This window comes from Dasypus novemcinctus, chromosome 10 (genome assembly GCF_030445035.2).
Source record: "Dasypus novemcinctus isolate mDasNov1 chromosome 10, mDasNov1.1.hap2, whole genome shotgun sequence".
Taxonomy (NCBI): domain Eukaryota; kingdom Metazoa; phylum Chordata; class Mammalia; order Cingulata; family Dasypodidae; genus Dasypus; species Dasypus novemcinctus.
Window position 1 is genome coordinate 45,783,284 of NC_080682.1, and position 142,129 is coordinate 45,925,412.

General features: G+C 52.0%; 1 protein-coding gene and 1 long non-coding RNA gene across 5 annotated transcripts; one reads left to right on the forward strand and one right to left on the reverse strand.

The window, feature by feature from the left end:
* Positions 1-3,271: 3,271 nt before the first annotated feature.
* PRDM11 (PR/SET domain 11) lies at positions 3,272-84,492 on the reverse strand. 4 transcript variants are annotated; one of them, XR_009187574.2, is made up of 9 exons: positions 55,155-55,242; positions 54,398-54,522; positions 53,981-54,084; positions 53,194-53,456; positions 32,222-32,289; positions 17,706-17,893; positions 13,332-13,958; positions 3,680-12,195; positions 3,272-3,422 (listed from the first exon to the last, which is right to left on the reverse strand). XR_009187574.2 is itself a non-coding variant. In XM_058305487.1 (8 exons), the coding sequence occupies exons 2-8, from the start codon at positions 54,514-54,516 to the stop codon at positions 10,031-10,033; spliced, it is 3,534 nt and encodes a 1,177-aa protein (XP_058161470.1). In that variant the 5' UTR covers positions 54,517-54,522; positions 84,438-84,492; the 3' UTR covers positions 3,272-10,030. The 4 variants fall into 4 exon arrangements, 3 of the variants coding, with proteins under 3 accessions (XP_058161470.1, XP_058161469.1, XP_058161471.1); XM_058305487.1 differs by lacking the exon at positions 55,155-55,242 and adding an exon at positions 84,438-84,492 and having other exon boundaries at positions 3,272-12,195; XM_058305486.2 differs by having other exon boundaries at positions 3,272-12,195.
* LOC131280020 (uncharacterized) lies at positions 55,199-80,142 on the forward strand. The gene is made up of 2 exons (XR_009187575.2): positions 55,199-55,297; positions 79,469-80,142. It is a non-coding gene; the product is annotated as an uncharacterized lncRNA (long non-coding RNA).
* Positions 84,493-142,129: the final 57,637 nt, after the last annotated feature.

Genomic DNA, 142,129 nt, shown 5'->3' on the forward strand with positions numbered 1-142,129 from the left:
CAGGGCTTCCCATGGAAGCACCATAAATAACTGCTCCTGTATATAAAATTGAATCGTGTCTAGAGAGCCCTGCATTAGGAGTGGAGAACCTGCGCCCAAATTGGCTGCGTCACCGGTCACCTTCATGGTCCTGGGCAAGTCACTTGTCTCTGGGCCTCAGTTTGCACATCTGTGAAATGAACTTGGACCAAATGATCATCACGGTCCCTTCCAGCTTTAACAGTTTGTGATTCTGTGATCTAGATGGGCAGCAATTTGCTTTCCAAATATATCTTTGGCACCCTGTCTCGGGTATAAAGTAAGCCAAACCCATGTACATGCCCACCTGCCTTCCCTACCCCATGCCCACTAATGCCCCCTGCCCCTCTGCCAGCCCCTCCTCTGACAACATGCAACGTCACCTGAGGCTCTCATTTGCTTACCTGCTGGTGGGGCTGGTGGTAATTTTACACCCAAGAGTTTTATGTAGAATCAGTTGGAAGTGCCACTATTTCAGGAGCTCCAAACCCTAGCACTTGTTATGTCTCTGCCCACCCGGGGCAGATTCCTGGCAAGGACAAAGTCATGGGATGTGTGTGGATGGGTTTAGGGGACTGGGCATTTTCTTGGTTGGGGAATTACCCCTGTGCTAACCTTCCTCACCTCCTGCAGGTGAGCCAGTACAGATGGTTCCTGGCTGGGACCTCGGCAGCTTGCCCAAGCTTCCCCAAACCTGGGAGAGGATGGGAGGAAGCTGGTCTTGGTGCTGGAAGCCAGGAATTGCCATGGAAACCATTCTAGTGGTGGCCACCTTATGATCGGAGCCCTGGGGTGGCTCGTCCTCAGCTGAGTGAGGTCTTCCCTCAAAATAGTCTCTGCTGGGGCTTGACTTCCCATCCCATTTCCCAACATTCTTCCCTGGTGTTTCAGGGTAGCCTGTTGGCAAGTGGGTGGTGACAGAAATCCTGTCCCAGAAACCCAGGGATTCAAAGCAGGGAAAAGCAAGGAGAAACCTGCTTTTTAAAACCAAATACAAGCCAACTAAGCCAACTAACCCTCTCTATAGTCTCTCTCGTCTTGAGGGGTGAGATGAGCTGTTGAAAGCAGAAGAAGGTGCCCTGAGGACCTCTCTCTGGGCTGAGAAGGTAAAGGTAGCCCCTAATTCAGGCAGGGCTGTCCATGCCCGTTCAGCAGGTAGGTGGCTCTCTGTTAAAAGTTACAGGCAGCCCCTCATCAAGTCCAGGCTCTGGCATACAATGGCCAAAAGTCTTTCTTGAAAGGGTAACTTAGACATATGCACAATAACTTCTAAGCCCCAAGAATCACCAAGCTGGAAGAGGATGGAAAAGTTCCCTTCCACAAGGAAATCAGGGGAAACCTGGTTAGATTGGGTGGAACATTCTCCAAGGGGCTGGAGCAAGTTGAAGCGGAGGGTAACTCAACTAAGTAGCACAGAGGCGACCTCCAGCTTTGTCTAGAAGGGGCTGTATCAAGGCCAGATGTAGCCAGAGGTCAGATGCATGGTCATCCTGATCAAGTGAGGAAACAGACAGAGAGAGGCTAACTGGGAGAATGCTGGACTTCAATTGTGACCAATACAGCATTGCGAGGATTGCACTTTTATCAGGTGCTGGTTAATTTCATCCATTCAACAAAGGATAAGTGCCTAATATGTGACAGGAACTGAATGCAGTGGTATTAAAAAATCTCCACTTTTGCCCTTGTAGGTATTACAATCTAGAGGGTAAAGGCAGGCATTAAGCAATGACACACACATACACACACACACACCATAATTATATAGTTGCGAACAGTGTTATGAAGGAAACTATCAAGAGGAAGAAGACATAGTGGCTTGAGGGTGGCTATTTAGAGAGAGTGGTCAGATGAGACTTGCAGGAGAAGGTGGCATTTCAGCTGAGATCTAAAAAGTGAGAAGAATTCAGGCATGCAATCATCTTGGGGAAAACTATTCCAGGCAGATGGCACAGAGTACCGGGAGGTCCTGAGGCAGAGAAGAGCTTGCCGAGCTAGAGGAACCGAGAGGAGGCCAGCATGACTAGAGCACAATGCAGGGGGAGCACACGAAGCAGAGCTGGGAGGTAGGCGGGGGCTGGATTGGGCAGGGCTAATGGGTCATGATTTGGGGTTTGGATTGAATTCTGAGAGCAATGGGGAGCCACTGGAGGGTTTTAATCAGGGAGGATGCTATGGCTGGATCTCTGAATTTAAAAAGATCATTCTGGAAATTGTGGCATGGTAGCTCTTCAGGTCTTCAGCTTTTAGCTACCCAGTCCCCTGAGTTTTCTGTCTGAGGTGAACATTAGCAGTTCCTTCCATTTGTCCTCTGCTTCTTGGAGAGGGAAGCTGAGGCCAGGCACAGATGGGAATCTTTTTTCCTTGCTTCCTACTTATGAAATCATTGCCACCATGTCCCAGATAGTGCTGCAGATGTGGGTCAAGTATGGGCAGATCAGCAGTGGTGGGGCAGGTGTTTGACTGTGGTTCCCCGGGGCTGGTGAGAAATGATGGACAGCTTTGCCCCTTTGCTCCTTACTTTCCTCCACCCCTTCTGATGGGAAGAAGAGCCCTAGAACACTCCATGGGGGCTGAGGGCTGGTTTTCACAACAGGAAGCCCCTGAGCGACCGAGGGGGACTTCACGGGCTGAGAGAAAGGCAGGGTGAGAGGAAAATGGCATGTATCAAGAAGGCAGAGGCTAAGAGGAACAGGGGAGGCTGCTCTAAGGAAGCCAGGTTGTGGGGAGCAGGAGCTGAGGAAGGACTTAGCATCTCATCAAAACACACGCACATTACACACGTCTTTAATGAGTTTATGCTCATCTGCTTTCTAAAACACTCATCGCCCACCCCCATACCAGCACCAGTAGCCAGCTTTTTAGGAAAGACCCTTCCCGGCCGTTCCAGACCTGCAGGTAGAGAACTGCAGAGGGCAACTGCAGGGAGAATTATAAAGGCAGTTTATCTGCATCAGCGCTTTGGGACAAACACATTTTGGGACAGACGTGTTTATTTTAATCGGTTTTGGTGCACCTCCTTTGTCCTGACTGAAGGGCAAGGTGTGTTGGTTTCCTTCTGGGAGTAAACGCAATGGAGGGGTGAATGAGAGCACAGGAAGTTGCTAAAACGACTTTTTCAAGTTCCTTCCCACTGGCAGCAGACAGGTTCCTAATCTGATCACCCAGTCCTCGCCGGGGGAAGTGGGGGGCATTCTGGGATCTGGGCCACAGGTCTGGGATCTGGGCAAGAAGGCAGGCACTGGACCTTGGTGAGTAAATTTAAATGATTTTATTAACAATCTTCTTACATTACAAGGATAATATGACAAAAGGAAAGTTTCTGCATACATATAATGATAAACCAACATAGCTCTATTTGTATCCAGTGTTCTAGGTCCCGCCACACAGGTACTATAAAGCATAGTCTGCAAAATAATAACATCGAGAGTTTTTAATTTTTTTAAGAAAGAAAGTATTAACATATTACTATGTATGTGATAATAGACTCCTAAGTATTCCCCCCCACCCCCACTTTATTTTTCCTTGGTGACTGAAATAAAACGGTTCAGCAGCGTGGGGATGGAGGGAAGGAGAGAGAAAGGGGCTGAAAAAGACCTATCAGACTGCTGGTTTTCCCAGAGAGACAAAAATGAAGACTGATGGGAGCCCGAGGGCAGCCTACCTTGGTCTTTTTTGTGAGCGGTACTGTCACCGGCTTCCTCCTCTGGACGGAGGGGGCCGGTCCCGTGATGCCCCGTGGCGCCAACTCTCTCTGAGGTACAGTGTATTGTGGGATTGCGCCCCGGGGCTGCCCACCCCCGCGGCGGGTCGGGTCCATTGCCACGGGCCCCTCCTGAGCCGGCCCGGGAGGGTGTCCCGAGAGCCGGCCGGCCGCTAGCTGTGGCTCGAGGAGACCCGGGCGGACGTGGAGGGGCGAGGAGGTGGGCGTTGGCAGAACAGACGCAGCCCCCAGACTGTAGGTAGTAGGGCTGGGTCTGCTGGAGACTGAGGTACGTTGGTGGGATGGTGGGGAAGAGGACGGGGGTCCGAGGAGAGCCGGCCTCAGGGATGGGAAACGAGCGCCTCTGTGCAGCCTTAAGGCAGAAAGCTGATCTGGAGAGCAAGGGCTGCAGGTGCCCTCCGGCTCCATCACCGTGGACCCTCAGACCCCCACCCACGCCTACTTCCAGGAGAAAGAAACGGCAGAGAGAAAGCTGGAAGCGAAACGGGCTTCTGATTCCCGTCAGGGCGGCACGCGCCCTCCGTCATGCTGCCAGCTGCACCCACCGAGGGCGCCCGACCTCCCCGCCCGGCCTGGGGCAGGCGCCGGGGACAAGCCGCGCAGGCGCCCTTCCCAGCGGAAGAGGCTGAGCGTGGGGAGCGTCACGACGCAGCCTCTGCCTCGCGTCACAGGATCAGAACAGTGTACTTGAACTAGACCTGCCTGTTACGGCGCGGTGGGGAGGGTCGCGGGGCCTCCTGGCCGGAGGAGAGGGAAGCATTGTCCTGAGTACAGCCTGCGGTGGCAGCTGTGCAAAGTTGGCGGGGCCGAGCCCGGCGTCTGAACTCGAGTTGCCACTGAATTTATGAGTGTGCGGATATGTCTCTCCCACCCTTCCCTGTTGGCTGGAGTCCCCTACTCTGGCCAGAGATCCTCTGGGGGTCGGGCAGCACTGCCTGGTGATGCTCGCTGCCCACCTCACCTCTCCCTGCTCCTGCAGACAGTGGTTGCGAGGGTGACGGAGGCCAGGGCGGCTGTCCTTCAGAGGTCCGGCCTCTAGGGGGCAGCAGAAGCAGCCAAGGAAGGGGCGTAGCTTTCCTGGACCACTCTTTATCCAATTTGCACCTTCCGGGTCGCCGCCAACGCTGCTAATTCCTGGGGGGGTTGGGGGAAAGTTGTGAAGCGGTTTCTCTCCCAGGGGGCAGAGACCACGCCCTACTGCCAAGCAGCAGTGACCACCTAAGTATAGGCTTGCAGGGCATGTGGGTGGCACATATGCCGGAGCTCAGGGGGTTAGTAATTCCTTCCAACCTCAGACCAAGCCTGGGGTGGAGGGGGGAAGGAGAGAAAGTGCATGGGGAGGCAGGACCTAGGTCTGCAGGAGGTGTGAGGCCGCCGTTCTTTCCTTTCCAGCTCTCCAGGCAGGAGGCCCCATTCCCAGCTCACCCTACCTGCTCAGCTCCCCCAGCGAAGGCTCAGCCTCCTCCCCCTTTGCACAACACAGCGGCAGGCTGTCCCACTGCTCTCCCAGCTCTCTATAGACTCTATTTTTATATCTATTTAAAACATAGAAACGTATAAATATATAGGATATTATTTATAGATATATAGACGTGATTTAATCTCTTACTCTGTGTGTATACGTACTATATATGTCCATATATACAATATATATGCTGTAGCATCTGTTTTATACACTGCACATGCCCCTGCTTCCATGCACTCACTCCGAGGGAGACTGGATTGCATAGGTATTTCCAGGGCAATACCACTTGAAGGGGCGAGGCGGGGGGAAGGGAGTACCAGATGGAAGGGGAGGGTCGTACCATTTTCCTCCCAAAGGGCACTTTTTTTCCCCTCAGGCTAACATGCAAAGATCACCTCAAGGGCTCTGTAGATTATCACAGCTCCTCTGACTCCGTGAAAGCATCCTGACTGAGAGAGCAAGAGCAAGGAGAGAAGAGCCTTGTGTGGCTCTCGGTAAAACCTTCCTTCCTGAGGATCTGAGGCGGAAGCCAGCCTAGAACCCGTGACAGCACCAGGCCTCCCCAGTGTCCCCCAGGAAGCTGGTGTCTGGGCTCAATGGCTCCCCAGCCACCTGCCCTCTGAGCCCTCATTTCTCATCTGGGGAGGCCTGGCCTCCCCACTTGGGCTGTCACCGCCTGGCCCAGCGAGGCCTGCCTCTTGAAGGGCGAGGGAGCCCCCCTGGACTCTCCTGCCCAAACCGGGCATGTGCCCCAGGAAAAACCATGAAGGAAGCCTCCTATGTGGACATCAACCCATGCACTAAGCCAAAACCAGATCTAGGTCTAGTTCCCGGAGGGGGCGGCAGGGATGAGAAGGGAGAGGAATCTAGAGAAGTTTACATGTCGACCCCTCAGGCCGCCGTCTGGAGGCCTTTAGGCTCCTGGGGAGCAGCTTCAAAGGCGGCAGCCCAGGCCCAGGACAGGCCGAGCTTGTGGGCCGCTTCAGCCCCCACTGTGGACCCAGCTTCTATGGGTCTTTCCCTCTTTTCTTCCTCTTGGCATCACCTCCAAGCAAACGGAAAATATTTCAACGTTACCTTAAAGAATTACAAGACCTTTCCTCCTAATTAAAATAGAGGGCAATCACAACACAATGCAACCTGGAAACATGCGGCAGGGGCTGGGATCAGAGACCCCCAACTGCCAGTGACGGGCTCAGCGCAAAATCCAGCCATTCAGGAATCCTGGAGCTCAAGCCTGCTCCCACTCCCCAGTGAGGGCGGGGAAAAGAGGGTCTGCTGGGTACCACACAGCGGCAGCTGGTTTCAAGAGGCTGGTGTTTCTGATGCCTGAACTCTCCGGGCAGATTTGAAGATTCTGAAATGGCAAGAGTTGCAGGGGGCGCTGGGCTGTCCTCACGTTCATACCATCAGATGGTGACGTGTCTTTTTTCCCCCTTCATTAAGGGATTAATTAGCTTTAATCCTAGGGGTTTCTGGCTTTCTGGCTCTGCAATATATCTGCTGGACAAAACTAGCCACTATCCTGGGCCTCAATGTTGAACTTCTACCCCTTTCATGAGCCAAAAATGTCACTAACATTCCCTCGGCTAGCCCACCTAGGACAAGTCTCAACCTCGGAGACCCAAGCGTTTCTCTCTAAGCTAGCTCGGGCTCTCACTCCTAAGCCAGTGCTTCACCGGAAACAGCCACATTCTGGAAGCAAGCTCTGCCTGCACCACCAAAGGGAAGGTGGGCCAGCCAAGCACGATGGTCCCCTGGGATTGATCCTGAGGGTCCCATCAACCCGAGTTCTCAAGGAAGCAAAGTGGGACATAGCCATGACAGAAATCATGCTACTGACAAGCAGAATTCACAGGAGAGAAGCACCGAGCCTCCCAAGGAGCAACCAGGATGTACATTGCGGTGGCGTGTCACCCCACCTGCTCCCAGGTGACTCTCCATCCCAAGGCAAAGGGGCCTTCAGGTCTGCCATGCCCCGGGCCTGGCTGAATTCGGCAGAAGTCAAGACCACTCAGAGCTCAAGAGGAGCTTCTGCTGAACTTCAGGACCCTCCAGGGAGCTCCACGTGCTGCCAGGAACAGCTCGTTCTCCGAGGCCAGGGGCAGGACACCTGCTCCCAGCCTTCCTGGAAGGTACGGGACCCATACTGGGATTGGCCCCGAGGATTTTCTTTTTTAATCTCTAGATAAAAACTTGAGCTAATTTTGGCTATGGCCCCTTGAGAGGAAACGGTCTGCAGGTATTAGTGACTCTCTCCTGGTTCTCAAATGAGCAGTCTAGGAGATGGCCGGTGGGGGGTGCAAATGTAAGGGGGAGAGGGAGGAGCAGAGGGCGGAAGGAGAAGGTGTAAGGCAACTGCTGGCAACAAGAAATGGCTCCAGCCTACTGCCTCTGCCCCGCCGAGGCCCACCTTGCCAGCCTTCTCTGCCCCATCCTTTCCTAAGTCTCTGAGATGCTTGGTGAAAGCTCCTGCAGACACGGCAGTTCTGCATGTGTGAGTGGAGGGAGTCCAGGAGGGAATGGTGGGGACCTGTGCCCGGCAACAGTGTCCCACCTGACCACAGTTAAGCCTTGACCTGATGAGGAATGGGTGGAGAGGTGCCATCAGCTCCAGGTGGGAAAGAGGAAAGAGGCTGGGGTCTCTAAGCAGCAGGATTGGGCTGTGGGCCTTTCGTTGCTAGTTCCTGCTAACCCTCCCCTTGATCGGGGGCGGGAGAGGGGTACATGTGCAATCGAGGCGGGGTGGGGTGAAAGTCACCAGGCAGGGGTGCATTGATTTGTTGAAGAAGGCAGCATATGAGGCCTGGCAGTGGGTTAATTGGAGGAAACCAGTATTTTCATTGTGGTTTTTAACATGCTACATCACTGTTGAAAACACACAAAAAAAGTTTCAAAAAATAATATATAATATATATATATTTATATAATGAAAGCTATGGACTAGCAGCAATGATTCTAAAGTTATCTTAGCACCAAGACCAGGGGGGTGGGGGCGTGGGCGGTGGGGGCTGAAGGTTCTGGCATGACAAGGAAGGGAGGGTGACGTTCAGTGTTGATGACATTTCCACAATGGTTCTCAGTGGCAGCGTGAGGCCTCTGAGACAAGATGAACCAAGGAGGAAGGAAGCCACCGCAGTTTTACAATGTGTGAGGCGAGCAGGTTGAGGACACTGAGACCTCTGCCTGTGGCCAGAACACGCAGCCCTCGGCCCGCCCTCCGCCAAGGGAGAGGGGCGGCTCTCAGCAGAACCGACCACACAGAATGCAGATCTCCCTCCCTCCCCCAGGTAAGACCTGCATTCCCATTACAGGATCTCTGGATATGACATATGCACATATCAGATGCGGAAATACGAACCGAAGTTTTTAAAAGCTCACGCACATATTTCAACTCCCTTGAGAGGTATACCGGTAGTTAAATGAACGAGAGAGCACTGAGCGGAATCCTCTAGCTTAAACCACTGCTTGCCCCAGGGAGTAGGCAAGTGGCTATTTCTAAAGCTTATACTGTGGCTGTGTGTGTGTGTGTGAGTGTGTGTAGGCTGATGCCTTGAGAGTCCTGTCTTAGGTCTTGCTTTTTCCTTTTCTTTAGGACATCTCTACCCTGTTCAAAAGAGGAAGCGTTCACAGGCATAGATACATTACCCACTTTCCCACGACGTTCTGCCAGACTCCAGAGCATGTTACCAGACTTGTTGCCAGAGAAGGACTAAATCTCTAGAGAGACTCTTTTGCGTTATGGACAATCCAGGGCACATCTTGCATCGACATCTCCTGTCACTGGATTAGGGCAGGTTTTTCTTGATTATTAAAGGAAAATATATTCCCCACCCCATTACGCGATTATAAAGATTGAGTATAAATAATTTATGTAAATTGAATACGTACTTTTCCTTTTAGCCAAAGATCACTGCCCTATTGGGGTCTGGACGTTCTGGCTCTTCATCTCCCTAATAGCCCTGGATCTGAATGGGATTATTTTGTTTTATCCTCCACCATGTAAAAAGAGGAATGCAAAAAGCTCACCCTTTCTCCCTGCCCCAGGGTTTAAAGCTCCACTGTAAGGCAATGCTGCCTTCAGTATAACAGGGGATGTCTTTAACACCCAGGACGCTGGAAGGAAGGACTCAGACCCGGCCGTGGGGAGAGGCAACGGGGTGGGGAGGGGCGGGCGTCACAGCTTGACCAACACTTTTGTTTCTAAGACAGCAAAGGAATCCTCACCAGAAAGTGATTACAAATCCCTCAAGCTGAAGTCAGATGGAGGAGGGAGAAAGACAAAACACCCCAATCCAGATGAACAGCCCACCCTGTCCAAAATCAGAGACCAGATTCACCTGGACCAGAATCTCAGCAAAGAGGCCACGACAGCCCCATCATAAACCAGACGGAAAAAAGAGAAAGGCAAGGGCCTAAGCCCGAGCCCAAACCCAAAGCCCCTCCAACCCCCAGGGGCAACCAAAACAAAGCGAGCTACCTAAAGGCGATGACGGAGACCCGTCATTTTAGCTTATGCCGTTGGTTGACCGTCGAGCGGGCAACGTGTGGTCCCCTGCACGTGCTTCTGTGAGTGAAAATGAGTTGCCACATACGTCGCAGCTGCCAAATTTTGTAGATAAGAGTCAGTTTCCAACATCATTCCTTTCTGAAAGCTCCCAGTAGCTTCTGGTGGACGCATCACCGTGGTTTTTAAAAATTTTCAGTGTGGGTTTATATATATATATATATATATATAATATATATATTTATATAATATATCAAAGCTTAATAGTATAGGTTAAAAAAATATTCAACAGCTTCATGAACTCTGCGGTGCCGGCTCCCTAAATGTCAGGGTAAAACTCTGACCCATGGTCCACTGTCTGCAGCACAGGTTTCTGCTCCAGCACGGACATCCTGCTGAGGACCTCGGCGGACAGTGTGTAACTGTTGCCCGACTTCTCCTCAAACCAGCTGTCCAGGGCTCGCTTGGCATCAAAGTTGGCAATCGGCGGTCCATTTACCGCAATCGTCAAGAGGTCGCTGAGCTGCTCCAGGGTCAGACGCGAGCGGTGGTTTTTGCGCACCCGCTGGAGGGCATTGCGGCCTTTCTCGCAGCAAGCCGTGGACGTGGGGAGGACCTTCAGGATCTGGATGATCTTGTTCAAGAGTGGAAACCTCTGTCTGTACTTGCAAATGTGGCCGATCAGGTCTTTGAAGCCGTTTTTGGTATAGTAATCAGCCTTAAGTTCTCGCCACTCCATCAGCAGGCTCCCCCGGGGGTCCAGCCCTTCCCTGCAGATGTCCCGGGAAAAGGTGGGGATGGCCTCCAGGTGATCAAATATCTGAACCATATCCTCCTTGCCGTAGCTCATGAGCTCCTCGCTGCTGCGGGGCCAGGCAGCCAGGTCGAACACCTGGCAGGCCTTCACAAAGATCCGGCTGCGGGAATCGAACCTCTGTGCCAGAATCACCTGGGTCTTCTGGCAGATCTTTTCCCTGATGGACTGGAACTTGGCTTCAGCCACCCTGAGGTTCTTCATTGCGATCCCATTGAAGCTCTCCCGGAAGTTCTCCTCGAACTCCTGCAGGTACTCGCCGGGGGAGTCGGCCAGCCGGCTGATCTCCTGGATGGCCTCCTCGATCTTGTCATCGACCTGGGACACCAGCAGGTACTCGCCCTGGAAGACGTAGGCCAGGCGGGAGAGCACAGCGATCACGTCCAGCAGGAAGTAGATGAGCTTGATGGACTGGTAGTCCAGGAGGAACTGCAGCAGGGCCAGCGCGATGGCCGAGGCGTCTGCCCGCTGGGTCTGGCTGCTGACGTCCTTGAGGTGGGCTACCACCTCCAGGTAGTCCTTGATGAGGGCGTTGAGGACGTTCTGCTCGCCAATGATCCACCGCACGGCCCGGATGTCCCCGAGGAACTCCGTCTCCTCGCAGAGGGTGGAGGCCGTGGACCGCAGCTCACACATGAGGCGCGGCGAGTAGCGGTAAAAGCTCAGCAGCTGCTTCAGGTTGTTCTCTAGCTCCTCCAGGCAGGGGAGCTCCTTCCCACTGATGGCGTCCAGGATTTCCAGGTGGGGCCGGTGCACCATGAAGGGCAAGCACAGCAGCCAGGGCAACGTCTTGCGGATGGTCATGAACATGCTGGCGCGGAGGCTGGCTGTGACGTTGGCTCCGTCTACACCCAGGCCAACAGTTGGCCTCTCGTCCTGCAACCGGATCCCCAGGGCCGAAAAGGCCCGGTCAAGTGCCTGTAGGTAGCTTTCTGTGCTGGAGAACCCCAGCTCCTGCAGGGACAGGAACTCTGTGGCCGGGGGCCCATCGCTGCTGGTGTACTGGATGTAGACAGCCACCGTGTCGGCCAACAGGTCGTCACTCTGCCCGTCCAGGATGATGCTGAGGCAAGGGGACTGACGGACGCGCTCCACCAGGTCTTCCCGCAAGGCCCGGGCGATGTGGTGGATGAGGATCTGGCAGTCGCCCTCGTTCATGTACTGGTCCACCACTTTGAGCTCACACTTCCTCAGGAGCTCCGCCAGGGGCCGAAAGTCCAGGTAGGGCCTCCCCTCGAGGGCCAAGTGGTAGGCCGTGTTGAAGAGCAGGGTCATGTTGCGGCACATCTCTTCCGTCTTCTCGGGGTGCATGCGGAGCTTGTACAGCTGCAGGCACTTTTTGTGCAGGTTGCTCTGGCTGTGCAGTTTGATGGTGTGGATCTTAAACTGCTTGGAGCCGATGATGAAGGCCGAGGTCCTGGAGGACTGCACCGTGTACTGGCGGCAGACATGGCACCACATCTCGTTGAGGGTCGGGGAGTACCGCAGGAACCAGAACTTCTTCAGCCACTCCTGCTTAAAGCGCCGGATTCGGCGGCCGGCGGCCGATGACATCTTGGAGGGCTCATCAGCCGCGGTCATCATGTCATTGGAGACGGATTCATCTGCCGAGTCGACCTCCTGGTCGTCGTCTTCCATGATGGCGGGGCCGGAGACCATGCTCTCGGAGGCTGGAAAACAAAGGGAAGAGGCATTTACACCTGGTGGGAAAAAACTGAGACCTTCCTTAAATGAACGAGAAAGACTGGCCAAAATAGCAGGTGCCAGGTTGTGTGAAACAGATGTCAGTTTCCGTGTCAAATTGAATCCCAGCCTAGAACTTATCGAGAAGCACACTGGTTACCCACAGGTGACTGCTCCTCTTTGTGGACCGTCCACGATGGCCTACCGTGCTCCAGGGGGCCAGCCCTCGCCCACCACTAGAGGGCACTCAAGGGAGCGGACCTTTCCGTGTGGATGAGATGGCACAGACTGGGAGAGAGCTGATGGGGAGAAAAAGGCACACCACGCTTCAGGTCAGACGCTGAAAACCTGGGACTCGTTTGCCCCACCACTAATGCGGTCAGGGAAGGCAAGCTGCCTTTGAGTGGAGGCAGTCATGACATGGCCCCGAGTGATTTCAGGATCAAAATGCAGTTGAGGGCGCTGTGGGCTTGGGGTATCCGAGACCCTCATTCTGAGCTGAGGCATGTGGTTAAGAAAGGTCATGCTATGTAAATACTCTAACTCGGCTGCGATGTGAACCGAACCCCCGGATGACAGACTCTAATGATCCCGGCGGCCAAAAGAAAAGAGCAAAAGCATGCCAATAAGTGCTCTGTAGCCTCTGTATTCCCATCCTTCTGGAGCTCCAGGCAGGGGAAACAGGACATGGGTGGCCGAGCAGAGATTCAGGAAGAGAAGCACCAGGTCGGGCTCCTGGATGGAGTTTGGGAAGGCATGAGATCTCCCCAAACAGGACACCCTGCCTGCCCACTGCTTGCCACTGGGAGAGAAAAGATGGGGTTCACAAGTTGGGCTTGGGTGTCAGAAACCTCGAGGACCACCAAAGAAAGGCAACGGGTCAAGAACACAGCACACACCCCTCCTGCAGCGCAACTTCCTTTATTGACCAGGGGGATACAGTGGCAACACGTGATGCGCCCACCGCCGCAGCGAGCGGGCCTGGCAGAGGCGCCGAGGGCCAGCCCCCACCTCCACGTCACACTCCTCAGGCCTCCCCGAAGGTGGCTCCATTTCAGCCACCCTCCACGCTGCTCCCTGCGTGTGCTGCCCTCTGACAACAAGCTCATCCAGAACAACTTACCTGCAGGGTCCGAGAACTCGGGGAGCTCCAGTACCTGGGGTGGCAACACGGGGGGCTCGGGGAGCTTCCCAGACTTTAGCATGTCTAGCTCTGCCTGGAGTTCTCGGACCTTCTTCTTCAGGCGAATACAGTTAGGGCAGAAGGAGGTGGTGGGAAGCTCATGAGGGTCCGAGGCGAGCGAGGCCTCGGCGGGACTGTCGGCCTGGAAGGACGAAGGCTCTTCCTCTTCGTCTTCCAGTGGGCCTGGCTCCTTGGAGGTGCCTTGGGGGCGTTTCCAGGCCCCTGCGCCCTGGGCCCGGCTGACGCTCTGCACGCCGTGGGGCCCGGTCGCCGCGCACCGACCGTAGGTGTCGTCCTGGTACTTGGGGACTTTCCTGATGACCAGGGAGGTGCTCAGTGCCAACTGGTGGGCTTCCACCTTGGCAGACTCCAGCGAGGCCTCCAGCACGTCCTTGAAAATGAGGTCGATCTTCTTCTTCTTGGCCTGGGGGTGCGTGTCCCCCTCGTCAAAGCCGCGTTTGTAGGGACTTTTGCCCTGTCTCAACACGGGGAGCTGAATGGGACCCCTCAGGTCTTCTGGGTTATCCAGAGCCTGCTCAGACTTCTCCCTCTGCAACCTCTTCTCTCCTAGGAAGGAAAACCAGGGTGTGAGGAAGTAGGGAAACCCCCAAGGTGGAAAAACCAACTGAAAAGAAAGCAGGCCTCCTGCTAGCAAGTCACCAGACCCATCCCTCCGGGTCTGGCCTTGGGGGGCAGGTGCTACCATCAGGGAGAGGCGGCTCGCCCAACGAGCTGGAGGCCAAGGACCCCAAAGAGCGGAAATAACTTATTTTTAGAGTCGGTTTCACTGGAGCCCTATGCACATGAGCTCTACCCTGGAGTGCTGAGAGAATTCTATCGGGGATGGATACCCAAGTCCTTTCAAAGGTGCTTGCCATCCTAGGACCCCACAGGTGGGTGCTGACGCTCCTCACAGCCAAGCACCGAGTTCCCCACCCCTCGAGGCTTCCCCTCACGGCTTCCCCTTCCAATCCTCACAATCAGAGGACGGCTGCCTTGACTTGGTAAAAGGTACGCCGGAAATCACGAGTCCCTTTCTGCCTCCCTACTGCCCCAGAGGGGGCCCAAGGGGAGCAAAGTCCGCCCTATGGCCACTGTCCTTTCTAAATTCCCCTTGTCATCAGGAGACGAGGAAACTGAGAGAGCAGGATCTGTGGTTCTCCTCGATGACTGCCCGGGAAGAACAGCGAAGGGAGGGATCCCTAGGGCTGCCCGGCGCTCCCAGGTGGCGGCCGTGCTGGCCAGAGCATCCTCAGTATTCAGCTGTGCTTCCAGCCCCGACCCTTCCAAAGACTACTCTTTTTTGTCTATTTCTTTCTATGGTGTGAATTACTGTTAAGCCACCAGATTTTAGTGAGCTCTGCAACAAGAAAATACTTCAGCGCAGTTCTTTAAAGCAGCCAATGAGGTCGTGACTGGCAGTCTGAGGAGCCCAGAATTCTCCAGAGAACTCTCGAAGCTCAAGGGCAGGGCCCCTGAGGGAGGTGACTGAGCAGCACTTGAACACGTGACCGTTCAGGCTTCCTGCAGCCACCTTTTATTTGCTAAAGGGCCCTGGGCAATGGCCACAGGCTCTCCCCAAGCAACCCAGATGTGCCACGCTGTGACCAGGCACTGGCTTCCCACAGCTGGCACCAAGGATGTGCCCTGCCCCACACTTGATGCCAAGCGTCCTACTGGCAACGGCGTGACTAACCTATTCAGCCCGCCCCCTTTTCAGTCCTCACGTAAATGCTGATGAAGCGACCTCATCTCCAAGGTTCCTGAAACTCAGGGATTCCTGGCAGACTGCATTTCTCCAACAACTGAGGGGAGGAAAGAGTAAGATGAAGAGAAGGTCTTAAAAAATGTAACACGTTTATTTAACAGCTTAGAAATGATACTCAATTGGAATCTCTAAAATCAGGGACCACGCTTTCACTTTCTGGCTGGCCAGTCAGATGTCTGGAGGTCAAGGCTATAAATCCCCCAGGGATTCCTCAGGCCTCTCTGATCTAAGACTAGTCTTTCAAATTTCTTAAGATGAGTGGATGGCCTCTTTGGACTTAAAGCTTCCAGAAAAATCTATGTGTAAAGCAGACCTTAAGCATTATGGAATTGCTTCCAAAGTTTCTAGGAAATATAGAGGGAAGAAAAAACCCTCAAGATAGATCAATGGCTTGAAGTAAATCAAATAAATTTTCTGAACACAAGCGTTGAATAAATCTTATCCTTGAAAGATAGGCACAGGGGAATAATTTACACCTTTCGGGAAGCAATTCTGGGCTCCAACTTAATAAGAACTAATAAATCATGTCTCCAATTACAAAGAAACCTCCTCCCACGTGAGACAGTATGTGACTGCACTTAGGGGATCCCTTTTCCAGAGCAGGCCTGGCCCACCAATCTCAGGCACCACTAAAAGTAACCACAGTCTGCCAAAGCTTCAGACCACAAAGACACAGATCAAAAGGCCATTGACTTTCATGACTGTTCCCACGGGCTGTGGGGCCAAGTCCACCCACTGCTCTGGCCCTGCCCTGCTGTGGCTTTCCACTTCCTTCCTGTTTACTACAGCTTGGCCTGGCCAAGAACAGGCACTCCTTCTGCCTGAATCTTCACATGGTCTTGGTGTGACTCCTCTGAACCACCCCTAAGAGCTTACCCCCTTCTCTGAGCATTGCCCTTGGGTCTCAGGACTCTCTGAGGATGGTGCGCTTGAGGTACTTTGGTGAAGAAAAAGAAGGACATTACAAATCCAGAGAAATTCAAGAAGATTACGACCAAGGGCAGAGACCTGTGTCCTCAGATATGACTTCTCTTGGTTTTCTTTTCTTCTGGAGGTAGGATTGTCTTGGAGACCTCTTGTCGGTCTTCATCCAGTCCTTCTTTTATGCATTCAGCAAAGATTTACTGAGCACCTACTATGTGTCAGACATTTTCACAGAAGGCATCTCCAGATGTCAAATGGAAACTCATCGTGGAAATGCAATCTCCTCATGGAAACATGCCTTCCAAGTGAAATCTGCATGTCCCCAAGCCCCAGATCTGAAGAAGGCAAGAGATGAGAGTGTCTGTTGGGTCCTCCTCTCACTGTCCATCCAGTCACAGGATACCTTTTACCAAGTCAGGCAGCAACTGTGTGCTCAATGTCCACAATTTGCTTTGTTGGGTTTTGTTCTTAAAGATAGTTTAATTTCAACAGTCCCTCCCACCCCCTTTTCATCTTTTCTACTCATATTCTGAATGAGGATTAATTTCCAGTGTGTAGGCTGGTCAGGAACACGATATGGTGGGGCTTGGGCACAGTCTTGGCTCCTGGCAACAGATGGACTCTGAGTGTTTGGATATGTGGTTTTAGGTGCAAGGAGTGATCCACTGGTAAAAGAACCTGGCCTCACCAGTGTGCCCTGGCCAGGCTGAGGACAGGAAAAAGAGGCAAAGAGCGAAGGGCTGCGGAGTATTTTAAACCACTTTCAAATGACTTATTTAGCTGGAGCCTGGGTGGACACCCCTTCCCACCTCCCTCCACCCTTCTTCTAATAGAGATTGTCCTTTCATATTATATCTTTAAGACTGCTAGTAGAGGTCAGGAGGAAGCAGGGAAGAGGCAACTTAAGTGCTTTGTCTGGAAGGCCATATAACATAATAGGTTAGAGCTTAGACCCTCAAGTCAGACCGACTTGGGTTAGAAACCGAGCTCTGACTTCCTAACTCTGTGACCCTGAATGAGCCACTTTATTTTGGCCTTCCTTTCTACACTTGTAAGATGGGATAATAACCCACAAGGGACCAAATGTGTTAAAAGTTCACAACTGAGGGCTTATAATGGTCAAGATAGGTATTGTTCTCTATGCGCTACGGACATGACCATCGAATCCTCACAGTACCTTATGGGACAGGGGCTACTCCTGGGATGATTACAAGGGAAAACATAGAAAACATTGGCATGTATCAAGAAATTGGTGAATGCTACCCCTTATTGCTATTATTTATTGAATGAGCGGCAGCGTGCAACCTTTTTCCATCAACTTGAGTTGGGGAAACAGGATCAATTTTGATTAAGCCCATTTGCTTGGCTTTGGGGTCTTGTCTCTCACTGGTACTCTGAAGGTTGGTGATGAGGGTTTCTGAGACCATTTCAGAGGGAAGGGAACACAGGGGTGTGCCCACTGCTGCTCAGAGCCAGCCCATCTGGTCCCCAAATCCTTCTGGCTCTTCCCATAGCTGATGTAGGGTATTTTCCACTGGGTTTTTGGGGAAGCTCCTAGCTCCTAGCCTCCCCCGGGGCTCGATGGTGGGCATGGCCCTCACCTCCAGCTGCTGGGCACTCACCTCTGGCCAGATTGCGGTGGATGGTCTCCTGGGACACGCTGTGCAGGCGCTTCATGTAGTCCTCGCTATACCAGACCCGCAGCTGCTCCCCAGGCCGGATGTCCCGGCACGACCGGAAGTAGATGCGCTCGCTGTGCTGGAACGCCAGCAGGTTCTGCTCCCTCTCCTCCCGGGAGATGACCACATACCTGGGGGCGAGGGGCACAGGTGAGAACGCATGGTCCACCCCTTGGGCATTGCCTGCCGGGCACCAGGCACTGTACCTGGCAAGCAGTTAGGAGTCCAGAAGTGCGTGGGCACGTGCGAAAGCCGATAAAGCAGCTGCCCTGTCGAGGGAAGGAGCACCAGCTAGAGCTGGTCATTGTCCCCATGTCACCGTTTCATGTGACCTCCAGCAAGGTATTGAATCTCTCTAGCTCCTAGTTTTCTGAGACTGGAAATATCTACCCTGCCTGCTTCATAGGTATGGTAAACACAAAACTCAATACCAGAAATATAGGTAGTTAGAAAATGGAACGATCATCTTGTCCAGGTTTTACTAACCTGTAACTGCGGGGATCCCCAGACCCCTGCAGGCCTTTGATGATGGTGAGGGTGTGCAGTCCTTGAACTCTTTTCACTATTTCACAAAGCCTAGCAGAAATAACCTGTGACAAGGCTGCCCAAGAGATCAATTAATAAATGCTAAAGATCAAAATCTTTCAAAATAGAGGGTCCTATGGGGACAGGGGAGGAAGGTAAATATAAGAAGTGATGAACTGTTGGTAACCACGAATAAATCTAAAAAAAAATCACGCTTAAGGATATCATGGTTCAGACAGGCTCAGTGACTTGCCTAAGGCCACAAAGCTAATGAATGGGAGCCGGAGCTATGCTTTCTTTACTGAACCTGCCGACCCCGACGTGGGCATGTAAAGCACCAACTTGGCCATGCTCTATTAGCCTTCACAATTCTGCCAAACCCTCAGAATCTACAGCCTTCACCCATTGTGCCTGAATTTTTCTAACATCCAGTCTGCCATCTCACCCACCTCCCAAAGGTGAGATGATGCAACAGCTGAAAGACATTCAGGTGTACAATCAAAGGGGCAATGAGAAATTATTTAGTGCTTTAGGGTTCCTTACGACACACATCTAGGGATTATAGAGTCAAAATAAACCTTCCTTATACTATGAGTTGTCTCAAAAGCCAGAGAACAAGTCAAAGTTTGGCTGGCTGGTGTAGCCAAAAGAATTTATTTGGGGCAGGTGGGGGAAAGAGTAATTCACAGAAAGTAAAATTCAAATGATAATAATAAGAAAAATAACACAAAGGAGAATACTACCACTGGTAATGCTATATATCAGTAAGGCAGTGAGGAAGTCATCAACTTGTACAGAATGGGGCATAACTGGGAACGAAATTAGCAATAAGGACCAAGACCAGTGAGATGTGTACCCAGTATGAAAGATTGCATACCGCAGTGTTGACTGTATCATTATTTATAATAGAACAAAGGCAAAAACATATGAACGTCTAATGCTAAAGAAATTATTCAATAAACAATGGTACATCTGTCGATGGAATGTTACTCATCCACAAAAGAAATGTCTTCCAAGAGTCTTCGATGACATGGAGAAAATGGCCCTGATATAATGCAGCATGAAAATAATCACTATTTACATTGTGGCTCCAATCAAGCTTTAAAAACAAACCTAGGTGTACTTAAAGAAATATACTAATGTTTTAATAGTGATTATTCATTATAGGTGAATCTTCTTTGCAATTTTCTGTACTTTCCAACTTTTGCTCAATGATCAATTATTACTGTTACAAAAGCAAATAAATGAAAAGAAAGAAAAGAAATACACAAACCCTCATTCCAGTACCAGGTGGCAGTGGTGGCAGTCACGAGCAGAGAGACTCCACATCCGGGACACCCCAGGACAGCACTAGCCACGCCTTCCACACATCCTGCTCTGTCCCACCTGGGCCTTCCCTGTGGTGTCGGCTCTACCCAGATCAGAGGAGGCCGTTGCCTTAGAAGGGGGACTGCTTGAGTCCAGGGAGCAATCCTTCCTGGCCAGAGCTGCCCAGCACAGACCCCAAGGGAAGCCAAGGAGGGATGAAAGAGCAAACACCAGCCTTGGCTACCTTGCCCCTTTGAAAGAATTGAGGGTGAGATTTATGGCGCTTGGAACACTAGCACTTGCTTCTTGTCCAGGATCTTAGCTTCCAGCATCGTGCTCTCCTCAGCATCTGATAGAACTGGTGGTCTCCCTAAGCTGGGGAACAAAAGGGTCGTTTCCCACAGCCTAGGGACCTTAGGGCAAAGGAACAGAGACGCCCCAGCCCAGAGAAGCCATTCCAAATAAACACTCCCCAATCTCAACTCTCCTACCACAGGAGTCTGCCTTTCCTCCACATCTGAGATTCCTTATGTGCAAATTCCAGTTTCCAATTTAGTGGGAGCCTTCCATCTGATATCCCCAATCAATCCTGTGGTTAGCACAGAACAGAGGTAGACCCAAACTTGCCTACTCCCAGATAAGGAAGGCGATCTATTCATTCATTTTTTCTCTCACAAGAGCACAATGAAAAGAGAATTAAATCCTCTCCCATTTCTTTTTCCTTCAGATTCTAAACAGCCTCCAAGCACTAATAGTGGGAGTTATTTCCCCATTTCCCCCCGGCACTCGACTTTAAGAGAAAAAGACAGATGAGGAACAAGTTACTGTCAGAGATCTATTCAAAAGACCAACTTCTAGAAAAGTCAAAAGGTTTAGAAAGATTTCATCTATTTCCCTTTCAACCTTCTGGCACTTTCCTATACAACAAGAAACAATATGCAGGAAGAGAACCTTCAGTCCTTGTATGGATCCTAAGGTATCTAAAAGGTAAACTAAACTTTGTTCAGTATCTTGTTGTATTTGGTTATTTTGAAACTTGGCAGTTGAAATATGATCTATATGGCAACCCTCAGTGAATCTTAATTCTCCCGATAACAGGTTTAAGCTATATAATTTTTTAAGCAATGCAAGATGGAGCCAGGTAAGTTCCAGCACCAATTACCCCTAATTATGCCCCTCTTGTAAATACTTTGCAGTAACACCCAATGACTTGATCTACTCCCAGAATCCTCTTCTCTCCACAGATGACAACCCTTAAGGAGAACCATGGCTGCCCCCCTACCCGGCTGCAGAAAAGCAAGAGTGGAAAAGTCTTCCTGGGAGTAAACGTCTATTTGTTGTGGTCGAGAAGCTCTTTGCAAGGAGATCGCATATTTCTTGGAGAGAATGCACAGGGTACGTTGGACGGGGGCAGGGTGCGAGATGCCTGGCACAGCCTCTTCTGCAAAAGCCAGGGCCCATCTATTAATAATAACAATTTCAAATCCGACCCGCAGCGCTGGGGACTTTTGAAGCATTAGAAGGGGATGGGTGGCGTTGGTGAGGTTGTGGGCTGAACCTTTCACGATGATCATGGATTGTTTTTACTCCAACCTCCTTGCTGATTTTGGGTACCAGGTAGATAAGCAACATGACATTTCTCAAGCCTCACCCACTGCATCTCATCAAGTCTATCATATTTTCGAGCTGGGTCAGAGAAACTACCAGTTCCAACTTGAGAGAGAAAATAACCCACAGGGAATCCATTCTGTTGGAGCAGCCAGAAGCCAGGCTCAGCTACTCCTGCTCTGTGGGATTCTCTCTGGTGGAAAGGAAGCCGCCCCAGTTAGAAGCAGAGATGGGAAATGACAGCCTAGCGGGAGGCTGGGCTTTGGTTCTCACACACCTCGTGCCTGGGTTGGGAAGGACTTTGGGTCACGGCACCCACCCACCACCAGGTAGCCCCAGCCATCACAGCAATGCGCAACTCCGCACACACAAGCCCCCACCCGCTAATCACAGCCGGAGGCCGGCCTCTCCGAAGGGGCATCCCCTTCTCAGGCTGACAGTGACGTCCCATTCGTGTCCATCCACTGGCCTGAGTTTCATCTTCCTGTTTTTGAGGTGCTAGCCCTGTGCTCCCCACTAAAGCCGAGAAAAAGGAACGGAATTATTTCCCAAGTTAGTGAGTCCCCTTGCTCCACTGTCTCCTTTCTTATGACCTCTGTTCCACAGTTTCCAGCAGAGAGGCCGGCTGGTCACTGCTTGGTGCAAGGACCTTGGGGGAGGAGAGAGCCCAGGATGGGATCACGGCATCTTTGCATCTCCTGGAAATTGGATAATCTTGATGTCTGTGGCCGAGCTTTTTGGCAGCACACCTGGCCCTGCCCAGATGTGCTGAGAACGGCCTAGATCCCAGCCTTCCAGAAAAGGGCGCCCTGGTCAGGACTAGGGGATTTCGTGCCAGGGAGTACCTCTCCCCTGACTGGCAGTAAGTCAGGGCCATGTGCAAGTTAGGATACCCCCACTGTCTGCTGAGGAGACCCCTAACATGAACCAAGGGGGAGCAGCTTCAGTTTATTTTGAGAAACTGCAGATCTAGACGGGTGACAGACATCCCAGGCCAGGGGAGAAGTGTCCAGAAAAGATTCATTTCTCAGGGTGATCCCCAAGGCAAACTGGCAAACAGAGAGCCCCTGGCCCTAATGGGGTCTCCTGCCAGAAGCACTGATTTTTCCAGGACCCCTAATTTATTAGGGAACAAAAGGCAAAATTAATTTAGCCTCCTCTCCCTCTTGATGTGTGGAGAAATTAAAAGTAACTGAACGCATTCACACGAGATGCTTTGTCGTCCTGTCCCCATCAGTTCCTCTCCTTCCCTCCAAGCCTAGCCTGGCACTGGATACAGGGTAAGTGCCAATGGGCATTTGTGAGCTCATGGAATCAGGGCAATGCCAACATGCTTGTCCTCAATCATCTAACCTCTACTTTGGGGGCCTTGAGGTTTTCACAGGAAGCAAAGAAAGAGAATACACACCAAAGAAAGATCCTGGAGACTGGGTGTGTTCCAAGTGTGAGACTGATTTCTTTTTATTGCCATCTTAACAAAAATACTTCGGAAGGCAATCTTTGATTCCAGCATCGGAGGGTGGGGCAGTACCAGGCAATAATCGAGCCATCGGGCTGTTTGATAGGGCAGTGTTCAGTTGGGGACGCAGGAAGCCCCAAAGAACCACCGAATGGGGGAGAAGGGGTCAAGGGTGCAGGGATGTCACATTGCCCTCCGTTCTCCCTGTGTGGATTTAGAAGCAGTGCTCTAGGGAAGGCCATGGCAGGCGCTGGGTACAGCAATTCCCCAAGCTCACTGCACTATGGCCCAGTGGGACAGGTGGCGGCAGGGAGAGTTCTGCTAGGGTCAGACTTAGGCCAGGGAGCAAAGAGGACACAGAGCTGAGCTGCACCCAGGTTGGAGCTAAGCTTGCACCTGCCATCTCCCACATCCTTCCCCGACTCTAAGAACCCAACTCTCATCCCATGCTCCAAAATGAAACACAAAGCTAGAGATGTGTGTAGCTTATGCATATGCAGCCCAAGCAAGCAGAGGCGAGGCATGCTGGGACGGGACGTGAGCCTTACGGAGTTCTGGGTTCTTTTAGAAGCCAGAGGAGGGGTCGCCTTCTGACTCGTGAGACTTAGGTCCTGCCTCTCCCTAGTCACTGGCTGTGAGCCCCAGGGTAAGGGAGCGGTGATGGACTCACTTCCTGAATGCTGCTCTTATCCCCCCTACCCTGCCAGGAAAGCCACGGTGGGGCCGACGTGTAAGGGAGCAGTGACTGGGCAAGGAGCAAATCCGCCCCCTACTCCCACCTCTACAGATCTGGACTCTTACAGAGAAGCTGGAAAAAATCCACAGTCCTGGCCCATCACTAACTAACTGCCTGAGTCTTCTGTCATCTATGAAGTGCAGATGATGATAATAATAACAGTAATACCCAATTGGGCTACCTCTCCGGTTGTCCTGAGAACCACTGAGATTATACATCTGCAAGTCCAAGAAAAAGCATAAAGTGCTATCTCCAAGAATGCAAGGTAGACTTCTCTTTCCTCCAGCATCATCCCATCCTTCCCCCACTCCGCCAAAGGCAAGCACAGCAGCTGAGCACACGCACGCATGGGGACAAGCAGAAGGCCAAGCCAGGGCACCACCAACCCGGGGCTTAGAGCCCTGGGGGAGGGGAGGACAGACCGCTCCTTGAGGAGCTGAGCTTCACCTGTCCATCCTCAGGCCTCTTCCCCTTTGAAAGCAGCAGAATCAGGCACTGGGAGGCCAAGTCTGGGAAGTCGATGCACGGCCCTGAGGTTGGACTGCAGGATTCCGTTTGGATGCTGCCCACTACTGCTCCTTCACAGGCCTGCTGCCGTGGGACGGAGACCAAGAGGAAAATGGTCCTCCAGGCCCACCAAGCATCAAGCAGGTGGCTTTTCCTGCAGCTTGAGCATCCTCCAAAGATGAGGGACTGGGGCTGGACTAGAGCACTGAGGGAGGGAGACAGCCCGCCACGTCCCTACAAGGTCATCGGTCCTGCTCCTGCAAGAGACGCTGGCCCCTGTCTCAAGCCCCCCTCCCCCCATCTCTCCTCGTCCTAGCGCCGGCCAGCCTGGTTAGAAATTGTGCTTTCTCTTCCTAGACCTGGTAGTCCGTGCGGGGGGTGGTGCCGGGGGAGCTTGCGGGGGCTCCCGCGGAGCGGCCTCGGCCAGGGGGCTAACGCCCAGAGAGGCAGCCCCATCTGGGCCCTGCCGAGAGGCCCGCACCCCGTCCCGGATCTCTGTCAGCGTCTGGCACATCTCACCGACGCGGCCGGTCAGCTCGGCCACGGCCTGGCCGATGACGTGCATGCTGCTTGCCATGTCCCGGTGCACGGTCACCAGCTCCTGGCAGAACTGCCGGAACGCCTCGGTCTGCTGGGCCTGGGCGTGGAGGAGCTGCCAGTCGAGGCCCGAAGCGGGCGGGCTGGGGTGTGGCCGAGGGGTCCTGCAGGCAGCCTGCGCCTGGGGCGAGGGGCGGGGCGCGGCCTCTGGCTTGGGGCCCACCGTCTCGGACTGGTCTGAGGAAGAGGACGAACGGAGTAGGGTGGGCCTGACCAGGCGGGCCTCTTCCTCCGAAGACCGGTGCAGGGGCCCCCGCAGAGGCTGCCGAGAGGGTCCCGGGGCCTCGTCCTCTTCGTCATCTTGAGGGACAGAAAAAAAGAGGGGCAAACGATTACAACAGGGAGAAAGGGGGCGGCCCTGGGCTTGGACCCAGCCCTGGAGAACAGCCTAGCACCCCCATCCACCTCCCCTCTTCCTGATGGGCACACACTCGCGCTCCGCCCCACCCACAGAGAAGCACCTGATCCCCAAATCCCAGAAGCATGTGGCCAGGCTCCCCTGGGGAGAAGGGTGAGTGGGACCCGCGCCTGGTTTCCCTTCCCTTCATGGGAACAGCTCCTTTCTAGCAGAGAAGCACCCGGGCCAGAGGACTCGCAGCCCCCAGGCCCCTGTGGCTCGTGGCCTTGGCACTGCATCTCTCTGCCATTCAGTTTTTGTAAAATGAGGACAATAACTGCTCTGCTCACCTACCTACCACCTGCCCACCTGCCTGTTAAGACTAAACAAGATAACAGGCATCGAGGCCTTTGCAAAGCTGAGAAATCGACACCTGCCAAGAAAGGTATGCTCTCCGCTGCTCTGGGTTCCAGCCTCCGAGAGGCCATTTCTGAGCTGCCTGGGGCCCCCTCGTGGCCTTGCTGAAATCTGCGGCTCAAGATCCCTGGGGCCTACCGCAGGGAGATGCCGACAGCATGGAGAAGGGAGGCAGGGGTGGCACAGAAGGACTGGACGGTCCAGGGCCAGGAGAGCCACCGCTGCAGCAAGCCCTGACGCTCCATCGTACCCCGAGGCGGGTTGGCCATTGTGCTCCCACGCACAAGTACCAGGCTGCACGCGAGCGCTCGGCCAGATGGCTGCTCACAGCCGGGCACAGGCAGGGCCCTGGCTCCTGTACACACAGGTCTGGGTATTTTCATGACCAAGGTATGGACTGATTCCCAAGGCAGGAATCAAAACTAACAGGCTGACCCCAATGACAGGCAAACGCTGCCGGAACCTGAGGGGTTAAGTTTAGAATCCCCCTCCAGACGGTGGGGAGAGGATGGGGTGTCTTCTGGTTGCCCGTGTCTCCCAAGGCCCCCGGGGTGTCCATTTGAACCAGTACCTCGGTGCCCCTGCCTGGTGGAGCCCCAGGGGGAGGGGAACTGAGATGAGCGAGGCAGGGGCTGGGGTAAGTGCGCTCCCTCCCTTCCAGGGCCTCATTCCACCAAAGTCCCCGGCCCAGGCTGCAACAGCTGGGTCTCCTGGCCTCCTGGCCGGAAAGGGAGGGCAGCTGGGCCTGCGGGTGGGTGGGGCGTGCTCCTCCCCCACAGCACCCCAGGCTCGGCGAGTGACCTCATTACCTCTGGTCTCAGGGAGCCGGGTGAGCGGGTGGGGTTTAGGGAAGCGGCTTCACTAGGCCCCCCCTTCTTCTTCTCACAATCGGGGGGTCATCCTGAGACCCAAGAGAACACTGATTGGCTGGGAACTGGCAGACCTGCCTTCAGTCCCGGTTCTGAATCGAGCTCTGGGGCCACCTCGGGGCCTGGGCTTTAAGTCTCCCGGTCTGGGTGACGAGGACGGTGGACTAGATGGTCTCCACAGCCCCTTCCAGTCCTGAGAATCTGACTTTGTGATTCGCCACCTGTCAGGATCCTCGGCCAAAAAGGAAATGACGGCGATCCCAATGGCAAGGGGCCTCGGAAGGGAAGACGCGAGCCTGCGGCCCACCTTCCGGAGAGCGGGGGCCAGGTGCCGGCCTCCCTGCAGCCCCTCCTGCCCTGCTCCGGCTCTCCCAGGCGGGTCTGACAGACTGGGGGCTGGAGAGGGCGGGTGTGTGCAGAAGCAGAACTGAAGGGGACGCAGCCCTGGAAAAAGGGGTCTCCCTTCTGGCGAGGCCCAACTAGAACGACAGCCCCAAAGGGTGCCTGTCTCAACTGGCTGGGCGGGAGATTCTGTCCCCCTCAGCCCCTGAAAGCCCAGGTATGAGCGGGGAGCAGAGGGGAAGGGGGACAAGAGGGGTGGGGTGGGAGCAGTATGGACAGAGGAGGGGCGCCAGCGAAGACGAGGGAGCTGGAGCGAGCTCAGAGAGACGGGGATGCGCGAAATAGGCGGACTGCAGAGCGAAGCGGAAGAAGGCAGCGTGGCACAGAACAGAAGTGCAGAAAACAATACAGAAATAAAGAAATTAGGAACAGACACAGAACAAGGGCCTGGTCTCTCCAGGGCCGGGCCCAGCCGCCTTGGCCGGCCTCGGCTCCCAGCCCCGCCCCTCGCCCGCTACACTGGGGCTCCCCTGGCTTCCCGCAGTTGCTGGAACGTGCCGGCGTCTTCCTGAGCAGGCCTCCGAACACGCTGTTCTCATGCTGTTCTCGGCCTGCAGGGCGCCCACCCCCCATCCCGTGCGCCAGTTCACTCTCCCTCACTCCCCCTCCACATCTCAAAATCTCAGTTCAACTGTCACTTCCTCGGGAAGCCTGCCTCTTCCCCCAGGGAGGGCCGGGGTTCTCACCAGTCCATTCCTTACCTTACTCTCGGGACTCCTGAATTAGCAGGGCCAAATGCAAAAATTCAAATGCCTAGCCCTTTGATCACGAATTATCAGCCCCTTCAAGTTGACCACAGCTAAGAACTGGACCCAGCACAGGTCTGGATGCCGGCCAGGGAAGCTGGCCCTGCACTCAGAGCTTTCTGTACTCAGCCTTTCATTACAAATGGACTTGTGCAATTATGTAATTAAAGTGTGCCTATGCCCAGGAGCCTAGGAACTCCCCGAGAGCAGGGCCCGCGGAGGTCCCATAACAGCTCTGCCTTCCCAGCTCCCAACACAGCTCCTGGCAGAGAGATGCTCAGGAAATGTCCCAGAGAGAATGAACCAAAAGGGGCATTGGAAAGAGGCGCAGAAGGATGGGAGAAGAGTGGGGCAGAGGAGAAAAAAGCGAAGGGATCACCAGGAGAGACCCCCAGGAATGGGCTGGGGAGCAGGGGGGTGGGCGGGCAGACAGGCGATACTCACAGCTGCTCGATGGGCTGTCGGTGCCATCCAGCTCGGCCCGCGGGAAGCCGTGCCCGGAGCGGGCCGTGAGCAGCGCCGACTCGATGGCCCTCTCGTGGGCGGTGAGCATGATGGCGGGGGCCCGGCCCCCGGCCCCAGGGCCCGACAGGGACTGCTGCATGAAGGCCAGCTTGTCCTTGGTCCTCCGTTTCATGTCATCCCACCTGTGCTTGATGTCTTTGACGGAGCGGGGCACCTGGCTGACGGAGGTGATTTTCCGAGCTATGCCTTCCCAAATCTTGTCCCTGTCGGCATGGGACAGCCGCATGGTCTCCCTCCCAAAGAGGACCGCTTCGTGGTGGGTCACCTCCGTGACCAGAATGTCCAGCTCCTCCTTGGAGAACTTGGGCTTCCTCTTACGCTCGGCCAGGGGTGCCACGTTCCTTGGGTTGAATATCCCACAAAGCACAATTGGGTAAATGACCGGCAACGTGGGTGGTCCTCGTCCTTCCTACTTGCCGGCCCCAGCTGGGGAGCGGGGAGGCAGCTGGCACACCACCGCCACACCCTCCTCCTACCGAGAGGTCCCTTCCGCCTACTGCTCAGAGGGCAAGGACAGAAGGAGAGACATAATGCGGTGGGCGCCCTGGACTCCGAGCTGAGCACCTCTGGTTTCAGGCCCTGCTGTACCTCCCACTGGCTGGGAGGGCTCCGCGTCCATGGGGCCTTTCCTGACCTCATTCTCCCCGTGTGGAACGGGAATAACGGCCACGCCAACCTCACAGGGTTGTTAGCCAGGAGGAAGCCAGGAGGAAAGACTGCGAGTGCTACAAAGCTACAAAGGAGCTTTAGAGTCCTGAAAGGAACAAAGGACCCTTATTGGGGTTCGGATTAGGCCAGCTTCTTCAGGGTGATGCCTGTATATAGCTGAAGGGCTTGGAGGACTGGCTGTTTACAGTGGGCTGCCGCCTTCTTAACTAGGGTGCAGGCACAAAAAGCTCTCTGTCACGTGGCTATCCTCCTCTTCTTCCCTGCTCCACCCCCTACCTCTTTTAAGGGCTGTCCCATGCCCTGTGTGTGCAGGAAAACACAACGCGTCCCTCCCACTGGAGCTGCGACAGCAGCCGCTTTGTGGGTAGGCTGTTGGGGCTTTTTGGTAGCTCATGGATGAAATGCAAGGAGCCCCAAAGCACTCACTGGGGGAAAAGTTCCGCCTGGAGGGAGACCAGAAATGCCCTCGGCGCCTCTCTCCGCAGAGCAGCAGGGGCTCTGGGCAAGCGGCTCAGGGCGGCCCTTCACCTCTGACCTGGCACCTGCTCTGCCTTGGGGACTCAGTTTCTCCACAATGTGGCTCTATCTGCCCTTGAACAGGTGCCAGAAGGTCCAAAAGATCTGTCCACGAGAGGAATCCGGGGGTAGGAGGAAAATCTACAGTCCAATCCACGCGCCCAGCTCGCCCAGGCTCTCCTTGGCAACAAACGACACACCCAGCCCCAACCTCCGTAAGTCTTTTCTGAGATGAAGGCCACCTGCTGTGACTACCCTACCCGGGTGCCTTGTGGGATCAGGACAGGGCTGTCTGCATCCCAAACCACAGTTTTACAAAGGTCCTTCAGCTTTTGCCTCCCCACCCCCACCCCCACCAATCCAAAACACCACGGCCCAGGAGACAGGGAGAGGGGAGCTGGCCACTCCGTTACCCAGCCTGAGGAGGGGCCGAGAAGGGCTATGGACCCAGATCTGGAACAGAGGCTGGGACTCCTTGGTAAGCCACGCGGCCTCTGCAAACCCCGCTTCCTCCTCTGCAAAATGAGGATGATAATTCTAGTGCCACCTCCAAGGGCAGCCAGGAGGATTTAATGCAGCGCTTCTCAGCCTTGGCATTACTGGCATTTGGAGCCAGATGACTGTCTGTTGGGGGCGGGGTGCTGCCCTTTCCAATGTAGAAGTTTTTCAGCATCTTTGGCTTCGATGTGCTAGAAGCCAGTAGCATCCATCCCCTGAGTTGTGACTACCAAAAATGTTTCCATTGTCCAGTGCCCTCTGGGAGGCAAAATAGCCTCCAGTTAAGAACCACCCGTTGAATGAACACATAACAACTAGCATAGTTGATGCTCAAAATGTGAGTGCCCATTCCCTTCCCAGCCCACCAGAGTCATTTTCTCATTTTTTAAAGAAACTAACCAACTCCAATCGATCATCCTCGAGAGCCCAGGCTATGACAATGTGAGTGAAAATGTCTGCAAACCGTAAAGCGCTGCATAAATGGAAGTGATGAGTCATGAAGGGGGAAGGAGGATTACTAGGATAAACTGGCTTTCCCCTCCTGCCAACAACCAGCAGAGGGGCATCTTCAGGTAAATACGACTCACCTGACATCTCTATGGCAACAAAGCAACATACCAAACTGCATCCTACACCTTGCGTCATTAATGAGGGCCGGCAGCTGTGGCTATGCAGGCACCATCTTGGATCAGGACGGGGCTGGGCGCAGGAAGAGGCCAGATGCCATGCTAGTGAGGTAGCAGTTGCAGAAGCCACCCCACTGGTGCCTGCACTGGCCCAGGAAAGCCAGGCTTCACCTGCTCCCTTATGCATAAGCAAGAAGAACACTAGCCTGGAAGTTCAGAGCCATGGGTTCAAGGCTGGATGCCACTTACTATGATCTTGAACAAGATCTGGCCTTGTTCTGGGCCTCAGTTTTGCATTGCAGCATGTAGATTAGTTTAGAGCAGTGGTTGTCCACACTAGCAGCACGTCAACTATAGAGAGCTTTATAAAGTACCAATGCCCTGGGCCCAACCCCAACCCCAGTAAGTGCGACTCTCCGGGGTGCTAGATGATTGCTACGTTAGTTCAGATGATGAATCTTCATTAGGGCTTTGGCAAAGCCTCACGCCCAAGGTGAAAGATCAGAGACTGAGTAGGAGTGTGCGACAGAATTAGCTGTACGGGTGCCTTGGAAGCAACAGTGCAGGAAGGCCTGACCGCAGACTGGACTTGTCTGCTTGGCTATAGGACACACGTGCCTTTGCTCGCCTAGAAGCAAGCAGGGGAGCAGGTGGAGCACAGGACCAGCGGCTGATCTGTGCCACCATCCATCAACCTTTCTGAATACCTCGGCCCCAACTTCTTTGGTTTTGCCCTCTGTAGGCCCAGCTCTAAAGGCCCTCCTCTTCATCTGGGCCCTTATAACACCTTGTGCCTCAACCGAACAACTGTATTAGAAAAAAAGTGGTTTCTGTGGCGGCAGGTGTGAGCCCCAGGTGGGCAGGGTGGGGCCCAGTGCCCGACCTGGGCCGACCTGGGCCCAGTGGTCAGGGGAGAAGAGGAGGGCAGCTGGGAGCGACCATCCGCCTTCGCGGAGCCACTTCCAGGGCAATGTCTGCGTGAAAGCGGAGTGGGGGTCATGGCGGGGGGACTTGTCCTGGATCCCAGGACCGGCCCCACCACAAGGCCAGGGCCAGTTCAGCTCTCTGTCCTTGCACCTGTATCTGCTAAATGGCAATGAGAACAGCTGCCCCGACAAATAAGAGTCTGGATCCAGAAGTGCTCTGGAAAGTGTACACTGCTGCTCAGCCTGACTGGTGGCTCTCAGAGGGGAGCACCCCTGGGCGGTGAGGCCACCGGGGAAGGGGCCAGGAGACCTTGTCATGGACTCTCCATCTCAAAACTTCTCTTCACATGCTCGGAAAGCCTTGGAGTTTAGAGACAGCAAGTGTCCGTTTGGCCAATCTCTAAGTGCTCGCCTCCAAGCACAACCACTCCTCCACCCACCGTGGGTCAGAGAACTGTACCCATGCCACAGGGCCCCAACTCCAAGTGCGGTTGTGCTCCTGGGCCCAGCTATCTGAGGTCTGCCTGCCCTCCCAACCCACGTCCAGACCCCCAGCCACAGCTCCCGGGTCCCAGGCAGGACAGACGCCCCACGCCCTCCCACAGACTCCAAGGGCAGAGCCCTGGGCATGCTGCACAGGCCATCAGCACGCCACCGGCAGGAGAGCACTGCACCGCGTCCTGGACCCCAGCCCCTCTGCGTGGCCCCGTGCCCACCTCCTGCTCTCTGGCTGGCCTTCAAGGATCCTTCTGGAGCTGAACTTCTGTCCCAAACACTGGCCAGGGTCAAACCACTGTTGAAAGCTCAGTTAGCCAGAAGCCTCTTCTTCTGTGGGGGCCATTTAAATAACTGACGGGGCTGCACCAGGATGAGCCTTTCACGACTGCCATGGGGCTCCTGCTCAGCGGGACTCCCTCAGGGATGCTGTCAGGATCCTGGGATCCAGGCCCTCCAGGCACACCGACAAATCCCCCTAGCCCACTGGCAGAGCCACAGGCCCTCCTCAGAGGCTGCTGATGGAAGCAGGGAAGCAGGAGGGCCTCCCAGGGCTGTATACAGCCTGTACCCTGCCAACAGCAGTCTCGAGGCCTGCAGGGGCCTCCACCTCTGGAGGCTCCATGGCTCTACCACGCTCACTTGGTCTCCTTTCCAGAGGCTCCCAGGAAATCAGCAGAGAGCAGGACTCACCTCATCCAGTTGGCTTTAGTCTCATCCGATCCATCTATGGACTTGTAGCGGTTGTTCTTGTCCACAATCTGGAAGACAGAGAATGAGTCTAGAAGGGGCCATCCAAGAGGGGGCTCTCACAGCCCTTGGCCTCCCCCCATCCCAGAGCTCAGGGCCTGGATCCATCTACTACCTCTCCCCAAAAGGGCCTACTACCCATGCTGGGGCAGGAATCCCTGCCACCACCCTTCCACCCACTCCCATTCTCCCAGAGACACTGGGGGTGAACAAAAACTCTTCCCATGGGCTTTGAATTCTAGGGATCTGGGAGGCAGATAGATGAGGCCACCTTCACCCCTCGTCTTGATGGAATCCCCAAAACAGGCCCAACTGGCAGCATTTTCAATAGCCTCATGGAACCACAGAAGCTAAACCTACTCCTTCATCCCTCTATAGTTCCTGGGGAAAACAGAGGCCAGAACTCCTGGCTGGGCACATAATGGGATCTGAAAGGGCTCCTCCTCTCTCCAACCTAAACGCCAAGTCTCAAGGTTTGGGGTTCAGGCCTTTCTCCTCTGTGAAAACACCTTTCTTTTGCTCTCATTCTTGCATCACAGTCCAGCTGGGTATGGATTCTAGATGGATAGTTTTGTTTCCCTTCAGCACTTTGAAGATGCCGTAGGCTCCAAAGCAACCTGCTGTTAATTTTATGTCATAATTTTGTGAACAATCTGTCTCCGGTAAATTTTAAGACTTTCCCTTTATTCTTGATTTTCTTCAGTTTCACTCTAGTTGGAAGGCAGGGATTTACTCTTTTTTATATCATCCTTGTTACTTAATGAGCACTTTCAGACTAAGGACTTAGGTGTCTTATTCAATTCTAGAAAATTCTCATTCATTATATTTTTGAATACTGCTTCTCAGTCATTTCCTCCAGTCCCTTCCTATAGAATTTCTATTAAACATATGCTTAAGTAGCTCAATCTATTCTCAATGTCTTTTAAATACTCTTTCTTATTTTTTCTTACCTTCTGGACAGTAGGCTAAGAAAATTTCTCAGAAGTCTTTTCCAGTTTGCTAATTCTCCCTTTGACTATGTCCAATCCAGAGTTTGTCTCACCTATTGAGGTTTTACCTTTCTTTCCTTCCTTATTTTTTCAATGAGTACTTTTTAAATATTTTTTCATTCCCAGAATTTTTACTGATTCTTTTTCAGATCCATCTTCTTTTTTTCATTCTGCTTCTTTTTTGTTTCATAAAGTTGTGTTCCTTCTTTTTCTTTCTCTAGTGGCTTTATCAAGCTGTAATTTATCGAGGTACAGTGGACATATAATGTACAATTTTCTATGTTTTGGCAAAAGTATATACATCCATCACCACAATCAAGATAACATATCCATCAACCCAAGAGTTTCTTCATGCTCCCTTGCAATCCTCCTATAGTCATGCCTCCCATTCTCACAGGCAGCCAGTGACCCACTTTCTGTCACTACAGGATAATTTGTATTTTCTAAGATTTTTATATAAATGGAGTCGCACAGAAGTCATGCTTTGCTTCTTTCACTTAGCACAGTTATTTTTAGATTCATCCATATTGTTGGGTTTGTCAATAGTTACTTTATATTGGTAAGCAGTATTCCATTATTTGGATGTAACACAATTAATTTTTCTATTTACTGACTGATGGACACTTGGGTTGTGTTTAGTTATTTTACTATTACGAATAAAGCTGCTCTGAGAATTTACGTACAAGTCTTTATATAGACATATATTTTAATTTCTTTTGTGTAAATACCTACTAGTGGAACGGCTGGAGCACACAGCAATTACAGGTTTAAACGCTGATGAACCTGCTAAACTTTTTTCCAAAGTGGTTGTACCATTTTATAGTCTCAAAAGCAGGGTGAGTTCCAACTGATCCACATGCTTGTGAACACTTGGTATGAAGCATCTGTTTCACTTTAGTCATTCTATCAGGTGAGTGGTAGCTCATTAAGGTTTTCATGAGCATTTTCCTAATGACTAATGATGCTGAGGATCTTTTCATGTGTTAATTTGCTATATATTTATCTTTGATTAAGTTCCTGTTCAAATCTTTTGCCTAAATTTTAAATTGGGTTGTTTATTTTCTTAAAATTGAGTTATTTAAATATATATTTTTATTAGAGAAATTGTGAGCTTACAAAACAATTATGCATAATGTGCATAATTCCCACACATCACCCCTCTACCAACACCTTACAATATTGTGGAACATTTGTTACAGATTATGAAAGAACATCATCAGACTATTACCACTATGGCCCATAGTGCACATCTGGTATATATTTTTTCCATACACACCCTATTTGTACCATGCATTAGGATTGTAAATTTGTTATTTTTCATGAGATAACACACTCATATTTATACTATTCATCACAGTTTATCTGCCATCACGTGGTTCACTGTTACACAGTCCCATGCCTGGTACATTGTATGCAAAATATACACTCAGTGGCTCTCACTTTAATTAGAGAGTTGTGCAGTCATCATCTCAGTAAATTTTTTAACATTTCCCTTAGTCCAAAAGAAAAAAAAATCACATACCCCCATATTACTGACCCTTACCATTGCTATGGTAACTTCTTTGACATTGATGCAAGACTATTATAATATTGCTGTTAACTGTAGTCCATAAGTTACATTAATAGCATTTTCCCCATGCATCACCATATTTTTACCAACTTGTAACAGTGACATACATTTGTTCTAGTTCAGAAAACATTCTTGTATTTGTATTTTTAACCATAATCCTCATCCACCTCCCAGTTCACTGTTATTCCCATCCCTAGATTATTCTCTAGCTGTCTTTCAATTGGCATTAACATCCCTAGACTATCTCCCTTTCAGCCACAACCCCACTGATAAACTAGCTGTGTTATTTCTACTCACTATAATGTGTTACCATCAATTCCATCCATTTCCACATTTACACAAAGTAACTGAAACTTCTATATACATTAAATATCAGTGCCCCTTCTCAGGCCTCATCCTGTCTCCTAGTAACCTGTACTCCAGGTTTTAACTCCATGTGTTTATTCTTCATATTTAGTTCATATTAGTGAGAACATACAATATTTGTCCTTTTGTGTCAAATATTTCACTCAGCATAATGTCAAGGTTCATCCATGTTATCATATATGCCCCAATTTTATTTCTTCTTGCAACAGCATAGTATTCCATTGTCTGTACATACCACATTTTATTTGTTCATTCATTGATTGATAGACATTTGGGTTGTTTCCATCATTGGGCAACTGTGAATAATGCTGTTATGAATATTGGTATGCAAATGTCTGTTCATGTCACTGTTTTCAGTTCTTCTGGATATATTCCGGTAGAGGGATTGCCAGATCATTCAGCAGTTCTATATTTAGCTTCCTGAGGAACTACCATACTGTCTTCCACAGAGCTGCACCATTCCACATTCCCACCAACAGTGAAGGAGTCTTATTATTGAATTTTGAGAGATCTCCAAATATTTTGGATGTAAGTCCTTTATCAGAAACGTGATTTGCAAATATATTCCCCAGTTTGTTGTTTGTCCTTTCATTCTCTTCAGTGTCTTTTGCAGAGCAGATGTTTTAAATTCAGACAAACAAAATCCCACTATCTTGTACTTTTTAATGGATGTTATTCCTTCCTTTATTTCTTTGAGGTTTCTAAGGCTGCAATCACTAATTGTCCCCCATTAGCTGGTCACATTATCTGTTACCTCCTTCATTCATAGGAAAAGAATCTTTGGATTATAACTGGGCACCTGGCAGCCTATAATACAGAATACACTTCTTGGCTTCTCTTCTAGCTAAATTCTAACCAATTAGATGTAGGTGGAAGAGTCAAGTTGTCAGCTTCCTGAAACTTCCTGAAAAGGCAGATGGTGCATGCTCTTTGAACTTATTCATCTTTTCCTCCATCCTGCTTCCTAAAATGCAGATGTGATGGCTGGAGCTTTAGCTATCAACCTGGACTGTGAAGATAAACCTAGCATTAGGATAGAGGATTTAGTAGAGCAGAGCCACCTCATAGCCCTAAACTGTTTACATGAGAGAGAACTAAACTCCTCAGTCACTATTACTTTGAATTTTAGTTACAGTCAAATCTAATCCTAAAATAGACCCTAAACTGTTTTTTTAAATTCATTTTTAGCATACTATTTTTGTTTTATCTAGAGTGAATTCATTTCACATCAGTTTTGGGAGGCTGTCTTTTTTAACATTAGTTTTCTTCATTTGTTTTGGAGATTTATTCCAAGGGTTCCTCTTTCGTGGGAGTCTCTCTCTCCCCGCTCCCCCTACTCCACTTCCAGCAGTAAACTTGGCTCCTTTCTCCACCTGACGCGGGGCACTTTTATTCTACATTATCCTCCAGGAGATGAAACTGAAGTCTACCTCTGCCTGCTCTGCCATGGGCCCAATGAGCCTCGTTTTCAGCTCCGTTTATGGTTTCTGTCTGTGTTTCTGCTCTGTGTGTGTGACGCTGCAAGGTGTCTGGGGGAAAAGGCGAGGGTGGGGCTCAAAGCCTGATCGCTCAGTGCCGTCTGGCCTGGAAGCACCCTGACCCCTCCGTACACACCTTCCTCACCCGTTCTCTCCCTGGATAAGCACATCTCCTCCTCTTGACTCGTTCATGCCTCACAAAGGTTCATCTCAAGCCCAGCTGGGATCTCCAACTGCCCACTTGACATCCCTCCTTGGCTAGCTCACGGGCATCTCAAATTAACTTGCCAAAAAGATTTCCCAATTCTTCAAGCCCCATCCCAAATCTGCTCCTCTCCCATTTCCCCATCATAGTATTTGACACCATCCATCCACTCAGGTTTCAAAAAGAAAGCCATGCTTCAGTCCTCCTCTCTTAATCCCCCACCTCCTATCCGTCAGCAAGTTCTCCAAATTGGATTTGGAAACTGCGCTCCTCTCTCTTCAGGGCTCCACCAAGGTCGAAGCCAATACCAGCTCTCTTCTAGACAAATGCCAGAGTCCTACGTAACCTCCCAGATGCCGCTCTTAAGCCCCGACCAGGTCTCCCCAAAGCAGCTAGAGCCCTCTCTCATAGACACAAATCAGATCGCATCACTCGCCTGCACAAGCCCCCGACGATACCTCCTGTGCTTGCTGTAGCGGACTTCAAGGCCCGCTGACCTGGTCCCAGCCTACCTGTCCAACGCGCCTTGGGTAGCCGCCATTTCAAAGCCAGAGGGGATCCTTCCCATTTTTAGCACACACGGGTTTTTCCAAAGATGATGAACTGTTTTGCGCATTTGTAAAGTTTACAGGTGTGGTATCCAGGTGAGGATATCCTTTTGCACCTTTTTTCCAGGAAGCTGCATGGCTGGCCCCTTCTCATCTTTCAGGTTTCCATCTAAGTCACCTCCTCAGAAGCAGCCTCCCCTGACCTGAACCTAAAGTAGTGCTCCCTCTCTCCACCCCAGCCTCCACATATCTCCCTGCCCCAACATCATGCTCTATTAAGTCCTCCTGTACTTCCTTGCCAGGTTCGAATTTCAAGGTGCATTTCTGATCTTAATGGTTTTTATCCATCTGTTGGTTTGGTGATTGACTCTCTGCCTCACTAGACGATAAGCTGAAGAAGACCAAGCACTTGGGATGGGTCCCAGTTCCTAATACTCATGGCAGAATATTAGTTGAATGAATAAATGGATGGATGAATGAACATACTTTTAAGCAAAAGGTAAGTTAAAGAAAAAGGGAAAAAACATAGATAGTATTAATATTTTACTAAAAGGGAAATGTGTGTTGTGGTAGGGCCAGCTTGTACATAAGAGATGACAAATTTTCAGAGATTTAGTGAAGCAGTTGTTAAATTCATTGTTAAAAATTAAATTATATAATTTATATTCAGTTAATTACATTAAGAACGAAGGTAATAAATACTCAAAGCTCACTACTCCTACTTCTTTTACTGTACTTTACTATTATCTATGATCTTGAGGCTAAAGACATCTACTGGAGGTATACAGTGGAAGTCCTGTATGACAGTGGTTACTGCCTATCTCTCCCCAGCTCCAAGTTCAGTGATCGCATGTGTGTGGCTTGCCATTGGCCATGGTGGGGTAGTTACACCATGGAAATTGGCACATCCTTCCCACCCCTCCGCCTGGCCCCAACACCATCAGGTTGTTAAACTTTCACCAGCACATCACCTTGCATATGTTTATAAATGCTCAGAAAATTGGTAGAAAAATCTCAAACTCTCAACTCTGCTTACTTCTAGAGGGGAAGGAAGAGGGAAGAGGGAAGGTGTTTGGCTTTATCTGTGTTTACGAAACTGTATTACTTTTTGTGTTTTAAAAAATCTCAGCAAGACAGGAAGAGAAAGCATGCAGCGTGGCCTTCCCCTCCTCTGGCAGTCTGCCTAGAGGATGGCCTGGAGGCTCAGAGAGAGCCCTACACTGTATAAAAACTGAACCGTGCTAAGTTCTTCTTTTCTGATTGCTCCTCTCTCTTCCCTTTTGATAGGGAGCCTCTGGGTGAGAGGAGAAGCATCCCTGGACTTGCACCCAGCTGAGGAGCACCTAGTGACAAGGGCTGTAGAGCCAAAAGAATTGGGTAAGGTTGAATCGTGTCCCCTCAAAAATGATGTTCTGAAGTCCTAATGCCTGGTGCCTGTGAATGTGACCTTATTTGGAGATAGAGTCATTGAAGGTGGAATTAATTACGTTAAAATGAGGTTCTACTAGAGTAGTATGACCTATGAGGAGAGAAGAGGCACTCTCTGTGCCATGGGGAGGCCACCAGGGACAACAGAGGCAAGGCTGAAATGCTACAGCTACGAGCGAAGGAACAACAGGATTGCCAGCAAGCCCCAGAAGCCAGCGGAGGCAAGGAAGGATTCTCCCCTGCGGTTCCAGAGGGACCGCTGCCCCGTGTCACCTTGATCTTGAACTTCCAGCCTCCAGAACTGTGATATAATAAATTTCTGTTGTTTTGAGCCACCGAATTTGTGGGACTTTGTTATCAGGGACCTAGGAAACTGAGAGGTAGAACCTCAGCTTCAGCCTTACAAGCTGAGTGGCCTTCAGCAGGGGACTTCAACTGGCCATGCCTCAGTGTCCTCATCTATAACATGGAGTGAAACCCAACCTTGCAGCCCTGCCGTGACGACTGTTGTGGATGGTACCCGATCAAAGCACTGTCAGCACGTGATCATGATCGAGATTATTAATAAAGGGATTCGATGCTAGCTATTGATGCTGGGAGAGGCCTGTGGGTCCCCAAGGCGTTGTTATAATCGGACTTTTCGCAGCTTTAGCTGGGTCAGAGAGGCGTGGACAGGAGCTGAGAGGGACACAGAGCACCTCAAGATCTCTGTGGCTGGGTTCAAATCTGGGGGTTTCCTAAGAGACATTTCTTTCCCACCTCAAGCCAAGCAGCTATTCATTTATCCGAAGGATTTACTCCTTTAGCCCTTCATTCATTCTAACTAATACCACCGAGGGAGTGGCTGTGGCGACAGGCTCTGGGTATAACACGGTGAGCCGGGTAGACGAGGACTTGCTCTCACAAGCTCACAGCCAGGGGGATAAGAAGAGACACCCCGTGAGAGCAGGCGGTCAGTGCTGTGGTGGGGGTGGCGCAGGGTCACGCGCACTCGGAGCCGGAGCCTGTACTTGGAGGTCAGTCGGTGGTCCCCCGGGGATGTGCGATCTGAACTACGGCCCGGCACAAGAGGAGGCAGCGGAGTTCCAGGCAGGGCCCCCCAGAGACCGTACACGGTATACACTGGTGGTGAGCCCGTGCCGCCCTGAGTGGACAGCGGGTTGCAAACCTCCAGCCCCGGGGCTGGGACAGGCGCAGGAAGAGCCGGCCAGCCAGATGCCCGGGACTGACCCCCAGAGGGCTGGTCTCCAGGCATCCCCCCCTCTCCTGACGCCCCTGCCTCGGCCCCTCCACACCTGGGACCTCTTAGACCAGCCCTGGAGGTCTGAGCCCTGAGATGTGACGAGGAATTTGATAAGCTTGCCTGAATCAGAGAAGGGCGAGCAGCACGGGCAGGGATCACCACCATGCCACCCAAGGAATTCCCAAGAGACTTGGGGGGGCTTCTGTGGGAGGTGTCAAAAAAGTTTGGGGAATGGATATTGATGATGGTAGTACAATGCTTTGGATGAACTAATACCCCTGAATTGTAAATTTGAAAATGGTTAAATGGGAAATTTTGAGTTGTATATATATAACTACATTCAAAGATAAAAAAGAAAAGAAAAAGGCAAGGAAGAAAGAGACTTAGTCTGAAGAAGAGACCAGAGAAAAAGGAGCAGGGTCGGCCGGTACTTGCTCACAGCATGGGGAACTGCTCTCTAACGAGTAGAACCGTCCTACAGTAAGACAGGCTGCCTTGTCAAGTAGTGAGCTTCTTGTCACTGGGAGTATTTAAGCAGTAAGTGGATGGTCTGCTGTCAGAAAGGTTGAAGAAAAGATTTCCCCACTGCTTTAGCTTTCTGGCTGCTAAAACAAATCCCATACAATGGGGTGGCTTAAACACAGGAATGTATTGGCTCACGGTTTCAGGGTGAGAAGGCTTGCCTCTTCCCAGGGCCAGGACCTTCGGGCTGGCCAGCCGTCCTCGGGGGTCTTCGGTTTGTCTGTCACATGGCAATGCACGGGGCAGCAGCTCTCTCTCTAGCAGGTTCTGTTAACTTCCAGCTCCTGGCTGCTCCCGTGGCTTCTCTTTCTGTGTCCAATTTCCTTTGCTGATAAGGATTTCAGCCATGGCCACCCTCATGCTGCTGGGGTGCATCTTCAAGTCCTACGTACGCAGGGGTTCACACCCACAGGAACAGGGGTGGGACCAGAGCATGCCTTTTGCGGGGGACATGACTCAATCCCCAAACCCACTGAGTGGAAATACTAATATGTCCTAAATGGCCTCTAAATGCTGTCGAAAACTAAGATTGTATGACTGAATGTGGACGGAGCCTCAGAAAATAATATGAAAGCAGGAGTTAAGGCCCTTTGGGTCAAGCATGGTCCATGTAAACCAGAACCCTCTTTCTGACCCTGGTAATAATTACTAAAGACAACAATAATAAAACACCATCAACAGCTGCGGCTCACGGAGCAAGTTCTCTGCAGGTCCCTGTGCAAGCACTCTGATACACTCTCGTGGATTCTCACAACCCTAGGAAGTAGCTACGCTTATTATTCCCAGTTTACAGATGAGGAAACTGAGGATTAGCACCATTTGGTAACTCACTCGAGGTTGCAAAGGAAATAAGCAGGGAAGCTGGGGTTCAATTTGGGCCTCTGAATGCACAACCCATGCTCTTAACCGCTCTGTAGAGTGACGGGCATGGCCCACTGCCCCCCAGCTCCCCCTCATGACTCCGTCAGAATCACCTGCCAGGTATGTTCCAGCGCACTCTCTGACCTTTCAGCTTTGCCTCTGGTTTGAGCTAATCCGCTATGTGGACATTGGTGCTCTCATAGGGGGGAGATGTGCTTGGCAGCTGAACGTCGGCTGCAATGGAGGATTCACCACTGGGCTTCTCTAAATGGGGCCAGAAGTGGAGGCTGCAGAGAAAGGGTTTTCAAAACCCCAGTTTCCTTGCCACTTTGCAGGAACCCACTGAATCCATAATGCATTCAGATTTTCAGCCCTGAGCCTCCTCTTAGAGCTAAGGGTAACAAAAATGTCTTCTGGAGCTGTTTCCAGTTGATAAGGTGCTTTCACGCATCACCTTTCTTCTCTAGGCACTTCCCAGCCATGCAAATCGAGACCCACGGAGGTAAAGAGGCGGGCCTGAACTTGAACTCCGGCCTCTGCAGCCCTCTGGAGTGACAAGCACGGTGCCGGAAGGGGCCTCTGCGATTATCTAGGCCCTGGGTTCCTCACCTGGTGTCCACAGCTGGGCTTCAGGGGGATAGCCCTTAAAATACATGCAGCATTTTGGGAATACTGGCATGTGAGTATCACTTCCTAGGTGACTTTAAAAAGCTCAAGAGTCACAGATCTAACCCCTAGCCCTAATTTAACTGATAAGGGAATTACTACTGTTAATCAAATTTCAAAAGGGCCCTGGAGACCTGTGAACTGAGGCGTGTTTACGTACAATTCCAAATCCCACAACAGTGCTTTCAATGCTTTGATTTCACCCCTGACACCAGCCTTTCCTGAAACCCATGTGGAGTAACAGGGAATAATGAAACTGGCCATAATCCCCTCAGCACCTGCTCTGAGCCACACAGGCGGCAAGCATTAGCATTCCCAACAAGCCGCAGTGGTGGGCCCCACACTTACAGATGAGAAAACTGGAACCTGGAGAGAAATGACTTGCCCAAAGGCACACTGCCTTGTAAAGGCCACTCAGCCTGTTGAACCACCTTCAGGACCAACTACCCACTTCTCTGGCCATCCAAGGCCTTACTCTTCTTGTGAATGAATCTGGTTGTAGGAGAAAGCAAAGAAAATTCTGAAGCCCACGGAATGGGCCCTTGGACAGGACCTTGAGGAGGACAGGACCTTGAGGAGGAGCCTCAAGGAAGTGGCCTGGATCCTGTCTCTTAGTTAACCCTTGAATGAAGGGTCTTGGGGCAGGGGTGGGAGAGATGCAGGACAATCTGCCCATTAGCAAGGCAGTAAAACTGCAAAGGGGAATGGGCCTGGGGCTGGGGAGAAATCAGGGAGAGACAAACTAAATACCATGCTGCAGAAGCTGAGGTGGCTCAAGCGACTGAGCACCTCTCTCCCATATGGGAGGTTCCAGGTTCAGTTCCCGGTACCTCCTAAAGAGAAGATGAGCAGACACAGAGAGCACCCAGTGAATGGACACAGACCAGACAGCGAGAGCAAATGAATAGGGGGAGGGGTAATAAATAAATAAATCTTAAAAAAAAAAGTACCATGCTGCATATCGGAGGGAGTTTCCCCTGTTAATATGGTAGATGGGAGCGGTTGACAGGGCTGGCGTGAAAAGCACCCCCGGAGCTGTTCAGTTTACAACCTGCACAACCATCATGGGCGGCCCTGAACCAGTGAAATGAATAAGCCGTTGTCAGAAAAAAAGCAGAGGAATAAACAAAAGCTGCCACATATTCATCAGCAGCAACCAGGCAAGGAAAGGGAAACCACTGTACACCATATGCTTGAAAGCATTCCCCCAAGGCACAGGAGGTTGAGGCGAGAGTGGGAACAGGACCAAGGCGATGTCTCGTGGGCTCGTGGACACTCTTAGCACGTGGGGCTTGGAGGCTACCAGCGTGAGCTTTGGTTTGAACCCCTGGCCCCACAACTAACGGTGTAGCCTTAATAATTAGCTTGGCTTTTGAAGCCCTCAGTTTCTCAATCCGTAAGGAGAGAGTAATATCTATCCAATATTAACCAAGAGTTAATACATACATATCATTTAGCACGGCAGCTAGTTATTATTACCATGACATTATCATCATTATTACTCTCATTGCCTACCAACCCTAACCAGCATTTACAGAGGACCCACTGGGCTTGGGTGCTGACCGAGCTAGGCTCAGGGGGTGCAGATCAGACATGACCTCTGCTGTAAGAAACTTTCAAGTGCCAGGAAATCCCAAATGCCGTTTGGCCAAAGCTGGGAAGTTTACTAGAAATCAGGGTTTCTCAAAACTAGGGTTATGGGACATAGTCTCAAGATCTGAAAGTTCTAAGAATCTTTAATTCAATGTTTTTTTATTTTCATTTTTAAAAAAAAATCAAAATAAGGGAATCACCATGAGATTTCCACACCCATCTTGCCACCTATGATAGACTGAATTCTTGGCCCTAGTCCTCCTCCCCTCCCTATCACCCTTCTCCAGGGGACGTTGCACCAGACTCTGCTTTAGAGGTAGCCTGGGCTTGCTCACTCCTCGACTGGGCTCAGCCCTGTGACTCGCTTGGCCAATGGACTGTTAACACATATGATGCAGGCACAGCCGTGGACGTGCTTGAGAGGATGGGCTTGCCCTCTGGGACCTCTGCCCTCATCACCGGAAGTGATTCCCCAGAGAGCTCCTGCCCCTCCAGTCTGGGACCCAGAACAAACCCCTGGAGCAGCCCAGCCTCAAGCAGCCCAACCGCAGTCAAACAGCAGGAAGGACGGACAGCAGACAGCAGACACGAGTGAGAACACTGCCGGTCTGTGCCAGCAGTCAGCAAATCACAGTCTGCGGTTATGTCCAGCCCAACGCTTTTTTATGCCCTGCCTGCCAGTCAAGTAAGGTTTTTACATTTTTAAATGACTGAAGATAAATTAAAAGAATAATATTTGGTTGCGTGAAAATAATATGAAATTCAAATTCCAGTATCCATAGATAAAGTTTTATTGGCGCATGCCACACTCAATTACAATTACCTATGGCTGCTTTTGTGCCAAACAGTAGGATTGAGTAGTTGTGGCAGAGACCTCATGGCCCTCAAATCAAAAATATTGGTTATCTGGCCCTTTATGGAAAAAGTTTGCCAGACCCCTGGTCTATGTCGCGGTAACTGAGACTGATACACCACCAATTACTACATTTGTTATGAAATAATGAAAAAAGAATAATACATTCTGGCCAAGACAAGTTCAACAGGCACTGTGACAATTGCACTAATAAAGGCTTTCCCAGGATTTCATATAGACAAAAACAGTGGAGAAATAAAGATATGATAGGGCACGTGCAAAAAACACCAAAGATGCTGCATCTTCATAGTCACTACCATGTTTACCTTCCCAACAGAAATTATTTTCAGTAAAACAACATCATCCATCACATTAAATTTATTTTAACTGAAATTATCTTAGTTTTTGTAGCTCTGTTTATTTTATATTTGTAAATTTGTTTGGGTTTTATAGTTTAAATGCTATACATAAGAAATTTGTACTTATCTAGCTTTATGTTTATACCTTTTAAGAAACATTAAAATAAAATTATTGTAACACTGGGACTTGACTACTAAAAGCCACCACAAAAGGCAACAGCAGAAGAGTGTGCTAAGGAGCCCAAGAGTGTAGGAAGTCAAGTTAGGAGCTGGTTTTGATATTAAGCACAAAATTCCCTGAGAATGGCTCGGTTCTGGACCCAAGTGCCTATCAACAGAGGGTAAACCCGGCCTTAAAGACCATCTAAAAATCGATGAAATATGGGCCAGTTCAGAACAGTTTCTAATGATCAACTTCTATTGCAGAATTAATAGATTTTGAGAATTTATAAACTCAGTTCCAGCCGTAATGGGTTCACTGGCATAAGATCTTCTTTGGAGGACATCTGTTTGATTTGTGATTCAGTAACCATACTAACAGCATATATTAAACAACTATACAAACTGAGCCTAATTAATACTTCTGATATTACGAGGAATGATTGAGGTGCATTTTAAAAAATTTTATTGAAGTATATCATTCATACATGAACATACATAAACAATAAGTGTATAGTGAAAGTTGTGAACTTACCAAAAAAATGTGCATAACATCATACAGGGGTCCCATGTGCAATGTTGTGAGATATTTGTTTCAAATTATGAAAGAAAATCATCAAACTCTTACTACTAAATATAGTCTGTATCTTACATTTGGTATATTTTCCTCCCAACCCACCCTATTTTTATTCCTTTAAGTATATTTTTATTATAGAAGTTGTGAACCTACAAAACAATCATGCACATGTGTAGAATTCCCATACAACCCTCCTTCATGAAGTGTACTTTCTGACTCCTGGAAAAGTTGATAGTGAATCCACAGCATCTTAGAATCTGAGAAGAGTGGATTTTTCTATCATCATCATCCATGTTGTCCTTTAAGCACACTCTGCACTTCCGCCATACTCTATTACCATCCCCACCTCAACATCACACATGTGCCCCTGGGCCTTTGGACATGTCGTGCTCTCTGCCTGGGACACTTTGTTCCCCAAGTTCCTGATTCTATAGGCCACTCACCTTAACGCATCCCTCAAAACCTAAATCAGGCCTGGAAGCAAAGATATCCCAGTAACAATGTGCACACCTAGTACCCAGAGATCTTGGGTTCTAAATGCCATTTCTAACTAAAATGAATAAGAGCTCCTAAGAGAGATTGATGATGGCAGAGCCAGGGCAGGAAAAGTGAGTCTAAAATGTATTTTTGTGTCAGAAAGTAAGAACGTACTCAAATAATGATGGGGGATGTGTCAAAAGGGCAAAGAGCCCATCTAAAAGGGCTCCCACTGGCCAAATCTAAAGATCGAAATAAATAATGCACAAAAAGACTATAGCACATTGAATAAGAATTCATGCGTCTATATTGATATGTAAAGGCATTTTAAGGTGGATAGGATAGGGAGAAGGCTGAGTCCTTTTGTTCACAGAAGAATTTTAAGTAATAAATGTAGAAAAGATTAGAAGAAACAGAAAAATCATTTTAAACCACAAATAATACTTGATTGAGGCAAGACTCATCAGCAGTTGCTAAAACTGTTGGCTGAAAGATTTAGAGGGAATAAGATATGGAGAAATGCCCTATATACCACCTTAACTAACCTAACATTACCAATAGCAAGACAAACTGACGTTATATGCCTCCCGATACCATATAATGAGAAAGGCACAACAATATCTGTGCTAAAAACGCATAATCTGAATCTAACATAAGGATACAGTCAGACAAATCCAAGCTGTGGAATGTTCTGCAAACAATTCTCCTGGACCTTTCAAAAGCGTTGCTATCATGAAAGTGAAAAAAAAAAACAAACCAGTGTGGGCAACCAGCTGTAAAACAAAGGAGACAAAAAAGACATGACAACTACAAGCAAACTGTACACTTGAGTAGGTCCTGGATGGGGGAAAAACCAAAAAGAACTTTATTTCCCCCAGAGAAGATCTTTACTGAGATATCAACTGAGGATGTCTAGGAATATGGACTACAGATGAGATAGTACTGTGTCCATGTTCAATTTCCTGAACATTTATATATAATATAAAATATATATTACATATTTTATAAAATATTTTATATTGTGGTTATAGAGGACAAGGGACAGCAAACCACCCCCACAGGTCAAATCCAGCTCCTTATTTGTTTTTATGCAGCCCATGAGCTAAGTATGGTTTTACATTTTTATTGATTGGGGAAAAAAAAGGAGTACTTTGTGACATTTGGAAATTATATGAAATTCAAATTTCAGTGTTCATAAGGTTTTATTGGAACACAGCCACACTCACGCACGTCTGTGTTGTCTACAGCTTCTTTCACGTTACAATAGCAGAGTCGAGTGTTCGCAGTGTGGAGTGTATGGCCCCCAGTGCAAAAATATTTACCAGGTGGACCTTTTGCTGACCCCAGGTACAAGAGGACACCTTGTCCTTAGGAGACACAGGCTGAAGTATTAAGAGGTAAAGTAGCATGTCTGCAACTATATCTCAAACAGTTCATCAAGAAAACAAAAAAGGCCATGAGTGTGTGTGTGTATGTACACATGCAGGTGTATAGAGAGAACTATAAAGCAAATTCGGTAAAATGTTAGCAACAGGTGCATCTAGATGCAGGGTGTGTGAGTGTTCTTTATACTATTCTTACAAATCTCTTCTACAGATTTGGAAATTTTCAAAATAAAGAGTTTATAGAAATTCACCAAGCATGAAAGGCATGTGCACACACACATACATGCACACGCATGCCCGGGTTGTCTCAACTGCCCCTTCTTTTGTGAAACCTTCCTGGACGAGCTCATTATTCCTCCCAGCTCTGTGCTACCCCCAAATGAGTAAAACCTGCCTACTCTGGTTCACATCTCCCGGTGCTGCAATTGTCTGCTTATACCTCCATCTGCCACACTCACTCGGGTCTCAGACTCTTCTGGAGGGTGTGCCACGAGCTTTTGCACCTCCAGTTTCAAGTTTTAAAATAAATCCCTGTTTTATGATGGAAGCTGCAATGGAAAACACTGAAACACCATTTCACATCCGCTTCTCCCCAGAAAGTAGGAGGCTGATGGACAGGGGTCCAGCCCTCTCACCACAGTGTCCTCCTGCCCAGTCCCAGCACCCAGAAGGGCTGCCGCCTCATGTTAGGGCCAGAAGGCACTGGTGGCTCACCAGCTCCCCTTTGCCCAGCGGCTGCCAGAATTGGACCCCGTGTGGCTAAATGTGCGTGTTTAGCCTCATTCCTGGCTCCATTTAGGGTTTCCACCCTTGTTTTCCTTTCTTCCCTTGCTCCCACTTTTAATTGGCAATTCTGTTATATTTTATGTATCCTGCTAGGCTGCCCTAAATCCTTTCTGGAACACAATGGGGCGTAAGTGAGAAACTGAAATAGCAACACTATACTCGCCTCCTCTCTCCTCTACCCCTTTATCAGACCATCCGGCTGCAGAGCACCCACAGGTACCTCAAGCTCATGGCGTCTCTGGCCTGCACCGCAGAGGGCACCTGGGAGACCTTGGCGGTGATGTTGGGAGTTTGCATTTCCAGTTAGATGAGAAAGCAGAAGAAGGGGCATTTCTTCTCTAAACAGCCAGAAGTGAGGACACGACTCCCACTAGGGAGGCCAGCACAAGAAGGAGGAATGCAGACTGGAAATGGCCGTTTGGTCCACAGACCCAGGCCCTCACCCCAGTGCACAAGAGGAACAACTTTCTGTGCATACAAAGCTCCAGGGAGACCGAGGGAACTTACGCTGAGCAGGCAGGGCGGGTAGAACCAAGGCAAGGAGGTGGGGACAGGTGGGACAGGTGAGGGAGAAGATGAGGACCGAGGGCCAGGGTTCTGGAGGCAGGCTGCAGCACCTGAACCCACGCTCAGCTCCTCACTACCCGGTCAGTTTTGCACAAAATGACTCCTCCTCTCCAGGCCTCAGCGTCCTCAGCTGTGCAATGGATAGACTATCACCTCCCTCACAGGGGCGCGGTTAGGATCAAATGGGAATACAGCACTGAGCACAGCGCCCAGCAGGTAGTGAGCGCTCGGTAAATATTCACAGTTATGCCCAGCATTGCCACGTGGTCGCTTCTCCTGCAGGAGAGTGCACACGTTGAGGAGTTGTAGAAAGCAGTGCGTTTTCTTGGCTGCAGGCCAGAGCTTTGGAAGGCAGAAAGAGAGGGACAAGAAAAGACAATACCAAGTATGGCTTTGGGACAGGACTTGACAACTGAACGCACTTTGTTGAGGATGTGGGGCTTCCGGACCCTGGACCAAAATCCGCGCCTGTCCCCTCCTCCCCACGCTCAGCCCATCATCTGGGCAGGCAGGGGGAAACAAAAGTTTTTCCCCAAATGAGGCCCAACGCTTCCTCCCAACACACACACAGACACACACACGGGCCCCTGCCTTCCTGAGCCAGTTAGCACATCCATCTGTGGCTGCTCACCTTCTGGATCACAAAGGTCAAAGCCTCCACAGGGACGTGGTCCTCCGACCCCCAGCCCCGCCCTCCCCGCTGCAGCCCTGCAGTCAGGGAGCGCCAGCTTCCCCCAAACCTCCAAGGGAGGGCCAGCCCCGCCTCCAGCCCCGCCCCCTGAGCTGCGGGCCACACCCACTCCTGACCCGGAGGTGCTGGGCCACCCCAAGCTGCAAACTCCCGGGCTCCCTCCGCTTCCTTTCCTCCCAACCTCAGACGCACGCCAGGCAGCACACCTGGGGGAGCGTGTCTGCTGTAGAGATCCCAACCTTCCTTGGCTGGGAAGTCCCAAGGCACAGGTTCTGGCAGGATGGGGGGAATCCTAAGAGCCTGTCCCTGTGATTTTCCCACAGGCTGAGACACCATTAGCCTCCTCTGTTGAGCTTCTACCCATCCTTCAAAACCCATCTCCAATCTGCCCAGTCAAAATCAGCCTCACTTCTCTGTGCCCCTCTAGCCCTCTCTGCAACCCTGCGACCACCAGCAACGCTCTGCCTTTGCACGACTTGGTTGGGAATGAGCCTCCTTTCCTCCAACGCCGCTTGGCCCCAGCTCCATAAGAACCCAGGGTGCTCCTCCTGCACGCCTGCTACCCCATACCAGCCTGCTCCGGGCCTGGCACTTGGGAGTTGCTCTGTGTCTCTGGACAGTTCCGTTGAATCCGGACAGGTAACCACACCAGGTGGCTCTGAAGTGCTCCACCCTTAGTCATGGCTTCCCATCAAGGACTCCTTCCGGATCCCCGGCACTGTGGAGAAGCCCTGCCTTGAAGGAGCCCCAGCTCCACCGCGGCCCAGCTGTGGAGGTTGGGGCCACTGATGCAATGCCTCTGGCCCCCGCCAGTCCACCTGCGGGGCAGCTGGGAGGGGGGCCGAGAGGATGGGCAGAAGGGGCCTGGCATGCACCTGGCACAGGACAATGGCTCAGTAAGCAAGCAGGCTTCTTAAACCAGTCGCCCCACTGGCCGGCTCCTCTCTCCCCTCCTTGCACCTCAACCCCCAGCAATCGAGCTTCTGCCGGCGAAGCTGCTCCACCAAGGGCAGCAGCCCTCAGGCTTGACCGGCTGCAGCACTGACCCCGCCGACCATGCCCCCTGCTCCTGGCTTCTCACGCTGCTCCTTCTCAACTCCTTTCCTCGGCTCCCGTCCCCTACGATCCCTTCAGCTCTGGCGTCCCTCCTTCCCCAACACGCAGAGCGCGGGCCATCTTCCGGCTTGCATGGCATGTATTCACGTGCTCCGCCTTCCCGGGGGCCAGGCCACACCCCCATCCACTTCTGGATGGCTCCACCTGGCCACCTCCCAGGCACCTCAAACTCTCCTCGCCACAACCTGAACTCGCCTTCCCTTTTCCTCTCTCTCGGGCCACCGGCCGCCACCCCCTGCACGTTTTAGTTGCCATCCCCCCCAAACACAGAAAATCACGAGCCTTCCCTTGACCCAAGCCCCTTCCAGCATCCCCATTTCTCAGTCAAAGGCACCTCCACGGCCAGGTTGGGTGGTGGAGTCTACAGGAGTTGTCCTTGACACACCCACTCCCTTACTTTCGCCAATTAGTCTCCAGGTCAGCCCTCTTCCATTAGTGTAGCTCACAAACTAGTTCACCAATTCGGAGTACAGCCACCTCTAACTGGGATGTGGGCTTCTGCTCTTGAGCAACGCCCACCGCCCCCCCCCCCCATATCAGCTCCACAGGCCGCAGCCAAAGTGACCCTTGCAAAACATAACTGTGATAAGTCACCCCCACCCTGCCCTCACCCTACTTAAAACAGTCTAAAGGTGTCTCGCTGTTTTTAAAATAAAGACTGAAAGTTCTAATTTGGTCCTCTAGGCTCTACGTGGGCAGGTCCCCATTTCTTTCTCTGGGCCCCTGTGTTTGCTGTGCTCCAAGCACACTGGCCTTCCTCCAGCTGCTCAAACATGCTGTGCTCTCTCCTGCCACAGGGCCTTTGCCCACGCTGCTCCCGCCACCTGGATGCCCCTCACCCATCCTCAGCTGCTGTGTGTTCCCTTCTTCCTATCGCAGCTCAATTACTACTCCCTTGGAAAGCCTTTCATGGCCTCTCCATGAGCTTTCAGAGTTGAAATTTTACATTTCTTTATCTTATTCTTTGATTAATTCCATCTGCCCCACGGTAAACTCCATGAGTCCAGAATTCATATCTGATTCGGCCTACTTTTGTTTCCCCAGGGCCCAGCCTAGCACAAAGGAAATGCTCAAAAGGTGTTTACTGAATAATGAAAGATCTTCCAACCCCTGTGCCTGCCCTTCTCTTTTGTTCCACATTTCTCACCTCTGTCCAGAGACTCAAGCTGGGCACTCCTCAGTCATCTCTGATAACCCTTCCTCCTTATCTCATTGAAAACTCTTCCTCACCCCCATATCCCATCCATCAATAACTCTTGGGCATTCTCCCTCCTAACTCTTGCTTGAATCTTCCCACCTCTAGCACCTGAGTTCAAAGCACGTCTTCTCTTCCCTGAACCCCCAGCCCAGCCTCCCACCTGGAGCCCCAGTTCTCCAGGCTGCCATCTACTGGGTCACACCTCTGCTGCAAACACCCAATGGCTTCCCACAGCTCTCAGGGTGAAGCACCTACCCAGCCTGGCTCATAAAATGCAGCTTTATCTGCCCTTATCTCCCTCTCTCACCCATCTTTTTGCCTCTCTGCTTCTCACACTCTTTGCGGCCGCCACACGGGATTTCTCCCACTGCCTCTGAACGAGCCATGCTTTCTCTCAGCTGTTTTGTCTACCTAGAGCAACTTTCCATCCCTTCTTTCAACGCTAACTGCTACTCATTCTTCCCTGACCTTCTCAACCAGCTAACAATAATAATAGCTGATATTCACTGTGCACTTACCAAGTGCAGGCAGGATCCTAACAGCTTTAGAGCATTGACTCATTTAGTCTTCACAAACAACTATTATTATCTCCATGTTACAAAACAGGCGCAGAGGTTAAATGACTTGTCCGCGGTCACATTAGACAGTAAATAGCAAAGCCGGCTGAGATCATGGACTTGAACTCCAGGGCTCAAATTCCTAGGCACTATGAGCATTGCCATCTCCCCCCACACTACCCTCAGAGGGTCCCGGGGTCCCCCTTCCGTGGCAGCTATCACGTGTGCATGCTTGTTCAAGGCCCACCCCTCCCCTCTCCAGACCACTCCCTGCAGGCAAGGACCACGTCTGTCTCCCCCCAGCACCTTACACAGCACCTGGCATTGCTGCCTCCCGCACGGCACCTGGTCCACATTACCCACCCTGGAGGAGGGCTTAGGTAAACCCGTGATGACTGCCACTGCCACACACGTGAGAATTCATGGGAGAGCCACCCCGAGTCATGCCGGTCTGGAGGGCTGTGAGCTCCCTGGAGCCCCAGGACTGGTTCTGCTGACTACTGCCAGATGGACTCTTAGTGTGGCTCTCAGCTACCGAAAGTCACAGCCACTCGACCTGGGCAAGGGGACAGCAAGCTCCATCACCCACATGTCTGGGCACCACAGCATGAGGGCAGAAAGCTCCTGAGCCAGGCTGGGGAAGCGTTTAGCTCCCCCTGCTGGTTTCCTCCCACGTTCCTTGGTACTCTCTCCCATGGGAGACGCTCCCAGCGACACTCACCAGCCAGGAGAAGAAGCCAGCTGACTTGTCCTGGGTGGAGATCTGCCCCTCGTATGGACCGAAGATGTGGCCCTTGGGGATGACCTCGTTGATGCAGCGCACGTCGTTCTCTCCGCTGGCTTCCTTGACCACCTCCATGCCCTGGGGGATGGTGAGGGCCGCCCGGTCTGGGATGCCCACGGGCACCGGTGTGTCGGACACAAACACTGGGGGACCGTGGTTTGGACATTCATCCACAAAGTATTCCTGGCAGGACTCACAGACTAGAGGGATGGAAAGAGGAGGGGGTGGGCTCAGTCAGAGCAGGGAGGTAACACCCCCTTTGAGGAAGCCCACCCCGACGGAGGGCAGCTTAGGGCAGTGGAAGGCACACTGCCTGCGACTCAGGAGTCCCATCCCAGCTCCACCCCAACCAGCCGCAGGCCCCTGGATCTTGAGTAGCAATAGTCCATTATCCTCTCTGGGGCTCAAAGAACATGCTTTCCAAGGAAGCCAGTAGCTCCCTTTATATCAAGTTTGAAAAAGGAGAAAGAGCAAGGCTTTGGAATCAGATGGGTCTGGGATGGAAGTGCAACTGTGCATCTGTGGGTACTTTACCCCACCATGCCTTGGTGTCCTCACCTGTAAAATGGGGCCAACAATAGCCACTTCAATGGCTAATGATGAGGGCTGATGGAGGCCTGGGCCTCAGTGCCCATCGTGAGTATTATTACTGCAAATTCCCTAACCAGGGAGACGGGCGTGGAGGTGAAGGGAGGAGCAGCCCAGAGCCCCAAGCTCCACTTACACCAGAAGTCCACTTGCTGGAAGCTTTTGGGCATGATGAGGTCGCGCTTCCCCTTCAGTTTCTTGGGCTCAACTTCCATGGCCGAGGGGTCTGGTCTCCTAGAGCTGGCCAAGACAGGGGCCAGTAAAGTAAGCAAAGACACCATCAGGGAGTGACAGGCTGGTGGGGAGAGAAGCCGGGGCCTGGCAGAGGAGGGCAGCCCACCAGCCTGACCCACTTACAAGGTGGTGGAAAGGGAGGGTCCTGAGACCAGGCCACTGCCTGGGTTTTCTAGGGCCTGTGCTCGCCTGGGGCTCCAGGACTTGCCCGGAGCAGGGTTTAGACAGGTGGGCAGGAGTGGGAGCCCTCCCCAGGGCTCCCAACCCACCCAGCCCGGAGGCCCCCCCGCTCCCCCTGCCTCCCCGCACGGGGCCTCACCAGGGCTGGCCATACTCCTGGTCACGGAGTGGCGAGCAGACCTCCGTCTTCACCACCGTCACCATGTCCCCCACCGCAGCCTTGGTCTGCGCCAAGCACTCCTTCATGTTCTCAGTCATTCTGTCCTGGGGCCGCGGGAGGCGGGATCGGCACAGGAAGAGGATCAAAGAGACAGGGGAAGCGGGGTGAGTGGCAGAGAGGGCAAGCGGGGGTCCCGCGGAGTCCGGTTACCCTCCCTGCCATCCCCAGAGGAAACGCTGAGAACACAGACAACAAAAACAGCTGTAGCCCAGCCAAGAGGAAATGCCATTTCTATCCTGGGCTGGTCCTGGGGACGACTGGAGCCACCAGCCCCACGGGGTCAGGGGCCAGGGAGGCAGCTCAGGCCAGGAAGCAGGACTGGGAAACGGCAGCTTGGACCCCAAGACCCAAGACAGGGCAAAGAGCCTGAGGACCCCCCATGAGCCTGGGCACAAAACCCTGCCGCGGGGAGCAGGGGAGGGATCGAGTCAAAGCCAGCTGGGGCAAAGGGGGCGGGCAAATGGAATGGGTCCTCAGAGCAGGGGACAGCACCCCTCACCCAGCAACTGCCAGGAAGTGCAGCCAGGTCCACTTTGCCAGCCCAGAGGAGGTAAGGGGGTGGGGTGGGGGTACTGATGTGGGCCAGCCGGGATGGGGGCTCCCCCCCCACCCCCGCAGCCCTGACTCCAAGCCCCACCCCACTCTCTCTCGGGGAGTATCCCCGCCTGCTGCTTACCGCCCTCCGACTCTGTACCGGGCTTCAGCCCCTCCCTCGGCACCCCAGGATCCTCATGCCAAGCTCAGGGTCACTCTTCGGACCGGGCAGCGGCAGCTCGGGCTGGGACCACACTCGGCCCCAGGACTGGGCGAGCAGCGAGGGTGAGTCACTACCCGGGGCCCCGCTGCTGGCCACACCCCTGCGCCTCGGCTAATCAGCCCCCTGCTCCCCACCAGGGCCCCAAAGCCAGCGGCGGCGGGGAGGGGTGTGGGGAAACATGACGGCCTGCCCCCTCCTCCGAGCCGGCGGGGACCCGGGGCGCGGGCTGGGGGTGCGGGGCACTGCCCGGGCCGAGCCGCCCCGCCCCCAGCCCCCCGGGGCACCCCAGCCCCCGGAGCCCGGCGGTCGTCCCGTGCGTGTGTCCGGCGGGGAAAGTGTGAGATCCCGAGATAAGGCCAGGGCGGCGCGCGGGCCGAGCTCGGGGCGGTGCGGGGCCGGGGCGCGGGCGCGGCGGGGAGGGCGCGGGCGCGCTCTCGCCTCTCACCAGCCTTCCCGGCGGGGAGCCGCGGCCCGCCCGGCCCTGCCCAGCGCCCGCCCCCCGCCCGCCGGGCCCGGCATTCCTTGCGGGGGCATGTGGCTTCTTGCCGGCCCCGGGGGCACGCAGTTGGCTGGCGGCCGGGAGCGGGAGCGGGAGGAAGCGGGCGGCCGGGAGGGGCGCGCGGGCGGGGGCCGCCGCTGGAGGCCCCTCTAGGCCCGCGCGGCGGAGGAATTCCAGAGCCTCCCGCGGGGCCCGGCCCCTGTCAGGGCGGGGGGCGGGAGGAGGGCGTCTGGGGGGCACCGCGCGAGTGTCGACGCGGGGAAGGCCGGCGGCGCGGCGAGCAGGTCCGGCGAGTGCGCGAGCGCCCACGGCGGGGCCTCCCGGCCTCCGGAGCCTCCCGAGCGGCCTGTGAGGCCCCCAGAACCCGGGCCCGGCACACACCCGGCCGGCCGGGCCGCAGGCCGCGCTCCTGCTCCCTTCCCCGCCAGCACGGTCCAGGGTGGGGACCCGGCGCTTGCCCCTCCCCTGCTCCCTGGCGGCTTTATACTAATATAGCCTGTGCGTGCACTCAAACTTATCTAATTCTATATGTGAGTTTGCCAGTTTCCGGAAAGTCATTTAAATGATGTCGACTCCATAGGCTTTGCGTATTCCGCGCGGATGTAGACTGAATGTGTATTCGAGCTCGCATTCAAACGGATGTAGACTGAATGTGTATTCCAGCTTGTATTCAGACGGAAGGTGGGTGGTATGTTAATTCAAGCTTACCTGGTTTCCAAACAGACCCCTAAACCCTAAGAAACTAACAAAGTTCCTTCCATGTCAAAAGCACCGCTTGACCCGTCTCCTAAATCCGCTGTATAAAAGGAACCTGGAAATCTTGCTCTGGGCTCCGTTTTTGGACAGAAGTTCACTGGGCCCGGCTGGTCGTAATCTTCCTTCCCAGAGAATTCTCGTGTCCTGCCCTTCAGTATCACTAACACTGACTTATCTCTGCTGCCACTACAATGCCAGGGGCTTGGTGCTTGGTGCTTGGTCGAATTCATAGCCTATGGGGTGGCCCCAAGCACCTGTGGGGGCCTGGGGCTTGGAGATGCCCACGGACTTGATCATAGCCCGTTCCAGATGGAATCTACACTGGAGCCTAAGAAGCCCTGCTGAGTAATTTGGAGACAGGAGAACCCCAAAATTCAAGCGTTATGTCGGAGGCCAGGTTCACCTCGGTGTCACACAGTGGGCCCATCATCCTGTGATGGGTTTAGGCCTCAGCCTACAACCCAAGCTGCTACAGAAGGGTGGGGGGCAAGGCCGGATGGATTTGTGAAGATCACTGAACACCCTCTGCCCTGAAGAGCAGTTCTCACGTGGATGTACAATATCATACACAGCACATCCTAGGCAGTAAAGCCTAGTGGTTGGGGGCCTGGGCTTTGGAGCTGCCCTGCCTGAGTTCAACTTTCACTGCTTGGCTGTGTGACCCAGGGCAGGTACTTTTAACTTCTCTGTGCTCCGATTTCTTTATCTGGAAAATGCAGGTAATATTAGAATCTACCACAGACATTGCTGTATTAAGTGGGCAGAGATGAGTTTGGAGGAGGGTAGGCATCGTCTCTGCACATCCTACTGAAGAAATCTGAATGTGGGCGTGAGTGACTTCATTAAAGGGAGGCTTTAAATTCTCTTGATTGGATCTTTTTTTAAGTTGATTATTTGCAAAGTCTGCTATTTTATTAGACCCAGACTGCTTGGAGCCATTTTGCATCATGCTCCCCTGCTCTGGCACCCCTGCCCTCCATGAGTCCTCCCCCTATGCCAGGTTCCATCCTGCCACCCAGCCTTTGAAACTACTGGGTCCTACACCTGCAGCACCTGGGAAACCCCTACCCATCCTTCAGCCCTCAGTGTCCCCACCCCCACAATACTCCCTCCTTACCCCATGTCCCTTTCCTTCATCGCACTTGTCACTTCCATAACTTTCTTCTATTCGCCTGATTATTTGATTACGGACTCTCTTCCATTGTAAATCATAAGCTTCTCAAGGGCAGCGTGTAGACATTTTTGATCACCGTTGAACTGCCAGCACCTGTAACAGTGCCTGGCACCAGGGCAGGCAATCAAGGCTTTAAGGAGGCACTCATTCTCAGGGTCATGCACTGGCAGAGCTGGCACCTGAGAGTGAGTGCCTCCTTAAATTTTGTACCCTAGGCACCTTGATGGCTCATCCTAGTCCTGGCTCTGCCTGGCACGTAGCAAATTCTCAATACTATTTGCTAAATGAATTAAGAACCAAATAACCCACACCATAATTCACTGCCCTTCTCTAAAATACCCCACAGCCCGATTGGGAATCTCAGGCCTCAGATGGGGAGAAGGGGTGGATGGGTTACTGTTTTGAATCCTCTTACCCAAAGGGCTTTCTCGCAGCCGCCTCTGCAAGGCAAGGGTGCAGGCAGGAGGGGCTGGTGAGGTGGGCACTGGAAGGGGGCACCGTGCAGTGGACTGTGTGATGGAATTAACTCATGAGGCTGGAGCCTGATCCTGACAGTAAGTTGTAAATTATAAACTGGGTGACTCTGAGCAGGTCACTAAACTCTCTGGGCCTTAGTGTCCTCCATGGTAAAATGGTAATAATCCTAACTGTCAGGTTATGTCATGAATACATGACATAAAACCTGGGGCCAAGCCTTGGGGAGAGCCACATGCTTCCAGTCTGTAGGTTGAACGGACTCCCCGGGGTCAAGGGGGCAAACAGGAAGAGTTGAAGAGAGGGGGGAAAGGAAAGAGGAAAATATGAGCAATAAAGGACAGAGGGGAAGAGAAAGAAGGAAAGAGGCAAGAAAAAGAAGGTGGGGAGGGCAGGGGAGCCAGAGAGAGGGAGAGAGGAAAAGAGACACACCACCATTTTTCTCAGTCCTCAATGGTCCCTGGCAAACCATCCCCATGTTAGAAAAGCCTTCGTTTGTATCGCAAAGTAGAGTTGTCTATGGGCCACTTTCATGGTTTATTTTTGTGTTGTTTACATCTCACCTTTATCACATAAACAATGTGATTGTTTATAACATACTTCGCAGGACAGTTAGGAAACAACTGGAGTATCTGAGATCTCATGGAGAAAGGGCGCCACCAACTCTACCAAGAATCTGTTATAAGATGGTTAGTGGTTGAGCTTTCTGTTCTGAGCCTCCTGGCCGTCAAAGCAAAAAGGGAAACATGATGTTTTACAGAATTCTTGTCGATGCCTATTTTTTGACTGTATACACAATTAAATTCTCTTTATTCATGGAGGAGAACTGCTGCCCTGAGAACTGGGATCGAGCCTCACTTACATGACTAAAGTACAATACAACTCTTCTCTGTGTCTGTAATAAAGGCCATGGTGGCAACAGAGGGAGAAGAAGGATGCAGGAGACCATGTGGACTTCCACCGGGGGAGAGAGAGCACAGGCTGGTGTCCTTCATTGGGTCCATCTCCGTGGGCATTGTAAGGCCTGCCCAGGTAAAGCCTTGGCAGCCTCTTCTGCAGGCTGCTCTGATCCTGCTTGCCCAGTGAGGAGATTGGAGGGGTGGCGGGGGGGGTGGTCGGCAGGCCTCTTGGAGGACTTCAAGCTGCTGGCAACCTTCCCTCTCAGCCGGCTCCTCTGAGTCTGCACATGCAGAGATTAGGCATGTTGCAAACCGAGCAATGAGATGCAGACCCAGGAGGAAGGGGCAGAATGCAGCCCAGGAGCCTGCAGCTCCATTTCCACCCTTGGCAGGGTGCCAGGGTCCTGGAATGCCCAGCAGCTAGCAGGGCCAGGGGACGGGGAGCCTGTGCCCATTTGGTTTCCCTAGAGACTGGCACCAGGAGAGTCTGGCAGGTCCGCTCCGGTACCCAGCACGGCATCCTCTGCTGTCCCCTCTGAAAACAAAAGGACCTGAGGTTCGGCACTCACCCAAGGTCACACACTGATCCAGGCTGGGTATCCTGAGCCCGGGATCCTGGTCCTGACTTGCCATGAACTTGTTATGTGACCCTGAGCAAGTTTGTCTGGTCCTACGCCTCAGTTTCCCCTTCCTGAAAAATAAAAAGTCCAACAAATAATCCTTAACGAGTAAACTACAAGGTTGGGTTGGGGGCAGAGCTTGGCGTTATTATTGGGCGTCAGTGAATTTATAAGCCCAGCAGGCACTGCCTATAGAGCGAATAAATTATATGACTTGAGTGTACATGTAAGACAGATTTGGAAATGTATAGAGATTGCTTTTGTGATAAACAAAATATAAGTTTATTGAAATGTTACTAATTCAAAAAAGCCCTTTTCACCATGTATTTTGTTAATCAACTGATATCTATCAGTATGTTCATTTACAAGTTGCATAACCTTGAAAAAATTAACCATTCCAGCTTCAGTTTCCCATCTGTTGAATGAGACTGAACACAGAACCTATCTCATACATAGGGTTGTTTTACTCAGCATAATGCCTGGTATATAGTAATCACTCAATAAATACTTGTTCTTATTATCATTCATTTTATTATTTGAATTTATCATTCATATTTATTATTTTATTATTTTAAAAGTACAACAGTCATCAGGTGGGCAGGTTGGTGAATTTTTTTTGACATTAAAAGAGGGCCTTCAGAAGCAGTTATTATCCTTTATAGATAAAAGCTTTTCATAAATCCATGCTGTAAAGATGCTCACTCCAATAGAAAAAAATAGAAAAGATCATGAGCAAGCAACTTGTAAAAGAAGAAAGACAAATAGCCAATATGCTTTATGGAAAACCATGCAACCTTATTAACGCTCCAATAAATGTAAACTAAAACAAATCATTTCCTCGGTATTAAACTGGCAAAGATTAAAAATTTTGATAATATTCAGAGTTGACAAGAGTGTGGGGAAATGGGTGCTTCCCACCCTATTGGGTGGAGGATAAACTGGTGTAAGCTTTATGAAGGGCAATTTGGCAACATATTTCAAAAGCCTTGAAATGAGCAAATTCTTTGAAGGTGCAATCCCCCATCCAGGAATTTACCCTAAGGACATAATTAAGTTGTGCACAAAGATTACCTCCAAGGCATTCCTTTGCAACACTCCTTTCAGTAGCAAAAAAATGGGAAACAAATCTCCAAAACAGGATAGACAGCCATAAAATGAACTATTAGACAGAAATTAACAATGCCATAGAAGAATATTTATTGATATGGAAATACATTCTCAACATATTGTTAAATAAAAATGAAACTTGTGAAAATATAGATAGAAAATACTTTCATTAAATATATAGATATATTTATATGGATTTGCATTCTGAGGTTCTCACTAGTGGTTAGTTCGGAGAGCGAGGCTTATAAAGAGTTCCTATTTTCTTCTTTTTGCCTCTGAGGAAAAAAAATGTTACTTAAAAATCTTGAAAGGAACTCTTCATACGCAGTTTAGAAATTGCTAGAGAGATGTTTGCTAAGATCCTTCCACCTTTACCCAATTGTCAGACGGCGGGATCCAACTGGCTGGGCGGGGGCCGGGGGAGGAGGGATTCACAGTAGAGCCTGACTCCCAATCACAAAGGTGACACCCACCTACTCAATGAACAAGTCAATCAATTGATCCATATGGGCCCAAATACTTGTACTCTAAAAAGCACATTTTTTTTGGAGGTACTGGGACCAGGGATTGAACCCTGGACCTCGTACATGGGAAGCCAGCACTCAACCACTGAGCTACACCCATTCCCCAGCACTTGGTTTTTATTTTTTATGTTTTAAAAGATTTTGTTTACTAAACAGACTGCATGCAATATGTAATAATTCAGTTAGTTTTTACTGTACACACAGGTTATATGGTAACCAGGATTAACATACTTGTCAGTTGCTATCATTCTAAGCTAAAAACAAAGAAATCTGGCATTTTCATTCACTTGCCCTGCCTAATCACAGGGAAATGTACAATGTTCATTAAGCTTCTTATTTTAAAAGGTAGTTTGGTGCATAGAAATTGGAATGAATGAACTACAACTACATGCGATAGTATGGATGAGTCATAATAAGGCTGAGCAAAGAAAACCAGATCCCACAAATACATACTGTATGATTCAATTTCTGTAAAGTTAAAAAAAAAAGACAGGCAAAATGATGGCGTTGAGATCAAGACGGCCAGGAGCTATTCTTGGGAATGACTAGAAAGGGGCAGAGAAGGGGCGTGGAGGGGCTATTTCTTATCTGGGTGTTGGCCCATGGGTATGTTATGTTTGTGAAAATATATTGAGCCGTGCTTTTTTCTTTATGTTAGTTATATGTTAATACAAACAAATGAAAATCTCTCCAGGGAAGTGGACATGGCTCAACTGATAGAGCTTCCGCTTACCATATAGGAGTCCAGGGTTCGATACCCAGGGCCTCCTGGCCTGTGTGGCAAGCTGGCACATGCGGAGTGCTGCAGCGTGCAAGGAGTGCCCCCTGCACAAGAAGTACAGCCCGCCAGGAGTGGTGCCACCCACATGGACAGCTGACACAGCAAGATGACGCAACAACAAAAAAAGAGACACAGAGAAGAGACAATATAAGACGCAGCGAACTAGGGAGCTGAGGCGATGCAAGAGAATGATCACCTCTCCCACTCCAGAAGGTCCCAGGATGGGTTCCCAGAGCCACCTAATGAGAATACAACAGACACAGAAGAACACACAGTGAATGGACACAGAAAGCAGACAATGGGCAGGGGGAGGGTGGGGAAAGAAATAAGGGGAAAAAAAAAGAAAGTATCTCAGGGACCCTCGGGTAAGGAACTCCCAGGTGGAGACCCCCGACCGTCCAGCCCCATCCAATCCCCTGATTTCACAGCCGAGGGAACTGGGGTCCAGCCAGTTGAAGCCCCCGCCCCGGTCATGGTTTCCTGCCTCCGTTTGCAGAGCCGCCTTCACTAAGGCCCTGGAGAAGCCAGGGAGGGCCGGTGGCACGTGTTCTCCTAGGTGGTCCCTCTTGTAGAACTTTTTTGACTCCATCGACTCTGATAAGAAGAGGTGGAAGAAGCAGTGCAATGAGTCAGGCGGAGAGAGCGGTCGAGGGTGGCGCCTGGATGTGCTTGCTGCCCACTGCTGGTAGCACAGCCGTTTCCCTCCGCCCTTCTCGCTGCCCCTTACAAAACCTGACTTTGTTCAGGGCCCACGCCTCCAGCCTCCTGGGACTCGGGAGGCTAAGCCCACCCCACCTCCTGGGGTGGGTTCAGATTCTAAAGCAATGATGGCAATAGTGTGCCCTCCCCGTAAATGGATCAGGAGTCCAACCCTGAGCCAGTCAGCACATGGCATCCCCTTCCTGATAATTATTGGTCCAAGATTGGGCAGCCCAGTCAAAGGGAAGGGAAGGATATTTATTTCATGAACTGAACGAGAAAGCAGGCACTGCTGTTGGGAACGGCAGCTGTGTTGGGACCTTGGCAGGAGGCAGCCTTAGCATGAAGCAGTCCAACAGGGCAGAGAGGGGACTTGGATGGACAGGCCTGAGCCGCTGAACCAGCTGGTCACGGAAACTACCCTACCGCGGCGTTTCTGTATTGTTCAGGCCCCTCTAGGGCAGGGTTTCTGTTACGTGCAGCCCTGAGCCATCTACGGCGGCACCCTGCCCTGCCAGAACTTTGGCTGTGCCTCTGGAAAGCACCCGCCTCAATGGTGTCTGGACCTACGATGGGGAAAATCAAGGTCCACCTTTCTCCCCGCGAGCTGGAGACCTAAACTGAAGCCCTAACCAGGTGTTCTCTCTCACGCATTGCTGGTAGGAGCATTAAGTGGTACCTCTATGGGAAGCAGTTTGGCACTGGGAACCTTTTTAAAATGCATGTAACCTGCAATTTCACATCTAGGAATTTCTCTGAGATTTATGTGGGAGACTATTCCTTGCAGCATTATCCAAAATAGCAAAAGACTGGAAATAACCAATGACAACAGGTAGCGGCTTCAACGAAGGAAGCAATGGAACAAACAACTCTCTCCTCCACGGTCACCACCCCGGGCCAGGCCGCCAGCCACCCCCTCCCGCCTGAATGGCTGCGGCGGCAGCCTGTCTACCCGCCCCCCCTCTGCCCAACAGTCCATCTCCATCCCTCGGCCGGGATGAGTCTGTTAAGACAGATGAAGCCGCTCCCCTGCTCAAAACCCTCCATGGAGCCTCATCCCGCTGGAGAAACACAAGCTTCACTGGGGTGCTAGCCAGACATGGTCTGTCCCCAGCATCCCTGAGACCTCATCCCCTACCACGCTGCTTACTCCCACAGCCACGGGGCGGCCTTGCTGTGCCTTGGACATGGCACCCCCCATCCCCCCGCCTCGAGCCTTTGCACTGGCTGTTTCCTCTCCCCCCGCCACCCATGGCTCACTCCTCTTCCCCTTTAGGCCTTCACTCAGTGTCATGGTCTCTGGCCGCCCGTATGAAACTGCAACCCTCCTTTGCCCCTTGCACCCCTCCTTCCTTGCCTTATTTTTCTCTGGAGTACCTATCACTGTCAAACTTAGGTAGTACTGATTTATATTATTTGTTGTCTGTCTCTCCGACTAGAATGTACACCCCATGAAGGCAGAGATATTATCGGTTTTGTCCACTGCTGTATTCCCTGGTGTGAAATGAGCACATGATAAATATTTGCTGAATGGGGTACTTTATTGTTGAAAACAAAATCAAGGACATATAATTTGAGAGGCAGCAGAAATGGTGGTGAAGAACATGGATTCCAGCGCCACTGGGTTCGACGTCTGGCTGCATCACTTACTGTCTGTGTGACCCTGGGCAAGTTCCTTAACCTCTCTGTGCCTCTGTTTCCTCAACCTCAAGGATATTAAGAGCTTCTACCTGGCATGGCTATTATAAGGATTCTATGAGTTCTAAGAGTTATCAGAATGGTGTCTGGGACAAAGCAAGTAAGCTATATAAATGCAGGTTATATAAAATAAATATGCCCCATTTGAATAAAATAAAAAGGACACACATTTATATGTGCCCATAATGCACAGGATAGCTCTAGGCTTGTTGTTTCTGGGACTGAGGGCTAGGGGAGGAGAAGGACTTACTTTTCATGGAATTTTACACGAGGAGCTTGCAGTTTTCTATTTTAAAGATCTCTTAGTGCTTAGGAGTTATTAATTGTTGAGATACATGGAAGTTTATTATTCTCTACTATCTACCTTTTAGTATAAAAATACCTACTGGTATTTTGTAAAACACACAACCCGTCCCAGGCTACCCCAGCCCCGGGCTGTGTGCCAGGCCGCAGGGCAGGAAGGAGAAGCACCTGCTGGTGGAGGGAGGGTAGGCGGAGGGCGCTCTTCCCACCCCACTGGTCCTGACCCTAAAGGCCAAGTAAACTCCCCGAGGCTGACCTGGCTACAGGATTGCAAGCCCCGGGCTGTGCACAGCCAGATCAGGCTGGAGGAGAAGGGGACGAGTGCCCCTGGGGGGCCAGGGTCAGGCTGCAAGGCATGTGGGGTCTCTGGGCTGGGGCTACGGGGGGCTCAGAGAGGCTTCACTTTCACTCTCAAGCAGGGAAGAGGCCTGGATAGGCAGATGCACTTAAGGACAGGAGCCATCCTGCACTGAGCGCCTGCGGGTGCTAGGCAGGGGACCCCACACGTTTAGTCCCCTCCTCCCTCACACGATGCTAAGGAGGAACCTGGAGGGTTTAAGCAATCTGCCCAAAGTCACGCTGGTGGCGCTTATGTGGCAGGGCCAGCACTGGAACCGGGTCCACTGACCCCAAGGCTCTGAAGTGTGCTCCCAGCTCTTGCAGCCTCCTACAATGTTAGAGCTGAAAGGATGCGCCCAGACCACCTGGTCCCAGCCCCCGCTTTCTAGAAGCAGACACTAAGGCCCAGGGGGAAGCAACGTGCTCAAGGCCATACAGGAAAATGGTGCGGATAGGACCCCACTGCCCATCCAGGCTGTGCCAGGCAGCTCCCTGGTCCAGGCCTCTGGTCTCCCTGCCCTGCCCGTCTCCAGGATGCCAGGGTGGCTGCCCACCTACAGAGCCTCGATTTAGGGAGGGAGGACCACGGTTCAACACCGCGTGGCTGTTTTTCAGTGCTTTGACCACAGGGAAAGCGTCCCACTCTCTGGACCAGAGTGGGCCAGAGTGGAAGGCCTGTGGGGGAGGGGCTGCCGGGGCAGAGGGGGCCCCGCGGGCCTGGCACCTGCCCTGCAGCCCCTGGCACCTGCCTGGTCGTCTCCTGCAGGCTCTTTCGTCCCCCTCCCTCACCATCCCATCCCCGCCCCTGCCATTCTTGCTGGCTGCTTATTTGCCCAGTCTTGCCCAGAGTCTCCAAGTTAAAAGGAAATTCAAAAGTCATCTGAATCCTTGCTCCCAAGGTGTGGCCCACAGACTGGCAGCAGCAGCAGCACGTGGGAGGTTGTTAGAAATGCAGACTCCTGGGCTCTACCCTAGACCTGCTGAATCAGAGCCTGCCTCTTAAAGATAGGCCCATGGGCTCTGTTTGAGAGGCACTAGCCTAAACAGCAAGATGCTGGAAGCCACGGCGTGCGGCATCGCTAAGCACACATGGATACCGCCAACAGGGAACTCAGGGTCCCCCCGTCCATCTTGGGCAAGTAAGACGTGTGTGTGCATGCGCGTGTGTGTGTGCATCTGCATGTGCATGCACGTGTGAGTATGTGTGCGACGTGAGAGGCAGTCTGCCCTGGGCCCTGCACCCCGCCTCCTCGTGTTCCTGCTGACCACACCAAGTGCTTAACCATCCTCTGACCCTGAGCCATTTCTGTGACAAGTCACATAGGTAATCAAATAGGTCAGGGCAACCACAGCGTGACTACCGTGCAACTGCCGCTCCCTGGAGAAGGGGGGCTGGCTTGCTCACTGCTTGCTCCTAAAGGCACCGAGCCCTTAGCCCTGAGTTCGTCTAGTGCATCGAAACCCGAGCGTGCAGTGGCCTCTGGGCCCAGTGCCTTCACCCCATGGGCCTCGGGGATGGAGTCACAGGGGCTCCCACGCTGATGCCCCGTGTTTGCTGTCCTGGGAGTAAGAGACTGTCCGCTGACCCCGAGTATTACCACTGCGATGGGGATTCTTCCCTGAGGCTCTCACTCCCTCTCTCTGTATATATGGACGTTTATTAAGAATGAATAGATGACCAATGGCCAAATAGATGGTCAAATTTATATAAGATCTTTTTGGTGGCCATTGATTGAGAAATTATTATTAATATTTTTTTTTACTTATTCATTTATTACTCATTTGGTAGTAGTATCATTTAAGAATGTAGTAAGTATCTTTCCACGCATTCATGGAAAGGCTTATCCGTGGGCTCATACTATGACCTCGATTTGAAGGGAAGGGAACGTGGCCTTTCTTGAACACCTGCTTGATGACATGCTTGTGCCAGGTGAGTCCTCTTCTGCATTCTCAATCTCTGCTCCTGCATGGTGGGTTCTAGCCCCCTTTGAGGAAAATTGATGCCCTGCCTCCCACTCTATCGCAAAAGCGTAACAAACCATATGAATTACCTGGACCCAGGCAACAAAGAAGTAAACCAAGAACGAGATAATAAAAGAACGATACCTGCGAATAAAAAGTGGTGTGATCACTAATTATTACACTTGCTGTTTGTCAAACTTCCCAAAAGCCGAGATGAACAGGTGGTCTGGGGCTTCTCTGGCGGGGCTGACAAACTCAGCATTGCAGGGGCACCTGTGGCACGTGCCCCTGTACCAGGAGGGGACCCTCGGAAGGACGGAAGGCCTCCGTCCCCATCCTCGGGAAGGAGGCAGGGGTGCGCGGGCGTGCAGGTGGTGGACACGCGGCATGGAGGACATGCGCTCATCCGCCGGCGGCGTGTGCGTCTGCTACCGAGCACCAGGCACTCCCGATGAGCCGGAGACAAGGACGTCTCTGGGTTTGTGTGCGCGTACGCTGGAAGGAGCGTGCTGTGCTGTAACATCTGAAGGGCTCGCTGTGCATAGTTAGGAACTATACCATACCGTGCAATGCTGTGTTATGCCCAAGTACCTTCGCACAGCTCTTTTCCTCAGCTTGATATGCTGCCTCTTCCCCACCTTCTATGTGTCAAAAATTAACTCAATTTCCTCTACTGGGTGAACGTCTGTGGGTCTGCCTGCCAGCACCCATTCTTCTGGCACCTAGGCCCCTGGTATCCCTGGGGAGCCCCTTCCCCAAATGCTCAGCTGCAGGGGTGGACTGAAGACTGACCAGTCAGGGCTCGTCTCTGCCGGCTACAGTGAACTGGACCAGGGACGATTATTGGGTGCAGCCAATCGATGGGCTGCACTTGTGAGCTGTGGAAGAATCTCTGGGAAGAGAAAGGCCCATTCTCTGCAGGGACTGCTCAAAGAATGAGATGCAAGTATGGCTCTGCTGGCAGCTGGCCACCGAGCCGCCGCAAACAAGAGCCCGCCTGTGAAAGAAGCCAGCTCAGAAGAAGACAGAGCAAGACGGACAGACCCAGTCCTGACAGCGCTGTGTGAGCCCCTAGATCCAGCCATGCCTGAACTCTCAAGAGCCTCTGGGACTCCTCACTTTGTTGCACCCATAAATTCCTTCTTTTTCTTTTTTCATAATCCAGTTTGATTTGAGTTTCTGTCATCTCTATAACCTAGCGATAACAGTTTTTCTGTTTCTGAGATTGGAACTGGAGACTCAGAGAGGTTAAGTAAGTTTAGGAAGACTGCACAGCCACTACCTGGAGTCTGCCCGACCCAAAGCCCATGCCCCTTCCGCTGCTCCAAGGTGGCAGGCTAGTACGGCGGGTGTCTAGTTCTCAAGAAGGGCAATCCAGGGGTGGAGGGTGGTATTGCACAGCAGGGAGTGAGAGGGCTTCCTGGGAGAGGTGGCCCCTGAGGGATAACAGGATGCAAAACCGCTCCACCGGGGACGGGCCTCCGGAGAAGCAGCAAAGAAAGGGAAGCGCAGTTTGCAAACTAGCGGCTGTTCTATTCTTCAAGTTTTATTTTTGGTTTAGTTGTAAACTTTGAAGAAACAGGAGACGTCATGTGAAAAAACCTGGATGTTTGGCTTTTCTGGAAAATCAGCAGTGGCCCTACCACTTACTAACTGCGCGATCCGGGGAAAGTATTTCTCCTTCTATGGCTCCAGTTCATCTTCCATAAAATGGGGACAGTCATTGTCAAATAGAACTGTCTGTGAGTAAAGTTATAAGCAGTCAGAGAATGTTAGCGATTAGTCCTACCTTTTCCACTGACTTATTGATCTTGGCCCATCCTTTTTTCACTCTGAGCCTCAATTTACCCATCTGTAAAATGGGGCAGTTGGGCTTGATTCTCTGATCAGACCTGCCGGCTCGGGCATTTGGTGACTACGAAAAACCAGCTTTTGGACAAACTCCTCGAGCTGGGCCGCTTCTCTCTAAGCACAAAGAAGCATCCAGCACAGCAGAGGGGTCTCTCTACTGCATCATTCCACCTTAAGGTTAAACCAGATCCTAATGACCATCATGGGGAAACCAGTTGATTCCAAATCCCTCTCTACTTAGTCCAAGTTCCAGCCCCAGGACCTGCTGTGGGCTCGCGTACCCCAAATCATGATAACGCAAGGGCCCAGGGACACTAATGGAAGGAGCCAGACCCCTGGGGCCCTGTCTGTGTCCACAGTGCCCTGTCCTGGGGAGGGGTCCTACCCAGAGCAAGCAAGCAGGGATCACCACGGGCCTGTCACTGCCGCACGGGCATCCAGCTGGCAGAGCCGTTTCCATTTCTCTCACACGCCCCCGGATGGGAAATGATTCATGAAAACCAAGAGGTAAAATTAGCCCAAAGGCTGCCGAGTAATTTATGCAGCCAACAGCCCCGGGAGGGAGGGAAGGCCCATGCTGCCAGCTCAGTGGCCTCCGGGGGCTGGCGGAGGGCAGCCAGGCCCTCAGGAGCCTCTGTCTCCAGGGTCTTCTATTTCTGGACTCAGCCTCCAGGGCTGTTGGCAAAGCTTCTGGAGCTTTCTCTGACCCTTCCTTCCCTTACCCAACAGATCCAACAGATGCTGGGGGCCAATCATCTGTGGGTAGCTGGGGGCCACGTGCGTCAACTCGTTTCACCTTCACCTCAATCTTAGGAGGGAAGTTTCACCTCCCTTTCTTTATGGGTGAGGAAACCGAGGCTCAGAGAAGTTAAGTGGGCAACCAGAGATAACTGGCAAAACCAGAAGTCAAACCCAGATCTCGCCAACTCCAAAAGCTGCCCTATCTATTCTCATGATGCGAGGTGCCCTCCGGGTGGGGCAAGGTGAGTGGACAAAGTGAAGATTCCCCGGCAAGCCCCACCACACCATGCCACCTTTCAACAGCCTTAGGACCTCAACTCCAAACCCAGTTGTCCCTCCTGGCAGTGTGGAAGGTCCCCAATAACCCAGTCACTTAAAAAAAAAAATGCTGAGAAAGTGTCAATCTGAGCCAGGAGGCAGAAACCATACCCCTGAAATGGGGGTCAGAAGAGTAGCTATCAGAGAGCGCCAGCATGTTTCTTTCCAGTGCCATAAACCAAGGCCCAGAGAGGGGAGGGGTCTTACTCATACACAGCACAGCTGTGGCCAAGCCTAGGCTAGAACCAGCCTCTCCTGAGTCCCACTGCAAAGACCCTGTTGTCAGAGCTATTTATAAAGACAGCAAGTTGGGGCAGTGGGTGGGGGGCACGTGGGATTCTTATATGCAGGGGCAGCTGGGGTGGGCATCACCCCTGGGCAGCAGCCCCACCTGCTTAGACCATGGGGGCCCCCCTGATCTGGTTCTGCCCCATGTACCTGCCCCTGTTTTTTGATGCCACAGGGGACGTGTGAGCAACTGGAGTGGGCTCCTCAGAAAGCATGGGGCACGGCAGGCAGGCTGGAATCCTGCGCGGCAGCTGTGGGACCTTGGGCTAGTCACCTGCCCTCTCTGAGCTTCCATTAAAGACGGGCTCATGACACTGATGAAAAAAGTATACGTGTGTGTGTGAGTGAAGGACCCCGCAGGTTGTGAAGACTCAGTAGGAACGCGAGGGTCCAGCACGCGCGGAGTCACAGTGCCTACCCTCAGACTCTCCTGCCACCTGGCTTTGCCCAGAAGAAGTCCCGTCTCCAGCCACAGGTGACGCCCGGGCCAGCCATGCAGAGCGAATGCGCCTCTGTCCCTGGGGGCGGGCAGCTGAGCCCCAGTGCAAACAGCACCTCCCACTCCCCAGGACACGGGCCAGAGCAGCTCAGGGGCACCGTCTCTCCAGAGTGACCACAGCTGGCACAGGCCCGGCATTGCCTTGGCGCAAGCCCTGAGCTCAGCTGGAGCAAAGTGTGACGGTCCTCGCCGTGCAATGAGCAAAAGGCCTTTCAGAAGGACTAAACAGCTTGTCCAGCGCCTCTCATTCATTCAGGCCATCATTCATTCCCGACATTTATACCCAGCACCTGCCAGGTGGCTGGCCCCGTGCCAGGACTAAGAAAGGGCTGCTGTGCCCGTGCCCTCCGGCCTTAACAGGTGCCGCTGTGCAGCGGTTCCCACGCAGCCTCCGGGCAGGCTGCCGGGATCAGATCCCTGCCTTACCCCTCTTTGACCTTGGAAAGTCAGCCTCTCTGTGCCTCAGTTTCCTCAGCCGCAAAATGGACAAGTATCTACCACCTCAGGTTGTTTTAAGGAGTAAATGCAATGTGTTACAGGTAAGGACTTGGAATTGCATAAAGCACATGGTACACGCAAAATAAACACAAACAGCTGCTACGAAGGCAGGACCCAAGCCCACCTCCATCTGACACCAGCGATCATGCTCGCAACACCAAGCCGGCCCAGGCGACCTCTCTGGTGTGGCCGAGCAGCAGGGTCGGGGGGGGGGGGACCTGCAGTGAGAAGCAGGAGGTGAGCTCGAGCTTCCCCTCGGCCCCCCCCCCCGCTCGCTCGGCAAGCCCCTGGCCTTTTTGCGTCTCGCTCTCTCTGTCTGTTAATGGGCCCAATGACGGCTACTCTCCTGCCTGCCTGGGAGAAGCACCCCGAGTCCACGGGGTGCCTGCACCCACCTGTCTCCACCGCGGGGCAGGCGCAAAGAGGGGGTCCTCGCCCCAGCAGGGCCGCGGGGCCTCGGCTGAGGCCGCTTCTCTCTGACCTCCCCACCTCCCCGAGCGGGTTTATGACTGGTGCTGGGAAAGGGCCGGGCGTGGGGCCAGCCAGGCACTTCTCGCCTCTCAGGAAATAATCCCAACCCTCTCTGCTCACCAACCACACGTGCTACTGGCCAGAGAGCAAGAGGCCAAGTGGGGCTGCCCAGCTGGGCACCTCCTGCCAAGGCTAGCTCATCGAGTGGCCTCGTGAAAAAGAACTGGTCAAGAAGCCAGACAGCCCGGGTGCTTTTTCCAACCCTGCCGGTGGCTGTGTGGCTTTTGGAAAATCACTTAAACCTCTCTAAGCCTCAGTTTCCCAACTGTGAAATGACCTTGGACAGGTCCTCTTTTTCATAGGGAGACTGTGAGGAGCTGAGTAGATGGTGGCATAAAGATGATTTGGAACTTTAAGGGGTGGGATGTGAGGAAGGCAGGATGAGAGTTAAAACAGCCATCATTTCCAGCACTAAATAAATCATTTAACGCAGCGATTTGCCCTGGGGGCTGAGAGGCACACCCATGCCCGGGTCAGCCAGTGTGGCCCAGAGATGCCAGGGGCTCTCAGGGGAGAGGCTGGCCCCCAGCTGCTTTCTTCTCCTGCCCACCCTGTGGGCCAAGGGAAATCAAATCGGCAGCCACAACGGGCCCCATTGAGAGCTGGTAAATCTGCCCGCGGTGTGGGGTTATGTTACCAGGCTCCCGGCCACCTCCAGCCAGCGAGGGGTCAGGCTGACCTCCTTTCCTCCCCATAGGCCCCGGGCCAGGATCCACGCGGCCGAGTCGGGCAGCAACGGGATCTGCTGCACCCGGCTGCCCACCAGGCACTCAGGCCCTCCGCCTGGGGAGGTGGGGTCTGGGGCTAGGGCAGAGGAGAGACCCCAGGGTGAGGACACGAGCGGGCGTGCGCTCCAGCCTGGCACGGCGTGTGGCACTGTAATCCTCCGGCAGCTCAATGGAGGGGGTGCTCGCCTCATCTCCCTTTTACAGACTGAGGCACGCAGAGGTCAAGGACATTCCCGGGAACACCCAGTCGGCCAGGGGCTGCACCAGGAAGTGAACCCAGGCACCCTGGCTGCGGAGCGCACACTGTGGCCGCTTACCCAGACACCAGGAGAGGGGCTGCTCAAAACAGGCGGGCGAGTGTAAAGGACGGAAGGCTCCCGGGGCCGTGGCCGCTGTTTCCGTGGCTCGGAAGGGCTGGCAGGGGCCGGGGGCAAACGTTCTCCCTGGCTGTAAAGAGGAATGCCAAGACTAGGGGTGGAGCCATTGGGGGACATCTGCTTCTGTGCAACGTCTCAGTGGACAGATTTTAAACATTGCACAATCATTTTGAAATTTTTAACAGCCTCCCCATAACCCAGCAGTAGCTACTCTAATCATGCCCTGGGAAGCCCAAGAATTAACCCAAATGACCAGCAATAGAGAAAGGGCTAAATAAATGATGATCCTCTTCGAAAGCGACCATGTATCAATAACGACAACTCCAAAATTATGGTGGATCTCTATGTAAAGCCACGGCTGGATACAGTGTTAACTGAAAAATGGCAATTTGCAAAATGACTGGTACTACATCAGACCATTTGTATTTTTTTTTAAAAAAAACACACACTGTAATGGTATGGTATATACTTCTCTACATATGTGCATAAATGAATACGAAAAAATCTAAAAGGATATATACCAAAACAGTAACAGTGGTTATCCCCACAGAGTAGTCTGGGATGGATAGATGTTAAAGAAGGCTTTAGCCTTTTAGGTAGTACTTGATTATTTTTTACAACAACAACAAAAAAGTACTCCTATATTCCTTTCCTAATTGAAACTTAGTAAAACAAAAGAAAACAGCCTTAGGACCTCAACTCCAAGCCCAGTTGTCCCTACTTGCAGGGTAGAAGGTCCCCAATAGTCCAGTATCTTAAAACAACTCCCTCAGCAGCAAAATGAGCTAATAGTATCCACCTCCCAAGCTTGCTGTGTAGACGAAATGAGACAATGGCCACGCAGCCTCTCTAAGAGCCATACTGACTCCCACGAAGCGTGAGGCCCCATCCCCGCCGTGGGCAAAGGGCACTGAGCAAAGGAGTTCTGCTACAGCTGGGCTTGCTACGAGTCCAAGAGGCCATTGCCGGTCCCGGGCAGAGACGAGGAAACAGCAGGAGAGCAACTCTCTACCGGAGAGAAGGGCCCAGAAGGAGACAGGAGTGAGTCCAAAAAGGCAGCGAAGCCTTTGTTGGCCACGGTCCTGGGCCGCGGGCCAGGGTGCGCAGGGAGGGCGCGGGAGCCACCGACAGGTGCCAGGGTGGAGTCTGGTTTCCACCTGAAACTGGGGGGGACGTGACCCCGGGAGCCTGGCCAGCAAGTCCTTGCCTCACCGGTAGCCCAGGGAACTGGGGCAGAGACAAGGGACAGAAGTGGGAAGGGGAATCGAGGAGAGAGGAGCAGAGCTCATCACTGAGGGAAGCCGAGCCAGAGCCAGAGCCAAGGAGCTGGCCTGGGCCCCGGACCCTGGCCTTGCAGGATTCACGCTGGGAGGCCTCGCAAGGACAGGAGCATGGGCTCGCAGAGCAGGGGAGAGGCCGGCGAGAAGCAAGGAGGCCCCCCCGCGCACTCCCAGGGAAAAGGGCCAGCTCTGCCAGAGGCTGGGGGCAGAGGGAGGACGCCTGGCGCAGGCTCAGCTTGCCCTGACCCCCTCAGGGAGGTCTTTGGTCCAGGCAAGTATGGAATCCAGCTTGGGACCAGTCTCAGGGCAGAGAGACCCAGTGTGGGGACTCCGGTCATCAGTCTCCAAGCATGGCCAAGGTCACTGTCAAATTCACGGCCTCTCAAGGCCTGCAGCCTGCCAGCCACATCCTGCGGAGGGCAGCCAGACAGTCCCGGACGATCAGGGAGCAGCAGGCCACACGAACAGGGGCCCCTGAGGAGGGGGGTAGGGGGGATGGCAGGGAGAGGCCCTTCCCACAGCCCCCTTCCCCGCAGGCCCACGCTGTCCCTGCACCTGTGGCTACTTGCAGGCCCAGGGACCTTGGCCTGCTCCCAGCAGCTCTGGGACAGGAGGTCGCGACAGCCGAAGGCCACGGCAGCAACCTCCCGGTACTGCACCATCTGCTCGCGTGAGCGGGCCCAGAGCAGGACTTGAACTGTCCCTGGCAGCCTCAACCGGGTGTCCACTCCTCAGACCACAGAAGGCAGGTCTTCTTCGCCTGGTCCATCAGAGGGTACATTTCTGCAGCAGCTTCAGGCCACCGTTCACCACTCACACCCTCGCCATTGCAGACCAGGCCCCATGCCTGGCCAGCCCCCACCCTCAGCCTCACCTCAGCCCTCCCTCCTCCTGCCCACACTTTCTGAACCAGGCTCTGGACTCCTAAAAGGTCACCTGTGTCCCCACAGCACTGGTGGCACAGGATGATGGGGACAAGAGGGCTCTGCCTGGCCAGCCGGCCTCCCCAGATGTCAGCCTGAAGGCCAGGCAGCCTGGGGGGGGCCTTCCATCACCCCCAGAGGCCTGCCTCCCTGTCCTGAGGGGGGCTCACGGGCAACCAGGCACCAGCAGCACTGTGGGGCTGGCCACCTCCAAAGAGGGCGAGAAGAGACCAAGAAAGAGCCTTCCCGAAGGCTGAAGATCCAGAAGGGACACACGCCTGGGGGGCACCTTCAGCCCATCAGAGCACCTACTCAGCTGTGAGCCCATCTCCCACCTCACGCCTGCTGCTGCAGAACAATCTTTCTAAACTAAAACTGCATCTCTTCCCTGCTTAAGAACCATCAGTGGCTCCCCAGTGCCTACAGAACAAAGCCTCAACTCCTCAGCGTGACATTCAACACCCTCCCAATCTGGCCCAAGCCCGCTGTCTCCCCCACCTCTTCTCCAACCGCCCAAGACCACTTGCCTTTCCCTGAATCACCAGCTCTTCACATCTTGTCAGCTTTTGTGCATACTGTTCCCTGTAGCTAAAATGCCCTTCCCTCTCCTTCCACCAGGCAAACTTCTCCTCCCTCGAGGTCTCCCTCCCCACCAGAACGGCCTGTCCCCCACCTGCCCTTTGTGGTTTACTCTCAAGCAAGGAGGGCGCTTCCTACTTTCAGTCACAGTTAGAATCTGGGCCAGAGCTGCTCCAGCTGTCTGTAGCAAAGCGCTCCCCCCCAATCTGTTGCTGACTGATGCTTTTGTAAAATCCAATGAAAAAGACACGACAATGTCAAGGTGCAATCCGAGGTTCTCAACGCTTACTCTCCATTTCTGTACCTAGCAACACAGCAGAGGTGGGCGGGGGGCAGGGACCACCTGCCTGTGGGGCCGACCAGGCCACTGTGCCAGGTCCAGAGCTGCCGGGCGCGGAGCCCCAGTCGTCTGTTTACCTTTGGACCTCCAGAGCCCAAGGGGACGCTCCACAAACATGTCAGCCCAAACGTTAGACGTGAGGGTCCCAGCAACCCGTACCACGGTGGGCACCTGGGTCAGACCTCCCGCTATCTCGGGAGGACACCCAGAGGCCCAGAGAGGGTGACCTGCCAGGTGGGGCCCGCCCACATCCTGCCATCACCCTACCACCTGGCATTCCAGGGGCAGAAAGCTGGACCGTCCAAGTCGCCCAGGCCAACCTCCCTCCTCCACAAGCTGCTGACAGTATCTCCCTAGGTGAGCCACTGCAATGACAGTGCAGCAGTCCCAGGCAGGTGTGACGGGCTGAGACTCGGGAATCAGGCAGACCTGGGTTCAAGTCCTGGCTCAGCTGTTTGCTAGCTGTGTGACCTTGGGCAAGTCACTCCACCTCTCTGGGCCTCAATTTCTCTTCTGTAAACTAAGGCTAATTTCTCCTCCAAAATAGCATCATGGGGCTGCTGTGAAAAATGAGTATGCAGCGTCAGGCAGGGCCCACACACAGCTACGAACCTCACTCAGGTTTGACTCTTCTTGATGTTTATAAAAAGCCATGGTCCCCCAGCCAATAGACCCAATCTGTGTCTTCTCCTCGGAGTGAGAAGACTCTCGCTGCTACGTTTGCTGACTTCCTTTGAAGACTTCCTCCCCCTAGCCCAGACTGACCCCCACGTCCTCCCATGCCCGGCCTTCCTCCCCCTCCACCCCCTCTCTGAATGCCGGGCGCCTCTGGCTGGTCTGGCTTTGCCTCTGGAAAGCTAGTCTGAGCAGGGGGGTGGCCCCCCACCCCTGGGGAAATGCCGCCCCGTTTGGGGTTGGGGCAGTGGAGGTCTTCAGGCTGTGAGGCCAGGGACCACCGCAAACCCGGCCGTCCCCCTCCAGCCCCGCCTCTCTGTACCTTGGGCCAGGCCAACACTGGGTCCTCCACTCCGGCTGGATCCCCGTCCACTGCCCCCGCGGCCGTCCTGGAGCCTCCCAAGCCTGCCGTCCCCATTCCCAGGCCATCAGGCCGCAGGATCTTTTCTTGGCTGGCCTTCCTCCCTTTCCCTCGGGGAAAGCGCGAGGAAGTGGGAGAAGCCACTCTGGGAAAGCGGACATGGTGGGGGCGGTTCCATATTTACTTGCTCAGTGACGTCCGTGCCCACCCAGCTCGGTGCCCGAGTCAAGACTTGGTCCTCCTGCCTGCTGGTCCCACTCTCCCCCTCACCCCACCTCAAACCTGGGAGGAGGAGCCCGCTGGCCACTGCCCCCTCCCTGCCCCAAATCCCTCCATCCGCATCACCTGGGCTCTGCTGCCTCTCGCCCCTGCCACTGCGGATATTCAAGCAGTGGCTGGACAACTTCTGCTTTTAGAGAGCAGGACCCAGAAATTGAGCCCAACACTCTCAGGGCTCCCCATTCTGATCCTAGGAGGACAGAGGGACAGAGGAAGGTGTGCTGATTTGGGGGCTAGACTTTTAGCTGCGTCACTCCCTAAGCTGTGCGATCCTCCCTCTGAGCCTCGCGTTTCTCAGCTGCAGAGTGGGGTGGTAAGAGCTAGCCTGCCTGCCTGCCTCCCGGGCTAAGGGGAAAGGGCTGCCGGAGAAGCTGGTGTCGGGACAACAGTACTAGGACCCCCTTGTGGGTCAAATGGGGTGGGGGAGATGGAGAGGGAAGCAGGAAAAACCCTGGAAGCTTCCAAGGGCTCCAGGGGCCCAGGTGTGCCTCACCTTGGAAACAGGTACACCACCCCCTGGCCCAGCCCTGACCCGAGGCTAATGCTGGGGAGCAGACCCACTGGCAGCCTTCTGCCCCTCCCCACCTCGGCCCCCTCACCCAGGGTCATTTCAGGCCCTGGAGGCTGTGGGTCTTTCCAAATGTGCCTGCCAGTTCTGACCTATAAAGCTCCTGGGGGCAGGCAGAGGGACCAGAAATGATTGTACAAGCCGAGAGTTTATAAACCAAACCCTACTTTTAAAGCATTCAGGAACCGGTTGGGAATTGTTATATAACATAAATAAACAACCCCTAAGTCTTCATTTATAAAGGCAGATTTCTTGAAGTGACTAGAAAGATTAAATCATAGCTGTGTGATCTTGAGCTAGTCACTTAACCTCTCTGACCCTGCCTTTTCTCATCAGAGGCCTGTTGTCAAGTGTCCCCTCCTAAAACCCTCTGAGACTCCCTCCTGCCAAATGGACAAAGTATAAACTCCTCAGCACAGCATCACGACCTTTAACCAGCTGGATGGAGTAACGCCTCAGGGCCGGGCAGGAGGGCTCAGGAGCCAGGCGCCATGGGTTCGAATCCCAGCTCTGCCACCTACCAGCTTTGAAAGTGTGAGCAAGTGACTCTATCTTTCTGAGCCTCAGTTTCCTAAACTATGAAATGCGGAAATAACAGCGCCAATATCAGGGGGTTGCTGTGAAGATGAAATGTGATAATGCACATAAAGCACTCTGCACAGAGCAAGTGTTCAAGTTATTCACTCACCCACAAACACGTGCGGCCTTACTAAGGCAGAGAACATCCACGACCCACACTCCAGCTCCCTAAGAACCTACACCCTAGTGAGGGGATGCAGACAAAAACATATGTAAAATAGAGAGCACGTGCTAAGCCCTCAGGGAAAAATAAAGCAGGGATGCGCAAAGAGTGCGTATGCGAGGGGCTCCAGTTTTAAATAGAGTGCTCCAGAGAAAATAACATTTGAGCCAAGTGCTGACGGAGCTGAGGGAGCCTGCCATGCAGACAGTGTCCTAGGGGGGAGTGGTCCATGCAAAGGCCCTGAGGCAGAATCAGGACTGGTGGTCCCTCCACCTAATATTATTATTACTAGCATTATCGCTAGTCTTCTCATGCCAGCCCCATCTCCTCCACCTCCTCCCTTGCACACACTCTCCAGCCAAATGCACTACCACACCTCCCCAAGCCTGCCATGCCTGTCCGCGGGGAACGCCTCTCCTCCACTCTGCTGGCAAAGACCCGCTCGCCCGTCGGTGCAGCCTAACGGCCTCCTCCTCGGGAAGGCTTTCCCTTGGAGTCAGTGCCTGGCTGGCACTCTCCCGCTGTTAACTGCCCCCTTCCATGCCGCACCGGGAGTTCTGCAGGAGCAAGGACTGGACACGGCATCCCCCAAGCGCAGCGCGTAGCTGGCACAGTGTGCGCACCGCTCCCCTGGTGCATAGACGACCCCAGCCCCCAAGCCCAGGCCCCTCCCCTGGCCCTGACTGCGGCTACACTGTGTAAACATCAGTCTATCCAACACAGATACGCATCGGCAATAGGAAACGGGCTTTTTAAAAATAACAGCACATTTTTCTTCTTTCTTCATTGTTTTTTTTTTTTTTCCTTCCTTTCTGCACAGCTTGTCTTTCCGGTGTGGCTCTTGGGCCAGTTGCAGGAAAGCCCCTCCCAGGCCCCACTCGGAAAACCACGGGGCTCTGGGGCTGCAGAGGACTGGACTCCGGCAGCAGGTGGGGAAGCCCCAGGATGTTTCAGACCAGCTCAGAGCCTCCTGAGCCAGGAGCCCAGGTGGGTGTCAGCCCACCGGATGCTGCTTCTCCAGCCAGGCTTGAGAAACCCCAGGTGGTGCTTCCAAAGGGGCTGCTCCAGGGTTCTCTGCCTCACTCCAAGACGGTATCCCTAAGAAGAGGCATCAGAGGCCAAGGTTCCAATCCTGACGGCACTCACCATTGTGTAGTCCCGGCCCCTTCCCTCACCTCTGGCAGCCTCAGTTTCCCCATCTGTGAAATGGAGATGCAGTCTACCTTGTGGAGCTATTTTCAGCAGAGGGGCTGTGACCTGCCTAGAACCACACCCGGCACACTATAATCCCTCGGTAAACATTGGCCAACAGCAGCAGCAACTTCATCACCCCCCGTGTCCTACTTTGCAGCCCCCTCACTGAATCATACACCTTCGAGATGTCAGGGTGGAATCGTGGCCCCTCACAAAAGACACGCCCATGTCCTAACGCATCGTCCTGTGGGGGTGAACCCATTTGTAAAAAGGGCCTCTAAAGATGTTATTATAAGTTAAGGTGTAGACTCGTTTGTGAATAGGATCTTCAGTCAAAGATCCTATTTAGATTCAGGGTGGGCCTTCATCCATATGACTGAAGGCCTTATAAGGAGAGGAAACGTAGACAGAGACACAGACTGAGCTGGGAAAGCAGAACCCAGAAGGCAGTGGAAAAAGCAGGGTAGATACAAGGAGAGAGAGATTGCCACGTGACCGAGGAGGGCTGGAACACTGCCCACTCCAGCCTCCTGGCGTGCAAGACCAGGGGACGGTACATTCCTGTTGGTTAAGCCGCCTATTGTGTGGTATCTGTCATAGCTGCGCTGACAAACCAAGACGCCAAATCGGAAGAGACCGCCAGGATCTGTTCATTCTCACCCTCTTCCCCACCCTGGATTTCCCCTCGCACAGCACTGAAGCACGGCCCTCTTCGCCCTGCGTGTACACCTGTAATGGCGCGGAGCTTATTATCTGTAACTTTTAGGCCCATCCTTTTGCCTGCCATGCCCAACACCCTTTCGTGCTGGAACCACCTGCCCAAGGTGCCCACAGCTCAGGGAAGCAGTGCTCGTTAATCCCATCCTTCTCCCTCCCTAGTGACTAGTAAGCCCTCAGGGAATGCCCAGGGAATCATCAGACATTTACTAAGCAGCTGTCTTGTGCCAGGCACTGGAATTACGAGGGCACATGCGACCCAACCCCGTCCCTGCCTTACAGGGTTCATGGTGCAATGGAAGAGTGAGACAGCCATCAAATAATGGCACCAATAAATGTAAAATTGCTGCTGAGATGAGGTTACAAAGGAGAGGTAAGTGGGTCCACTGGAGGCTATAATAGGAAGTTTGACCTAATCAGAGAGAGCAGGAAAGGCGACGCTGAAGACATGAGCCTGAAGCTGAAGGATGAAGGATGAGTCAGTGTGAGCAGGAGAGAGAGTGAAATGCAGATCATGGCCGAGGGAACAACATGGGGAAAGCACTGTGTTAGGCAGAACATGGCAAATGGGAGAGTCTGGAGGGCGGCTTAAGGACTTTTGTCTTTCTCCTAACAGCAATGGGAGTCCCAGAAGATTTTTCAGGCATGTCACTCTGGCTACTATGTGAGGATGAGCCTTCCCAAGTCCTGGTCCTCCCTCTGTCCACTAACTGGGTGTATACTACTTGTTTCTCTGCCTGGAACACTCCTCTCACCCGGTATCAGTCAGGACAGGCTAGGTCATGCTGCAGTAACAAACACTGCCACCATCTCAGTGGTTTAAAACAACAAAGGTTTAGTTATTGTTTAAGCTGTGTGACCTTCATGGGTCATCCAGGGAGGTCCATTCACACAATGACTCAGGGGCCCAAGCTCCCAAGCTAGCAGAAGCAGCCACCATCAGACCTCCTGCCAGTTGCCACACTCGAGGAAAAGAGCACTCTGGAGGATCTCACACCCACAATTAAATGCTTTGGCCCGGAAATGATACCCAATGCTGCAGGTCACAACTCACAGGCCTGTCACATCACCCTGCACTGTGAGTGGGTGGAGCACAGTGATTTAAGTGTCTGCTTCACATGTACAAGGCCCCGGATTCAATCCCCAGTACCTCCTCAAACAAACAAAAACCCTGTAACATAGGCCTGCACAGGCACCAGGGGTTCTGGAAGTTTAATCCTACCATGAGCTGGGGAGGGGTAAGAGTTGGAAACATTCAAGGGACAACACTGAGGACCACCACACACTCTCCTACCTCTACCTTGCACTTCACTAATCCAGACTCATTCATTAGATGGCAACTGTTGCAGTATTCTGGTATTTATTCTAGTATTCCCAGGAGAAGGGACCAGCATGTACAGGAGAGAACAGGGCATGGAACAGAGAGAGCTAGAGGAGGCTCGTGGGAGATGAGGTCAAGGAACAGGCAGGGGCCAGATCACACCAGGGGCTTTTAGGTCATGGTAACAACTTGCTTCTATATCCTAAAAGCCTTTTAGGTATTTTAAGCAGGAAATGGGAGGCCTGATGTGATCATTCTATGATGCTGAGACTGGAGTAGGAGCAATAACAGGTAGACAGTTAGGAGGCTCCTGCTGTTGTCCTGGGGAGAGATGGCGGTAACTTGACTAAGACATTGGGGAGGAGAAGACAGGAAAAGTGGGTGGATTCAGTTCAGTTGACCCAGTCTCTGGACCTGGGATGGAGTTGATTAGGGTGAGGGAGATGGAGACACCAAGGCTTCTGCCCTAAGTACTGTGGGGATGATCTTGCCCTTGGCCAAGGTCAGAGTCCTAGAGGAGGAAGACATTTAGGGAGGGTGATTGTGCAACAGCTGTGAATCCTGTCCATTTGTCCTGACTAGGAAATAGCCAAACAGGCAGGCCAAGGAGGCATCTGGACAGCTACTTGCCAGTAAGCTAGATTCAGGGAAACCCCACGTGAGTCCAAGAGAGGAAAGACTACGATGATAAGAAGTCTTAAAGGCAAGGAGAACAAACTTAGGAAGCACATTGCTGTAAGGGGAATGAGAGAACAGAATTTTGACTCAGGTCAAAAATAGCACATAAGTGCAGGGGTGATGGCTGATCAAGGCCCCTGGGACAGGCGGAGGGAGCCCCTCACCTTCGAGCGTTTACCAGGGAAGGGAAGCAGACCCTGCCACCAGCTGTTCCCTGGGAACTCTGTCAGTGCGGGGCTGCGTGGTCCCAGACGGGGCCTGTTGGGCAGTCCTAACATTCCCAGGACACCACGTTCAGCAGTAATCCCAGGGAGAGGGTTCACTTCTCAAACCATGCGCCAGGCCCTGGGTGGGCACTTTACCTCTGCTATCTGGTTTAATTTCACAACTGCCATGCTAGAAAGGTTTTGTTCGCCCCATTTTAGGGATGGAGAAACAAGGTTCATAGAGGTCAATGGCAAGAGTGCAAAGTCCAACACAGTTGCAGATGGGTGTGAGGAGAAGCTCTTTCCACCAAGCTAAGGTAGTGGGCCTGGGCTCTCCTGCCGGCAGGGAAGGTTTCAGGCTCTGCTTGCCCACCCCACAGGGAGGTGGTGGACAAAGACCATGCCTGACTCCCCACCAAAGGGGCCCCCTGCCTGTTATTTTCACCGGTGGACCCTACACCCCCACACCCCCACCCACGCCCCGGGGGGAAACCCCACCTTCCTCCCTCTCCCGGGGAAATGCCTGGGGACCACAGGAATCATGCTCCATGGAAAATTCTTTTGCCCCTGCAGAGACCGAAAAAAAACAAAACAAAACAAACAAAAAAACAAAACTTTATAGGCTTTCCAGACATCAAGAGCCATCTCTCATTATTGTGTCCTGCCCCCACGCACAAAAGAACCGGGTGTGTTTCCTTTCAGCCACTCTAAATTATATACCACCGTCTGTCTCCACATGAAGCAAATGCCCAAGAAAGACGGGAGGTTTAACATTTTTACCCGAAGTCCCAGCCCACCAGGGGGTCTAAGCCCCCATCTCCCAACCGGCCTCAAGACACCCGCAACTTTTCGCCCAGCATCGCCCATCACCCAAGACGTTGGTATTGACCTTGCCGCAACTTGCCGAGGGCGTGCTGGCCTTGACAGGAGAAAGGTCGTTTGGCCGCTAAGTTCCGGCGGGTTCTACCTAAGAGGGTACCTTGGGGACGGGGAGTGAGGCGGGGAGGCTACACTCCGGAGAGATTTCCCGAAGAGTGCACACCGCAACTAAGACTTAAAATCTATTAAAGAGACGCCCTCCCGCTCGGCCACGTTCCGCGGGAAATCGCGGACAGCGGCGGAGCAGGCCCCGCCCAGAGGCCGAAGGCTCTCCCGGAGCCCGAGCCCCCTGCCCCACGTCGCCCCCACAGGCGCGGAGCCGCGGCCGCCCCCCGAGAAGCAGGCCGGCGGCCCCGGCGAGCCCCGCCGCCGCCCGCGCCCCGCCCCGGCCGCGCCGCCGCGCGCTCGTCCCCAACGCGCGGCCCGCGCGCGCTCCCATTGGTCGGCGGCCACGTCCGTCAGCGGGCGGGACGCCGGCGCCGAGGAAAGGCTACATTGTAACAAGGCGAGCGGCGAGGAGCGAGCCGGGAGGAAGGAGGCGGAGGGGCGGACCCGAGCCCGCGGCGGCGGGGCGGCAGCTACCTGCCGAGGGTTAACGCGCCGCGGGGCCGGGGCGCGCCGCCCCCGCCCCCACCCCGCGCCCGCCCGCGCCCCCCGCGCCGGGCCCCGGCCGCCCGCGCCCCCCGCCGCCGCTCCCCGGGCCTGCGCCCGCGGCCCCCGCGCTCGCTGGCAAACTGCCGAGCGCTTTCCGAAGCCATTTTCAATGGCCACATTGGCTACCGGGGCTGACTCACCTTCCCGGGAATGCTGCGGCGGCCGCGGGGCCCGGGCGGCGCGGGCGGCCCGGCGGGCGGCTCGGCGGAGGCGGCGCGGCCTCGGCGGGCGGCCCCCGCGGCGGGCGCGCGGGCGCTGCGGGCGCGCTGGTCCCCGGCGAGGCAAAGTTTCAGCGCCAGCCTCGGCGCGGCGGCGGCTCGCTGCTGCTCTCCTCCCCTGCTTTGACCACCATCTTATTAGTACAGGAAATGACATGGAAAACGGAAGAAAGCGGCGTTTGGGGCAGACGCGGACCCCCCAATTCAGGGGCCGGAGCCGGGACTCGCCGCCGCGTCCCAGCCCGGCCCCGGAGCGAACTCCCGGGGCCCCGCGCCCCCGCCCCGCGCCCTGCCCGCAGGGGGGAAACGCAGCTCCTCCAACCCGAAAAGGAGACGGCGAGTTTTATAATCCAGCCCGAGGAGAATCGAGAAAAAAAATTAATTAAAAAGCAAAAGGTTAAAAGAACTTTCGAACTGGGACACTTTTTTTTTTTTTTTTTTTGGTCGAAATTAAAAGTTCTAGAATTTTAGGAAGTCACCGCGAGGAGGGCTCTCTGGCTCACCCGGTCCCTTTGCTGCCCATTTTGATCCACACAGTCGGGGAAGTAAATGCGTTTATATTTTTAACCCTTTCCCCGCTCCGCCTTGTGCAGCAGGCCCCGATCCCGTTTAACCCTTTGAATGCCCGGTAGTTTGGCGACAAAAACTAAAGTCGTAAGACGTTGGCGTCTTGCCGAAGGCTGAGGTTAAGGGGCTTAGGGTTCTTTTAAAAATATTAACTCTTAGCGTTGGGTGTGGGTGTGGAAGCCGCAGACTGCACGCCTTCTTCAAATCGAATCTAGTTACAGAGCCTGAGATTCTGAAACCCGGGCGGATCCATGGTTGGTTTGAAAAAAGTGTTCAAGCCGCGCTCGCTTGTTTGGTTTCTCGGTTTCCTCATCTGTGAAATGGGAGTAAGAGAAGGCAGCTGGAAGGAGAAGACCGGGAGGGATTTTCATAAACCCGCGGGTTGGGAAGGAGCCGAAAGCCTGTGAAGAGGGCGGGGGGCCCCGCGGGATACACAGCCAGGACAGCCGTTCCCAAAACGTCTTTTTGCGTAGAGTTGCCTGCAAAGCGCTTGGGCTAACTGCAAAGTCTTTCCAACCAGGGGAGGACGTACTGCGAGGGCTCTAAAGCGGGACCACAAGACCCCCTCGGAAGTCGCCGGGAGGATTGGATCCCAGAAAGGTGCCTGGGCGGGGCGCTGGCCCGCGAGGGGCGGTCCTTTCCCCAAACCTCTAAACGAACGTCCGCGGAAACCCTTAAGAGCAGGCGTGGGGACCCCTAGTGGGGGCTACCCCAGGGAGGCCACCTCCCAAGGGGCAGGAGTTCTCTGCGAACCCCGCTGCGGGCCGGCAGCCTGGTCAGACCCCACGGCAGAGAGTCTGGATGTGGGGCCGCGGGGCGAGGGGGCGGGGAATGTGCACAGCACGTTTCCCGTGACTTTGCATCGTAAACACAGCCTCTTGGAATCCTACGTCTTACTTGCTGTGTGATCTGGAGTACGTGACTTCATCTATCTGAGCCTCGTTTCTCCTCATCTGCAAAGTGGGGACTCAGTAATACATTTTGTGAAGGAGTCTTGAAAAGAGTATTGTGTGAGGGCCTAACACTCCCCTGCTCAAGACACAGTTAATGCAGCTTTCACATGACCTTCCATACAACTACGGAAGTTTCCTGACTCTCTGTCTAGTCCATACCAGGCAGAGTACTGGGTACTGAGGAGTACCAGGGAGTTAAACATGGCCCCTGACTTCAAGGAGGTCTTGGTCTGGCCGGGCCATGGGAGCAGTCACAGCTAACTCCAATTAATTCAGTAATTAATGCACATCCAGGTGTGCTAAGCATTATACAGGAGCCCAGCTGCAGGGGCCAGGCAGCGGGCACAGGGGAAATGGCCCTTTTGAAGAGGGGTCACCGAGGAAATGACGTCAGAGGTGGGCCTTGAGGGGGCCTTGAGAGCGGGGTTGGAATTTCCACCAGTGATCGGATGGCATCCAGGAGGTGAACTGCACAGGCGCAGAGCCTCCAGGTGCCAGTCCCCAGGGTGTTTGGCACGTGCCCTGCCGTGTCTGGAGTAGAGAGGGTGGGAGAAGCGGAAAGAGGCAGGGTGTGAGCACGGCCTCCGGCCTCCGAAGAGCAAAAGGGTGTTTGAGAGCAGGAGCTGTGAGTGAGGGGAGCAGGGAGTCCTTGGGGGTGCTGGTGCTCCACTTAACTCCCCATCCTTTCGGCCGGTCCGGCTTCCTTTTCCAGGTCCTGGGGCTGCCTCCATGGAGCGGGGCGGGGAGCCAGGGTTTGCAGGTGGCGCTGCGCTTGCGCAGAGGCTGTGGGTGCAGAGACCCGGTCTGCGGCCCTGCCTGTTGCGCGCCCACCCTGGGTGACTGGGCACGTGACTCCTGCCTGTTCACCATTTTCTCCCAATGTAAAATGAAGAGTCTGAGGCCCTCAAGAAGCTGCCTCTGGAGGCACGGAGTCAAGACGACGGTACAGGAAGGAAGCTGGTTCAGGGCGGCGGGAGTGACTGGAACGCTTTCAGAAGGAAAGACGAGGGTTCTCCTGGGTCGCTGTGGCCAAAAGCGGCCCAGCGTTCTCACCACAGAAAAGTGGTCTGCGCTCTTGTGAGGCTGGGCCTCGGCTTCCGTCTGTGGGCTGAGTTGGGCCGGAAATCCAGAAGTGAGGATGGGGTGGGAACTCCACTCAAAATTCTTGAGAACTGGGTGGGGTTGACCCAGCCCCTCTTTCAGGCCTGACCCCAGACTGTGGGGGCTGGGTTAGGGGAAGTGGGTTGAAGTGAATAGAGCACATGGCACACATCTTTGGGGACATCACCATTTGACTGTCAATAACCCAAAGCAGGTATCACCGGCACCATATTTATAGATGGGGAAACCATGCTAAGAGAGGTTAAGGAACTTGCCCAAGATCACACAGGTAACTAGTAGAAGGGTGAGATTCAAACCTGTTGCTCAAAGTCTTCCACTCTTGGCATTTCTTGCTCATTGAACATAACTCAGCTTTTCAGTAGATGGTTGATGAAATCATTCCCTAATTTCTCCCTAGAGCATGTCCCACAAAGGGGCCTGACCTGAGCTTTATGATTCAAAGCAGGCACTTTATGACTTCCCTCTGGAAAAAAAAAGGCCCCAAAATGACAGCCATCTCCAGATCCCTGCAAGTTCATTGAGGGGCTCCAAGTGAATGAGGCTCAGCTCTTTGGAAGGAAAAGTCAGTGAGGCCTTTCCGCCACTAAAATAATACCTCGGCAAAACATGTCCAGTGAGCTACAAGGTAAGTGCCCTCAAATCCTGGAAGGAACTGGAGCTTCAATTCCACATTTGCTGTAAAACAAGGCCATTGTTTATTGCATTATTTAATGTCTTTTCTTAAAGCCTTTTGGAGGGGGGAGAGATATTTCATTCAAGGTTTAGTGCCTGGAAAAAATTAAAACTAAAACTATTTCTCTCAAGGAACTGGCAAATATCTTCCTTGCTAATAAAAAGAGCTCCATAACTGATCAGGCTTCCCTTGTTGCACAGGCTGCCAGGAAGCTCAAAGCCAAATTCCACCCTTATTTCCAACAACTTTGACAGTTGCTTCCTCCTCATTCATGCTTTCTTACTTCTAATCTTACTGACTCAACCTGGTTTTCTCTGCCTTTTATTAAATATGTCCCTCTCTATAATGGCAAGAAATAAATATTTTAGAGAAACCCACTTTTGGAAAAGGAGCTGAAGGAACCTGGATTCCATGAGCCTTGTGTGAAGCCAGGCACGGCTCTGCTCCAGTCTTGTCCATCTCATGCAACAGCTGAGGGATCCCTTTCTTGGAAGGATGGAGGGACTGGCTCAGGACCAGGGGATTCCTCGCCCAGCTGCCGATGACCACTAAGATCAAAACACCCGGGTCAGATCAGCGTTGCTATTTTTCGCTCTGACAGGCAGCTTGCCTCTCTCTTGCCAGCTCCCTGGGAGGCGCAAACCACCACCTCCTGCCCCAAAGTATCAGGGCATGCCAGGGAATGAGCCCCTCTTGTCTTCAGAAGGCACGGCCACTTACAGACTGCTTACCAGGTGCCAGGCAAGGTGAGGTGCTGGCGGTGGCTAGGCTGGGCTCGAGCACGCAACTTTAGGTGCTGAGGCCAGGGATGGCTTCTCCGGGAGGTGCCATTTCAGCGGAATCTCGGTGGGTGAGAAGGAGCCGGGCAGACCAAGGATCGAGTAGAAGAGTTCCTAGGAGAGGACACGCCCAAGGCAAAGGCTGGGACACGAGACTGAGTTTGGCTTGTTCCATGAAGGGGCAGATGGCCAGTGGGCCCAAAGTGTAGTGTGGAAGGCAAGACATGGAAAGAGACGAGGGTGAGAAATGGGTGGCATCTGGGTTATGCTTGGCCGTGGTTTGGATCTGTTTGAAGTACAATGGAAGCCACTGGCAGCTTTTAAGCTGGGGAGTGGCAGGAACTGATTTATGTTTTCACAAGAACACTTCGGCTGCTGGGTGGATAATAAATATCTACCAAGTGCCAGGTCAGTAGGTAGCTGTGCACTATCTCATTAAATTATCCCATCTCTAAAGATGAGGTTGATGTGGACAGGTCTCTTTTTTTCTGAACACCCAGCATCAAGATCCCATTCTAGTGATTGGGGAACTTCCCACCTGCTGAGCTTTGGGGAGAAACAGGACCTGCCTTCCCCCCTTCCCATTAGAGAAGTTGAAAACACCCAAAACTGCCTTTCCTAGCTTCCTTGCAGGCAAGGCACAGGTATGCCACCCAGGCTCTGGCAATCAGATGTATTCTGTCTGGTCTTTGGATTGGGAGTTAGTGACACATAGAAGCATGGACCAGGGAAAAGTCCTTTCTGGTGAGGGTTGGGGTGCAGTTACGTTCTGCTCTCAGTGGCAGTGGTGCCAGTGGCTGCATCCAGCAGAGCTGGTGGGGCTGCGGGGCAAGCTGCGGTGCTTGCTGGTTCCTGTGAGGAGCCGTGTCCCACTGCACTGGATCTGTGGCATGACCTTGGCTTTGGCTATGACTGTGTGGCCCCCACACTTGGTTCTCCAGCCCTGCAGAGGGTCATGAGCTACCTGAAATCCTTTTCATAAGTTCCCCTTCTGCCTGAATCAGTGTGCTAGTTGTCTATTGCTGCTTAACATATTACCCCAAAATGTAGCAGCTGAAGATAGATATTTTCTGAGTGTCAAGAATCCTGGGAGTGGCCCAGGTGGGTGGATCTGGTTCAGAAACTCTCACGAGGTTGCGGTTCAGCTGTCCGCTGGGCTGTGTCATCCAAAGCCTGGGCTTGGGTGGAGAATCACGTGCAGGGAGACCACCCTCCCAGTTTCCCTAGGTCTGAGTGACTTTCAGTTTGAAAACCAGCATAGCCCTAGGAAAACTGGGCCTAGGTGGTTGCACTGTTCCTCCTGTCACGTGAGCCCCTTCGTAGGCTGCGCATTTCATGGGAGCTGGTCCCTCCAGCAATTGATCCGAGAGGGAAAGGCTTTTATAACCTCATCTTAGGAGCAAAGGCCATCACTTTTTTTTTTTTTAAAGATTTATTTTTTATTTCTCTCCCTTCCCCCTCCCTTCAGTTGTCGACTCTCTGTGTCCATCCACTGTGTGTTCTTCCTTGTCCACTTGTATTCTTGTCAGTGGCACCGGGAATCTGTGTCTCATTTTCTTGTGTCATCTTGCTGCGTCAGCTCTCCGGGTGTGTGGCACCATTCCTGGGCAGGCTGCGCTTTCTTTCGCGCTGGGCGGCTCTCCTTACGGGGCGCGCTCCTGGCGCGTGGGGCTCCCCTATGCGGGGGACACCCCTGCGTGGCAGGGCACTCCTTGCGCGCATTAGCACCGCACATGGGCCAGCTCCACACAGGTCAAGGAGGCCCGGGGTTTGAACCTTGGACCTCCCATGTGGTAGGCGGATGCCCTAACCACTGGGCCAAATCCGCTTCCCTGCCGTCACTTTTGCAGACTTCTGTTTGTCACATAGACCACCCTGGTGCAGTGTGGGCGGATTACACTTGGGTGGAACACTGGGGGCCGGAGGGCGGGGTGTGACTTCGAGCCATCTTGGACACTGGCTACTGCAATCAGCCAGAGCAATTTCTGTTTCTTGCAACTTCAAAATTTAAGAAATTATGTAATTTGTAGACAATCACAGAATCCCTTATCAGTACACTACAGCCGTGGGATTAGGTAAAAGGTAGCCCCAGGTCTAAGGTCAGTGCCGGCTGGAGAGCCTGCCTTGCAGGCTGCCCTTGGTCACAGCCTGGGCCTTGGCTGGTCAAGGCAGTGGACTTGATTGTTGTGGGTGCCGGCCACGGAGCGCTGCATCCAGTGATGTCGGATGTGGGACTGACGGTCTGTACAGCACCTCTCTGTAAATCGCAGTTTTCTAATCTGCAAATTAGGTTGGCAATATTGAATTCAATCATCATTCGAAAGATGAAAACTCTTCCTAGTGCTGTTCTTTCCTCCTCTCCCATTAAAGAATAGGAAAAGAGTAGGAGAAAGGGGGCGAGATGGGGGAAGTGGAGGATCGGGGCACTAGAGAGGCTGTTTTCCAGTCCCAGGAGACTCTGGGATTAGACTCCTTGTGCCTTATATTCCTACCCTGAAAGACCCCATGCAGATGGGGGAGCGGGTTTGGGACTAGGTGGAACCATGTGGAGATGGGTTTCAGCTCCAAGGAGAAAAACAGCCTAAGAAATGAAGCCCCCAACGACAGAAGAGGCTGCCAGTGGGCGGGGCGAGCTACCTGTTACTGGGGAGAGGGGGTTTAAGCCGGGGCTGCGGCTCTTCTGGAGATAGTTTATGCCCAGGTAGGATAAAAGGCTCGAAGAGCTCCGAGCCCCTCCGCCCAGCTCCCCATTGGGGCATAGTCAATTCCAGGAAGAGGGGGGCCACGCTGCGGGGTGGGGGGCAGCCGTGGAGGCACGGAGCTCCGGGTTCCAGTCCTACCCCCGTTATTTGGCTGCCGAGTGACTACAGTCAGGCCTTAAATCTGCTCAGAGCCCTCATCTCTCAATCTGTAAAATGAGGGACCAGTTTCCACTTGTCAGTCCATGGAGCCATCCTGTTGCCAAAGAACTTTTCCCTGGTCCTCATAAAGATGAAACCGTAAAGCCAGGTAGCATCATCTACATAAAACTAAATCCACTTCATTTAAAGGACTGCCTTTTATTCTGAGATTGCATTCCTTGCTATTTTGGTGCTTAAATGTTCCTTCTTTTATGAAAGGGTGGTCAGTAGTATTTGTAATAGATTCAGCTTTTCCCCCCAATGAACCTTACTTGGCAAAATAAAAAGTTGACAAGCCAAGGTGGCTCCCTCAATTATTTTGGAATTATATGAAATAAATTAAGATGATTCCAAATAACCTCCAACACTGCTTCCTCTCTCTCCCTGCCCCTCTTCACCAGTGCGCTCACACATCCATCCATTCCTGAAACACTCCTTGAAGACCTGCCATGCACCAGATACTAGATGAACAAAGCACCTACTGTGAAGCTCACGGTGTCCCCAGAAGAGCAACATCAAGCCACATAAACAAATGGATATTTAGGTTAGTTTATATTTTTCTGTCATAAAAATCCTCCACATGGGAAGTGGATTTGGCTCAATGGATGGAGCATCCGCCTACCTCATGGGAGGTCCAGGGTTCAAACCCAGGGCCTCCTGACCTGGGTGATCAGCTGGCCCACGCACAGTGCTGATGCATGCAAGGAGTGCCGTGCCAAGCAGGGGTGTCCCCCACGTAGGAGAGCCCCACGCTCAAGGAGTGCGCCCCATAAGGAGAGCCGCCCAGCATGAAAGAAAGTGCACCCTGCCCAGGAATGGCGCCGCACACACGGAGAGCTGACACAACAAGATGACGCAACAAAAAGAGACAGATTCCTGATGCTGCTGACAAGAATGCAAGCAGACACAGAAGAACACACAGTGAATGGACACAGAGAGCAGACAACTTGGGGGGGGGAGGGAATGGGGAGAGAAATAAATAAAAAATAAGTCAAAAAAAAATGAAAATGAATCCTCCATGAGATGTCCTTAGACTTAGATTTTTTGCACTTAACCTGATTTGTCCCTTCAGATAAATTCCAGAAGTGGAAGGTCAGGTTCAAAAGGTAAGCCCACCTTTGCATCCTGAAACACCTCGGGAGCTGAGGTCTTCCCCTCCTCATACTTCTGTCCCTTCCCCTGGCCTGTGCTCCTAAATTTAACCCGGCAAGTCCTTTCCACTCCCTCCTGCCTGGTCCCAGATCCCCGCCCAGGGCACTTTCCCTCCCCCAGCCTTATCCCACACTGCTGTTCCCTTCTCCCTCGTCTTTTCTCTTATTTCCCGCACCTTATTCTCACTCCAGGGTCCTGTGTCTTGCACCTTCCTTTCAACTTTGTGTCTTTCTCTTGTCTTCCTCTTTTTTTTTTTTTTTTTAGGAGGTACCGGGAATTGAACCCAGGACCTCGCACATGTGAGGCGCTCAACCACCGAGCTACACCCGCTTGCCCTGTCCTTTTCTTCTAACCTGGTCCCTCCCTAACCCCTTGTGAAGCCTGAACCCGTTCCCCAGCTGGTGGTTAACATCATGACTTGGCTATTCACGGACCCACTTGTTATATTTCAGTAATAACGCTGAGTGAAAACAATGCGTGGAGTGCGTCAACTACAGTGCAGGGTTGTTTATGTTTCTTGAAGACCTGCTCTGCATTGCTCAGGGATACACTTTTCATCAACATACAACTTAAGAAGGTGGTGACAGAAAAGTCCTAACAACAGGTGATGGATGAGCAGGCTTCGGGAGGAAGTGGTGTCATAACTACAAGGACTCTAACTCATCCCCGTGCATGGGGAGAAGAAGAGGCACTTGGCGCTCCTCTGGTCCTCTGGGGAGGGGGCCATGGTGACCACTGAGGGGCCTAGCCCAGATCACACCCCGCTGCTTCTCCTGCGTCCTCCTCCGTTTCCTGCTCCCACTCTTTTCCCCACGTGACCTTCCAGCTCCTCTGGACTCTCGGGTCAAAACACCCCTCAGATTCCTTCCAGCCCCTGTAGCTGCTTTGTTGCCCACCCCTAATCCAATATATTTCTCTCTTCTACCTTTCTTAGAACAGGAATGCTTCCACCCCCTTCCTGAAGATCCTGGGCCCACAACTCAACTGACCTCAGGTCCTGGAGATTTGGCAATCCTGCTGCCCCCCACCCCCGGCTCCCTTGTCTGTTTGCTCGTTGTATTTTTCCCTTGTTTTTTGATCATTGTCTGCTTGTTGTTCTTGCTCACTGTCTGCTCATTTCTTCTTTAGGAGGAACCAGGAACTGAACTTGGGACCTCCTGTTTGGGAGGCAGGCACCCAACTGCTTGAGCCATGTCTGCTCCTTGCTCATTTGTTTTTACTCTCTGTCTGCTTGCTGTTTGCCCATTGTCTTGCTTGTTGTCTGCTTGTTGTTTTTACTCATTGTCTGCTTGTTTGTCTTCTTTAGGAGGCACCAGGAACCAAACCCAGTACCTCCCATGTGGGAGGTGGGTGTCCCGCTGCCTGTGCCGCATATGCACCCAGCAATTTTTGTAACTTGATTTATGATGTCTTTTGCTACATAAATTTAAGTGCTTTCTGTATTTCCTTATGTCTCTAGGGCATATTTAGAAAGGCCTTCTCCTTCAGAAAATTATAAAAACATTCTTCTAGATTTTCTTTCGATTTACTTTAATTTTCTGCATTTAAATATTTGATATACCAGGAATATATTTTGGTGCCCAGTATAAGGTAGGGATTTGACTTTATTTTTTTTTCCTTAATGGGTAGCTAATTGTCCCACCACTGTAGAATAATTCATCCATTTCTCATTGCTTTGAAATCCCATCTGTATCTCATACTAAATTTCCATATTATACATATGCCTATTTCTTTTTTTTTTTAAATTAATTAATTTATTTAATTCTCCCCCTCCCCCGGTTGTCTGTTCTCTGTGTCTATTTGCTGCATCTTGTTTCTTTGTCCGCTTCTGTTGTCGTCAGCTGCACGGGAAGTGTGGGCGGCGCCATTCCTGGGCAGGCTGCACTTTCTTTCGCGCTGGGCGGCTCTCCTTACGGGTGCACTCCCTGTGCATGGGGCTCCCCTACGCGGGGGACACCCCTGTGTGGCACAGCACTCCTTGCATGCATCAGCACTGCGTATGGGCCAGCTCCACACAAGTCAAGGAGGCCCGGGGTTTGAACCGCGGACCTCCCATGTGGTAGACGGACACCCTAACCACTGGGCCAAGTCCATTTCCCTATGCCTATTTCTTATCAATTATGTACCATTAGCATCTATTTGTACAGTACCAAACTATTTTAAAATATTGTAGTTTAATAATATATTTTAATATTAGATAGGCTATGTCCTCCACTTTGTATTAACTTTTTACTTTAACTTGCCCTGCTTCCCAGAGGCAGCCAACTTATGACTCTTGGTTAGTATTTGTCTCCATGTTTCTAAACTATATACTTATATAACTAGCTTTTGATTAATCCATTTTAGACATTACCTGTTGATTTCCTGTTATGATAAATGAGGTTTTTTTGGGGGGGTGGGGGTGGGGATTAGGCCCGGGACATTAAATGTGGAAGCTGGCGATCAACCATGGAGCCTCATTGGCTTCCCTGAGTTGGTATTTTTATTTGTTTTGCTTGTTGTTTTCATTATTTTCAGGAGGTACCAGGAACCAAACCTGGGACCTACCATGTGGAAGGCAGGTGCTCAACTGCTTGAGGCACATCCGCTCCCCATGAGGGTTTTTAGTTTACTTACATTCCCTCCTCCCCGTCCTCTCATGCCCCACCCTGCCCCTCCCCTGTGTATGCTCAATTGATCACATCTCAGTGTTGGATTGTGACTTATTCCAGCTTTTCATTATCATGAATGGTATTGTGACCTGCTGAGCCAAAACCATAGTGTTATTAAAACTTCCTTTATTTTCCAGTGTTTTGTTTTTTCCTAGAGTTAAGTAATAATAGACATATCTTTTTCATTTGCTTTTAAGATTTTACACACCCTCCAACACTCTGTAAACTATCTCTCACTACAATTTTCAACATCCGCCAACCTGTTAGATAATATATATCAGAACCATGTGTTTTTCCTGGAGCAGGAGTCAGCAAACTTTCTGAAAAGTGCCAGGTAGTAAATACTGTAAGCTTTGAGGGCCATGTATGGTCTCTGTCTCATATTCTTTTTCTTTTAAACAACCCTTTTATTGCATGTTTTTGAGATTCATCCATTTTATGGACATACCACAATTTTTGCAGTTTTACTATATAACCTTCTGGGAGATTTTTCTGTCATCTTTCAACATTCATTTTTATTTCCATGCTGATATTTTCAATTTCCCAGGTTTCTTTCTTATTCTCTAGTGGTTCATTTCTTTTAGCTTTATTTTTAATGGATGCCATATTTTCTCTTCCCCTGTTCTGTGTAACCTTCTTCCTCCAAGTCTGTCTTCCCTGTTTATTGTGTTCTCTTTTGTGTTGGGGCTGGGGCTTTCTTCACCTGTCTTGTTTTGGGTTTTGGGTTTTTGTCAAATGTCTCGTAATCCTGGGTGGCCTTTTTCGTGTGAGGCCCTGGGCCACTACCTAACAGCGCTGCGTGCCTGGCTGGGTGGGATCTGCTGGCGGGGCGACCACTGTTCCACCGTGGGGTGCGTGTCGGCCTGCTCTGGAGCACTTCATTTTCTCCAGAGACGACTTCTCCACATCTTGGCCAGTGGGTGTGGTGAGGGGAGGGGGGTGGCGGTGGTTGTTAGGTGGGGGTTAATAAGTCTAACCCAAGTCTGCTTTCCAAGTGGTGCTGGCTGGGAAGGGACCCTCTGAGGATGGAGGGAGCTCGAGGTCTGACTTCTTAATCCATCTTTTGTCAGCTCAGCACCTTCCCGTCCTCAGCGCCTGGTGAAACCAAGTCAGCAGACTCTGCCCATTTTCCAGAAAATAAAGGACCTGTAGGGACAGGAGAGGGACAGGCCCTTGTATGTCATGGTGGGGTTGGGGTGAGCAAGCTGGAGATCTCCCTGCTTCTTATACAGGTTTTGAGGGAAAAAAATCTCCCTATTTTCCCAACAGGCCTCTCCACAACCTTCTAAGGCCCCTGGCCCCTGCACTTCTTGAGCCTCTCCTGAGGGACTGGTTTTCCGATGGACTTCACTGGGCACTCACACTTGACCACCCTCTTTCCCTGCTAAGGTACCCTTGTATCCAGCTGTCTGCCATCCAAATGCCTCCTCTTTCATCTAAGATTTTGTGTTTCTTTTTTGCTCTTCCTATTTGAGGGTGGTTTTCAAGAGAAGAGAACCTTTAACTTGGTAGGTACACATTCATCTTAAAACAAAAATCTTGTTCTATTACCATCCACATATTATTCCAGATAAAATGTAGAAGTAAGTCAACCAATTTCTTCTTCTTCTCCCCTATAAAAATATAGTTCCCATATACCCCTCACCCAGTTTTCCCTAATATCAACATCTTTTATTAATATGGTACATTCATTACAAACAGTGCCCCAACATTGATACATTGGCATTAACTAAAGTCCTCAGTCTTATAAGGATTTTTCTGTTGCAGGATCTGTTCAGGATCCCACATTGCGTTTAGTTGGCCTGACCCTCCAGGCTCTTCCTGGGTTAAGAGTTTCTCAGACTCTCCTTGATTCCGATGACCTCTGTTTTGAGGATTGGTCATCAGGTATTTTGTAGAATGCCCTCTACTGGAGTTTGTTGTTTTTCTCATGGTTGGACTGGGGTTGTGAGTTTTTTGGAGGAAACCATTGAAATTTCGATGGGAATGCCATTAAATGTACAGGGTAATTTGAAGAGAACTGACATTCCCATAGTATTGAGTTCTCCATCAGGGATGTGGCACATTTTTTTGTTGTCAAGTCTTCTTTAACCAGGAAGGAATGAGGGTCCAACAGTGACCCCTGGTACTAATGACTATGCTTGTGAGCCTGTGCACCTGAAATAAGAACAAGGCCTAGAGCAGCAGTGTGCCTAAGAGTTCCCTCCTGAGAGCCTCTGTGTTACTCAAATGTGGCCAGTCTCAAAGCCAAACTCAGCATGTAAATGCACTGCCTTCCCCCCAGCTTGGGACATGACTCCCGGGGATGAGCCTCCCTGGCGCCAAGGGATCACTACCAAGTACCAGCTGATGACATAACTAGAAAATGACCTTGAATAAAAGGTTCAACTCGGACCAGCAGAATATCCCTGTCTACATATAATAACAGGAGTTAAAAATGCTTTTGACCTAAATCAAGGGGGAAATGGAAAGGACAAGTGAGTTTATATGGCTATGAGTCTCTAAAAAAGAGTCTGGACGTTATCAGAGGGGTTGCCCTTATGCACACCTGAGCAGAGTCTCAGAGATAAAGTAGATACAACCCCAGGTATTGGTTCTTCTGAGGGCTTAAGAGACCCACAGGTTTTACGGTAATGGCAGATGGAGTTCACTGCCATGTCAGTTGGCCCTTCTTTGGAGTTGGTGTTTCTGCGTGATGGAGCTGGATTCAGATGTAATCTCTTTTCACAAGCCTTTCCTGTTACTTTACCAGAATTGTAGTTGGTGCTGGGGTTTAAGATATATCTAGGGGATCTGAATCTCTGGACTGACCATATGATAGCCTCAACAGACTTCAGCTCCTACACTCTAGTTTATTGGACTTACCCCACTCAGCTAACATGGAGTTGAAGAAGGTCAACCACCACACCATGGAGCCAAGTGAAAGCAGGAGGATTGCATCCAGCATCCATGTGGAATCTAAGCCCCCTCTTGACATAGATGTGGAATGGACACAACCAATCCAAGGTCCACAGGATGGAGGAATACAGTAAGGATTAGAGTGGACTTACTGATATTCTATTCATGAACTATTGTGGTTAGTAATCGAAGAAAATGTGGCATTGGTGTGGAAAAAGTGGCCATGGTGGCTGCTGGGTGTGGGGAATGGGAGGAAGAGATGAGATGTGGAGGCATTTTCGGGACTTGGAGTTGTCCTGGGTGGTGCTGCAGGGACATTTACCGGACATTGTAGATCCTCCCATGGCCCACTGGATAGAACGTGGGAGAGTGCGGGCTATGATGTGGACCATTGACCATGAGGTGCAGTGATGCCCAGAGATGTATTCACCAAATGCAATGGATGTGTCATGATGGTGGGAGAGAGTGTTGCTGTGGGGGGAGTGGTGGGGGTGAGGGTGGGGGGTGAATGGGGACCTCATATTTTTTTAATGTAATATTTTAAAAAAATGAATTAAAAAATAAATTTAAAAAAAGTCTTCTTTTACAATCTTCAGTGAAGCTTTATAATTTGCTTCTTTTGGTCCTAACATATTTCTTGTTAGTTTTATTTCTAGGCATTCTATAGCTTTTGCTGCTATGATGAGCAGAATCTTTTTCAATTACACTTATTTTCTAAAGTATTTTTGTTATATTGGAAACTATGGATTTTTCTAAATTTATATTCTCACCAGCTATCTTACTAAATTTACACCTTGTTTCTCATATTCTGAGTTCATTCTCTTGAACTCGTTTGATAATCTCATGCAAGTAATGATTTTGCCTCTTCAATGGTTATGAATCTTCATTTTCTTATATTAGAAGCTTCAAAATGATGTTGATGTGTCACGGAGACATCATTCTTGTTTTGTTACTGGCTTTAGCTTTTTACCTGCTTTGTATGATGGTTGCTGCAGTTTTCTGATACTCTATCGCATTTTGGGAGTATCTTTCTATTCATTTTAAAGTAAGAGCTTATATTAGGAATGGCAGTCATATTTTACCAATGTCTATTTTGGCATATCAGAATCATTGTCTCTTTTTCTACATTAACCTTTAAATGCAATAAGTTTACATTAATGCCTTTGATAATTGTTAAATAATCTTTGAATTCTTAGAATAAAAAAGTCACAGTGAGTTACTCCTTTAATATACTGCTGCATTCAAATTGCTAATATTACAGATTTTTGTGTGAGAGGGCTTTGTCAGTTTGGGAATCAGATTTAGGTTAGTCTCAAGAACTTTTTAACCAACTCCTTTATCTTAACAGCTGGAAATTATTTTATCAATGCAAAATGCTTATGCATCTCAAGGTGCATAAGAGTAAGGCTGTTTAAATTTTCTTCTGTTTCCTGCGTTGCCTCTACTCTAGTATAGGCCCCTTGTTCTGGTTATTCGGTTTAGGCTGATGATTTTGCTGACATTATCCAGAGTTTTCATTGTCTGTTTCTATTTGTAAACAAAGGAATAGATTTATCAGCATTGGTAGCTGATGTAAGCTCTCTCGGGAATTATGTACGTAGGTCATTGATTTCCCCGTGGATGCCTTGCCCTCTGAGGACAACCAGAGGGTCTCAGGTGAGCTTTATCACAGCTGCAGAGGGAAGAGGCTGGCAGAGAGGTTTTCCTTCAGGGTGCCTGGGCCAGGAAGCAGATTGGCAGATTGGGCCCCCATCTGAAACAATGCAGGGGTCTTTGGGGGTGCTCAGGTGGCAAAGACCATGTGGCTTAGCAAGTTGTCACACTACATGGGACTAAGGAGAAGGTGTGTGTTCTCAAGCCAGCAGCTCTGGGTGCGGCCCTTTTCAGAGTTCTCAGGTTTGCTTCTTATTAACTTTCCCACAACCTTACCCCTCTTCCAGACTCAGCTGTGTGTTCTTTGGGTGTCTCAGTCTAGTTAGTACTAAAGTTAGTGCTGCAGGTGATATAGGAAAAGGGAAGGGTTACCAGTGGAGAGAGTTTTACTGCTGTGCTGAACTCCTTTGGCCAGTCTCAGAAACCCATCTAAAATTATATTGGAAAAAAAAGAGAAAAGTGTTGGCTCATGTAATTAATAAATATCTAGGGTCAGACTTTAGATATGACTGGATCCAAGTGTTCAAACAATGTCACCAAGAAACCTGTCTTTATCCATCTCCCCTCCCATAAAGAATGAGAAAAACCATGGCCAGAAATCAGGTGAACCAGGGAAAGCACGATATTCATGGAACCAAGAGAGCGCAGCATGAAGGAAGGAAGGAGCGGGCCATAGGGTTAAACACAGCAGGGAGACCCCGGAGATAAGAACTCAGTGTCCTTGGATTTGATGAAAGGAGGTCACTGTTGTTAGCAAGAGAAATTTCAGTGGCGTGATGGGGAGGGTGCTGTATTGGAATAGGTTGAGGAGAGAATGGGAGGGGAGGAATTTTGAAAAAGAGAGTGTGATTATCCTTTGGATCTGTTTGGATGAGAAGTGGAAAGAGAAGGAAGAGTCAATGGTGTTTGTTATTTTAAATCCAATTGATTTAACTGATTGTTTGAAGATAATTACTGCAGTCTTATAGCTTCTGCTGTGATTGGTTTAGACATAGACCGTGGTACAATTCTGACCAATGAGATGCATGCCAGTATCTGGTAGGGAACATTTGGGAAATGTTTCCCTTGCTCTTTTTTTTTTTTTTTAAATTTAATATTGTTTTTCTTTTTTTCTTTTTTCTTCTTCTTTATTTTCTTTTAAATGTTACATTCAAAAAATATGAGGTCCCCCTATACCCCCCACCCGACCCACGCCACCCCTCCCACATCAACAACCTCTTTCATCACTGTGACACATCCGCTGCACCCAGCGAACACATTCTGGAGAACCGCTGCAGCACATAGACAGTGGTCCACATTGTAGTCCACACTCTCCCCCAGGCCACCCAGTAGGACACCGCAGGACACACAATGTCTAGCATCCATTCCTGCAGCACCACCCAGGACAACTCCAGATCCTGAAAATGCCCCCACACCACATCTCTTCCTCCCTCTCCCGACCATCAGCAGCTGCCGTGGCCACCCTCTTCACATCACTACTACAATTTCTTCCCTTACTAATTAAAATAGTTCCCCAGCAGAACACCAGTCAGTCCACTCTAATCCATACTCTATTCCTGCATCTTGTGGATTTCCCTTGCTCTTTTTTTTTTTCAATTAATTAATTTATTTCTCCCCTCCCCCCCTCCCAGGTTGTCTGTTCTCTGTGTCTATTTGCTGCATCTTCTTTGTCCGCTTCTGTTGTTGTCAGCGGCACGGGAATCTATGTTTCTTTTTGCTGCATCATCTTGTTGATGTCAGCTCTGTGTGGGCGGCACCATTCCTGGGCAGGCTGCACTTTCTTTCGCGCTGGGCGGCTCTCCTTATGGGGCGCACTCCTTGCGCGTGGGGCTCCCCTACATGGGGACACCCCTGCGTGGCAGGGCACTCCTTGCGCGCATCAGCACTGCGCATGGGCCAGCTCCACACGGGTCAAGGAGGCCCAGGGTTTGAACCGCAGACCTCCCATGTGGTAGACGGACACCCTAACCACTGGGCCAGGTCTGCTTCCCTTCTCTTCCCACAGGTCTTGGTCCTCTTTTGGCAACTCAGTGCGGCTTTATGAGGGGATCATTCTGGGAACTGGAAATAAATACCAACCCTGAGGATGGAAGCTGGGTCCTGGATAACATTATTTAGTAAGCAGCTTAATCAGCCAACCCTGGGATTTCCCTGTCTTTGGAACCCTGTTATGTGACATAATAAATCCCCCTTGTTGTTGAACTGCTTTTGGATGGGTTCTTCGATATTTGTCTCTAAAAGTATTCTAACTGTTCCAAATATGATCACATTAATATGCCTTATTTAAAGCATGTTTTTTTTTCATTTAGCAGTATACCATGAACATTTTCACAAGTCAATACTTTTCTATAATAGGATTTTTAAAGGCTGTGCCATATTCAACATGGTGAGACATTTAGGTGCTGCCAAATTTTGCCAGTGGTGTGATGGCATCTTTGCATATTGGTCTGGTTCTAGGGATAATTTTCTAGGGATAAAATTACTGGGGTGAAGCGGACTTGGCTCAATGGTCAGAGCATCCCCTTACCACATGGGAGGTCCATAGTTCAAACCCCGGGCCTCCCTTACCCGTGTGGAGCTGGCCCGTGCGCAGTGCTGATGCGCACAAGGAGTGCCCTGCCACGCAGGGTTGTCCCCCGCATAGGGGAGCCCCATGCACAAGGAGTGTGCCGCGTAAGGAGAGATGTCCAGTGCAAAAGAAAGTACAACCTATCCAGGAGTGGCGCTACACACATGGAGAGCTGATGCAGCAAGATGATGCAATAAAAAAGAGACACAGATTCCAGGTGCCACTGATAAGAATAGAAGCGGACACAGAATAACAAACAGTGAATGGACACAGAGAACAGACAACTGGGGCACAGAGAGGGGGGAAAGGGGAGAGAAATAAATTTTAAAAAAAGATTACTGGGTAAACACTGTGCATATTATTAAGGCTTTCTCTTAAATTTCCCTCTAAAATTTTACATTGATCTCTTTTTCCCTTCCATCCTCACCAGCTTTCAGTGTTACCATTCTATTTTGAAGCTTTCACTGAAGTATAACATACATACAGAAAATTGTACAAATATTTTTTAAAGATTTTTTTAATACCCCCCCCCCATTCCCCCTGCTGTCTGCATGTTCTGTGTCTGCTTGTAGTCTCATTAGGCGGTTCCAAGAACTGATCCTGGTACCTTCCGGAGTGGGAGAGAGGCAATTTCTCTCTTGCACCACCTCAGCTGCCCTGTTGTACTACATCTTCTTATTTTCTCTCCTCTGTGTCTCTTGTTGTGTCATCTTGCTGCGTCAGCTCTCTGCTTTGGCCAGCACTCCTGCAAGGGGCTGCATTCCCGAGTGGGCTGGTACTCCGTGTGGGCCAGCCTGCCCTCATCAGGAGGTCCTGGGGATCGAACCCTGGACCTCCTATATGGTAGATAGGAACCCAATTGGTTGAGCCACATCCATTTCCCCAAAGCATAAATTTAATACTCTCACCTCCCCCATATAGTCATGTACCCTTGTATAGCCAGCACCCTAGTAAATAAGTAGAACAAGTCCAGCCTCAGAAGGCTTCTTTGTGCCTCCTCCCCTAAGAGGTAATCGTTACTTTACTACTTTGTAATCACTTTGAACAAGTTAGTTTTGCCAATTCTTGAACTTCATATAAATGAAATCATACAGAAGTCATACAGTGTGTCAACTTTTATGTCTGCTTTTTTTGCCCATCATTCACTCATGTTGTTGAGGATATCATGTTTGTTTTTATTGCTGTGTAATCCCCTGGATGAATACATCCCAATTAATTGGTTCATTTTTCTTTTGATGAACATTTGAGTTGTATTCAATTCATGGCTATTTTGAATGAAGCTGCTATAAACATATTCATGTTTTGTGTGTGTGTGTGTGTGTGTGTGTGTGTACATATGTACTAGTATCTCCCTTGGGTAGTTTCCTAGGATTAAAATTGCTGGGTTATAAGGTAAATGTTATTCATATCTTCTATATTTACTGATTTTTTTTTGTCTGTTTGCTCCATCAACTTTTGGAAAAGGGGTTTAAATTTCCAAACATAATTATAGATCGTCTCTTTCTCCTTTTAGTTCTATCAGGCACTTTTTTCCCCCATGTATTTTAAAACTATGCTATTAGGTACCTGTGATGGTGTGAAGCTGTGTGGACCCCAGAAAAGTATATTCTTAAAGTTAATCCACTCCTGTGGGTGTGGACCCCTTGTATGTAGGATCTTATGTTAAGATGTGACCTTAGGGAAGCGGATCTGGCTCAGGCAATTAGGCTCCCATCCACCATATGGGAGGTCCAGGGTTCAATTCCTGGGACCTCTTGGTTGAAGGCAAGCTGGCTCTAGCGGAGAGCTGGAACAGCAAGATGATACAACAAAAGGAGACACAGGAAAGACAATAAGAGACGCAGCAGACCAGGGAGCTGAGGTGGCGCAAGAGATTAAGAACCTCTCTCCCACTCCAGAAGGTCCCACCATCGGTTCCCGGTGCTGCCTAAAGAGAAGACAAGCAGATACAGAAGAAGACATAGCAAAAGGACACAGAGAGCAGACAACAATGGGGGGGGGGGGGGGGGAGGGGAATAAATAAATAAATAAATCTTTAAAAAACAAAAGATGTGACCACCTAATCCTCTTACTGGAGTCTTTTATAAGAGAGTGAAATGCAGAGGAAGAGAAAAATACACAGAAGCAAGAAGCTGGAAGCAGTGATATCCAGAAGAGAAGGGAGAGACCAGCAGATGCTGCCTTGTACCTTGCCATGTGGCAGAAGAATCCAGGATCCCTGGCAGCTGGTCTTCAGGAGGAAGGTGTCATCTTGATAATGCCTTGATTTGGACATTTTCACAACCTCGGAACTGTAAGTTCATATGCTAATAAGTCTCCATTGTAAAAGTCAACTCATTTCTGGTATATTGCTCTTGGCAGCCTAGCAAAATGAACAGTACCTACATATTTATAATTGTTATGTTTTTCTAATAAATTGGCCTTTTAACATCATAAAATGTTTCTATCTCTGATAATACTCCTTGTTTTAAAATGTATTATATCTGCTATTTTTTTAAAGATGTATTTTATTTTTATTTATTTCTTTCTCCTTCCCGCCCCCCCCCCCCTTCCATTGTCTGCTCTCTTGTGTCCATTTGCTGTGCATTCTTCTGTGTTTTCTTGTATTCTCAGTGGCACCGGGAATCTGTGTCTCTTTTTTGTTGTGTCATCTTGCTGAGTCAGCTCTCCGTGTGTGCGGCACCACTCCTGGGTGGGCTGTGCTTTTCACACGGGGCAACTCTCCTTGCAGGGCGCACTCCTTGTGCATGGGGCTCCCCTACGAGGGGGACACCCTTGTGTGGCACAGCACTCCTTGTGTGTGGCAGCACTGTGCTTGGGTCAGATCCACATGGGTCAGGAGGCCCTGGGTTTGAACCCTGGACCTCCTATATGGTAGGTAGATGCTCTATCAGTTGAGCCGCATCCACTTCCCTATATCTGCTATTAATATCACTACTCCAGCATTCTTATGCTTGCTATTTGCAGGGTATACCTTTTTCTATCATTTTACTTTCAACATATTTGTATCTTTATATTTTAAAAGTGCCTCTTACAAATAGCATTTAGGTGATTGTTTTTTAGACAGTCTGACAACTTCTGCCTTTCAGTTGGAATGTTTAATCCATTTACATTTAATATAATTATTGATAAAATTGGATTTAGGTCTATCAATTTTTTTATTATTTTCTATTTGTCCCATATATTTTTGATTCTCTCTTTTTTATTTCCTGCCTCCTTTTGGATAATCGAAGATTTTTAATAATCTATTTTAATTTATTGGCCTTTTGGCTAGACCTATTTATATTATTTTATAGTGTTTGCACAAGGGATTACATTATGCATCCTTATCACAGAAACTATTATCTCTTTATGTTAAATGGAAGAACTTGCAACAATCCTTCAGTCCTATGTTGTTTTTATAATACATATCTATGTGTATTATAAACCCCGTAATACATTGCTTTAATTTTTGCCTCAAACAACCCTTTATCTTTTAAAGAAAATATGAGAATAAAAAATAATTTAAAAATATTTGTCTACATATTTACCACTTTGGAGGGCCTGCATTCTTTCCTGTAGATGTTTCCTTCTGGTACAATTTCTCTTCAGCCTGAAGAACATCTTATATCATTTATTATAGTTCAAGTCTGCTGTTAATTAATGCTCTCCATTTTTATTTCTTTGAAATGCCTTTATTTCTCCCACATGTCCAAGGGATTATTTCCTGAATATAAAATTCCGGGGTCATTTTTTTTTCTGTCGGCAGTTTAAAGATGTTGCTCCATTATATTCTTGCCTCCATTGTTTCTGATGTCAGTCATCATTCATATCACTGTTCCTGTTTTGTTCTTTTTTTCTTTAAGATTTATTTTATTTATATCTCTCCCCTTCCCCCTTGTTGTCTGCTCTCTGTGTCAACTTGCTGTGTGTTCTTCTCTGCCCTCTTGCACCCTTGGCGGCACCAGGAAACTGCGTCTCTTTTTTGTTACGGCATCTTGCTTCGTCAGCTCTCCGTGTGTGCGGTGCTGCTCCTGGGCGGGTTACGCTTTTTTCACATGGGGGGGGGGCGGCTCTCCTTGCAGGGTGCACTCCTTGCGTGTGAGGCACCCCCACGTGGGGGCGCCCCTGCATGGCACAGCACTCCTTGCACGTGGCAGCTGTGGGCCAGCTCACCACGGGGATCAGGAGGGCCTGGGGCTCAAATCCTGGACCCTCCATATGGTAGGCAGATGCTCCATAGCTGAGCCACGTCCGCTTCCCAACTGTTCCTCCGTTATGTGTTGATTTTTTACTGGCTGCTTTAAATATTTCAAGATTTTCTCTTTCTCCTTGGTCTTTAGACCTTGATGGGCTTGGGTGTAATTTTCTTTTGTATTTATATTCCTCGAGGTATTCTTCCTTAAATCTGTAAATTGTGTTTTTCACCAAATTTGAGACATCATCAGCAGTAGTTTTTCAAACTTTTTTTTGTCCCTGACTAAATCTCCTCTCCTTCTGAAAGTTTGTGTATATTTGTTTAAACCACTTCATATTGTCCTTCAGATTACTGAGACTCTTTACCTTTTTTTTTCAAATGTTTTTCCTTTTTTTTTTCAGATTGAATTACTTATTTATTGAGCTTCAGGTTCATTGACCCTTTCTTCTGCCATGTTCTAGCTGCTATTATGCCCTTCCAGTGACTTTTCCATTTCAGTTATTTTTTTAAAAAGATTCATTTATTTATTTATTTATTTATTTATTTATCTCCCCTCCCCCCCTCCCCTGGTTGTCTGTTCTCTGTGTCTATTTGCTGCGTCTTCTTCTTTGTCCGCTTCTGTTGTCAGCAGCACGGGAATCTGTGTTTCTTTCTGTTGCGTCATCTTGTTATGTCAGCTCTCTGTGTGTGCCTGGGCAGGCTGCACTTTCTTTCGCGCTGGGCGGCTCTCCTTACTGGGCGCACTCCTTGCACGTGGCCCTCCCCTACGCAGGAGACACCCCTGCGTGGCAGGGCACTCCTTGTGTGCATCAGCACTACACATGGGCCAGCTCCACACGGGTCAAGGAGGCCCGGGGTTTGAACCGCGGACCTCCCATGTGGTAGACGGACGCTCTAACCACTGGGCCAAGTCTGTTTCCCTCTCAATTCTTTTAGCCTCCTAAATCTTCCCTATCTCTGAACATCATGGGTCATCCAAGGATTTTGTAGAGTTTATACTAGTTTGTGCACTTTCCTTTTAATGGTGCCACCCTTTTTTATGATTTCCACCTCATTTTCTAGCTGCTCTTACAGCCCTAAATTCTAATATCTATCATGTAAAGTCAGTAAGACTAAAGGTTTCTGCTTTAGTTCATACCACATGAATGAGGGAGTGCTCTCAGATGAAAAACACATAAATATCTTATTCAGAACAGTTCCTTTCTTTCAATAGTCAATGCCTCTCTAGTTTTTTTTTAAGGAGGTACCAGGGATCAAACCTGGGACCTCGTACCTGGGAAGCAGGTGCTCAACCACTGATCTACACCCCCCCCCCCCGACTACTTCTTGTTACTTTTGGTCACACTCCAGTTCCTTCAAATAGTTTTTTTTAAAAAATATTTTGTTCAGAATGTGTAATTGTTATGTGAAGGAAGGTTTAATTCAGTGAAAGCTATTTAGCCCTTACAGACGTGGAATCAATACCAGGCTATTTAATTGTTATATTTTTGTAATGTATTTTAATACCTGACATTCAAGTTCACCTTCTTTCAGTATTTTATTGACTGTTGATAATTTCTCCAGATAAACTTTAGAATTATTTTGTTCAGTTCTTTAAAAAAAAAAGCCCTAAGGAATATCAAATGAATTTCATTACACTTGTAATTAAAATAGAAGACTAGTAATATCTTTATAATATTTGTGTTTTGTTTCTATAGTAGTATGTGTCTTCACTGAATCAGATTATATTTTAGGTTCCTCACTAAAATTTTGTACTTTTCTTCATCTAGATCCTATGTACTTCTTGTAGAATTTATTCCAAAATATTTGGTAATTCTTTAAGTTGTTGATAAGAATTTGAACATGATCTTTTTCCCCAAGTACTTAAAATTAGATCGATCATGCTTAGCAGTTCATGGCTGTATCAGTTAGGGTTCCGTCCTGAAAACAGAAGCCACACTAGTTTTTTACAGAAAGAGAAGTGTAGAGAAAGAGAAGCGATTTCTTGGAGGAGGACGGTCCCACTGAGCTGGGCTTCTGACCTCTCTGGAGGGGCTGTGGCCTGGCGAGTACTGGACTCCTGGGAAAGCACAGGAGGGTCTTGTGGACACCGAGGAAGGGACACTACCACCTGGCGCTGACTCCTCTGAAGGGCTATGACGAGGCTGGTTCTGGAGGCTTGAAAGACACGGAAAACAAGAACCACTTGTCAATGGAACCAACTCCCACTGCCAGGGTCAAATTCAGATTTGGGGGCAATAAATTTTCCGGGGTTATGCTGACACTCATCCCTTCCTCTTGCCTTCTGCTCGTCTGCTCAACTCTCTGGAATAATGGAGAGTCAGCCTGCAAATGAGAAATGAAAATTTCAGCTTGAACCCCAGCCTCACAGAGCCAAGCATGGATAAGTGGATGTGGAGCTGAGATACAATAGCTTAATAATCAGCAGTCTCTACCTTTCGACAGCTCAGCTCTGTACACATCCTTCTGCGTAGATTTGAAGTATACACACAATGACAACAACAACTTTATGTCTTTGCCCAATAAGGTGCAAGCTTCCTTTATTCCATCTTGGATGTTCTCATCATCTTCCTCAAAAGTGGAAACACAAAGTCCTACTATTCATTGCATCTAACTCTGGAGAAATGCAGAGTTCATTTGTAGGTGATGTTAACTACTTCTCAAGTTGAATCTCAGGCCCACCTAACTATTCTGAAACCTAGAGACTAAGCTGTAAAATTGACTATCAACAATCCTTTAATAAAATAATAAGGGGAAAGGAAGAAACAGTGAAAAAAAAAAAAGAAATTATTAACATATGCAAACATACACATGAAATTAGCAAGAAGAAAACATGCATAGCTGCAGCCGTCCTTGCTTCTGTTACTGGTTATGAGGCCAGAGTGGATTTTCATAATTCCCTTCTACCATGCATGCCATCTTCCATTTGCCCTTAGTCAAAACCTTAGCTGACTGGGTTTCTTTACCAGCTGGGGGAGTCCAAATCTTCATTGCCCAAGAATTTGAATTTGCAGTGATCCTGACTTTTGAGGTTGCTGCAGTTTTCCAATAACTTTTTATTAGCTCAGAGAATCCTGTGAGTTTTAGACATGGTTTTCCCATTTTACAGCAGCAGCCTAATTTGGTCATCAGGATAATCACTCCAGACAATAGTTATACCCTCTTGTGCCTCTTGGTGCAGTAGCTTAAAGAAACCAGAGTTTCCAACCTTACCAGCTAACTCTGTGGCACCACTGTTGTGCTATGGCAGAAGCATTTTTCCCTCAAGAACAAATACTACCAAATCAACAGAGTTCAAAGTTGTGACAACAAGCAGCATACATTCTGCAAGTCGTTAGGATGAAATAGTGAGCAAAGCCATTCTCACTTCTTCATTTCTGGACCTGTATTGTAGCTATGGGGAGGAAAATGCCTTTATTGGTCACTGCTCTGAAGCATATTCTACATCCTGTTAAACAGATCCCAGCCTTTCAGGATTTCACCTCTCAGGTGGCACCTAACCTTGCCGTGAGGCCACGCCACCTTTCAATTAGGCTGGCTGTTGCCAGCTGATGGAATATGTGGAAAGACTAGTGATTTCCAAAGGCCCAAGCCCATTTTTTTTGCCCTTTTGCTATGAAATGTGTTTCTTGGTCAGATGCAATGTTGAGTGGAATGCCATGATGGCAGAGAAGGCATTCCCCAAGTCCAGAGATGGCAGAAGTGCTGTGCAAGGAAGGCAGGTAAGTATCCAGAAAGAGGATCAATTCCAGTGATGGCAAAGCGCTGTCAGCAACGTGATGAAGGGTCCAAGATAGTCAACCAAATGGGAATGGCATCAGGTCCAAGGCTCAGCACTGGTCTCTGTCTTGGAGACATTGGGGATTTAGCAGTGGTGGTGACCAGGTCCACTTGGTGAAGGGAAGTCCATGTTACTGAGCCCATGCATGACCTCCATTCCTGCCACCAAGGCCACCTTCTACAGGGGCCCATTGAGTAAGCACCAGAGTGTCATTTTGTCCATCTGATTAGTAAGAGCCTCCTCTGCAGTGGGGAGCCTTTGGTGAGCAGTCACATGGGATGCAAATCTTTTCCTGCCTTGTGCTCATTGCAAGAGGCCCATTCTTCCCAGAACACCTTGTCACAAATCTTCCAATCCTGTGCCTTCCAAATTTCTGACATTTCAGCCAAACCATTAGCTACAAAGCATGAATCAGTAGAGATCCTTACTTCCAGCTATTTCTTAGTTAAAGTGTACAGATGGGCTGCTCAAAGTGCAGGATTTCTCTTTACCAGTTTCTTCTGGGAATGCTGGTGACTGAAGTTGTCATGCTGTCAAAGACATCTTTCCAGTGGCAAGAAATAGGTGGCTCTGTGTCATCATTTTTAACGGCCGTATAACATCTATTGCATGAAAATGCCATAAATTTAACCTGCTCCTGTTGATGGATAGAAAGAACCTGGCCTTAAATATTGGACTTGGAGGGAATTTGTAATTAAGTACTGGAATAATTAAACTTCGGATTATTGGGTCAAAATATATATTAAAAATGTTAATTTGTTTATGGCCACACACCTTTGCTTTATGTATTTTGATGCTCTGCTATTTAGCCAATTAAGGCTCAAAACTAGTGCCTCCCCACTGTGGTTTGTACCTTCGCACATTGACCTGCCAGGGCAGGCTGCAGATCCTGCATTGCAGGAGTAGCCAGGGAGGCTCCTGGGTCCCTGCTGCCAGGCTACTGCGGGGCCGCCTAGGGACGAGCCTCACTGGTACTCTCAGTGTGAAAAAGCCAGTTTCCTAGTGCTGCGTGCTTCGTAGGAACAGACAAGGAGACCAGACTTCTGAGGAAGGACAGGGGCCAAACCATAGAAGTAAGCCAGGAACTCAGAGAAATAGAGATATGGCAAGAGCAGGAGAAAACTTCCAAATGCCCCGCTCGAATTAATAACCTCAGTGAGATGAGAAGGTATTCCATCCATGAGATAAAAATTGGATGCTATATAGAGGAACATTCACAGAACAAAAAAGGTTCTTGGAAATAAAATGAAAGGGAAAAAAACAAAAACAAAAAATACAAAACTAAAACCCAAGCAAACATTGGGAATATAAAGGATAGGAAATTACCCGGTTCATAAAGGAAAAAGAGTCATAAATGATGGGTAAAGAAAGAAAAGAAAAATTCAGAAACCGTCCAGGGTAATGTCCTTGTGGAATCGGAGAAGAGTCTCAAAACAGGTCACATAGGAAGGACGAGGCATGAGAATGATGTTAGACCTCTCAGCAGCAACGCTGGCAGGTAGAAGACAGCGGAGCAAGACTCACATTCGGAGCGAAAGTGTTTTCAGTCTAGTATTCTGCGCTAGCCAGGGTACAAGTAGATATTTTCAGACAGGAGAGTCTCGAAGAATTTACCTCCCATTCCCTCTTTCTCGGGAAGCCCCTGGAGGATGTGCACCAAAACAAGGGAGGGAGAGAATGGAAGCCTCATCAGGTGTTGAGGATGGAGGCTCCAGGGTGAGGGTGGGGGCGGGGGCTTGTCACCCTGAAGAGAGCAGCCATGGGGGGACGCTTTGCGGGCTGGAGTGGAGAGGGAGCCAAAACAAAAGGTAGACTAATTCCAATCCCTAATTGTACTTTTTAAAACTTCCTGGTTCTTACAGAACTTCTGTAGCTGAATTGAAGTTGAAGCAAAGTTTAATTTTTAAAATATCACGGATACATCACTACAATCCATTCAAGTTTCACCTCTGTTCAGGTTTCACCAATTGTCCCAGTTATGTCCTTTACAACAGAAGGACTCAGTTCACAATGGGACATTGCATTTAGCTGTCAACATTTTTTCAAATTGAAAATTTAAAAAGAGACACATTTAGGAAACAAGGTAAACAAGAAACTAACTCCAGAAAGAAAAACGTCGTTAACGAGTAAACATCATTGTAGATCACTAATGGCTCAGCAGTGAACAATATTTACATATTCATAATAATTTGAGCACTGAACACTGGTTTAACTGATACACTGGGAGGGAGAGGGGAGAGAAAGTACAGGTGTGTGAGTGGTGGGGAAGAGTGTTGTAAGAGATGACCCTTCATCTTCCATCGTAGAAAGTCAGAGGATGTTTCAAATGGAGAAATCAAGAGCCAGTCCTATAAACCGATTATTTAGGAATATGGAGATTAGAAATCATGAGAAATACCTGAAGGAGTTGCAAGTGGTTGCCTCTGGGGAGCTGGGGGGACGAGATGGAGAGAACACTGGGTGTTGTTATAAGCCTTACAGAATCATTTGACATTAAAAACTGAAAGTGATGGCTTACTTTGACTAAAATTAAAGTTGTGTGAATGGGGGGAAAAATCTTACTTTTAGATTAGAATCTGGAGGACTGATTGTCATTTCCAAGGTTCCTGTTTCCTAAGGATCATGATGGTTTCCGTGTAAATTAGAAAAAGCCTCTTTTCCTTGGAACACTTTACTGCCCTCTGCCGGGAACGTGAAGTAATAAACATAATGCGCGGCTGACCCCGCTGTGAGGGGCGCCCCCTGGCGGTGCAGAGCACAACCTGCACAGGGGAAGGAGCCGCCCGGCAGGGCCCGCGCTCCCCTGGACAGGGGGTGAGCGGCTGGTTATTCCCGCTCAGCTTGGCATTGCCAACGGGGCTGTAGGCGCCGCCCCTCCCAGGGGCATCTGCCCAGTGTGCAAACCTCAGCAATAACGGACACCTTCACACAGGTCACTTGTGCCATTGACTTTTCCCAGTTTCTAGAATCCTGGCTTGGAGATGGCCAAGTACCACGCCTGTGCTGAGAGCAGATCTCACTGGGTGCAGCACCCACCTGCTCACCCCCAGTGCCTCTGGCTGAGAGAGGGCCTGGCCTCTGGAGTGGGGATGGGACATCCTGAGCAGAGTTTAGAGAATATTTTGGAATCAGAGACTCAGAAAGGGAAAGAACTCTAAGAGATAAATAGCCCACTTCTCCCAACTAGTGCCTTAATCTTTCATCACTTGTTCTGCCTACATGCCTCCAGTGACAGGGAGCTCATTACCTGACGGAGGCCCTTCTCTCTCTGCAAAGATCTGATGGAGAAAATACTTCCGTGTACCATCCTAAGCCTGCCTCATTCCATCACCCACACCTCGGCCTTGGCTCTGGCCCCCCGGGGCCAGGGGGAACGGATCTGCTCCTCCTCCCAGGGATGGGCTCTGGGTCTTTGAGGAGAGTGACCAGGTCTCATCCGAGTGTTGGCCTCTCTAGGGACACTTCATTAATTAGGACCTTTCAGCTGCAAGTGATAAAGCCCAGGTCTTACTACTGCAAGTAAAACAAGGAGGACTCTGGGCTCACCCCCTGGGACCCCAAGGGCAGAGGTGCCTGCTGGTGCAGGAGACTGCCTCTGGCTCCCCTTTCCCTGGTGTGCTCTTCTCAGCCCCGGGCAGGCCGGGAGCGACCCCTGCCTGGCCTACATCTTCCCTACAGCAGGGTCCCTCCCGGGCGCCCTGACCAGGGCGCCCGGGATTCTGGGCTGTGCTTGGGGCGCCCGTTTCAGAGGGACAGAAACTGGAGGTGGCTCCAGGAGGGCGCCCAGGCACAGGTGGGAGAACTCAGAGGGCACATCTGCCCGAGGGAGGGGACCGAGGCTTTCAGATTTCCAGGCTTACAGTGTCCTGAGCCTGGGGCAGTGAGCCCAGGTGCCAGCGAAGCCACAGGCTGGAGGGTGGGTTTTCTACAGTGGAAGTAACTCAGAAACCCCTTTTTAGATTTAAACAAAACCGGAAACATTGTGGAGCAGAATGCAGACTCTGCATATATTTTTGAAATAAAACTCAAGACTTCAAAGAAATGTCACTCGTGTCAGGGGAGCCCGTTCACTCTTTCTGGCCTTCGCAGGGATTTCCTGGGGAAGTTGGGAAGGGGCCTGGGTCTCCACCTCGTGCAGCGCAGGCAGGTGCAGAGTTGCTGCCAGGACTCGGAGCCCTCCACGGCCTCGCTGCGCCCAGGCACGGCGCTCCTGCCAGCCGCCTCGCCCCTCCCCGCCACCTCCCCGCGGGCAGCGGAAGACACCGCCCTAGAGGCCAGCCCCCAGCGGTGGGCCAGAGCCCAGGGCCGCGGGAGGGGTCGGGGGGCTCCAGCAGGAAAGGCCAACTGAGGAAGGCAGGAGCTCGCTCACGGGACGGTGGGGGCACGGGCGGGGTGAACCTTGAAGCCCCGGAGGGCAAGGGACCAACCCCTCAGAAGAGACCCTGGCTCAGTGCCTGAGCAGAGTTCTGGGGCACCCCACTGCACCAGGGCCACCCCTCGGGTGCTTCATCATGAGGAGATTTGGGAGTCCTAGAGAAGAGGCCAGGGCAACTGGGCAGCTGTTGACCAACTTTGTGGACGCGTTTTGATATTTCAACAACCAGGGCAGCTGAACTGAGGCTTACTGGCTGAAACCAAGCCTCTTGCTTGGGTCTGACCAAGCCAGATTAAGATTCAAATTCAGCCCACATTTACCGAGCACCTATTATGCACCAGATCCTGTGCCGGGAGCCTTTACGTATTTTACCTAGTTTTTTTCTCACCTTAACACAAACCTATTAAAACATATGAAGATTATTGATGATTAATATGAAAACAGAAGAGGGAGAGGCAGGCAGCAAACCTGAGCGGTTTGGTGGGTATTTTCTTAAAGGCAGAGGGCGGGAGAGCCCAGCCGTCTGCTCCCAGCTTCCCCTTTGCGTCTCTCTCTGCTCTAGCTCTTCATTTCTCCAAACTTCGTTTGCTTTAGAATCACTCTTCACAGTTGTGTACGTGAAACCATGTGTATACATATGGTGGGGGTGGACTTAAGAGATTTTCGAGAGTCGTTTTGCCTACACCCAATTTTAGTCTTACACAGTTAAAACTGACTCCTGCAATAGGCTACGACGCCACGAACTTTCATCGCCACTTTGCCCGTGGGAAGATAAGCCACAGGAGCGTCTGGGCTTTGAGGGTCATCACCTGCCGAGATGATCGCCCGTGTCCCGACAAGCCCTGACCTGGCCGCCCGGTGACTGGGGCACGCCTGGCCGAGCCCTACAACCCTAACTTGGCACTTACGTGTACAGCTCAGGCACTCACCTGAGGCCCCTGGGCCCCCCGAAACTGAGGTGGGCATGCCACATAGAGTAACCCCAGCCGTCCAGCAGGTACCCAGGACAGTCCCATGTATTGCCCGCTGTCTCTCAGAGGCTCTGTTTCCTGCTAGGGGTCTTTTGGCTTTAAAAGACTCACTCTCCATCCCCCTCCCCAGCACCTACTCTCCAGAGCCTGGGCTCTGCTCAGCCTGGGGCTCCCGCTTGAAGCAAATCTTCTCCACTAGGTGTTCAATCCTTGACCTCGTAGTCTTTATTTATTTATTTTTCTTTATGGTTCACTATCGTAGCTGTTCCGCCACCGCAGGATCAGCAGGTGGCCCAGGTCTGAGCGGCCTTGCTTCTGGGAGTTTGGGGTTCCATTTGGAAAGTAGAGGCTGGCTGTTCTCTGAAAGTACAGGCTCTGCTGGGGTCGTGAGGCCGATGACACCACACAAATCTGCCATCCACAGGTTCTTCCAGTGGGGCCTGCCCCAGCTCCCCTCTCTTTGGCCTGGGCAGACCTGTGACTGCTCCCCCGATAGACGTGGCAGAAGAAGCCATGGGACTTCCAAGGCCAGGTCTGGAGAAATGGCGCGCACTTGTGCCTTGCTCTCCTGGGATGCTCACTTAAAGCCAGCCACCATGGTGTGAGGAAGCCCAACTAATGCACAGCAGAAGACCTCCTGGGATGGACAGAGCGAAAGGCCTCGTGGGATGGACACAGGGAAAGACTCCTGGGATGGACACAGGGAAAAACTTCATGGGATGGACACAGTGGAAGACTCCTGGGATGGACACAGTGGAAGACCTCGTGGGATGGACACAGCGGAAGACCTCGTGGGATGAACACGGCAGAAGACCTCGTGGGATGGACACAGCGGAAGACCTCGTGGGATGGACACGGCAGAAGACCTAGTGGGATGGACACAGCGGAAGACCTCATGGGATGGACATGGCAGAAGACCTCGTGGGATGGACACAGCGGAAGACCTCATGGGATGGACACGTGTCAGTGTTCTAGCCAGAGGCCGTGCCAACCTCCAGACCTGTGGGTGGCGATGTCTGCAGCTGATCCCTGCCTCTGCCATCGTGACCCCCACCCCCAGGCTTCCAGGCTTCTGCTGAGGCCCGGGCATTGTGGAATAGAGACAAACCATCTCCACTGCGCCTTGTCCAGATTCCTGGTCTCCAGATCCATGGCCATGATGAAATGGCTGATTGATGCGCTCACTTCTGGGGTGGTTTGTTAGACAGCAGTAATGACCGGAACCAGTAAAGAGTGACAGAAGCAACAAGGAAAAGATATGCCCCAGGCCGTGAAGGGGTCAGGGGCCAGCATGAAGACAATTCCCACACCCGGTGCACCCCAAGCGCTAGCAGTGCCTCCTGGGGCAAAGGCTGCCTGGGAACCGAGGGGGGCTGGCTCCATGCTGGGCAAAAACCCCTGAGCCCAGTGAGCAGAGGCACGGGGCCGCCTGCCTCCATGGCTCCGCCAGCTCTGGCGAGAGATCAACAAGGTGCAACGACCAAGGCCCTTTCCCCAACTTTGGGGCCGTATAAACCTCTTCTATTCTCCTGTGATCCTGCGTGGGAGAGTTCAATCATGAGAAACCCAGGATAAGGAGGCGCTTGGAACCCAGTTTAATTTATTGAAGAAAAGTGCAAACGGCTCATGGCTGGCATGACAGAGTTTGTTGAGTAAGACGGTCTCTGGTGCTGTGGGCTTTGTACTGGCCAAAGGAAATTTTGGTAGAAGGCTCTGTCCAAAGCTGCCCTGAACTCACTGTCTCAGAGATGCCTGACCCTCTGTCCTGTTCACCCTGTAGCCCTGGGGCTGAGCGCCAGGCACTTCGTAAGTGGCTCAGAGACGTTGCCTACCTGAGCGGAGGGTCTTTGGGGAGAGCCCTGAGCTCCCAGTCCCGTTGTCCGTCTTCAAGCAGAGGCTGACGCGGCCCCAAAGATTGGCCGCCTAACCCTGGTGGTTCTTGCTGTGGCCACTAGATGGCGGGCCAGGGCCAGCCTGGCTGCCTGGACCGCGCACCCGCCAGGTTAGAGATGCGGAAGCCCAGTTTCTTCCAAAGGTTCTGGGGTCCCCCTGGGGTGAGCTGCGGACTGGAGGCCAAGGCTGCGTGCTCTCCCACAGGGCAGGGCGGGCTTGCAGCGGGCCTGAGCACCAGCGGTTCCCCACAAAGCCTGGCGTTGAGCCTTGGGTTCCAGTCCCAGCTCTGCTGAGTGGTCTCAGGCAAGTCCCTTACCCTCTCTGAAAAATTAGGGTCCACACCGAGTCTCTTCCAGCAGCTGGAGGTGGTGGCTGGTCCAGGTAGGTCCCAGTGGGAATAGGGTAGCATGATGGCCACCCTGGCAGGACCAGGATGCGATGGTCCTGGGAGCACGGATGGGGAGGAGGTCTGGGGGACTGCTTCGACGTCACAGGGCAGTGAGGACCTGACGCCTGGTCCCTGGCCCGAACCAACCTCAGGGCGGGTGCCCCGTCCAGCCAGCTGGCCACGGCATCGTCCCACAGACCTGCCTCTCTCCCAGGTGTTTGCTCCTCTCTCTTCCCGGAGCGGGGCGGGCTCTGGTTACATCTTGCCCGGCCCCGCGGGCAGTGGGAGGGCAGGAAGCGCACAGCCCCTCCTCCCTGTTTCACACGCGAGGTGTCCGACGCCCACGACGGAAAGGGCCTTGCTGGGTCACCCAGCAGAACCTGGATGTGGGCCCACATCTGCCGGGCTCCCCCCTTACACCCCCACGCTCCCTCTTCCCTCTCTCGCCCTCCGCGGCCCACGCCGTGTCGGAGCAGCCCCTCGGAGGCCTGGTGGCCCAGAGGGGCCAGGTCTCCTGGGGATCGGCGACCGGGACATTGGCCTGGCCCTTTGCGGGACGCAGCGGCGCCCCAGGCCAGTGCGGCGTGAGGGCTGACCGCGCAGGCCGCGCCGAGGCCCCCGCAGCCCGCTCAGCCCATCCCGGCCGGGGCCAAGGCTCAGGCCCAAACGTCAGGGACGTGGCGTTCAACAGTCTGGATGAGCCTCTCACGGAGCCTCCGCTCTAGAAGGTGTTGCTGCGGGACTCGAAGTGCGGCTGTGTTTAAGCGCCGGGTGACTTCGGCAGCGTCACCTTCACGGCCCCTCCCAGCCAGGCTCAGAGCTAAGCTCTTTTTTTTCTTTCTTTTTGTAATATTTTATTTTATTTTATTTTTTTGTCTTTATTTTTTTGAAAGTACATTAAAAAATATAAGGTCCCCATAGATCCCCACCCCCCTCACCCCACTCCTCCCCCCATAACAACAACCTCCTCCATCATCATGAGACATTCATTGCATTTGGTGACTACATCTCTGGGCATCGCTGCTCCTCATGGTCAATGGTCCACACCATAGCCCACACTCTCCCACGTTCCATCCAGTGGGCCATGGGAGGACATACAATGTCCAGTAATTGTCCCTGCAGCACCACCCAGGACAACTCCAAGTCCCGAAAATGCCTCCACATCTCATCTCTTCCTCCCATTCCCCGCATCCAGCAGCCACCATGGCCGCTTTTTCCACACCAATGCCACACCTTCTTCGATTACCAATCACAATAGTTCATGAACAGAATATCAGTAAGTCCACTCTAATCCATATTCTATTTCTCCATCCTGTGGACCTTGGATTGGTTGTGTCCACTCCACATCTATATCAAGAGGGGGCTTAGATTCCACGTGGATGCTGGATACAATCCTCCTGCTTTCAGTTGTAGGCTCTCTTGGCTCCATGGTGTGGTGGTTGACCTTCCTCACCTCCATGTTAGCTGAGTGGGGTAAGTCCAATAAACCAGAGTGTAGGAGCTGAAGTCTGTTGAGGCTCAGGGCCTGGCTATCATATGGTCAGTCCAGAGATTCAGATCCCCTGGGTATATATTAAACCCCAGCTCCAACTACAATTCTGGTAAAGTAGCATGAAAGGCTTGTGAAAAAGGATCACATCTGAGTCCAGCTCCATCACCCAGAAACACCAACTCCAAAGTAGGGCCAACTGACATGGCACTGAACTCCATCTGCCATGACCATAGAACCTGTGGGTCTCTGTAGCCCTCAGAAGAACCAATACCCGGGGTTGTATCTACTTTATCTGTCTCTGGGACTCTGCTCAGGTGTGCATAAGGGCAACCCCTCTGATAACCTCCTGGCTCTTTTTGGAGACTCATAGCCATATAAACTCATTTGTCCTTTCCATTTCCCCCTGGGTTAAAAAGCATTTTGAACTCCTGGTATTATATGTAGACTGAGATATTCTGCTGGTCCGAGTTGAACCTTTAATTCAAGGTCATTTTCTAGTTACATCGTCAGCTGGTACTTGGTAGCAATCCCTCGACGCCAGGGAGGCTCAGCTCTCTTCTTGCCTGGTCTCCCTTAGCCCTCATGAAAGCCTTTCCAGGTGGATATGATTTTTGTTTGCTTTTTTATTGTGAAAGTACGTACGTACAGTAGAGCCACAAACCTGAAGTCTTCAGGCCGATGCCTTTATCTCTGCATAACCACCAGCGAGAGAGATCACTTCCAGCACCCCACAAGCCGCCTCAAGCCTCCTCTCAGTCCACACCTCACCGGAGGAGACACTAAGATGGAGCAATCTATCCCCATTGTACAGATGAGAAAATTAAGGATCAGGGAGGGGCTGTGAGCTGCCCGGGGGTGGACAGCTGCTAAGGGGTAGGACCGGGATTCATCTCTTTTGCCACAGCTCATGGTAAAGTTACTTCTACCACCTCTTCTCACCTCTCACCTTCCCCTTCTCCCTTCTCCAACTTTTCCGCCTTCCTCGCGCTCAGGAGCCCCTCCTTCTTCAAGGACCACCTGTTGTCGTTTTGTATATATACCACCAGGTGGAGCTAAAGGACCACCTGCAGAACCCAGGCTGGGGCCTGAGGGCCTGGAGGCGGTCAGTAGGGTTTCTCTGCTTTGTGGGGGAGCCAAGAGAAAGTCACTGGTGGTCATCGTGGGCCCTGCCCAGCAGACATGGCAGAGGTGACTCCACCCAGACTCCCGCCCACTGACTCCCAGACAGACAAGAGGATGAAAATGCAAGGCTGAAGCTCAGGCTGGGGTAATCACTTGGTTAGGAGCAAAGAAACCTGAGCCCTTGCATCAGCCCTGCCACCCGCTTTCCGAGCTGCCTTCCCCTCCCTGGGCCTCCACTTCGTGTCTTTAAAATGGGACTACCTGTCTGACCTCACTGGGTGGTCGTTTCCCCCCACAAGGTAAACTCAGTCCTGCTTCTGTCTCCATCCACTATTCCCTTCACCTGGCATGCTCCCCCCCTCCACAGTCTGCCCATTCACACCAGCCTGTCTGAGAAGTGCAGCTCAATTGCCACCACCCCCAGGAAGCCTTCCATGATTACCTCCCTTGCCCCTGTGTGATGGGCCAGGCGCCATCTTCCTGTGGGCAGCCTGCATTTCTTCGTATTCTCCAGGGCTCCCAGCACAGGGCTGGAGGCCCAGCATGTGCGTCTCAGATCAGCTGGACCTAAAGGACTGAGCTGGAGCAGAGGAAGGAGGCCCAGGCTCAGGGAGCGGGGGGCTCATACACACTCAGGAGAGGCTGGTGCTCTTCTGTCCTTCTGGGGAGCGGCTGGGTTGCAGAGGGCAGTGGGCTTGAACGGGCCCGGCTAAGGGGAGTGCTAGGAGGACGGGCTCATGTCTTCCCTCATCAGTGTCTGGCTGGCACCTGCCATCTCCTGCCCCTGGCAAGTCCGCGTCGCTGTAGCCAGATTAGGACAAGCCCTCAGGGAGCACTAAACACACAGCAGCCCGGGTCCCAGAGCAGCAATGGGGCAATGGCTCAGACCCGCCTCTGACTCCTGGCCCAGGCTCCCCAAGGCCTCCCACGCCTGCGGGCTGGGCCACTCTCTGCTTTGCAGCCTGGCTGCGCGGGCTTCCTGGCTGGAAGTCCCTTCCCGGCCTCCCCCCGCCCACCCAGCGGACTCACCTGGGACTCAGCAACAAGTGTGTGTGTGGGGGGGGGGAAAGGGGAGGTACCTGAAGAAGCATCCTTCCCAGGCCCCCAAGCTAAAGTCCTGTCTAGCTCTCACCCAAGCCCCAGCAAATGCGTACTTGTATACCTGTTGGAAGATTCTAGAACTAAGAGTCTAGCATTTAGTTAGAGTCAGGCACTCGTGGAATTGAATTCCACTTAGTGTTGTGGTTGGAGAGACCCTTAGACATGGGGAGACTCCTGGTCCCAGAAATGAGAATAACAGTTCCTACCGCAGCTGGTTGTTGTGCGTGTTCTGTTAGAGAGCACGTAGCACAGGCCCGGCCCGTAGTAAGTGGTCAGTAAGGTGGCCTCTGCTAGGGCGGCTGCAGGACCTCAGTCCCAGTGGAGTGACTGGGCTCCAGAAAGAGGGCGACTGTCGCGTTGAAGGCAGAACACCGTGACTGACTGGTGGGTAGGCGAGCGAGCCCTGCCCTGTGATATCACTCAGAGCGACTCGCCAGCCAAGAGCAACAGGTATGAGGCACCTGTGGGTGGGCGTGGCCTATCCCAAGGAGGGGAGGCAGCAGCGGAGGAGCAGAGAGCTCAGGGCTGCAGGTGGGAGACCTGGGCTCCGAGCCCGGTTAGGTAAATGCGGAGCTGTCTGGGCAGGTTGTGAAAGGCTGAGCGTGAGTTTGTGCCTCTGTGGCACGAGGGTGGCCCTCTGCCTGTTCGCCACTGGGGGCGGGTGTGAGGATCAGCTCGAAAGGTGCTCTGAACACAAGGCTCAAGAAGGCTCAGTGGCCTGGATCTTTTGGGCAATCAGCCAACCTGGACAACCGAGGACCTGTTCTTCCAATTACTCCAACGTTCAAACTTCATTTTAGCCTGTGGGTGAAAATATTTATAAAAATATGCCCTCTTTCCCTACCTTATTAAATAGAGTATCCTTTAATGTAAGGAATGTAAGTCGTATGCTAAATGATTAAGAAAATGATGCCATTTTCATAAGCTTTTGATAAATGAAAGCTTTGGTCTCTTCCTGTCAGCTCTCCTTCCATACTGCCGTCAGCGTACCTGCCCCTTAGCAGTTCTCTCAGCCTGTAACACTAGCTCCAATCCGTGGTGGTTTTAGGAATCAGGTCCTCAACTCCGGCAGAACTGCATATGAAGTCCAAGTACCCGGGTCCTGAGTAAGAGCCCAAGGGGCTCATGAACAAAGCACTGAGCTCTGGGACAGGCCACCCCTGCGGCTGCTTCCTCCCTCCTAACAGGCCAGGTGTTCCTCCGTTAATATGACCTGCCCGCTCCTGGCGGAGGGCTATACCTGCCCCCAAATGCACACGTGACCGCATGGGGACGTATGGGAGCCAGTGGGTACTTACGGTGGTGCACAGGAGTGGGGAGGGCTGCTCCTGGGACAGTGAGGTCCTAGTTTCCCAAAAGACAAGCCTGCTCCTCCTCACGTCCCTGTAACATTTCCTGCCTCTGCAGAGCATTGGAATAAAGCCCCACCTTCCAACAGCCCCCAGGCCCCACCCTTGGGGTGCCTCCAGCCTCTCCTTCCTCCCTACTCCCCTGCTCGCCCACCCTTTGCTGCAGCCAGGAGCCCATACGTGGAGTGCATTTCTCAGGCTTCATGCCAGTTGTACTCTCTGTCCTATTTCACTTCATCCCCTGGCAAAATCATCCCAAGTGCCAACTTTCCCAGGAAGTCTCTATAACCCTCCTGTAGTGGTTTGGAGCAGTCTGGACCCCAGAAAAACCTGCTCTTAAATGTAATCCATTCCTGTAGGTGTGAGCACATGTAAGTAGGACCTTTTGATGAGATCTACTTCAATCAAGATGGGTGGTAATCCTATTACTGGAGTCCTTTGTAAGAGAATGACTTTCAGACAGAAAGAGAAGCCACAGAGGGAGCAGCCGGCAGCTGAACATCAACGGGACCCGGAAGAGAAGGGAGAGGCCAGAAGAGGCCACCATGTGCGGTGTGATAAGCTAAGGACCAAAGATTGTCACAGCCAGCCCCAGAAGGCCTCTGTCTTAGGGGAGAAAACATCTCCTTGCAATGCCTTGATTTGGACTTCCTCTTAACCTCAAAACCACGAGCAAATAAATGCCCATTGTTTAAGCCAAACAAATGCATGATATTTGCTTGAGCAGCCCAGGAGACTAAAAGACTTCCCCTAACCTTATCCAAATGCGTCTCCACCCTCTACTCCCGCCTTCCTCGCACATGGGAGGGGTCAAAAACACCGACTCTGGAGCTCAACCACCTGCGCGCAAATCCCAGCTCTGCTGCTTTTTTTTTTTTTAAAGATTTATTTTTTATTTCTTTCTCTCCCCTTCCCCCCCCACCCCCCAGTTTCCTGCTCTCTGTGTCCATTTGCTGTGTGCTCTTCTGTGTCCACTTGCATTCTTGTCAGCAGCACTGGGAATCTGTGTCTCTTTTTTGTTGCGTCATCTTGCTGGTGTCAGCTCTCCGTGTGTGCAGCGCCACTCCTGGGCAGGCTGCACTTTTTTCACATGGGGCGGCTTTCCTTATCGGGCACACTCCTTGCATGTGGGGCTCCCCTATGTGGGGACACCCTTGTGGTACGGCACTCCTTGAGCACCTTAGCACCGCACATGGGCCAGCTCACCACGTGGGTCAGGAGGCCCTGGGTTTGAACCCTGGTCTTCCCATAAGGTAAGTGGACACTTTGGCAGTTGAGGCTAATCCACTTCCCCCCAGCTTTGCTTCTTAATTGCTGTATAACCTTTCCTAAGTTACCTGGCCTTTCTATGACTCACCTATAAAAGGGGGTTAAGTCATTGACATTGTCACATGTCATGCTCCCAAGTGCCATGCCTGGAGCATCGTAAGCACTTAATTAATGCAAGCTATTTTTTTTTTAAATCTCTCCTGGTTTCCAGTCTCTTCCACTAACTTGAAGCTTCTCAAGGGCAGGCACTCTTTTGTTCATTTCTGTATCCTTCCTTCCCCTGGTTCTGGTACAGAGTCAGGCACACAGGAGCTACTCAGTTATGGCTGGATGCATGGAGAGCGGGTGTAGCTCAGTGGTTTGAGCGCCTGCTTCCCATGTATGAGCCCCAGGTTCAATCCCTGGTATCTCCTTTTAAAAAATGGCAGAACGTATGACTGGACGTCAAGTCCAACACTGGCTGGGAGGGCCCCTCTGCAGCACGAGGAACACTCAGCGCTTGAGATTTTTCCTTGCATGTCTCTCTTCTCCCTTCAACCAGAAACTACGTTCCCAGGGATGAGGGGACCAAGGCCATCCCTTCCACCAGCCTCGATGCCAGTCCCTCTGCTGGTACACTGAGGCCTGGGTGGAAACCCCGAAGGCGCGGCCTGGGTACTGTCCATGGTGCTGACAAGTGCTGACAAGTGACTAATTCCCGCGCCTGAGGTGAATGTTGAAAAGTGAGGGATTTGCTTCAGGGCAGCCGGGAGTGGATATTTCATCTCCAGATCTCAGCCAGCACATTTTGTTCTGACATTTCCCTGGCACCTTTGCCGATGACGTGATGTTGCCCGAGCAGCTCTTTTCCCTTGCCTTCCGAATTCCTTGGAGAGTTGTCATGCCCACCTCCCACCCCCACCGCCGCAGGCCCCTTCCAAACGGGAGCATCACCCAGAGACCTGGATTGAGGAGACTGGTACACAGGCTGTGGCTTCAGTTGCCAACCAGCTCTGTGCTTTCTGCAACCTGTGTGCCTCACCTACAGGTGGCCCCAACCCTAGCATCCTCCCAAGCGCCCTGTCCTCGAGGCCGAGTGGAGCAGGAAAATGCTGGCCATAAAATGGGGCGAGACTGAGCTCAGATCCTGGGCATGCAGAGGAGTGAAATAGTCCGAAATTGTGGACCGACGCCCCTGAGTTTGAATCCCGCCACGCTAAAGCTGTATGACCTCTGGTGATTTCCTTCATCCCTGAGCTTTGCCTGTTCTGTTAAGAGGCGATAATGATGCTTCTTCATAGGGTTGTTGTGAGAGCAAAATTAAACACTGCTGACAGTTGTGTCTAGCATGTAATAAAGGCTCGCTGAATAGCAGCCATCTTTTAGATTTTCCTTTGATAAGCCATAGCATTTCAGAGCTGGAAAAGACCCTCAAGCAACCCCTCCAGTTTGCATACGATGACACAGAGGCCCAGATGAAGGGACTTGTTTAGGGCCACATGGCCAGTAAGAGAGAGGACTCTGGCTAGAGTAAGTCCCCAGATTTGTGAGTTGCTCACGTGCTGGGACCCTCGGATGCTCTGGTCAGAGCTTCACCCACAGGATGGAGACAAAGCTGCAGCCTCTTTAGCTGCAGGAAATGTTCTAGCTTTAAACCTTGCACCTAATCCCCTGGTCCCATCTTATTCCCATTTGTCCCTCAACAGCACTGTCAGACTGGCATTATCATTATCCCCATTTTACAGATGAGAGCACTGAGGCCACCTCCCTGCCAGGGTTGACGTGAAGACGGTGTGGAGATGAAGCAGGCAGCAGTTCCTGATAGGGGTCTGGCCAGGGACATGCTCAGAAGCGGCAGCATCCTCCCTTTCTCCCTGCAGGACACAATCCTCCCAATTCTGAGTGGGAGGAAACATCTCTGTTCACGCCGCCTGATCCCTTCGTGACTGCAGGCTCTGAGCACAATCTTCTAGGAAGAGCATGAGAAAGCTGCTGCAAATCGAAGCCAGCGAGGCGGCTGCTTGGGGATGAGGGGGATTTGCTCAGTGAGCAGGGGGAGAGGATGCTGTCAGGAGGCGTCAGGGGCATCTGAGGGTGCCTTCCACGCTCCAGGAGAACGGCCAGACCCAGCCCGAGTAACGAAACCCCCTGGGCTCGAGCCTGGGCCCCTGAGCGCCAGCTCCAGCCCCAGCCCTGGGAGCTCTGGAATCCGGGATTGAGTCGCCTCTGACCATGGAGCTCAGTTTCCAGTTTTGGAAATGGGAATAATTACTGGGTGTTAGGAGCAAAAAAGGTGGTTTATATAAAGCATCCAACAGTGTACCTGGCACACAGTAGGTGCTCAGTGAACATCAGTTCCCTCCTTGTCCTCCCATCCCCTCCAATGTTTACTCGTCACATATTTATTGAGCCTCTGCTGTGTCGGGGGCTGTTCCATGGGCTGGGGTTCCGGCAGTTAACACAGCAGATGAGATGCCTGCACTCATGGACTTTACATTTTATTGGAGAAAGTAAAAAAAAAAAATAGCAAATAATAAACAAGAAAATTTTAGCTATAAAAAACCTTTCAGCTTTGCTGAAAATGAAGAGTGGTAACATTAGACATAGTCAGAGTGGGCCTGTCTGGGGAGGTGACAATGAGCAGAGACCGAAATAAGTGTCTGGAGGGAACAACGCTGTGGAGAGGGAGCGGCAAGGGCAGAGGTCCTGGGGCAGGCACGGGCCTGGAGCACTCAAGGACCTTGGAGCGGGGGGCAGCGCGGCTGGACTGCGGTAGCAGGAGGGAGGGGCCAGGGGGCGAGGAGGGAGGCGGACGGGGCCTCCGCCGGGGAGGCATTGAGGGCCCTGGTGGGGCATTTGTGAATTTCCTTCTGCCAGTCTTGATGGACCTTCAGCTCTTGCAGACGTTTTTATTTTTCAGTCTGTTGTTAGTCTGTATGAAACCCCACCCCCGCCCCAGTGGGGAGGAGACATGCCAGTGGACTTAAAATGTCGGACCAGGAAGGGTACTTGGAGATGCTCACAGAGTCAAAGCTTTCATTGTTCAGGTGAATCAACCAATGCTCAGAAACTGAGTGACTCGCCTGAGGTCAAATCACAATTTGTAGATTCTACCAGTTAGGATTAGGTACCCCTGCATCCAACCGAAAATGCAGTACTGGGAAGCGGACTTGGCCCAGTGGTTAGGGTGTCCATCTACCACATGGGAGGTCCGCAGTTCAAACCCTGGGCCACCTTGACCCGTGTGGAGCTGGCCCATGTGCAGTGTTGATGCACGCAAGGAGTGCCCTGCCACGCAGGGGTGTCCCCTGCATAGGGGAGCCCCATGCCCAAGGAGCGCTCCCCGTAAGGAGAGCCGCCCAGCGCGAAAGAAAGTGCAGCCTGCCCAGGAATGGTGCCACACACACAGAGAGCTGACACAACAAGATGATGCAACAAAACAAGACACAGATTCCCGGTGCCGCTGATAAGGATAGAAGGGGTCACAGAAGAACACACAGCGAACGGACACAGAGAGCAGACAACTAGGGGAGGGGAGAGAAATAAATACAAAATAAATACATCTTTTAAAAAAATGCAGTACTTTCTCTCTCCAGTAAATCAAGTCCAGAGGTAAGCATCCGGGGCTGATCTGGCAGCTCCATGGCCCTCAGTGATGCAGGCTTCTCTTAATTTGATGCTCTCCCATCCTCAATACTGGACTTCTGCCTCATGATGCAAGATAGCTACCACAGCTGCAGCCATCATGTCTGCATTCCAGCAGCAGAAAAGCAGAAGGGTTGACAGAGAAGGTGCCCCTCCCAATAAGGACATGCCCTAGTATTGCAGTTACATTCCTTTGTCCAGAACTTGGTCATCTGGTCACATCTGTTAATATCCGCAAAAGGGGCTGAGAAATGTGGTCTTTACGTGCCCAAAAATTTACTCTGGGCCCCCCAAAATTAGGGGTGCCGCTCATCATGGGGAAGAGGAGAACAGATAATGAGGGACATCTGCGCCACGGTGACAGTCAGAATGGGGACCCACATATTCTGACTCCTTTCCTAGAGCTCTTTTCACTGCCCTTTCTCCTCGCCTGCTCCCCTCCCAGAATGGTGAGCCAGTGGCGGCTGAGAGCAAGGCCAATGTGAGGAGAGCCCTGGGGACAGAGGCTGAAGGGGGCTGTGGCGGAGGAAGCGGGAGGGAGGGGAAGAGCCCTGACAGGGAGGCCCAGCTGCTCTTGGCTTCCCCCGAGGCTGGAGTTAGGGCCCCGCTGGAGAATGGGGCTGGCAGCTGGTCCTGAGGCCCAGGGCAGGGAGACACTGCTGTCCCCTCCTGGGGCAGGCAGCTGGTGACATCACTCCTGACAGCTTCTTATTGTTCCTGTGGACAGAGTGGCAGGTTGGCGGGTTCCCGCTGAGCAGCTGGCGAGGCCGTCGGTCAGCCCCCCACCTCTCCCCTCCTCAGCCGCCCCCCTCCACCGAGCAGGGCTGGGGCTGGACAGAGCACGGCAGGACGGGGCTGTGGGGGCTTGGAGATGCTTTTCCTCGTTCTTGGAGCCCGATGCCGATGCCGAGCTGCCAAGCCCCTCCTGCTCGGACCCTCCCTCCCTTCCTCAGTTTCTTGCTTCCCTGTTTCTTTGCTTCTTTGGGGCTCCTCCCTCCCCCACCTCTCGTCCTCCCGCCATCCTCCCCCACCTCTCCCCCTCTCAGTTCTCTTTATTCTCTGGCCCCTGTGCTTTCCTTTCGTCTCCTCTTCAGTCGTCTTGCCCGCTCTCCTCTCATTTTCCTCCCCGTCTTTTTTCCCTTTTTCCCCGCCGTGACTCACCTCCTCTCCTGCCCTCTCTGCGCCCCACCCCCTCCAAACCCGGGGCCCCCCTTCCCTGGGGCTCTCCAGGCAGGCAGCCCGGGAGGGCAGAGCACACGGTGGTCGCCTCTGCCGCTGCTCCTCCCCCAGCTCCTGCCAACCCCAGGGCTCAGGATGGCGTGGCCCGTCCCACCTCCCTGCCCTCCCTGTGGCTCCAGATGGCCCCCAAATGGGGACAAATGACTCATGCTCCGTGAGTGCCAACTACGTGCCGGCCACTTGTGCAGCACTGAAGTGTACTCAGTCCTCACTGCAGCCCTTAGGGGCTGCTGACTGCTATCCCCACTTGATAGATGAGGAAACTGACGTCCAGAGAGGCAGTTGTTTGAAGCAGCGCAGTCAGCTGCTGGGGGAGACAAGGAGGCCAGAGTAAAACCATCAGAGCCGCTTGTATGGAGCCCCTCCATCCCCCCCAGTCCCTGCTCTGAGCCCCGGACCCCTCCTCGGCATCTTTGTCTCTCGATTCCATGTTATTTGAACAGTCCAGCTGTCGTAGAATTGAAGGACGGCAGGAGGAGAGGGGATGGGCCAGCCCGGCTCAGGGCCCGTGGGACACCTGGGAGGGTCCCCGAGGCAGGGAGGAGAGAGGCGGAAGGGCAGTTACTTCAGGCCTCGGCCGGGCATTGCGTGAGGGCATTGCGTGTGGTCTGCTCCCCCTGCGGATCCCACAGGGACCAGCACACAGTGGGTGCTCAGTGAGGAGGATCCAGATGTACGCAGCGAGTTCTGACCTCTCAGGGCTTCTCAGGCTCACACTCTTTAAATAGCCTCCCCTCCCTGCCCCCCAGGGCTACCCCTTCAGACACACAGATACGGATGCTTGTGAAACATCTGCAGCAGATGTGACCGCCCATCCCGGCTGCCTCTGCAGTGTGAGGGTGTCTGTGTAGTGGCGGTGATGGTGCTGGAGGTGATGGTGGTGGTGATGGTGGTGGTGAGATGGTGATGGTGGTGGTGGTGGTGATGGTGGTGACAGTGATGGTGGTGATGGTGGTGGTGATGATGATGATGGTGGTGGTGATGATGCTGGAAGTGATGGTGGTGATGGTGATAGTGAGATGGTGGTGGTGGTGATGGTGGTGGTGATGGTGGTGGGGTGGTGATGGTGGTGGTGGTGGTGAGATGGTGACAGTGATGATGATGATGGTGGTGGTGATGGTGGTGGTGGTGATGGTGAGATGATGATGGTGATGGTGGTGGTGGTGATGATGATGATGGTGGTGGTGGTGGTGGTGATGATGCTGGAGGTGATGGTGGTGATGGTGATAGTGAGATGGTGGTGGTGGTGGTGGTGGTGGTGGTGAGATGGTGATGGTGCTGATGGTAACAATGAAGACAAACAACATTGTTTAGTCATATATAAATATATAATATACATACGATACATCATACTACAAAGAAAAACAAGGAAATTGATTAACGGTGACTAATGAGAGAGTGCTGATAGACTGCAATGTTCCCCAAACACCATGAACTGCTCAGAAGAAGACAGAGACCAGGCCACACATCTGACCACACAAATGATTAAGAACTAAACCCTCCCCCAGACAAACTCGACTGCTGTCTGCATCATTGCGACTCCTTCACCAGTGACAGCTCCATTGTCGCTTTATCCCTCCTGCCTCCTGGGTAAAGTTTTTAAGTTGTCCCTGCTCTGCACAGCATTCTGTCCAGAACTGGCCCCTGCTTCGCTAGGCCTCTCTCGGACTCATCCAGGACAAGCCCCTTGCATGGGGATCTGGCAGGACCCCTCCTGGGCTGGGCCCCCGTTAAGCTGCCAACTTAGGAAACGTAGCCCGTTTGTACTGCAGGGGTGCTCCCGGGGTCTTCGGTTGGTGGGCTTCAGCCACACGATGTTCAGGCCATGCTCCCCTCCCGGGGCGGCTGGGATCTCCCAGGGGCAGGACCCAGGGGACCGGGGAGGCGTCGGTGATGGTTCTTAGGCCGGATGGGAGTGCACAGGCCTCTCTTTTGTTTATCACCCTTTATTTTATAAATAAACATCTTTCTTTAAAATGTGCATATGTCACGTACATTATTTTATATGTATCGTACTTCAAAACAGAAAATGAAAAGAAAATGTTGATAGAAAAAATATAAATAAATAATAGGAGGCTTGTCCCTGCCAAATGTCCAGGGGGTGACCCCGGCCTTATTCTCGGCCCCAGTGGCTTGAGAATTGCACAACAGAGCCCGAGGCCTGAGCAGCCCCTTTGGCCTTGGTGAAATGTGGGAGCTGGAACTTCTGGAGCTGCCCAGGCCTGGAGGCGATTGAGGTCAGTGGGCCAAGAGCTCAGCCCACTGGCCCTGGTCCAGCCACCGGGTTCTCAGGGCCTGGGAGTGACACCCCCCACCCCCCACAGAGGCCGTGGCTCCCACAAGCAGCCCGCCCCGCCCCCACTCCCAACCCACCCGGAACCCCTGGCTCAGGCCTGGCGCTGCCTCCCTTGGGGCGTAGAGGGACCTTGGTGTGTTTGTTTAGAGCCGTGATTTCCTTAAATGGCTGGGGTTTGAAGAATCTAAGTGCCTGCCACTAACTTCCCCAACGTCAGCAGCCACAGGGCAGGCTGGAGGGGACGGGGAGAAAGGACGGGTGAGCTGGAAAACGGAGTGGCGGGTCCTCCGCAGCCCTGGGCCCCCGCCCTGCCGCTTCGGGAGGAGCGCAGCGAGGCAGGGGCACAGGGGGGTCCCAGCAGGCTGGCTGGCTTTTCTTCTGGTCAAGCCTCTTGCGGCCCCCGGACCTGTGCCTCTCGGGGATCACTCTTTCTCTGGCTCTTCTGACAGCAGGCACCTCCCCCTTGCTCAGTCTAAACACGTTTTGGGGATTGAACGTGTCCCCCACAAAAGTCTCATCCCCGTAGTGGGGACCCACTTGTAAATAGGGCCTTCGAAGCTGCTGTTAGTTAAGGTGAGGGCTCATTTGTGAAGAGGAGCCTGTGAGATCCCAATCGGATGAGGCCAAACTGAATCAGGGGGGCCTTGTCAGGGGCCTAGAAGCAAAGGAAACTCAGACACGGTTGATCAGAGGTCAGACGTAAGGGGTCAGAAGACCCCGGAGGCCGGGGCAGCTCGTCCCGTGGCGGGCGAGCCAGCCCAGAGCGCCGCAGGCTCCGGGAGGAGGCCAGCCCCGGCTCGACTCCACGCTGGCCTCCCAGCCTCCAAAACCGCCGGGCAATCAATTCCTGTTGTCGAGGCCAGTCGGTGCGTGGTGTTTGTCGTAGCAGCCCTGGCCGACTGAGACGACGCGAGCGAGGCCTCCGCTACCCTCACCAGCCCGCCTGGTGACCCGTCACGCCGCCTGCCGAGTGGACGAAGGGTGCTTAAGGTGGGACACAGATGTGCGTAGGTTTCCTTCCGAGAGGGATCTACTAGACCTTTAAACAGTGATTTCTTTTCTGTTTTCCATTTCACTCCTTAACTATATCAGCAAATCAAATGGTCATTTTAAAATTGTATTTACCTAAGCTCTTTGAAGCAGTCATTTATTTAGGAGGTAGACTATTCACCGTTCTAGAAGTTAATGAAAGCTATTGTGAATGCTTGAGGACTATTTCTGAAATGTATCCAAATCAGAACATGTTTTATTTAACCAAAAGAGTAAGCCTTGGTATTCCACTTATTTTTCTTCAATGAACCTTAGTATTATTTTAACAAACATGAGGTTTGATTTCTGAACTTTTCACCTTTTGGGTTATAGAATGAAAGGGAGTCAATTATTTTTAGACAAAACTGAAATAGAACAATTTCAGCTTGGTCAATGAGAAGCTTTAAATTGGGGGATAGAAGATTAATTCTGGTTTCATTTTCTTGGTTTTTCATTGCCAAGAAAAGCAATGTCAGATTTTCTGCTTTTTGACTTCCCAGATGATTTATAGATTTAGCACAAGTTTAGGGAAAATATCAGAACAAAATAATCTTCCTTCATTAAATAGAAGAAATTTCAAATAGACGTTATTCAACTGACAATCTTCCTATAATGCCTCCAAGATTAGGTCTCTGCCCCTGGACACCCTTCAAGAGATCCTGGCTTCTCTTAGGACGAGCCTGAGCTCCTTAGGAGCTCACAGGCCTTTAAACGTTCAGTTCCCGACTTCCTTCTGCCTGTCCCTTGCCCCCAGCTCTCCACACTCCAGCTGGGCTGACTTTTTCTAGCTTCCCAAACAAAACCCACCATGTGCTCTCTCCTTCCTGGCCCTGGGCACACGCTGCTGCCTCACCAGGCTCACTTGCCCTCTCTACCAGTTTCATCTGGCTGCCTCTTACTCATCAGTCTTTTCCAGCTTTGACGTCACTTCTTCCGGGAAGCCTTCCCTGACCCTCCTGAATGAATGATATGTGCCCTTTTCTTTGCTCAAACAGTTTCCTGCAGGTTCTCGATCATGACGCTTATCTCGCCATATCATCTTGGTAATTCTTTGGTTTCTTGCCTGTCTCTCTGGCTAGATTATTTGCCCTGGGAGGTCAGGGATCATTTTTGTTTGCTCACTGCTATATCCTCATGGTCGGCCACGGCTGTCTTACATGTGGTAGGCACTCAACTAATGCCCGGTGAGTGAATGAGTATGCAGCCAGAATTTGATGGGTGTCCACCGAATTCTGGTATCACATCATTTATAGTCTATCATTAATAGTTATTGGATGGTTTCCTCTTAAACATTAACTTGGTTATTCACTCCAACCATCCATCCACCCAACCATCCATCCATCCATCCATCCATCATCCATCCATCCATCCATCCATCCATCCATCCATCATCCATCCATCCTTCTATCCTTCCATCCTTCCCTTCACCCATGTGTCCATGGCTGGGCAGAAAGAGTGAGGTGGAACTTGCAGTAAATCTTAGGGAAAGAAGAAAATCAGGATTTCTGATGCTAGAGTTGCTGCGAGGAGATAGATCGGGTTCAGCAAATGAGGACCAAACTGTGGGAGCACCTGGCCAGGGAGTGGGAGGGGCGCTGAGGATTGCCTGAAGCGCAGGAACTTAAGTTACCCAAGCTGGGCTCCCCTCCCCCTCCTCCATCAGGCCTTCACGGAGACCCCGCTCTGGGCGGTGAGACCCCCTCCTGCCCTCAGGATGCGCTGAGCTTAGACCGTACAGAAGACCCCAAGTGCCCTGGGCTGCCAGCAGGGCCTGGGAATGAGCCCTGGGCACCCCGAGGGAGGAGAGGACACAGCCGAGGAGGAGCGAAGGCTGCAGGCTGGAGGGGACGTTCGACCTGGACCTGGGCTGCGTAGGAGGATTTGGCCATATGGGAATGAAGAGAGAGCATTCTAGAAGGAAGCAATCCAATGAGCGAAGGCACAGAAGGGGGAGAAATCAGGCACATTGGGGAGCCCAGCAGGAGGGCTGGAAGGGATTGGGAAGCGGAGGAGGAGCTGAGGGTACGGGTGGAGGGGGTGCTTGGGGCCAGGCCACGGGCCCAGCTTGGAGGTCAGCTAAGGAATGATGGGTGGAGTTGTTCACCCAACAAATGTTTATTTAGCACCTAACATGTTTCAGGCCTCACACTGAGGGTTGGGGACAAAAAAGACGGAAGTCTGCCACCAATGACTCCAAGTCTTCAGTTATTTCCTCTGCAAGGGGAGCCACTAAATTTAGAGTTTGAACTAAGAAGGGGCCTGGTCTTGCAGGTGGGGGGCCCTGCTTCAAACGGTCTCCCACCTACAGGACCTGTTGTCTCTCCTTGGATGACCTCAGTAGCCTCTGGCCTGCCCCGCCTGCCTCCAGCCTTGCAGGTCCTCCCCTCGGCTGAGCAGCTCATCAGGCCCCTCCTCTGCCTGAAACCCTGCTTGGCTCCCCAGTGCCCTGCGGATAAATTCCAAGTTCCTGGCCCTGGGTGACTAGACCCCTCTCTTCTATTCCTCCCATCCCCCTTAGGCCTCTTGGTGTTTCTTTCATTTCCTAGAATGGCCCCTGCACTTGTCCTCTGTCTGAAACAGTCCCCAGCTCCTCCCATCCCCATTCTGTGCAGACTCCTCCTGCAGAGCCTGCAGGTTAGGGGCAGAGAGCAATTCCTTTAAGACCCTCTCTGGACTCCCCAGGCTAGTGAGGGGTCTTTCTACGAGACCCCACCTGCTCATTTGCCTGCCCAGTCTGTGAGGCTCGCCTTTACCTCCCCAGCTCAGAGAGCAAGGCCTTGGGTTCCTAGGGTTTGATGGACAGAGGGCCTGTGGGCCTGAGGGTGGGAGCAGGTGTCTCAACCCCTCCCCTAGGATCTCTCCCTGGTCCCTGCCTGGCGCCCACCCAGCAGGTGGAAGCCCCACAGGGCCGTGGGGCGGGGCAGACATGCCTGGCAGCTGATCCCTACGCCCACCCCAAATCCAAAGGTGTAAGGGTGAGGCAGGCTACACCTGGGGCTGCATCTGGAACCCCAGGAATCTTGGGACCCCCAGGAAACCTGACAGGCTCTGAGGCAGCCTCCTGGGGAGACAGGATGAGGCCCAAACAGGCTCCCAGCAGCAGGCGGAGCCCAGCCGGCCTGGTGCCCAGCGGGGCGGCTCCTGACTCCGCGCTCTGCCTTGTCGGGCCCTCTCTTCCTTCTTCTCTGTTTACCTTTCCAGCTGGACCCGCCCGGGGCTCCTTCTGCTTCTTCCTTGTTGGGCTGCCTGGACAGCCTTGTGGCTTTAATTGGCCCGTTTTCTGCAAGCTGGAAAGATGTTTCCCACCAACCACGGCGGCCTGAGAGTGAAAGCCAGAAGTGAGGAGGACAGCGCAAAGGGGCAGCCTGGAGGGAGCCAGAAGAAACAGAAGAAGGCAGAGACCGCCAGGCAGGCGGGCGGGGGCAGCAGCGCGGAGGCAGAGCGGGCGCTCGGGGAGATGAAGACTGAAGGATGTAATTGAGGCCAGAGAGGGAGAAACACAGAAAGACAAAGAGACACAGAGCATCAGACAGATGGATTGATTCATATCGATCCACCCGAGAAAGACCCAGCCGGGCCCTCCAGCCGCCCCGAGAGGGAGGCAGCCCCACCCTGCACGAGAGGGGGACGCGTTGCCAGGGAAACCAGGAGGAGGCTGAGGAGACCCTGGCCCAGCGGCCCCCACCCGGTGGCTCCTGCTGGGCACCCTCTGGGTCCCCCCTGATGTCCTGGGCCCCACCAGCCCTCTCGGGGCTGGGGCTGTGTCCGGCTTAGAGGCTGTGGGCTCGAGTCGGGCGCTGAGCTCGGGAGCTGAGTGTGAGGCTTCCGGCAGGTGGCAAAGTCGTGCTTCTCTGGGCCTCGTCTGGGGACGACGCGCCACAGCTGTGTAAACTGCAGAGGACTGTCCAAGGAGGGGAAAGGGTGTAGCAAATGGCCCGGGCTTCATGGAGGGGGCTTCCCACGGCGTCTTCCTGCCTCTTAATGAGTGGGAGGGGCCTAACACCTGCTTGTTGTTTACACCTGCTGGGTCCAGGCCCTTTCCTGGGCCCTGAGAATACAAGGTGACTAAGGCAGTAAAACTGCCCTCCTGCCCCGGGCTGAGTATGTTGGAAAGAGGAGACCTTTACACAACCAACTCCTCAGTAACTTAGCGTTTGTTCCGATTCAGGGGTGTCCAAGGAAGCGATCTCTATTTCTACCCGGGGGCAGTCAAGGATGGCTTCCCAGAGGAGGCGACGTGGAAGCCAGAAGAAGGCAAGGAAGGGATGCCGGTCAGAGGGTCAGCCTGTGCCAAGGCACAGAGAAATGGATGTGTGGGGAGGGTCCCGGAAACGGACGGTGGGTGAGGAGAAGCAAAGGGGGATGAGGCGGCGGGGGGACAGGGGCTGGATTGTCGAGAGCCGTGGGTGCCTGGGATGGGGTGGGGCCAGCAGGCCGTGATGCCCCCAGTGGAATGTACGGCTTGGTCTGTGTTCTTCAGAGCCGTTCTGCTGACCCCAGCATGGGTTAGAAAGGGGAGGGACTGGGGCGGAGGAGGCTGTGCAAAGGCCCGGGGGAGAGAGAATAGGGCTCCGGGCTAGGGCAGGTGCCGTGGCAGGACAGCCCCTGGTGAGCGTTCATGCCCTGGCCGGGGCAATTGGGCTCTCCTCCCACCCCATTCGTGTCTCCCTGGCTTGTCCCTTAATCCACAGCCACAGAAGCCTAGAGAGGAGTTTCCTGGAGCCTTTGAGACTCAAAGCCAGAGGGCTCTGAAGCTGGGCTAGGGAGGCAACATAAACTTGTGAAGTAACTAGGGGGAGACAGCAGGGGGTGGTGAGGCCTGGGTCAAACCCAGGTATACCTTTGCATGGCAATTTTTACAAAACAGGATGCTGGCTGAAAGTGGCTGGCCACGGCTGTCCCTCAGGTCAGATGTTTTGAACCCTCTGACTTACACACACATACACACGTATTCAGGGGAGAAACTGAGGTCCAGAGTGGGCCAGAGACTGGCTCAAGTCCACACACTGAGAGTGAGTCCCTTGTACTCATAATCCTGCTGGATTTAATACCCTCTTTTATAGACAAGGAAACTGAGGCTCAGAGAAGTGAGTTGGCCCACCTAAGATCACACAGCTAATGGGGAGGCCTCCCACTTCCTCAGTTGATACTCCTTTCAGAAAATGACTCAGCTCCTTCCACCACCATGGGCTGAAGGAAGGAGAAACCTCAGAGGAGCAGGAAAACTCCTGCTTGCCTGATGAGAAATAATTGGTGGTGGAAGGGGAGATGGGCTTAATGAGATGGGGTAGGAATATCAGGGCAAAAACTAGCCAGCGGTGAAGGAGGCACCCCAGGGGACATGGTCCTGCCCCCCGGCCCGAACGCAGCTGCTGGACAGGGGGTCGGGCCAGGGCTGGGGGGGCTCAGCCTCGAAGAACCAAATCCCCCCAGCCTGGGGCCTGCTGAGCTGCTGCTTGCCCAGGGCAGACCCCTAGCCACGCGTACTTTGGGGAATAGTCACCACAGTCAGCAGTGATGCCTCCCACCCGCGCCGGGCCTGTGACTGGTCGCCAGCAAGCAGCCTTGCCTAGTTCAGAGACAACAGGCAGCGGGGTTCCAGGCAGGCCCTACGAGCAGGAAGTCAGACAAGCTCAGTCCGTCAGTTTTCTCACCTGTAGCATGGAGATGTTCTCTGCTCTGTTTACCTTCTCAGCCCTCACCTTCTACCTCAGGCAATCCCCCTGCAACTGCAGCCCCCAAACATACAATCCAGACCCACAGAGCCATTGGAGGTCTCTGCCCATGTTGGGCATCAAATGTCAATTTGCTCCAATTTCCAAGCTTCTTGGCGAACTCCTCTTCATCCTACAAAGCCCCAGGTTAACTTCTCTGTGAAGCCCTCTCTTATTCTCCCCAAGAGTTAAACAGTCCCTTCTCTTGGCTGCCACCCTTCTGTGTACATTATTGCAAGATACTGTACTTATATCTTTGCCCATCTCTTTCCCCTCCAGTTTGGGAAGTCCTTGAAGTTAGGGAGACTAGATTTCACTTAATTTTATTCCCTAAGTCCAGTTCAGGGTTAGCACACAGTTGGTGCTCAAGACATAGTTCTTGAATTGAATAATCACACCAAATTATGTTGTCACTTTCTGTGTCTATTTTTCCCCTTGTAGACTGGGAGCCTGTCGAGGGCAGAGGCTGGCTCCGTTCGTCTTTATTTGTATCACCTAGCACAGAGGAGATCCTTAAAAAGGCTGGTGGGTATAGAGAACACAGGAAAGCCCCTTATCAATTGTTAAGCAAGCTCTTTGGGAAGGAGAAGACAAAGGAAAAACGCACAGATGGGAGAGAAGTGAGAGGAGCACACCTGTTCGGGGTGTGCATCCTCAAGGGCGCGGGTATCCCCATTTGTGTGTCTGGGAATGCACGTCTACGTATATGTCTACGTGTGTCTTGTGGGGCTATGTGTGTGTGTGAGGAGGTGTGTGTGCAGCTGTAGAAGGATGAAGGTGGTGTATGGTTTGTGTGTGTGCATGCCTGTGTATTATTACGTGTAGCATATGGTACTGTTGTGTTATTCCGTGTAAGTGCATAGTTGTCTAACGGTAAGTCTGTGTGTAGATGTGTCTGTGGTTTGTGTGTAGGTGTGCGCTGTGTGTGAGTGTACGTAGGTGCAGTGTTGAGGGAGGTGTTGGAAGTTGAAATAGGAGGGAGAAGAAAGAAAAGACGTATCTTGTGACTGTCAAATGCCAAGTGCAAGGAGCAGGAGCTCTCAGGGGTTCCCGGCAGAGCCCCCGGGGCCTGCAGCTCCTGGCTCCAGCCTTAAACCCAGTCTTCCGTGCCCTCGCCGGCTCCTGCGTGGATGCAGGCCCTGCCCGGCCGACTGCTGGCGCCTCAGGACCTGGCGTGGTCCCTGCTCTCGGGGAGCATCCAACCTCTCGGGGTAGGCGGGCCAATGAACAGAAGTGTGCGGTCAGTGCCTCGCAGAGGGAAACGGGCCGCGGGGGCCCAAGGGAGGGGCCCGAACGCTGGCGGGCGGCCGGGAAGCCTCCGCCGAGGAGGTGCTGTCCAGCAGCGCCCCGGGAACACCCTCTTGCTTGGGCTGCCTTCCCTGGGGGTCCTTTCTTCTGGGAACTGCTCAGCCCGGTTTGCCCCAATCCCCCCGCTGCCTGGGTCCCTTCTCCCCAGCGAGGCCCCGCAGAAGAGAGAACTATTCCAGCTGAGGAGGGAGAAGAAAGGAGCAACGAGGAAATGGCAAGGTTCCTGGTGGCTGGGCAAGGTCCTGCCCAGGTACCTCCCCTCTGCGGCCAGAGCCTTGGCCGAGCACGGTAGGGACTTATGGGTGAGCCCGGCCTCTTAGCCTGGAGGTTCCCGGAGGGCGGAAGATGGTTCCCCGCCCCATACACACCCTTCCATCCCCAGCCAGCTGCTGGGAGGTCCAGATCCGGGCAGCCCAAATGCCTGCACAGCTGGATGTGGGAAACAAGCTGGACGGCAAAGGAAGCTGGTCAGCAGACTAGGGCTTGGGGGGGGGGGGGCGGGGAGGGAAAGCTGTGATTAACGCGACTGTAAATCCTTAGTCACAGGCAGGCCTAAAAAGCATCTTTTTTTCACTTAAAAAAAAAAGAGTTTGATAGGATAAATGAGATGGAGAAGGAACCAGGACTCTGGCAGCTTTCCATTCCATTGGGTGCCTCCAGCCCTTGATGCGCCCCAGCACCCATGCTGGATGTGCCATGATGTCCCTGAGGGTAGCGGGATGTCGCTCAGGCTCTGAAACTGGGGCTGCAAGGAAGGACAGGCTCTGTTTTTTGGAGGGCAATCTGCAAGGGCTTCATGGAAGAGGTGATGTGGACTTCGAAGAAGGGAAGCTGTTTTTGAGGATGAGATCAGCACGTGCAGAGGCCCAGAATGCTGGGGAATGAGCAGGTGTTTTTCCAGGACTAGTCCAGTGCCTTTCGGCTTTGGCCTCAAACGCTGGCCAGGCCGGGAGACCCATGAAATGGGGTGGTGGGCTCGCCCTGGCTCTGACCTTTGGCCATGCCGGGTGTCCTCGATGTGATCACTTGTCCTCTCGGTGTGCTTGCTGGTGGTTGACAGAGGTGGCTGAGAGAAGCACACACTGGAAAGTTGGGTGCACTGCCACGCCCCTGCCGTGCCAGGGGTAGGTCTGGGTCGTTCCCCGATCGAGAGGAACTTTAATTGCTGCTGTTTTTGAGGAAGCATCATGTAGTGGATAAAAGCAGTGTCCAGGGCCAGACGGCCTTGGTTCAGAGCCCAGCTCTGCCACGTACTAGCTGGGAGTCCTTGGATAAGGTTCTTAATTTTTCTGTGCCTCAGTTTCCTCATCTGCAGAGTGGAGAGAATAAGTTTACCTATTTCATAGTGTTGTTGTAGGGGCTTAAACAAGTTAATGTTGACAAAATGCTCAAACCAATAGGCACCTACTCTGTGTTTGATTGCTTCCCATGAAACCCAGATGCAACCTCAGAATCTTTCTGGACACTCTGCTCCCGTCAGCCTCTATCAATAGATGGGAGTGGTTGCTTTTTTCTCGTTTAACCCAGTCTCCTTGCTGTCTAGATGGGAAGGTCTGCCTGGTGATGGGAAGTTCTGCCCAGGGTCTGGGCCCACCTGCAGGCAGCACCCTCCCCCCAGCTACGCCCAGAGGCCGGGATGGCTGCCTGAGGCCTGCCCGGGGACGTCTCAGTCCGTCCAAGGGCTGGGGTGATGGCCAGGACCCCTCTTCTCCAGCATGGTGTCCCCTTTCCTGACGAGCCCCCTTCCTGGGGGAGTTCCCCTGCATCCGCCTTCAGAGACACCCTGGACTCAGAAGACCTGGGTGTGAGGAGCACCTGGGTAGAGGCGGGGCCCCGAGCTGGGCTCCTGAACCCCTTCAGAGAAGCACAGCTGCCTCCAGACGTTGGGGACAAAACCGGGAAAGTCCTTGAAAGACCACCTGCACAGAACCACCTTGGGGGCGGGGGTAGGAGAGGCTCGATGAAAATGCAAATTCTGGGGACTCACCTAGGACTTTTTGGATTGGACTCTCGGGGCTGGGAGCCCAGGAATCTGCATGTTAGCCAGTTTCCCCAAGGAACTCATGCAAACTAAAGTTTGAGAGCCTCAGGCTCCAGAAGCAGCGAGATGGGGGAAGCCCTGCAGGCTGGCCACACCCCATCAGGAGTCACAGTTTGTCTCTGTGAGCAAGCCCGAGCTCGAGTCTGCTTTCCTTTATCCCCAGCTGCCTACACTGCTCACACATTCCCCGCAGTTTCTAAATTGAAAGCCGGGCAGTTTTAGCTGTTGATCGACTCCCTTCCCCTGGGCCTCGGGCCCCGGAGCCTGCCTGCTGGGGAGGGGGTCTGCGTTCCCCCCCATCTGGGGCTCGACGAGGGCCCCCCCCCCCCCCCGGCTGCAGGCGGGTGGGGGCTGGGGGCCGGTGAGGGGAGGGCCCTGCCGCAGACCAGGGGCAGAGGGGGCCTTCCTGGCTCGGAAGACACCTCCGACTTCCCAGACGCAGTCTGGGCCTCCATCTCTGTCCATGCCCTGTGGGGTGTCTCCTGCAGAGGGACCCCCATGCCGGGCCCCAGAGCTGGGGGTGGTGGG

What these genes read in the sequence shown, in the direction of transcription:
- PRDM11 (XM_058305487.1), bottom strand. Translation starts at nt 54,516, where the DNA reads ATGACTGAGAACATGAAGGAGTGCTTGGCGCAGACCAAGGCTGCGGTG. An exon ending in CAGGAGTATGGCCAGCCCTG is followed by an intron (nt 54,085 to 54,397) that starts GTGAGGCCCCGT and finishes TGTCTTGGCCAG; the next exon opens with CTCTAGGAGACCAGACCCCT. An exon ending in CTGGCTTCTTCTCCTGGCTG is followed by an intron (nt 32,290 to 53,193) that starts GTGAGTGTCGCT and finishes TCTGTCTTCCAG; the next exon opens with ATTGTGGACAAGAACAACCG.